We start from the raw sequence: 144,179 nt of genomic DNA, 5'->3' as shown, positions 1-144,179 counted from the left end.
AATGGAATTAGGAAGCTTCTTGATTGACTGATTAAGAGATAGGCCGAGATATCTCAAATGCTTTTGAGTACCAATGGAACTTGGCAAATTCTCAAAATCTGAATAAGGTATAGTTAACAGACGTAAAGACTTGAATCTTGAGATGCATGCTTCAACTGAGGAAACGTGTGGTTCGTTTCGGTACATGATGCTCCTCACATTAGTTAACTTGTTTGAGAACTTCGAAACTTGTTGGCTACTAGATGAAATTGACAAATGACGAACTGTCGAGGCCATGTCTTTATTGTCAGAGTCTATTTCCGACCACTCTTCATGGCCAATAGAGAGTACAAGATCATGGACGAGATCATGCATTTTGAAGGAATACATGCCAAAAAGATTTTCTTGAAGATCTAATTGGAAAAAACATATCAACATTAACTCTTTAATGTACAATTCTCCAATATCTTCCAACTCTTGTTTTTTGTTAGGAGACATTTGGATGATTAATCCATGTGCCACCCATTGTTCAATTAAAAGGATATTACTGAAATCATATTCCTTTGGAAAATTAACGCAATAAGCAAAGCATCGCTTCAAATGAATTGGCATTTGATTATAGCTCAATTGCAATGCAGGTAAGATGCCTCCCTCATTTTCTTCCAATTCCCAAATCTCGTTACCTCTCCCCAATTCCCACTCGCTTTCATCGACTTTCGAATAAAGTAGACCACCTAAACTCTTCAGGGCCAGTGGAACCCCTTTACACTTTTTCACTATTTCATCTGCAATTGGCAAGAGATTTGGATATAGTTTGTCTTCTCCTTCCTTGAATGCACATTTCACAAACAAAGACAAACTTTCTTCTTTTGATAGACCTTCTACAGAATGTGTATAAACAGGGTCTAAAACGGAAGAAACCCTGTGACTACGTGTCGTTACAACAATGACACTTCCATGTGACCCTCCATTAAGCAAATCTCTCAGTTCAGTCCATTTATTTCTATTTTCATTCCAGACATCATCTAAAACTAGTAGAAACCTTTTATCCTTTAAAAGTTCTCTCAAACTAGTCTGCAATGTATCTTCATTACTTGAATTCTTATCAACACTACCACCAGCAGATTTAAGGATGTCTTTCACCAATCTTGTAACATTAAAATTCTCAGGTACACAAACCCACATTCTCAACTGAAAATGTTTAACTACGGATTCGTCATTGTAAACAACCTTGGCAAGTGTGGTCTTTCCCATACCTCCTAATCCAACTATGGCAATTATATTAAGATTTCTAGTGGGATTTGGGTGCATCAAACTCTTTTTTATTTCTTCTTTGTCACCATCCCTACCGAATACTGTTGAAGGATCAATAAAGGAATGGGTCTTCTCCCTCAGGGGATTGACATGCACCTCTTCATGCCGCTCAGTGAGATTAAACTGAACCTTATCAGCATTAATCTCATCTAACCTCTCTCTAATGTCCTTGATTTTGTGAGCCAGTTTTAAACGGGATGAAAGTGCCATGAATGAACAAAAGAAATGGCATACCTTTGCCATAGCGCTTCCATATGTCGTAATCGCTTGCTTCCTTAAAGCTTCGTACTCAAGTTCATCTACCACATCCTCTGCGACATATAAGATATTTTTAAGCCGTCCAAGCCAGATGCTCAGCATGGGGTTGTTTGCTTGCTTGTCTTCAGCATCCAAGAGCACGATCTTAAGGATAGAAATCGTGCTCTCAAGTTTATGCAGGTCGCTCTGGACACCCCATGCCAAGTAGAGCTCCTGATAAACCAAAGAGCCTAATTTCTTCAAGAGACTACTGGCGAGGCTAGAGGCAAGATCATCCATGTTTTTCTTCAGGAAGGAAGTGGATAAATTGAAACCGTATTTCTGGCCTCTTGGTTGATATAGTTGACTTAATTTCCAGAAAAACCAAGTGGATAGGAATTATTTTAAGTGGAAAATGATAAAAATAATGACAACTATACTGCAACTAAGAGTAAAAAATTAATATTTTTCGTATGATTTGAGTTATAATTTAAAAAATTAAGGAAGTTAATTTCAACATGACGATCAAAGACAGGCTGTATGTCCTATTGCATTGGTGAATGGAACAGACAAGACAATCACTCTTCCAACTTTTAAAACTAATTAGTTTTTATGGTGGATGTGCAAATATGTAAAGTAATCACTTCATTGTTGATAAACGTGAGATCAATCATTTTTCAGAAATTTAATTTTCTCTTTGAAGATTATAAAGTTTTCTCTTTAATTTTATTTGAATTTGAGCTGTCCAACCCAGATGCTCTGAGCTTGGGATTGCGTGACTGCTTGTATTTGGCATCCAAGAGCACGATCTTAACGGTAGAAATCGTGCGCCCCAGCTTTCCCAGCCCATAGCCAAGCAGAGCACTTGATAAACTTTTAAATATGTTAAAATTAATTTATTTTTAAATATGTTAAAGATTATAAAATTTAAAATTCAGAATTTGAATTTAAAATAAAAATAAATTAATAAAATAAGTTTTATAAGTAAAAATATAAATAAAATTATAAGTAGCATTATTTATTTTTAAATATACTCCCTGGAGATGAAAAATATTGGAATCGAGCAGGATAGGTTGAAGAAAAAGTTATCATTTCAATTAACACTCGCCCTTCTGTCATTCAGTTTGGTTGGTTAGTGGGTGTTTGTTGGCGCTCTCTCTTTTGCTTAATTTCAATCCTACCGGTCCAAATAAAATTGTTTTAGCTGTCATCTCTCATTTATTAATCTTTTGTTTTGAATTTTTTTTTTGGGCGTCAATTTGTTCTATGGAAGTATATTAATATATCTTGTTTTGTTTGATTTTGAACTCTTATGGTTGGAGACAGAATGGTTTGAATTTAGAGATAAATTGAAATGAGTTAAGATAGTTTATAAATAGTAGAGTTAAAATTGAATTATTTGTTATATTTTGTGTAAAAATTTTAAAAAATAATAACAAAAAAAATAAAACGAGACCAGATTGAGATGGGTTGATATACAAACCTATAACACGAACTGCAGAGCGATCAGATCCCAAGTTTTTTTTCGTTAGAAAATTGTTGGAATCTGTTCACAAAAGGCGTGCAAGTCATGGCAACAAGAAACGAAGTAAAGAATTCAAAGGAAGTAGGGAGATTAGCTTGCACTGAGTCAAAACCTGTAAGTCGATTAGACTTTTGCCTTTATTCGATGACAACCTCATTAATCTGGACAATGTCACAATAATTGAGGGCTTCAGCTTTCAGATGATACCGATTAGGGGAAAAAAAAACAAAAAAATCCACCAAAATTTTATAATATATTTCATTTTACAGATATTTTTGTAAAGGGATATTATTTTTATAAAATATTTTATCAAAATATTATTTATTTTAAAATATAATTATTTAATGAATTGTGAAAAATAATATATGTTTATAATTTTTTAAAGAAAAATACTATTCTACCGAGACATTCCACCAAGAGTGGGTCCCAACTAATATTTTTTTTACTTAATAATTAAGTAATTAATTTTTAATATCTTTTTTTTTTAAATATTTAAGGAGATTAACAAATTATGAAAAATAAACTTTTGACCATGTCTGGAGAATTCTTCAGAAGGAATCTCAATCGCTGTAGTGCTGCCCAGTGCCCCCTAGAAAAATGCTCAAGCCACTAATAAATTATCTCGAAAGTTTGTACCAATTTGATTTTTTTTTACTCAATAGTTAAGTAATGTATTTTAATAAATTTGTGAATCTGTTTTATAAATATTTAAAATGATTTAAAAAATACTTGAAAAAAAAACACACAAATTAAAAAGTGCATTTTACACTTATTGGTGAGAACTCTCAATGCCCCCTTTGAAGTTCTCTAATGATTGGTTTGGATAGAGATGTTCTATCTCATCTTATCTCATTTCAATATTCAAATATCACAAATATAAATATTTTTCAATTTCAAATTTTTAATTTTTCATCTAATTATTATCGAATTATTAAAATTTTCTAAACTTTTAAACAAAATATAAAAGCAATTCAACTTTTTCAAATTCTAAAATATAAATAATATGAAAACAAATTATGTTCTAATAATATTTTAACTTTATAATATTTTTATTCAATTTTTTGTCTTTTATTTTCCAAAACCAGCCCCAAAGCTTTGTACAAGTTCAAATAAAAAAAAAAATTCTTCTTCATGCTTAAATTTGGAAGATGTCTTTGTACCACACAATCCTTATATACTCTAATTTAATCTTTAAATCTAAAATTTATTTATTAAATCAAATTATTTTACGATAATAAAGTGTGATATAAAATTCTTCAAATATAATTAGGTTCCATTTAGATTTGGAAAGTGTTTTATTTCATCTCATCATTAAATTTTTATCAAATTTACACACAAAATATAATAAATAATTAAATTTTTTCAAATCTCAAAATAATAATAATTTTAAAATTTACACACAAAGGAGGTATTTGATATGTCAATTTTCTGACTAGAGACATTATCTAAATTTGAATAGTTTTTTATCGAGAGTCATCTGGAATTATTTGTTTTTTAAAGAAATGAACTCATTATAAAAAGGGTAAAATATTTTTAATTAGTTCTCATGTTTATTAAAAGAATTAGTCATATGGGTGTTTGTTGGCACTCGCCCATCTGTCATTCAGTTTGGTTGGTTAGTTGGTGTTTGTTGGCACTCTCCCATCTACCAGTCCAAATAAAACATTTTTAGCTGTCATCTCTCATTTATTAATCTAAGTGATTTGCTTTTTCTTTTTCTTTTTTTTTTTTTTTTTTTTAAAATAGTCGGTAACCACTCTGGAAGAGGTCCCGACCCAAATTTATTGAAAAAACTCACCGCTTATGGCGGAAGAATACCGTGGCAACATAACAAACCTAAAGGTAACGTAACCGACAACTACCACCCAAAATAAGCAAAAACCGGTCAAAACTTGCCTATCGCAGCACGTCTCAACCAGCTGTTAGGACAAACAAGACAATCTAAAACAAGCCTAAGCTCAAGAAAAAAGAAAAAAACAAACTCGAGTACGCCTATGTGCCAAAGGAGGGGAGACCCCACCTATCCAAGCAAAAAATCCACTTAAGAAGACGAGGTAGCGAAAACCGCTCTTCATAAATCACATTCTTGCCCATTTCACCCTCTCTAGCAAGAAAATCAGCTGCATTATTCCCTTCCCTTCCCTATATTAATGAAGCACCATGAAATTCACCCCTTCTAGAGCTGCCAAGAACTCCTCTCAAGAGTCCCAAAGTGATGTGTTTATTATCTCATTTCTAATCTTTTGATATGCTTCATGTAGGCCCAAGGAAATGAGGTGGTGCATACCTTGGCCAGAAATGCACGTTTTGTGGGTAAGACCCTTTATTCTAACTTATTTAGCAGAGGATCCGGAAGTATGTTCTACTGTATAATTTTAAGTCTTGTCAGCGTTTGGAAAGATATGACTATCATTGTATCTGCTTCTTACTATTGAATGAAGCAATATTTGATTCTCAGAAAGAACAAAAAAAAAAAAAAAATTGACCATGCCCAGTGAAAGACAATATACCTACAAATTTATTGAAATTCCCTACCTTAGTCCTGGGAACCCATATACACAACTGCTCAAAGTTTTCCAATTTCACATGAATGCCTCAGTTATTACACATATCAAATTGTCCATGGAAATACTAAGCATCTTTTTTGTTATATATAAGTAAGAGGTAAATACTAAGCATCTCGTACCAGTTAAAATTAATCTAAATCCAAGAGTGACAATGGAAATCATCCTTACACAGAGAAGGACGCAGATAATTTTCAATTCTGGAGCCAAGCAATTTAAATAATTTTTCGTGACCATATGGAAAAAATGTAAAAAAATCGTTTTCCTCTCACTTAATTTTTGAAGGGGGGAAGAGAGAATGTCCAGAAAACACTTTCATCATAGCATGCACATGAATTCAGATATATATTGTATCTTCATTTATCAACATACGCTCATTGATATAAATTAAATCTATGCCATGCCATCAACCCACTAGATGCAGAGTAACCAATGTTATCATACTCTCCCATTTCACATGAGATTGAGTGCACTACACGGTTGATTTCTAATTTGGATATTGAGAATATCTTACTACTATTCATTATTTCATTATAATTTTTTACTTATTTTTAATTATTATTTACCATTATATAATTATTTTATTATTATTTTTTTACTATTATTTATAAATATTTGAAAATATTTCATTATCCAAATGCAATCGATATTTTGAGCGAAATGCATTATCATATAATTTCTTGATACTTTCTCACAGCCTCCGAGAAACTTTCAGGCAATGGAAATTTCTCGTTTCTCATTCCTTTTTTATTCTCTTGGATTGAGGATTGAGGTTTTGTTGCATAAATTTCCAAGCATACATTTTATGAAGTTCAGATGAAATATAGAATCATCGATGCCATCTTAGAGGAGAAATGGTAGTCCACAATGCGGGATTGGCAAATTCACATATCAAGAGACAATTTGCGATCAGCATAATAAGGATGAATTCGTGAAAAAATGGATGACATCATGCTGATAAGGTAGAAAATTTGGAAGGGCTAGGAGGGGTCTTAACTCGAAATGGGTTCGACTATAAGGCTCATACTTTCAAAGAGGGGCTATGTTGGATTGGGCTAATTAAGAAATTGAATCTCACATTAGATATTTGAATTGAGCAATAAAAGCCCCAATTCACCAAGCCTATTCATCTGCTTACTACTCAAAGTTCAAATAAGAGAATAACAAATTATATTGGATTTTTTCCTCAAAAAAGAATTGTAAATTGGTTATAAGGCAGTGGTTGGTGTCCTTGATCTACAAGTAATGATCGTAAAATCTTGTACATTTAAAATTGTGAAATCTCTTGGATCAATCGGTTCAATTTTAAATTTGCTGATGGGTGAAATCAAATTAAACAAATTTGTTATAGTCAATCAAAATCTGGTATCAATGATAAAGTGATAATCTCTTCAATAACATGTTCATTGAGATTCCAAGCTTTGATATCCCATCTTCAATTTCATATAACAGTACTCACAAAACATCCTTGACAATGTCTAAATTTGCTAGCAAATTAAGCATTATAAAAATAAAAATTATATTGGTCTAAGGTATATACATGAGTTATTTTATTTTTTAATTTTTGTGTCACTTTTATCTGATCTTTAAAATTGGTTCATCTTAAGGTTTGGAGCGGTGCACCGCTCGGTGTTACCGCTAGTTGGAAAAGTAATTTTTTTTTATTCACATTTTTAATGTATTTAAATATTTTTAAAAAATAAACCAATATACTTAAAATCATTTCTATCATCGTTTGGTAAAAAAAAATAATAATAATAACCGAGCGGTACGTTTTGGAAATCCCCAAGTGAGAGAAAGAGTAAGAGGAATGTGAGATTATTTTCAGCAGCCTACTTTTGGACCTTCTTATCAGGAGTTCCTCAAGGTACTCGAGGCTGATATACAGCACGCTCATGTGCTGTGAGCTCTCTCTTTGTCTCTCTCTCTCGGTGTTTTGTTTCAATCAGCTGTTAAGTTTAATGATAAAATTTTGGTTTTTTTATGCGTGAATTTAATTGTGTTTATGCAAAATTTAGGGTGGGTTTTGATATAATGAGATGTTTTGTTGAAAGTTAAATAAAATATTATTTTTAATATTATTTTTATTTTGAGATTTGAAAATTTTGAATTGTTTATTATATTTTTATATAAAGTTTTGAAAAATTTGTAATGATGAAATGAGATGAAATAGTTTTGTGAATCCAAACCCACTCTAGTAATGGGCTTGTTGGGAATTTTTTTAGTTTGCCTTTTTTTTTAGTAAGACCTTTCAGATTCTTGATCGTCAAACACGCTTGAACGTTTCTCACGTACGTTTGGACATTACAAACGTACATTTGAATGCTTGTTTTACATTCGAACTAGTTAGAGTACGTTTTAATGTAAGACATTTCAGCTTTTTGCATGTCAAATACGTTCAAACTTAGACTAGGTTTATGTTCGAACAACTTAATAAATACATTCAAGTGCATGATCATGTTTGAACATATTTATTTGGTGCATTCGAATGTAAGACCTTTATGAGGTGTTGTGTTTGCTAGCATCACGTTTGAGCGTGTCGTGTTTGCTAGCATCACGTTCAAATGTAACTCGTTGTACGTTCGAATATTTAGCCTCTTGGAAAGTAACATTCGAAACAAAAGACTAACTCGTTCAAACGTACAAAGACTACGTTCGAACGTATATTGTGTTACCTTCTAACATTTAATCTAAATAGTTTAGAACAGTACACTATATGCACGTATAGTACTAATATTTTTTTTAGGATATGCCTCATCCTTTGACAACTAGGAAATGAGGGAAGGAAAGAACAGGCCAAGACCCTTCTCGGATTGGGTGTTAAACCGTTATGGCCGAACGAGAAGTCTTGATCAACGAGTTCAACAAGTTCAGACGGCAGCTGAAGAGCCTCGGAGACGTCTTTACTACTAGAGGATGGAGCAGTATCTGCATATTAAGGGGGAGAATATACTCCTCAATGGTTCGAGAGTTTGATATGGAGATGTGCTCCATACCTCAGAATGCATCCACTCACACCGTGACTGTACGTGGTGATCAGTTCGAGCTTTTGGCATATGTCATCACTAAGCTACTTGAGATCCGTCACGTAGCTAAGACGTCAACTATAGCAGATGCTCAGCCTGGGGATGCAGTAGATGTAGGCACATCTGCATCATCTACTAGCCCAGACGAGTAAGGCTGAGGGTACTGATTAGGCTGAGGATGATGGCCGCAATGAGGATTTGTACATCCTCATTGGGAGAGACCGCAAGCAGCTCAAGAAGAAGAACTTGTTCACCCAAATACAACTGTTGCCTTTTTTCCGCATGTTGCATCCTATAGTTGCAACAAATCTGAATCCTGTGGCACATAAGGCCACATTCAGTCGTACTAGCACACAGTTCCTGATATGTGACACATGGAGAGCCCATCGACTTGTCACTGTACTTTTTTTAGAGTTTCCGTTATGAGGCTAGCATCATCTCCCTAGACAACCTTCCATATGTAGTCATCATTACCCGGTTATTATTGGCCCAAAGAATGTCACCCTAGGTGGAGGAGTGGTTGACTGAGTACATTAGCCCCCTTGACATGACCAAATATCATTGGAGCATTGGACAAGGAAGGGGGCATGCTTCACGTCAGCCTCGGCCTATCCTTGATCTTTTTCCTCTGATCCAATCTGGGCCCGGTGTTGCTCCTCATAGTGGGAGTACTAGTCAGCAGCCGACAAATACATCTGCAGAGGATGTGCGGCCTGCTTAGTTTGATGTGATGATCACAAATATTAGTATGCACATGGATCGACAGATTGTGCATCTAGAGCACATTATCGTCAAGATTGTCCATGGTGTAAATATCCTAAACGACAAGGTCTTGTCATTGACTGAGGAGTTGAGGTCATTTGTAAACAACACGTTCTGAGTGTTGTTTACAAACTTTTAGCATATTTTGTATTTTGTTTTTAATATATGTAATGAACAATATTATTTAATATATCTAGTAGATTTTTTGTATTTCAATTCTCAAACTTTTTTAATTTTAAATATTCAAATTTAATATTAAATCACTGCACTTCAATTCTCAAATATTTTAAATTAAAATATATATCTTCAATATCAAATCAATTAACGTTCAAACATTGGTGCCTAATATTTACAAGTTCACACATGCGTTGCCTCAATATTCGAATGTCGAGAACCTGTTCAAACGTGAATTTGTATATGTTCGAACGTAATACCATTTATTGCCTACCTTTAGTGATGGTTTCCATAAACCGTCACAGAAAATACTTTTTGCTGACGATTTCGGGACCACCACAATTTCCAAACCGTTAAAAAAACTCATTTCTGTTGTGGTCATGAGGCCAGAACTAGTTATTGAGCAAATACTAGTTTTAGAGACCTTGATTTAATCGTGCTTTGATAAGAATCCAACATATAGTATTTAGGATTTTCTACCTTCTGTTGTGACTATATAAAGGACATTGTATTAATTTTTATTGTCACATATGATACATTAAGTTTGATGTTTTATAAGAATTATGGCATTTCTTAATACCTGACGTAAAGTAGTAACGAAGCAACATTCCTACTCCTATGGGGAAGGGGTACTACAAAATTAACATGTAAAAAGCATGGAGATGGGATACTACAAGTTCAAACAAATAACAAGGAAGTTTCTACAACTTCCTTAATTTACCAACTTAAAAGAAGGGATCAAAGTTATGCATCTTTATTTCCTTCAAAGTTGAAAGAAAGAAAACTGAAATTAAAGCACCGTAAAGCAGACTAATGTACCAGAAGTCCTACTTTATGTCTGATTTATTAATATATACTCAGACGAGAGATGGGGAGATCAGGAGAACCATGCACTCAAATTAACAAACATTATAATTTCCTGGAATGTTTAAGATGTTCATTAGAAAAGCAGTAAAAACTGTATCAATTAGTTTTATTTATAGATGATAGTTAGCCAATAAAACAATCCCCCATCAGAATTTCATTAATCAAAATTGAAATAAAATGGACTTTCAAAGTTGGGAATAAGCTGACTGATGATGGTTTGCAGACCATATCTGATGGTTGTTCTCACCTTTAAACACTGGAGCTTTGGCGTTGTCGTCATGTCTCTCTGAAAGGGGATTTCGGAAGAAAATATTCTGAACGGATAAAAAACTTGCTGTTTCATTATTTCAGTGACCAAGAATTTGAGAAATATTGGCTATTGGCTATTAACTATTGGCTACCGGTAATTAATGTTTTGATCAACTTGTTATTGATATTACTAAGAAATATTTTATATGATTACCAATGCACTACAAAAAAAATGGTAGTTTGCCGGTGTCCCATAAACGCCGGCAATATGACAATAAATGCCGGTAATGGTTTTACCTGCGTTTGTTTACCTACACAACTCAAGTGCCGACACTTAAGGGTCGGGAATATTATTTTCCGGCATTTATGCCACCATCCCATTTTTGGTTACCAGTGTTTTGTTTTCAAATGCCGGCAATCGACCAGTTCCTCCACCACACTTTTTTTTCACCGGCGTCTACAACTACCGTTAATATATGTTGCACCCGACGTTTTGAGGACTGTGTTGCCAGCGCTTACAAATGTCGGTAATTATTTTTTATTTTAGTGATGTCTACAAATGCCGGTAAATTATTTTGATACTTGCATTTTGTAGCTAGTGTTACCGACGCTTACGAATGCCAATAATCATTCTTTATTTTACTGACGTCTATAAGCGCCGGTAAATTATATTGGTATTGGCATTTTGAAGACTATTATCGGCGCTTACAAATTCCAGTAATTGGGTAGTTTTTTTATCAGCACAAAAATAGGCACCCACCAATCGAGGTAGTTTATTTTACCAACGTCTACAAGTGTCACTAAATTTTTATACTCTTGACGCTCTAGACTGTTTTATCGACGCTTCAAAATGCCGAAAACGAAGTTGTTAGTTAGTTATTTATTTTTTCGATAACCATGAATAGATGTAATTTTATTTTATTGAAGTCTACATGTGCCAATAAATTTCTTTAGTCCCAGCATTTGGAGACTATATTATCAACGCTTACAAATGCCAATAATTGAGCGTTATTTTACCAACTTCTACAAATGCTGATAAATTATAGTCCCAACATTTTAGAGATTGTATTATCAGCACTTACAAATATTGATAATTGAGCGATTTAAATTTACAATATACCATCCACAAAATTTAAAAATGCACAAAAATAGACACCCACAAACGAAAACAGTTTTATTTATTTCACCTCTTTTTGAACTAATACAACTTAAAACAAAATATATATATATATCCTCTTTCTAAACTAATAAAAAGTATTATTGGCCTCTTCCTTTTGCTGTGAAAAAAAAAAGTAAGGCTTAAACGGATTATTCTTCAAGTAATACATAAACTATAAATTTCCTAAAAACAATTAAACTATCTAATTTCCAAAATGTAATACAAAACAATGATCCATACTCTAGTAACCCAAATAGAATACCACAATCTCCAAAAAGGGAGACCTTGCCGTTGGGACTGACCAGCTTACACCTTCTTTTTACACGTTCCACTCCAAAAAGGGGATATGGCTTATTTTTGATCTAGTGGTAATATCTTGCTCGTCTTCGACCCATTCGGCCTGCCCCAGAAATAAAGAGAAGGTTTTAATGAGGGAGAGAGTTATAAGCAAAAGGAGATAAGATCTACTCGTCACTTATTATTTATATTTGTGCTTACACCCCATCAACAAATATCATAACAAAAATATAAGTATGCTCACTCAGAAGGGTAGTTATCAACATCCAAATTCAGACAAGGCCGAAACTAATTTACATCTATTCAATCATTGGGATCGAGCAACATTCAAGCAACCGCCAGAAGAGAATTCATGAATAAGGGAAACAATAAGGTAAACTGAGACAAATATTTCCACATAAGAACATGCCAGCGGATACATGCAAGGGCTATCAGCTTAACGAATCGACACTAGAAAGGTGTAACAAGTACTCTGTAAAACAAATGTGATCACAGTGTAGAGAAATTTGATTAATGAACACCTACCATTGAAGCAATCCACTGAGTACTAGCAAAAAACCCAACAGCTATTCTAAAAAGTAGCAACTAGAACTTAAAAAAATAGAAATCCACAAACTTGTTAAATAGGTCAGATTTAACAAGACTTTATCGATCTATATGAACCGTAACAAATTCATCAATCATAGATATTAGCTAATTTTCTAGTAAATTTTATACTTTCCTGTGTCACCCATGAGATGACAGGTCATGGATCTTCCCCAGCGAACCTAACCCAAATGAACCCAAATCATATGATTAATTTCGAGATCCAAGAAGACCTTCGAAGATCGCATAAGAGTTTGGAAACAATATAGAAGCAAAAAGCGTTTCACCATGAGGAAATCATCTTATTACATATTCAATATTTTGCAAAAGATATCATCTTCAAATATAACTCTAACTCACGCAATATGAATTTAGCAAAAAAAAAAAAAAACTCACGCAATATGAATTATGAGACCTGAATCATCGCTTTCTTCCTAAAAATATATATAACTAATAGACAAAGAGCAATGCACAATACGAGAAAGTCTCAATTAAATATTCATATGTTTCTAGGTTTACAAGATAACGAAAACGAAACTCTCTCCAAGAGAAAAACAAAAATATAGCATCCAACATACAACCACACGAATCCATTAGTAGAAGAAATTTTTTTGATTGAACGCAAATCAAAGCATCCTCTTCCAGAACGCATATTTGGAGTGACAGAATAACAATAGATCTCAGTAAATTAGGGCTTACCTGTGTACACCTCTGGACGCTCGCAAAGCTAGATACGAGAAGAAATGGTGCAGCCGCTCGACAGAAGAGAAAGTAGTAGAAACCTGTGAACTCACGACGGCATCCTTCGTGGCATGTGGTGGAGTTTAGAGAGAGAGTTTAATCGAAAAGGGACCGAGAGGAAGCATATCGTCGAGCGACACAAAGGAGTAACGGAAATAACTGGACGACGTGGTGAAAAGTCTTGGGACCATGTGTCATGGCTAGGCCATGCTGCCCTGGTGGCAAGTTGCTAGCGCAACTTCCGACGAAAACTGGTTGGGCACAAAACATGCTCTGTTTTCATGTTTAAAAACATAGATATTTGGTTTTCTTTGAGCAGGTGACTGGATGACGGTGGTTCACGGTGGAGGAAAAATGGGTTAAGGTGGTGGTGCATCGAGGTTACAGTGCTGCTAACTAAACATAGGGCTGTGGACGTGGGTTGTGGGGAGTTCGTGGGGGTGCAGCTTCGAGGGAGATTGCGGTGTGGACAACTCGATAGTGGGGTTACTTTCGGTGGTGGTGGATTGGGCTTTTGGAGGTGAAGCATCCGGTTTGAAGCTAGCTTCCACCGGCGTGGCGATGGAAGAAAACACGGACGGCATATATGGGAGTTGGTCGTACTCTGTTCTCCATGTGTTGAAACAAAGGCTCACGGCGGATTTCTGGGTAGCCATGGGAGAATTCTATTCATCTGCCATGGATCGAAAAATCTCATCCACGAGCAAACAAAGCATAGAATAAGAAATATATGGGAGGCCAAAAATTTTTTGGCACTCACTAGGAATCAAAGAAGATAAATATGACCGATGTGCTTGAACTGCCCAACACACCCCACCTCTGAAGATAATTACGGCGTACCCGCCATATGGTGCATCATTCTGCCATACGGAGTACAGTCCACATGTACTCCCTTCATACACATCATGCCACACAGAGTACACTCAGCGTGTACTCTTCCCATTCCACATACACCACATCACCCATACAGTACAGGCTCCATAACCACATTATGTAGCATAGTCCACAACACTTCACAACACATTACACATACAAGCCCAACACTTTGCTACACAGCATATCACCTCTCCACACTGCACAGATATGCCCAACACTTCATTACACAACACCACATCACAATACCACAACTCCACAATACCAACAGCACAGTCCACAACCTAGTCAACTAATCAATATCTAACATAATAACAAGGGATAGAGAGTTATACCATCGACGGGATAACCCGTGCATTGCTCGTTGACCGTCACGGTTGAAGACGTCGGAAGGGTCGTACGTGGTGGCTAAACCGCGTACGGGAACCGTTTAGGCATTTGGATAGCTAGGTGTGGTCTTGGAAGTGCTCGTGGTAGTCTTGGAGTGGTGAAAAGGAGCATAACACGGCGGATCTAGCCGTGTACAGTGGTGATTAGCCACGCGCAGTGGCTATCCATCACATGCAGTGACTAACCACCACTCAAAGTGGTGGTTTGGACCTAAGGTTCGGCTAAGGGAGGTGCGGTGGAGCTCATGATGGCACTGGGGTGGCGCCACAGTGGAGGAGGGAGGGAATGGCTGTGTAAGAAGGGAGAAAAGCCCTTGAGAGAGTGAGGGAGAGTGTGCGTGCATGGATGGCAGATCGGGGCCAAGGGTGGTCAGGATGGCTTGGTGGTGGCTTGAGGAGGCTGAAGGTGGCGGTTACATGCCGTGGGTGGCGGTGCACGGCCGTGGAGGGTGTAAAACCCATGCTGAGGAGGAGCCTCATGTGGTGGATCAAGGGGAGGCTATGGGCCTCCGGTCATGTGGAGGAGGAAGGGGGAGATCGCGACAGTGCTTGGAGACCGTGGGTGGCCGTGTACTGCGGCACACGATGGTGAACAGGTAAGGAACCCGTGTGATAACCCGTTTCGGAAAGAGAGGGAGAGAGCTGCCGTGAAGGGTTGGGTTCGATGGGGCTGTCGCCGATGATGGCTAGAGGTGCGCTGGTGGCCAGCGGCGGGGCTGCAAAGGCGGCGTTAGGCTATGCGAAGTGAGGAAACCGAGAGGAGAGAGTTGCTCGCGTGGGGGAAGGGGAAGCTGCCGCGCGGGACAACGACGATGGGGGATGCCGGCGGTGGTGGAGGTGAGAGCTGCCGACGCACGGTGGCGCCGGGCTGTGGGATGGAGCATCGGGCAAGAGAGATGCAGCGTACTGCGTACGCTTGAGGGAGAGGGAGGAGAGAGAGAGAGATGGAGAAAAGTGAGGGAGAAAGGGAGGGGTCTGTGTATTTAACCCAGTCCCTTCGTTTGGGATCCAAGTAACGATCTAACGATAGATCTCAAATACTGATTTGAAAATATGTAAAATATTAACTTAATTAAAAACTTTTAGAGGAATTAAGGTAGAATATTATTTTAAACTAAATTTAGTTTATAAAATAATATTCCTTTATTATTAATAAAATGATGAAGTCTCACTTAACATATTAAAGAGAATAAAATCATCTAATTAATAAAAGCTTTCAACATAATCTAAACCACATAATATCTTAAATAGTTGAAATCATTTTAATAATGATATTAAAATAATTTCTGACAATTATAATATTTTTAGAACTCTTCAAGAATATTAGAATTGTCGTATTTAAAATCAAGTTTAGTTCAACAACACTGGAAATACTCTTTATAATATTTTCAGCACATTTAAAACACTGGACGTGCTCTAGAAGTTGCATGACATCTTTTGAACCACGTCATCGTGGTTCGGCACGCATGACGAGTCTCGCAGTCGCTGGATAAAAGAGGCAGATAAATCACATAATTTTTGCCCTCAAGATTTGCTTACGTCATAAAGAAGGAACGTATGTTAGAAAGAGGAAAATGAACAATTTAATTTTGGAAACTGCATTTTATATGGAGTGAATATGTTATCTATCTAAAGAAATCCTCGAATATATTTTTTGTACAATTTATTTATTTATTTACTGTTAATTGTTTTGTTATAGATCTTTTGTATCTATGAAAGAGTCCACAAACACATCTTCTATCTTTTGCAAACAGAACTTCGAGAGTTCAATTCTTTTCGATAGATTTGGCAGTAATGTTGAAAAGAAAAATCAAAACTTTTCTGTTCCTTACTCTATAGGTGGCTTTGCTTCTAAATTTTATTTCGGAAATTTTAATTAATTAATGTTGACTCATTATTCCATTTATATACTTTGTCAGCTTTATTGATCCAACGACCAAAATTCCATATACAAGGGAGTTTTGATGGATAATGATTATTTTCTTATAAAAAGTTTTTTTCTTTTTTTCTTTTTTGGGGTTTGTGGATTATGTCAATCCAGAAAACTTGTTGAATGTCACAAGATGGAGCTATTTTATTTCTATATATAAACTGGACCCTATATTATTATTTTCCCCCTTCTTTTTTTTTTTCCCCCTAATAACTCCCTCTGCTCTTTGTGTAGGTATGCTGTTGTTTTTGGCGCTTTTGTTGCACGGATGGCATGTTTGGTTGGAATTGACTTCAGTGCAAAACTTATGGCTTCTCTTGCTCTATGTTTTGAGGTGATCAAACTGTCATTATTGCTAGTTGTTCCCTACAAAATTCTTTGACTACTTATAAAAAAAATTAGAAAAATATACTGTGAAAAATTATGTTTTTTTACCCAGGATGAATACCACAAAGAAGACACTCTTTCTTTGCGAAATCTCTCTCTTCTGCTATCCTATTTGTACATATTTGGAGTTTGCTCAAGGTAAATAACTTATGTTAACTTGGACTCTTACTCTGTAAAATTATCACGGCAAGAGGTGAAAAAAAAAATCAGTACATGTGAAGATACATGCTTCAATTTGAAGGCAGAGTTAATCCTATGATGAATACATGCACAGATGTGATGTACATACTGTAAATATCAGTTCCTTTACATTCAAATTTGTTGTAAGAGATGAGGCTATACATTCTATGATAGCTCTGAAATTGCTTCAACTCCGTTCAAAAGAAAAGAGTGTATTGGGACATTGTGTTTTTGTTGAAATGAAAGCAATTTTCTTTATGATATTATGGCGTGATTTGTCCATGTTTTGGGCATATATCCAGCATCAGGAATGTGATACCCCATATGATAAGGATAAGAAGTTATTGCTCTTTATATTCTGGCCTTGAAGGGTATGGGGGGAAGAAGCCAGAATGGTATGTTGATCATTCCAGCTTGGAAGGCATTGAAGTCTTTTTATCATGGAGCTTTGAATGGTTGAAAATCTCTTCCAGAAGTTTATTGGCCACAGAAACTACAAAATGCATGTATGCAGGTTTGTAGTGAAGACTGGTAGAGCAGGGGAAATATTGGTGAAAGCTCCTAAGAATGGGAATGTTAAGATGGGAAGAGTGTTGTATGTGAAGGCGGCTAAAGGCTGCTGACTGTTGCTATCTCTAACAAGTGCAATCTGGGCAACTCGAAAACTTTGTTGGTATAGCATGCAAGCAACAAAATAGGAATATTTCTAATTACCAGCTACAAAGGCTATTGTAGAGATCCCTGCGATATGCCTGAGGAGGACATGGTGCCGGAAAGTGCAAAGGGCAATATTGTGAACACCTTGGTTTCAGTGAGAAGACAACTGGCTCTTTTAAATGAAAAAGGTGCAGTGTGCTTTAGACAAGATGGATATGGGTTTGAAGCTTAACGAGCTAAATCTAAATGCAGGCCTGCTTACTCAAATTAATCAAGAAAGAAATACCCAGCTCACATTGTTTAAAAAGAAAGTCCTTAATGAGTAATGTAATCCATGGGCTAGTAAACCACAGGCTTCGGCTTGGGGTATTAAGTTTCACAATTATAATAAGTTGGGTCATCGGGCTTCTCAGTGGGATCCATGACTAATGAAGCGCTTGTTTTGTCTCATCTTTTGTGATGCCTATCTAGTTTATCTCTGTTGCATTGCGTTGTCAGTTTTTGTGCTTTGAAGTTGTGTTGGGGTTGAGAATTAATTTGTACAAATCAAGATTAGTTCCAATTGTAGCGGATGATATCGAAGGATTGGCTTGTATCTTGGGATGGTCTTCTCTACCAATGAAGTACTTGAGTTTCGTTAGGAGCTCCCTAGAAGGCAAAATTTATCTGGGATGACACTTTTGGGAAATGGAGTGTCAAGTTGGCTAGGTGGAGCAGATTTGATTTATCCAAGGGTGGGCGGGGATCACTTTAGAGTATGTTTTCTGATTTGCTAAATTTGCTATTTCTCATACCAGTTAGTTGTGAAAACCAATAAAGCCATCACAGAAAAATTTAGGGTTGTAAAGAGAGCCCTTAATAATGCTGAAGGAATCCTCATGTGAGTCTCCATTCTCACCTTACCAATTTTGTAGGGTTTTTTTTTTTAATAATAATAAAAAAAAAAAGTCGAGGTCACCTATCCAATAATGACCATTTCCCAATTTTATTAAAAAAATCTTCACTTATAGCGGAGAAATACCATGGTAACAATAAACCAATTTTGTAGGTTAGAGTATACTACATTCTAATTTTATCACCACAGCAAATTTTTGAATATACCGACCTTTTTGTGTACGACAGTTGAATTATTTAGAAGGATAGGAGTATTATGCAAATGGTTTTTTTTTCCTTTTTCTTTGGCAAAGCATGGTATATAAAATTTTTTGTATTTACTCCATTCTCAAAGATGCTTATGCTCATTCTCATATGTTGAGTGAGCTCTCCAGTTACCACCCAATTGAATCTTGTGTGTCAAATTTAATATTATACTCTGATAAACTTTAATGATGACGTGTGTAATGGTTGTAATGGTGTGATTACACTGATTCCAGGGAGGGATTGTGCATTAGGTTAAGACCCATTTCTCACTAACGAAAAAAATAACTGATTTTGTTAGATATCTTCTCTCTTTTCTAATTTGGTGCGAAGCCACAATGAAAAAGGGGGGAAAAATAACAAAAAGCCATTATAGCGGAATTACCCAGAACGGTTTGAACCCATGCATATTACAACAATTAGGGTCCGAGAAATCACACTCTCTATTGCAGGGCCGAGGCTCCTTGCTCTTTCGAATTCCATTTTGTATTTCTCTCAACTCTTTTTAATAATAAAGTAGAATAAAGCAAGGGTATCCCAGCAAAAAACATACAAAAGAGGAGGAAAAGAAAACAAGATGAAAAACAACAAAAGCTGCCCAACCCACGCTACTCTCTATCCCTCCTCATCCTCTTCCTCTCATCATGTGAGTCTCTCTCTCCTCTCTGAATGAGACTTATCATGATGTTTACGAATGTCAAGGGATGAGGCATCGCGTAAGTAGGCTAATAAAACAGGTCGGAACTTAAGAATACAAATATCTTCTGTTAAAATGAAAACTAAGTTGGATATGAGTTATCATGTCTACATCCTAGGACAATAAGTTAGAACGTTGACTCAGCCACGTCAAATTTCTGGATGATAGCCACAAGCATTTGGATGTTGACACTAAATAGGTTGTGTGTTGCAAAAATGTAATACTCGTGGTTGTAGTGGGATTTAAGGGGTTTAAAAGGTAGTTTTAGAATATGAAATGAGAATTATTGACATTTATAAAATGTTTCTTTTCCTTCCCAGGGTAAAAGATCTTAAAATTAAAACTAGGTATATAATTGGTCTGGTCCAGTCTGGGAGGGGTCACGGACCGAAAACTTTGGTCTATCATTTTTGCTGGATCAAACCATTAGTTATTGGTCCAGTGGGTTCATTTGGTCAATGAACATTTTTTTTCCTCTTTTCTTTTTTTTTAACAAAAAAATTAATACACAAAATTAATTAAATTAGTAAAACTAAAATTAAGTGATCTATTTAACATTTTATATATGGTTAATGAATATCAAATAATTAACTTACACAAATACTATATAAAATAATATATTATATTATATATTAAAATATATATATATATATACATTCGGTCGGTCTCGGTTCGATTTAATCCAAAAAAACCATACCCCGAAACTTTTCTGTAGGACTTGTCTGCCTATGGAAATTGTACTTGTAAATAATAGTCAGACGACAAAGTGTATTCGATCGACCTTATTTGGGGTTTACAAATCAAGCAATTAGACATGTGTATAATTATCTAAGGAATGAAGTATCATGTGGATATTGTGGAACTACATTTATGACTTTTATTAAATTAATAGTACTATAATATTTAGCGTTTAGACTAAACCTTTACTTTTCCGCTACAAACCATATATCTTTTCCTTCCACGTGCACTTCCTAGCGAATGTTGAACGCCTAATTACCCGATTCAAATCTTGGGTGTTGTCATATGGCTGGCACCCATGGTACCATGGATCCCCACTAAGTCTTTTACAGAGGGACGGGGTACCAAACATTTCTTGTTTCAACCTTTCATCCTCTTGCATACAATGAGCAATGAGCTCATTAAGAGTCCATTTCTCCCTTTGAGTATTATAATTAATCTTAAAGGGAAAAAATGTACATGAAGGGAAATCATAATGAGATGCACAAGAATTTGATAAGAAAACTCTAACTTTAGTGCTCTCAATCTAGTAACAAGATTTGACATTTCATAATATACTCTCTTATATTCTCTTTGCCATTATACCGCATTGAGACAAGTTTGCTAGGAAGTGTATGTCTCTACCTTTTCCATTATAACGAATTAGTCTGCTAATTGACTTAGGTACTTCTTGGCATTTTTCTTTCCAGGCATTGCACGTCGAATAGAATGATTTATTATCATAAGACTCATGCAATAATAGCACTCCCATTTCTCATAAGTTGTCTTCTAATCAGTAGAACTCTGATCAGTAGGTTTGGGAGGCTCATAACCCGGAGCACATAGTCCAAATTCATACACTCAAGAACAATAGTAACATGCTCTTTCTATTTTGCCAGATTAGATCCGTTAAAAATTTGAATGTTATTCAAATTGAAAGATATCATATATACATTCACTAGAAGTGAAACAAAATAAACTCACAATAAATAAATATCTCACAATTTTAATGTAGTGACCCATAATTATCATCATGCAAGCTTTAGTTTAATTGAGCAACAAAATCAATTAGACAACATAGCATAAAATTAAAAGAAAATTTTATGATTTTATAAAAATGAGCCCTTATGAGATACCTAGTGCATAATTGCAATCAAGTTTTTGGACAGGATAATCCCAAAAATTAAACAATTTACAATTAACTACCTTATATCATCTATAACTCGACCAAAAAAAAAATCTTCCTTTGGGCTGATTGTTATTCACATCGATTTAGATGTAACTATATGCAATTCACTAAATTTCAATTTTTTAGGCCAAAGAGAAAATTTTCATGATAGAAGTCACTTAAGCGACATATCACATTAATTTCTCTAAGCCATCCATATATATGAATTGGAATTGAATATTTAAAAATAATAATTATGTATATAAATAAGAAAATATTAAATAACGTCTATTATAGAGATATTAAGAGATAAATTTTTTAAATTCTTTTTTTTTTTTGAAAAAAAAATATTATTATATTTTATGATCTGAATCAAGTCAGATTTAGTGACCCTATCAACCAAGTCATTCAAACAGGTCGGGTCAATTGGTCAAGCAAGTCAAGGTCAATGGTCAAACCGTTCTGGGTCAACCCATGGATATGGGTCTTGTGATATGATTCAGCCAAATGGACTTAAATCCAAAGGTTAGAAAGGTTGGACCCAACATATGGGTCAGACCATTACTTCAAGCCCAATTCTTATATAAACCCAATTCACCTTAAATCCTTATTAATACTTAACCCAGAACTGGGCCTTACAATAAGGCTTAAGACCAATTCAAATAAAATTATGAAAAGTAGCGCTAGCATCGTATTGCTTGTGTAAAGGTCAGATCCGGTAAATCATTGTAATAAAGCGGCGGGAAGTGTTGATCTCCAACCGCATGTAAAAAAAAAATAGTAATTCTTTTAGGATATATAATTAGTGATAATTGTGAAATCAGTAATTGGTTTTAACATAGTCATTGATTGATTAAAATAGTGAATTGAAAGATCTAACAACTAAATCATTTGGTTATGGCATTAGGAGTGAAATATATAGTTGCAGCTTTTAATTTCCTTGTTTCTTTCGATATAGAAATGCTTATAGCACGCAGATGGAATTGGGTAAATTTGGTTTTGAATCTATAGATTTACTCCAAATTAGTAAAGATGCCACAATCACAAAACTTCTGCTAATTAACTCATCATGATTCTCCTCGATCTTCTTCTTCTTCCTTTTATATAATGAAGATCGACCTCCAATTAATCTTTCAGACAAAAGTTACTAACCAATTGAGCAGTACATTCGAATTTCAATGGAAATTGAGATTTTTTAAAGAAATAATAATAAAATATCAATCTCTGCAGTAGTACTCATTCCAATACATTATTATTCCACACATGCATTTACGAAACCAACAGTACAAGTGAAGCATTTTATACATTGAAAAAAGATAGATATAGGTACCGAAGCAAATACATTATTATTCACCAATCCAAATAACACACATATATATAGGTACCGATCGAAGCTACGTGCTTTCAGGCTGGCATTCGCTTCGACTCGCTGCAAATCCATGCGTATAGATATATAAAATTTAAGGGGAGAGTAATAAAACCTAACCTATATAATATGTGATTATAAAAATGATTTACGATTGAAATAAGAAGACAAAATCACATTACCTCATCATCGAGTTAGAGCTCAGGAATGATCACCAGTTTTCTTAATGTTTTCATATGACGAATCCCCTCCGGTAGAGATGATAGCTCATTGCATTCAATGATCTCCAATGTCTGAAGTGATTTCAGAGTTGGTAACCACTCTGGCAACGCCTTCAGATTTTCACACTGCTCGATATGTAGGTGCTTTAAAGTGTTTGCAGATCCTAGGAGCCATTCGGGTAAAATCTCCAACTTTGGTAAATTTGTTATATACAAGATTTGGAGTCTCAAATTGAGGTCCTGTGCATCTCCTCCTCCTCCTCCCGTCAAATCTATCTCTTCACAATCACAAATGTACAATGACTCTAAGGCTTTTAGGTGCTTGATAATAGGTGGCAAAGAGGTCAAACTTTCACATTCCACAAAAACCAACATACGAAGGTTGGTGAGGCACCTGTCCATCTGTGGAAGCAAGCATTCGAGTCTTGGACACTCCACCACCCATAAAATCTGAAGAGAATTAAAGCAACATACTCCATTCACGAACAAGCATGTATCTTTTGTTGAAATCGTAAGAAACCTAAGGTTGATCATGTTCCTCATATCTTTGGGCAGTCGTTCAAGGTCTCTACATCCATCAAGTAACAAGGTTTGCAAATTGTGTAACTTGCAAATGGAATTAGGAAGCTTCTTGATTGACTGATTAAGAGATAGGCCGAGATATCTCAAATGCTTTTGAGTACCAATGGAACTTGGCAAATTCTCAAAATCTGAATAAGGTATAGTTAACAGACGTAAAGACTTGAATCTTGAGATGCATGCTTCAACTGAGGACACGTGTGGTTCGTTTCGGTACATGATGCTCCTCACATTAGTTAACTTGTTTGAGAACTTCGAAACTTGTTGGCTACTAGATGAAATTGACAAATGACGAACTGTCGAGGCCATGTCTTTATTGTCAGAGTCTATTTCCGACCACTCTTCATGGCCAATAGAGAGTACAAGATCATGGACGAGATCATGCATTTTGAAGGAATACATGCCAAAAAGATTTTCTTGAAGATCTAATTGGAAAAAACATATCGACATTAACTCTTTAATGTACAATTCTCCAATATCTTCCAACTCTTGTTTTTTGTTAGGAGACATTTGGATGATTAATCCATGTGCCACCCATTGTTCAATTAAAAGGATATTACTGAAATCATAATCCTTTGGAAAATTAACGCAATAAGCAAAGCATCGCTTCAAATGAATTGGCATTTGATTATAGCTCAATTGCAATGCAGGTAAGATGCCTCCCTCATTTTCTTCCAATTCCCAAATCTCGTTACCTCTCACCAATTCCCACTCGCTTTCATCGACTTTCGAATAAAGTAGACCACCTAAACTCTTCAGGGCCAGTGGAACCCCTTTACACTTTTTCACTATTTCATCTGCAATTGGCAAGAGATTTGGATATAGTTTGTCTTCTCCTTCCTTGAATGCACATTTCACAAACAAAGACAAACTTTCTTCTTTTGATAGACCTTCTACAGAATGTGTATAAACAGGGTCTAAAACGGAAGAAACCCTGTGACTACGTGTCGTTACAACAATGACACTTCCATGCGACCCTCCATTAAGCAAATCTCTCAGTTCAGTCCATTTATTTCTATTTTCATTCCAGACATCATCTAAAACTAGTAGAAACCTTTTATCCTTTAAAAGTTCTCTCAAACTAGTCTGCAATGTATCTTCATTACTTGAATTCTTATCAACTCTACCACCAGCAGATTTAAGGATGTCTTTCACCAATCTTGTAACATTAAAATTCTCAGGTACACAAACCCACATTCTCAACTGAAAATGTTTAACTACGGATTCGTCATTGTAAACAACCTTGGCAAGTGTGGTCTTTCCCATACCTCCTAATCCAACTATGGCAATTATATTAAGATTTCTAGTGGGATTTGGGTGCATCAAACTCTTTTTTATTTCTTCTTTGTCACCATCCCTACCGAATACTGTTGAAGGATCAATAAAGGAATGGGTCTTCTCCCTCCACAGGGGATTGACATGCACCTCTTCATGCCGCTCAGTGAGATTAAACTGAACCTTATCAGCATTAATCTCATCTAACCTCTCTCTAATGTCCTTGATTTTGTGAGCCAATTTTAAACGGGATGAAAGTGCCATGAATGAACAAAAGAAATGGCATACCTTTGCCATAGCGCTTCCATATGTCGTAATCGCTTGCTTCCTTAAAGCTTCGTACTCAAGTTCATCTACCACATCCTCTGCGACATATAACATATTTTTAAGCCGTCCAAGCCAGATGCTCAGCATGGGGTTGTTTGCTTGCTTGTCTTCAGCATCCAAGAGCACGATCTTAAGGATAGAAATCGTGCTCTCAAGTTTATGCAGGTCGCTCTGGACACCCCATGCCAAGTAGAGCTCTTGATAAACCAAAGAGCCTAATTTCTTCAAGAGACTACTGGCGAGGCTAGAGGCAAGATCAGCCATGTTTTTCTTCAGGAAGGAAGTGGATAAATTGAAACCGTATTTCTGGGCTCTTGGTTGATATAGTTGACTTAACTTCCAGAAAAACCAAGTGGATAGGAATTATTTTAAGTGGAAAATGATAAAAATAATGACAACTATACTACAACTAAGAGTAAAAAATTAATATTTTTCGTATGATTTGAGTTATAATTTAAAAAATTAAGGAAGTTAATTTCAACATGACGATCAAAGACAGGCTGTATGTCCTATTGCATTGGTGAATGGAACAGACAAGACAATCACTCTTCCAACTTTTAAAACTAATTAGTTTTTATGGTGGATGTGCAAATATGTAAAGTAATCACTTCATTGTTGATAAACGTGAGATCAATCATTTTTCAGAAATTTAATTTTCTCTTTGAAGATTATAAAGTTTTCTCTTTAATTTTATTTGAATTTGAGCTGTCCAACCCAGATGCTCTGAGCTTGGGATTGCGTGACTGCTTGTATTTGGCATCCAAGAGCACGATCTTAACGGTAGAAATCGTGCGCCCCGGCTTTCCCAGCCCATAGCCAAGCAGAGCACTTGATAAACTTTTAAATATGTTAAAATTAATTTATTTTTAAATATGTTAAAGATTATAAAATTTAAAATTCAGAATTTGAATTTAAAATAAAAATAAATTAATAAAATAAGTTTTATAAGTAAAAATATAAATAAAATTATAAGTAGCATTATTTATTTTTAAATATACTCCCTGGAGATGAAAAATATTGGAATCGAGCAGGATAGGTTGAAGAAAAAGTTATCATTTCAATTAACACTCGCCCTTCTGTCATTCAGTTTGGTTGGTTAGTGGGTGTTTGTTGGCGCTCTCTCTTTTGCTTAATTTCAATCCTACCGGTCCAAATAAAATTGTTTTAGCTGTCATCTCTCATTTATTAATCTTTTGTTTTGAATTTTTTTTTTGGGCGTCAATTTGTTCTATGGAAGTATATTAATATATCTTGTTTTGCTTGATTTTGAACTCTTATGGTTGGAGACAGAATGGTTTGAATTTAGAGATAAATTGAAATGAGTTAAGATAGTTTATAAATAGTAGAGTTAAAATTGAATTATTTGTTATATTTTGTGTAAAAATTTAAAAAAATAATAACAAAAAAAATAAAACGAGACCAGATTGAGATGGGTTGATATACAAACCTATAACACGAACTGCAGAGCGATCAGATCCCAAGTTTTTTTTCGTTAGAAAATTGTTGGAATCTGTTCACAAAAGGCGTGCAAGTCATGGCAACAAGAAACGAAGTAAAGAATTCAAAGGAAGTAGGGAGATTAGCTTGCACTGAGTCAAAACCTGTAAGTCGATTAGACTTTTGCCTTTATTCGATGACAACCTCATTAATCTGGACAATGTCAATAATTGAGGGCTTCAGCTTTCAGATGATACCGATTAGGGGAAAAAAAACAAAAAAATCCACGCAAAATTTTATAATATATTTCATTTTACAGATATTTTTGTAAAGGGATATTATTTTTATAAAATATTTTATCAAAATATTTTTTATTTTAAAATATAATTATTTAATGAATTGTGAAAAATAATATATGTTTATAATTTTTTAAAGAAAAATACTATTCTACCGAGACATTCCACCAAGAGTGGGTCCCAACTAATATTTTTTTACTTAATAATTAAGTAATTAATTTTTAATATCTTTTTTTTTAAATATTTAAGGAGATTAACAAATTATGAAAAATAAACTTTTGACCATGTCTGGAGAATTCTTCAGAAGGAATCTCAATCGCTGTAGTGCTGCCCAGTGCCCCCTAGGAAAATGCTCAAGCCACTAATAAATTATCTCGAAAGTTTGTACCAATTTGATTTTTTTTTACTCAATAGTTAAGTAATGTATTTTAATAAATTTGTGAATCTGTTTTATAAATATTTAAAATGATTTAAAAAATACTTGAAAAAAAAACACACAAAATAAAAAGTGCATTTTACACTTATTGGTGAGAACTCTCAATGCCCCCTTTGAAGTTCTCTAATGATTGGTTTGGATAGAGATGTTCTATCTCATCTTATCTCATTTCAATATTCAAATATCACAAATATAAATATTTTTCAATTTCAAATTTTTAATTTTTCATCTAATTATTATCTAATTATTAAAATTTTCTAAACTTTTAAACAAAATATAAAAGCAATTCAACTTTTTCAAATTCTAAAATATAAATAATATGAAAACAAATTATGTTCTAATAATATTTTAACTTTATAATATTTTTATTCAATTTTTTGTCTTTTATTTTCCAAAACCAGCCCCAAAGCTTTGTACAAGTTCAAATAAAAAAAAAAATTCTTCTTCATGCTTAAATTTGGAAGATGTCTTTGTACCACACAATCCTTATATACTCTAATTTAATCTTTAAATCTAAAATTTATTTATTAAATCAAATTATTTTACGATAATAAAGTGTGATATAAAATTCTTCAAATATAATTAGGTTCCATTTAGATTTGGAAAGTATTTTATTTCATCTCATCATTAAATTTTTATCAAATTTACACACAAAATATAATAAATAATTAAATTTTTTCAAATCTCAAAATAATAATAATTTTAAAATTTACACACAAAGGAGGTATTTGATATGTCAATTTTCTGACTAGAGACATTATCTAAATTTGAATAGTTTTTTATCGAAAGTCATCTGGAATTATTTGTTTTTTAAAGAAATGAACTCATTATAAAAAGGGTAAAATATTTTTAATTAGTTCTCATGTTTATTAAAAGAATTAGTCATATGGGTGTTTGTTGGCACTCGCCCATCTGTCATTCAGTTTGGTTGGTTAGTTGGTGTTTGTTGGCACTCTCCCATCTACCAGTCCAAATAAAACATTTTTAGCTGTCATCTCTCATTTATTAATCTTTTGTTTTGAATTTTTTTTTGGCGTCAATTTGGCCTATGGGTGTATATTAATATATCTTGTTTTGCTTGATTTTGACCTCCTATAGTTGGAGACCAGTGGTTTGAAATTAGAGATGAATTAAAATGAGTTAAAAAAATTTATAAATAATAGAATAAAAGTTAAATTATTTATTATATTTTGTGTGGAAATTTAAGAAAATTATTATGAAATTTGATAAAGTTGAATTATTTATTATATTTTGTATAAGAATTTGATAAGGTTGTATTATGATGATAAGATGTATTGATAAGATGAGTTTAGGTAGATTTTGAATGCAAATGACTTATTCCTCGCCCCCTAAATCATGCTACTTTTATTGTTATTTTTTAAAATTGAAAAATGTCAAATATTATATCCTTTTGTATTTTCGTGTCAAAGAAGGAAGAAGGTATTTATTTGGTGAAGGATATTGAGATGCTTGCGGCCTTAAGGGCTTTACAGATCATTCACCATATGGGAATCTCTCACTAAATACTTGATGGAGATTCTCTTATTGTTGTTGAAGCTATTCGATCAAGCCAATAACAAAAGTTTAGCTAGAGCCCTATTTGCTTTTTCTTTTTTTTTCTTTTTTTTTTTTTTTTAAAATAGTCGGTAACCACTCTGGAAGAGGTCCCGACCCAAATTTATTGAAAAAACTCACCGCTTATGGCGGAAGAATACCGTGGCAACATAACAAACCTAAAGGTAACGTAACCGACAACTACCACCCAAAATAAGCAAAAACCGGTCAAAACTTGCCTATCGCAGCACGTCTCAACCAGCTGTTAGGACAAACAAGACAATCTAAAACAAGCCTAAGCTCAAGAAAAAAGAAAAAAACAAACTCGAGTACGCCTATGTGCGAAAGGAGGGGAGACCCCACCTATCCAAGCAAAAAATCCACTTAAGAAGACGAGGTAGCGAAAACCGCTCTTCATAAATCACATTCTTGCCCATTTCACCCTCTCTAGCAAGAAAATCAGCTGCATTATTCCCTTCCCTTCCCTATATTAATGAAGCACCATGAAATTCACCCCTTCTAGAGCTGCCAATAACTCCTCTCAAGAGTCCCAAAGTGATGTGTTTATTATCTCATTTCTAATCTTTTGATATGCTTCATGTAGGCCCAAGGAAATGAGGTGGTGCATACCTTGGCCAGAAATGCACGTTTTGTGGGTAAGACCCTTTATTCTAACTTATTTAGTAGTGGATCCGGAAGTATGTTCTACTGTATAATTTTAAGTCTTGTCAGCGTTTGGAAAGATATGACTATCATTGTATCTGCTTCTTACTATTGAATGAAGCAATATTTGATTCTCAGAAAGAACAAAAAAAAAAAAAAAAATTGACCATGCCCAGTGAAAGAAAATATACCTACAAATTTATTGAAATTCCCTACCTTAGTCCTGGGAACCCATATACACAACTGCTCAAAGTTTTCCAATTTCACATGAATGCCTCAGTTATTACACATATCGAATTGTCCATGGAAATACTAAGCATCTTTTTTGTTATATATAAGTAAGAGGTAAATACTAAGCATCTCGTACCAGTTAAAATTAATCTAAATCCAAGAGTGACAATGGAAATCATCCTTACACAGAGTAGGACGCAGATAATTTTCAATCTTGGAGCCAAGCAATTTAAATAATTTTTCGTGACCATATGGAAAAAATGTAAAAAAATTGTTTTCCTCTCACTTAATTTTTGAAGGGGGGAAGAGAGAATGTCCAGAAAACACTTCCATCATAGCATGCACATGAATTCAGATATATATTGTATCTTCATTTATCAACATATGCTCATTGATATAAATTAAATCTATGCCATGCCATCAACCCACTAGATGCAGAGTAACCAATGTTATCATACTCTCCCATTTCACATGAGATTGAGTGCACTACACGGTTGATTTCTAATTTGGATATTGAGAATATCTTACTACTATTCATTATTTCATTATAATTTTTTACTTATTTTTAATCATTATTTACCATTATATAATTATTTTATTATTTTTTTTACTATTATTTATAAATATTTGAAAATATTTCATTATCCAATTGCAATCGATATTTTGAGCGAAATGCATTATCATATAATTTCTTGATACTTTCTCACAGCCTCCGAGAAACTTTCAGGCAATGGAAATTTCTCGTTTCTCATTCCTTTTTTATTCTCTTGGATTGAGGATTGAGGTTTTGTTGCATAAATTTCCAAGCATACATTTTATGAAGTTCAGATGAAATATAGAATCATCGATGCCATCTTAGAGGAGAAATGGTAGTCCACAATGCGGGATGGGCAAATTCACATATCAAGAGACAATTTACGATCAGCATAATAAGGATGAATTCGTGAAAAAATGGATGACATCATGCTGATAAGGTAGAAAATTTGGAAGGGCTAGGAGGGGTCTTAACTCGAAATGGGTTCGACTATAAGGCTCATACTTTCAAAGTGGGGCTATGTTGGATTGGGCTAATTAAGAAATTGAATCTCACATTAGATATTTGAATTGAGCAATAAAAGCCCCAATTCACCAAGCCTATTCATCTGCTTACTACTCAAAGTTCAAATCAGAGAATAACAAATTATATTGGATTTTTTCCTCAAAAAAGAATTGTAAATTGGTTATAAGGTAGTGGTTGGTGTCCTTGATCTACTAGTAATGATCGTAAAATCTTGTACATTTAAAATTGTGAAATCTCTTGGATCAATCGGTTCAATTTTAAATTTGCTGATGGGTGAAATCAAATTAAAAAAATTTGTTATAGTCAATCAAAATCTGGTATCAATGATAAAGTGATAATCTCTTCAATAACATGTTCATTGAGATTCCAAGTTTTGATATCCCATCTTCAATTTCATATAACAGTACTCACAAAACATCCTTGACAATGTCTAAATTTGCTAGCAAATTAAGCATTATAAAAATAAAAATTATATTGGTCTAAGGTATATACATGAGTTATTTTATTTTTTAATTTTTGTGTCACTTTTATCTGATCTTTAAAATTGGTTCATCTTAAGGTTTGGAGCGGTGCACCGCTCGGTGTTACCGCTAGTTGGAAAAGTAATTTTTTTTTTTCACATTTTTAATGTATTTAAATATTTTTAAAAAATAAACCAATATACTTAAAATCATTTCTATCATCGTTTGGTAAAAAAAAATAATAATAATAACCGAGCGGTACGTTTTGGAAATCCCCAAGTGAGAGAAAGAGTAAGAGGAATGTGAGATTATTTTCAGCAGCCTACTTTTGGACCTTCTTATCAGGAGTTCCTCAAGGTACTCGACGCTGATATACAGCACGCTCATGTGCTGTGAGCTCTCTCTCTCTCTCTCTCTCTCTCTCTCTCTCTCTCTCTCTCTCTCGGTGTTTTGTTTCAATCAGCTGTTAAGTTTAATGATAAAATTTTGGTTTTTTTATGCGTGAATTTAATTGTGTTTATGCAAAATTTAGGGTGGGTTTTGATATATGAGATGTTTTGTTGAAAGTTAAATAAAATATTATTTTTAATATTATTTTTATTTTGAGATTTGAAAATTTTGAATTGTTTATTATATTTTTATATAAAATTTTGAAAAATTTGTAATGATGAAATGAGATGAAATAGTTTTGTGAATCCAAACCCACTCTAGTAATGGGTTGTTGGGAATTTTTTTAGTTTGCCTTTTTTTTTAGTAAGACCTTTCAGATTCTTGATCGTCAAACACGCTTGAACGTTTCTCACGTACGTTTGGACATTACAAACGTACATTTGAATGCTTGTTTTACATTCGAACTAGTTAGAGTACGTTTTAATGTAAGACATTTCAACTTATTGCATGTCAAATACGTTCAAACTTAGACTAGGTTTATGTTCGAACAACTTAATAAATACGTTCAAGTGCATGATCATGTTTGAACATATTTATTTGGTGCATTCGAATGTAAGACCTTTATGAGGTGTTGTGTTTGCTAGCATCACGTTTGAGCATGTCGTGTTTGCTAGCATCACGTTCAAATGTAACTCGTTGTACGTTCGAATATTTAGCCTGTTGGAAAGTAACATTCGAAACAAAAGACTAACTCGTTCAAGCGTACAAAGACTACGTTCGAACGTATATTGTGTTACATTCTAACATTTAATCTAAATAGTTTAGAACAGTACACTATATGCACGTATAGTACTAATATTTTTTTTAGGATATGCCTCATCCTTTGACAACTAGGAAATGAGGGAAGGAAAGAACATGCCAAGACACTTCTCGGATTGGGTGTTAAACCGTTATGGCCGAATGAGAAGTCTTGATCAATGAGTTCAACAAGTTTAGACGGCAGCTGAAGAGCCTCGGAGACGTCTTTACTACTAGAGGATGAAGCAGTATCTGTATATTAAGGGGGAGAATATACTCCTCAATGGTTCGAGAGTTTGATATGGAGATGTGCTCCATACCTCAGAATGCATCCACTCACACCGTGACTGTACGTGGTGATCAGTTCGAGCTTTTGGCATATGTCATCACTAAGCTACTTGAGATCCGTCACGTAGCTAAGACGTCAACTATAGCAGATGCTCAGCCTGGGGATGTAGTAGATGTAGGCACATCTGCATCATCTACTAGCCCAGACGAGTCTATGACCAGAGATGTAGACCGGTCGAAGGCTGAGGGTACTGATTAGGCTGAGGATGATGGCCGCAATGAGGATTTGTACATCCTCATTGGGAGAGACCGCAAGCAGCTCAAGAAGAAGAACTTGTTCACCCAAATACAACTGTTGCCTTTTTTCCGCATGTTGCATCCTATAGTTGCAACAAATCTGAATCCTGTGGCACATAAGGTCACATTCAGTCGTACTAGCACACAGTTCCTGATATGAGTGACACATGGAGAGCCCATCGACTTGTCACTGTACTTTTTTTAGAGTTTCCGTTACGAGGCTAGCATCATCTCCCTAGACAACCTTCCATATGTAGTCATCATTACCCGGTTATTATTGGCCCAAAGAATGTCACCCTAGGTGGAGGAGTGGTTGACTGAGTACATTAGCCCCCTTGACATGACCAAATATCATTGGAGCATTGGACAAGGAAGGGGGCATGCTTGACGTCAGCCTCGACCTATCCTTGATCTTTTTCCTCTGATCCAATCTGGGCCCGGTGTTGCTCCTCATAGTGGGAGTACTGGTCAGCAGCCGACAAATACATCTGCAGAGGATGTGCGGCCTGCTTAGTTTGATGTGATGATCACAAATATTAGTATGCACATGGATCGACAGATTGTGCATCTAGAGCACATTATCGTCAAGATTGTCCATGGTGTAAATATCCTAAACGACAAGGTCTTGTCATTGACTGAGGAGTTGAGGTCATTTGTAAACAACACGTTCTGAGTGTTGTTTACAAACTTTTAGCATATTTTGTATTTTGTTTTTAATATATGTAATGAACAATATTATTTAATATATCTAGTAGATTTTTTGTATTTCAATTCTCAAACTTTTTTAATTTTAAATATTCAAATTTAATATTAAATCACGGCACTTCAATTCTCAAATATTTTAAATTAAAATATATATCTTCAATATCAAATCAATTAACGTTCAAACATTGGTGCCTAATATTTACACGTTCACACAAGCGTTGCCTCAATATTCGAAGGGGTACTACAAAATTAACATGTAAAAAGCATGGAGATGGGATACTACAAGTTCAAACAAATAACAAGGAAGTTTCTACAACTTCCTTAATTTACCAACTTAAAAGAAGGGATCAAAGTTATGCATCTTTATTTCCTTCAAAGTTGAAAGAAAGAAAACTGAAATTAAAGCACCGTAAAGCAGACTAATGTACCAGAAGTCCTACTTTATGTCTGATTTATTAATATATACTCAGACGAGAGATGGGGAGATCAGGAGAACCATGCACTCAAATTAACAAACATTACAATTTCCTGGAATGTTTAAGATGTTCATTAGAAAAGCAGTAAAAACTGTATCAATTAGTTTTATTTATAGATGACAGTTAGCCAATAAAACAATCCCCCATCAGAATTTCATTAATCAAAATTGAAATAAAATGGACTTTCAAAGTTGGGAATTAGCTGACTGATGATGGTTTGCAGACCATATCTGATGGTTGTTCTCACCTTTAAACACTGGAGCTTTGGCGTTGTCGTCATGTCTCTCTGAAAGGGGATTTTGGAAGAAAATATTCTGAACGGATAAAAAACTTGCTGTTTCATTATTTCAGTGACCAAGAATTTGAGAAATATTGGCTATTGGCTATTAACTATTGGCTACCGGTAATTAATGTTTTGATCAACTTGTTATTGATATTACTAAGAAATATTTTATATGATTACCAATGCACTACAAAAAAAATGGTAGTTTGCCGGTGTCCCATAAACGCCGGCAATATGACAATAAATGCCGGTAATGGTTTTACCTGCATTTGTTTACCTACACAACTCAAGTGCCGACACTTAAGGGTCGGGAATATTATTTTCCGGCATTTATGCCACCATCCCATTTTTGGTTACCAGTGTTTTGTTTTCAAATGCCGGCAATCGACCAATTCCTCCACAACACTTTTTTTTCACCGGCGTCTACAACTGCCGTTAATATATGTTGCACCCGACGTTTTGAGGACTGTGTTGCCAGCGCTTACAAATGTCGGTAATTATTTTTTATTTTAGTGATGTCTACAAATGCCGGTAAATTATTTTGATACTTGCATTTTGTAGCTAGTGTTACCGACGCTTACGAATGCCAATAATCATTCTTTATTTTACTGACGTCTATAAGCGCCGGTAAATTATATTGGTATTGGCATTTTGAAGACTATTATCGGCGCTTACAAATTCCAGTAATTGGGTAGTTTTTTTATCAGCACAAAAATAGGCACCCACCAATCGAGGTAGTTTATTTTACCAACGTCTACAAGTGTCACTAAATTTTTATACTCCTGACGCTCTAGACTGTTTTATCGACGCTTCAAAATGCCGAAAATGAAGTTGTTAGTTAGTTATTTATTTTTTCGATAACCATGAATAGATGTAATTTTATTTTATTGAAGTCTACATGTGCCAATAAATTTCTTTGGTCCCAACATTTGGAGACTATATTATCAACGCTTACAAATGCCAATAATTGAGCGTTATTTTACCAACTTCTACAAATGCTGATAAATTATAGTCCCAACATTTTAGAGATTGTATTATCAGCACTTACAAATATTGATAATTGAGCGATTTAAATTTACAATATACCATCCACAAAATTTAAAAATGCACAAAAATAGACACCCACAAACGAAAACAGTTTTATTTATTTCCCCTCTTTTTGAACTAATACAACTTAAAACAAAATATATATATATATATATATATCCTCTTTCTAAACTAATAAAAAGTATTATTGGCCTCTTCCTTTTGCTGTGAAAAAAAAAAGTAAGGCTTAAACGGATTATTCTTCAAGTAATACATAAACTATAAATTTCCTAAATACAATTAAACTATCTAATTTCCAAAATGTAATACAAAACAATGATCCATACTCTAGTAACCCAAATAGAATACCACAATCTCCAAAAAGGGGAGACCTTGCCATTGGGACTGACCAGCTTACACCTTCTTTTTACACGTTCCACTCCAAAAAGGGGATATGGCTTATTTTTGATCTAGTGGTAATATCTTGCTCGTCTTCGACCCATTCGGCCTGCCCCAGAAATAAAGAGAAGGTTTTAATGAGGGAGAGAGTTATAAGCAAAAGGAGATAGGATCCACTCGTCACTTATTATTTATATTTGTGCTTACACCCCATCAACAAATATCATAACAAAAATATAAGTATGCTCACTCAGAAGGGTAGTTATCAACATCCAAATTTAGACAAGGCCGAAACTGATTTACATCTATTCAATCATTGGGATCGAGCAACATTCAAGCAACCGCCAGAAGAGAATCCATGAATAAGGGAAACAATAAGGTAAACTGAGACAAATATTTCCACATAAGAACATGCCAGCGGATACATGCAAGGGCTATCAGCTTAACGAATCGACACTAGAAAGGTGTAGCAAGTACTCTGTAAAACAAATGTGATCACAGTGTAGAGAAATTTGATTAATGAACACCTACCATTGAAGCAATCCACTGAGTACTAGCAAAAAACCCAACAGCTATTCTAAAAAGTAGCAACTAGAACTTAAAAAAATAGAAATCCACAAACTTGTTAAATAGGTCAGATTTAACAAGACTTTATCGATCTATATGAACCGTAACAAATTCATCAATCATAGATATTAGCTAATTTTCTAGTAAATTTTATACTTTCCAGTGTCACCCATGAGATGACAGGTCATGGATCTTCCCCAGTGAACCTAACCCAAATGAACCCAAATCATATCATTAATTTCGAGATCCAAGAAGACCTTCGAAGATCGCATAAGAGTTTGGAAACAATATAGAAGCAAAAAGCGTTTCACCATGAGGAAATCATCTTATTACATATTCAATATTTTGCAAAAGATATCATCTTCAAATATAACTCTAACTCACGCAATATGAATTTAGCAAAAAAAAAAAAAAAAAAACTCACGCAATATGAATTATGAGACCTGAATCATCGCTTTCTTCCTAAAAATATATATAACTAATAGACAAAGAGCAATGCACAATATGAGAAAGTCTCAATTAAATATTCATATGTTTCTAGGTTTACAAGATAACGAAAACAAAACTCTCTCCAAGAGAAAAACAAAAATATAGCATCCAACATACAACCACACGAATCCATTAGTAGAAGAAATTTTTTTGATTGAACGCAAATCAAAGCATCCTCTTCCAGAACGCATATTTGGAGTGACAGAATAACAATAGATCTCAGTAAATTAGGGCTTACCTGTGTACACCTCTGGACGCTCGCAAAGCTAGATACGAGAAGAAATGGTGCAGCCGCTCGACAGAAGAGAAAGTAGTAGAAACAAGAAGAAGATGAATTGAAGACGAAGAAAAATAAACATACTTGTGAACTCACGACGGCATCCTTCGTGGCATGTGGTGGAGTTTAGAGAGAGAGTTTAATCGAAAAGGGACCGAGAGGAAGCATATCGTCAAGCGACACAAAGGAGTAACGGAAATAATTGGACGACGTGGTGAAAAGTCTTGGGACCATGTGTCATGGCTAGGCCATGCTGCCCTGGTGGCAAGTTGCTAGCGCAACTTCCGACGAAAACTGGTTGGGCACAAAACATGCTCTGTTTCCATGTTTAAAAACATAGATATTTGGTTTTCTTTGAGCAGGTGACTGGATGACGGTGGTTCACGGTGGAGGAAAAATGGGTTAAGGTGGTGGTGCATCGAGGTTACAGTGCTGCTAACTAAACATAGGGCTGTGGACGTGGGTTGTGGGGAGTTCGTGGGGGTGCAGCTTCGAGGGAGATTGCGGTGTGGACAACTCGATAGTGGGGTTACTTTCGGTGGTGGTGGATTGGGCTTTTGGAGGTGAAGCATCCCGTTTGAAGCTAGCTTCCACCGGCGTGGCGATGGAAGAAAACACGGACGGCATATATGGGAGGTGGTCGTACTCTGTTCTCCATGTGTTGAAACAAAGGCTCACGGCGGATTTCTGGGTAGCCATGGGAGAATTCTATTCATCTGCCATGGATCGAAAAATCTCATCCACGAGCAAACAAAGCATAGAATAAGAAATATATGGGAGGCCAAAAATTTTTTGGCACTCACTAGGAATCAAAGAAGATAAATATGACCGATGTGCTTGAACTGCCCAACACACCCCACCTCTGAAGATAATTACGGCGTACCCGCCATATGGTGCATCATTCTGCCATACGGAGTACAGTCCACATGTACTCCCTTCATACACATCATGCCACACAGAGTACACTCAGCGTGTACTCTTCCCATTCTACATACACCACATCACCCATACAGTACAGGCTCCATAACCACATTATGTAGCATAGTCCACAACACTTCACAACACATTACACATACAAGCCCAACACTTTGCTACACAGCATATCACCTCTCCACACTGCACAGATATGCCCAACACTTCATTACACAACACCACATCACAATAACACAACTCCACAATACCAACAGCACAGTCCACAACCTAGTCAACTAATCAATATCTAACATAATAACAAGGGATAGAGAGTTATACCATCGACGGGATAACCCGTGCATTGCTCGTTGACCGTCACGGTTGAAGACGTCGGAAGGGTCGTACGTGGTGGCTAAACCGCGTATGGGAACCGTTTAGGCATTTGGATAGCTAGGTGTGGTCTTGGAAGTGCTCATGGTAGTCTTGGAGTGGTGAAAAGGAGCATAACACGGCGGATCTAGCCGTGTACAGTGGTGATTAGCCACGCGCAGTGGCTATCCATCACATGCAGTGACTAACCACCACTCAAAGTGGTGGTTTGGACCTAAGGTTCGGCTAAGGGAGGTGCGGTGGAGCTCATGATGGCACTGGGGTGGCGCCACAGTGGAGGAGGGAGGGAATGGCTGTGTAAGAAGGGAGAAAAGCCCTTGAGAGAGCGAGGGAGAGTGTGCGTGCATGGATGGCAGATCGGGGCCAAGGGTGGTCAGGATGGCTTGGTGGTGGCTTGAGGAGGCTGAAGGTGGCGGTTACATGCCGTGGGTGGCGGTGCACGGCCGGGGAGGGGGTAAAACCCATGCTGAGGAGGAGCCTCATGTGGTGGATCAAGGGGAGGCTATGGGCCTCCGGTCATGTGGAGGAGGAAGGGGGAGATCGCGACAGTGCTTGGAGCCCGTGGGTGGCCGTGTACTGCGGCACACGATGGTGAACAGGTAAGGAACCCGTGTGATAACCCGTTTCGGAAAGAGAGGGAGAGAGCTGCCGTGAAGGGTTGGGTTCGATGGGGCTATCGCCGATGATGGCTAGAGGTGCGCTGGTGGCCAGCGGCGGGGCTGCAAAGGCGGCGTTAGGCTATGCGAAGTGAGGAAACCGAGAGGAGAGAGTTGCTCGCGTGGGGGAAGGGGAAGCTGCCGCGCGGGACAACGACGATGGGGATGCCGGCGGTGGTGGAGGTGAGAGCTGCCGACGCACGATGGCGCCGGGCTGTGAGATGGAGCATCGGGCAAGAGAGATGCAGCGTACTGCGTACACTTGAGGGAGAGGGAGGAGAGAGAGAGAGATGGAGAAAAGTGAGGGAGAAAGGGAGGGGTCTGTGTATTTAACCCAGTCCCTTCGTTCGGGATCCAAGTAACGATCTAACGATAGATCTCAAATACTGATTTCAAAATATGTAAAATATTAACTTAATTAAAAACTTTTAGAGGAATTAAGGTAGAATATTATTTTAAACTAAATTTAGTTTATAAAATAATATTCCTTTATTATTAATAAAATGATGAAGTCTCACTTAACATATTAAAGAGAATAAAATCATCTAATTAATAAAAGCTTTTAACATAATCTAAACCACATAATATCTTAAATAGTTGAAATCATTTTAATAATGATATTAAAATAATTTCTGACAATTATAATATTTTTAGAACTCTTCAAGAATATTAGAATTGTCGTATTTAAAATCAAGTTTAGTTCAACAACACTGGAAATACTCTTTATAATATTTTCAGCACATTTAAAACACTGGACGTGCTCTAGAAGTTGCATGACATCTTTTGAACCACGTCATCGTGGTTCGGCACGCATGATGAGTCTCGCAGTCGCTGGATAAAAGAGGCAGATAAATCACATAATTTTTGCCCTCAAGATTTGCTTACGTCATAAAGAAGGAACGTATGTTAGAAAGAGGAAAATGAACAATTTAATTTTGGAAACTGCGTTTTATATGGAGTGAATATGTTATCTATCTAAAGAAATCCTCGAATATATTTTTTGTACAATTTATTTATTTATTTACTGTTAATTGTTTTGTTATAGATCTTTTGTATCTATGAAAGAGTCCCCAAACACATCTTCTATCTTTTGCAAACAGAACTTCGAGAGTTCAATTCTTTTCGATAGATTTGGCAGTAATGTTGAAAAGAAAAATCAAAACTTTTCTGTTCCTTACTCTATAGATGGCTTTGCTTCTAAATTTTATTTCGGAAATTTTAATTAATTAATGTTGACTCATTATTCCATTTATATACTTTGTCAGCTTTATTGATCCAACGACCAAAATTTCATATACAAGGGAGTTTTGATGGATAATGATTATTTTCTTATAAAAAGTTTTTTTCTTTTTTTCTTTTTTGGGTTTTGTGGATTATGTCAATCCAGAAAACTTGTTGAATGTCACAAGATGGAGCTATTTTATTTGTATATATAAACTGGACCCTATATTATTATTTTCCCCCTTCTTTTTTTTTTTTTCCCCTAATAACTCCCTCTGCTCTTTGTGTAGGTATGCTGTTGTTTTTGGCGCTTTTGTTGCACGGATGGCATGTTTGGTTGGAATTGACTTCAGTGCAAAACTTATGGCTTCTCTTGCTCTATGTTTTGAGGTGATCAAACTGTCATTATTGCTAGTTGTTCCCTACAAAATTCTTTGACTACTTATAAAAAAAATTAGAAAAATATACTGTGAAAAATTATGTTTTTTTACCCAGGATGAATACCACAAAGAAGACACTCTTTCTTTGCGAAATCTCTCTCTTCTGCTATCCTATTTGTACATATTTGGAGTTTGCTCAAGGTAAATAACTTATGTTAACTTGGACTCTTACTCTGTAAAATTATCACGGCAAGAGGTGAAAAAAAAAATCAGTACATGTGAAGATACATGCTTCAATTTGAAGGCAGAGTTAATCCTATGATGAATACATGCACAGATGTGATGTACATACTGTAAATATCAGTTCCTTTACATTCAAATTTGTTGTAAGAGATGAGGCTATACATTCTATGATAGCTCTGAAATTGCTTCAACTCCGTTCAAAAGAAAAGAGTGTATTGGGACATTGTGTTTTTGTTGAAATGAAAGCAGTTTTCTTTATGATATTATGGCATGATTTGTCCATGTTTTGGGCATATATCCAGCATCAGGAATGTGATACCCCATATGATAAGGATAAGGGTAGGTGGTGTGTGGAATCTCGCATTGCTTGGGAAGAAGAAGTTATTGCTCTTTATAATGTTCCAATAGGGCTCCAATTGTATCATTGACTAGTCCTTTTGGAGTATAGGCCATGTGATTTGGGCGTTTCATTGGGGTGTTACAAGGAACAACATGAGTGACTGAATCCCTAACTTGAGCTATCTAAATTGCAGTAGTTGCTTGATGAGTGATGTGTCCTTGTGCAGAAGTTTCATTGTTTGTTTCAGTTAGTGTGCCTTAAATTTTTGTACAGTATGTAGCAATCCTTTCTAATAGCTGTATTTCTGACGATTCATTTCAGTGAGTTGATATATGGCTTTTTGATAATGCTGAGCAAGCGATTAACGGAGATAGATGTCTCAACCATCTTGACAACTTTGCAATGTAAGCCCCTTTAAACTTTTGATATTTGGTCTTTGTATATGTGGATTTTTTGGCTTTTATACCTTGTTATCAGAATTCTATCAACTTTAAACTTCAAGGGGGTCCATTTTTAGTAAGTCTTGCATATCAAGCACTTTATATTGTGTTTTTGTGCTTAAAATCGGCATCATGTATATTTCCAAACCAGTTATTGTTTGCAAATGGGATCCATTTTTTGGCAAGTGCTTGCATGTCACACATTTTATATAATATCGATTTTGTGCTTAAAATCAACATCATGATATATATCCAATAACCAGGTATTATTGTTTGCTTTGTTTTGTCTGCATGCTCTAGTGTTTGCATTCTATATTTTATGATAGCATGAAGTTATTGTTCTATCTTTTGTAATTGCGTGATGGCATCAGCAACTCGTCTGATTTGAACTACTATTAACTGCACAGGCTGTGGAATGAAAATAAGGAGTGATGATCCTTCTGCAATGAAAATTTTTATTCTCAGTATTCAGAATAGGGTGAATGAGTTGAAAGCTTCTTCTGGAGTTGGCCAACAAAATATAAATAGCAAGAGAGCAAGTTTATTAAACGTTTTAGCATTATTATGAATTCTTCTCCTTTTGTTTTTGTTTCATAATTGCAGAGATTGTAATTGGTGATGCTTGCAGATGGAATTCATGCTTGAAACCATATGTGACATCAAGAACAACAATAAAAGGCCTGAAGAGGATCCCGCTCATCACACCCGGATAAAGAAATGGCTACAAAAGGTCTTTCTAGTTAATAGTTTCATTCTTTTAACATTTAGTTTCAGCATATTTTTCTAGAATGTTTTATTACTCTTTGTTATTTTTGTAATGGGACTTGGGAGGATAGGTTTTGGTTTGAGGAGGCTTGACTTTTAACTTTTAAGGGGCTACCACTGGTGTCGCGGTGGGAGATTGTCTCTGAGATCATATCATAGATCCAATTACAATGTTAAGACTGTAAAGAGTCCAAATAGTACCTGTTAATTTTCTTGAAATGATAAATATTATTCCTAGTAATAGCAAGTTGCAGTAAAAAAGCACAATAAGGGGTGCATCCTATTTATTACTCATTTTAAGATAGATTGTTTTTAAGAGAAGCACCCAAGTAATATACATTCTAGTTTCAAGACAACAGTGAACATGTTTTGGTTCATACATTGACTATAATAGCTTGGTACCGAAACCTTATAAATGATTATGAACTTCATTGTGTACATAATTTGGGGGGAAAAAAAATGTGTTGGGATCTACCAAACAAATTGTGGTGGGTTCTCCTTTTGATTCATGGAATGCTATATGGTAAGATGGGAGTTTGTATGCGTTGGGTATTTTGAAATCTTTTGTTTTTCCTCTACTTAAATACACATATTATCATAAAATTTCTTTGCGCTAATGGTGTCATTTTGTCTCAATTTAGCTAGGAGTTTTAATTTATAATTCTTTCTTTTTTTTTGTTTCTTGTACTTTGCTTCTTTTTTTTTTTTTTGCTTCTGATTAATATTTAACATTGACCACTTTGTCATTACATTAGTCATAGCTGGCATGTTTTACTTGGTACATAAAAATGTTTTTGCTCCTTCCCCATGATTATTGTCTCTCCTTAAAATCCATGAGGTCGCTCTCTCGAAACTTCTTTTTGGCACGCCAATGTAAAATTGTGAGTTATATGGTCTCATCTCGAAGTTTACCTCTTCCTGACAAAAAAAAAAAAAGAACTTCTCTCCCGGTGCCAATAACGACACCCGGTGCCAATAAAAAAAAAAAATCAAAGTTGTAAAAATTAGTTGTAAATGGGTTGTTAGTGTATCATTACTCAACCCTTAGGGGTTAGCTCAAGTGGTACGAACCTTGGTCGTGGTGGTATGCTTCATCCAAGTCTAAGGTTTGAACCCTTGGGTTCAAACAATTTCTAGGGGCCATCGAATAGAATTCTAATTGCCCGGGGTGCACTTGCAGTAAACTCCTCATCAAGAGTCTGTGCACCCCTGAGATTAGTTGGGGCCTTGTTCCCGGATGGCCAGTACCAAAAAGAAGTGTATCATTACTCTAGGCGTGAAAGTATGACTAGGAATAGGGATAGCTCATGGAAACTCAAGATAATCTAAATTTATTTTAACATTTTGCTTTTCTCGAAATAATAAGTGTCAGATTTGATTTAGGAAGACAATTCAATTTTTCATTATCTTTTTGTATGACATTGAGTCCTTGGTTACTCTTTATTTTCAGTTAGGGGTAGAAGATGTTTTAATTAGAAGGCTCAAATGGAGCAAGCTTGTTGATCCTGAGAAGAAGGGCCAATGGTGGTTGTCTGGTGACATGGCTTCCACAGTGGACAATGTTAAAGAAGTTGCCAGCAATATAGACAAAGAGATTCTTGAAGCCCAAAAAATGCTGCAGCTTGCTGCTGCACAGAGGATGAACACAGATGCCAGAAGGGCGATCTTTTGTATAGTAATGAGTGGGTTGGACTACATTGATACATTTGAGAAGCTTCTAAGGTTGGATTTACATGGAAAGCAGGTGGGTGCCTCGTGGTTTTCTCCTTATTTTGACAACTGTATTTAATTTTCTAATTATTAATTTTCACATATATTCACAGGACAGAGAGATCATGCTTGTTCTTGTAGAATGCTGTTTACAGGAGAAAGTATTTAATAAGTATTACACTGTTCTCGCTTCCAAGTTGTGTGAGCATGACAAAAACCACAAGTTCACTTTACAGGTGTTCTCTCTCCCTTTTTTATTTATTTTTTTATTTTGGTGACTTTAGAATGAGATTTTTGGTAAAGCATGGCCAGAAATTTTGTTTTTTAAATTCAGACACATGGTTTGTCATGTAAATTCACATGTTCCATACCTTAGGTATGCTTTCTTTCTGATAATTAATTGAGAAATATTATATCAGCTGATTTTGACAATTACATAATCTTGTGAAAATATCAGGGGCCATTCATTTGACCTTTTGTTTTTTCTTATTTTTGTTTCGTTGTTCAATCGCAGTTTGTTATAAATTTTGCTAGCTTCTAAAGACTACCATTGTTTTTATTAAGTGATTTTATTTGAGTAATATTTCTTGGGAGACTTTGCCCGGTTGTGGCATCAACCCTGGAATTTGAGTTTGAACTAGGTGTGAATTGGAGATTGCTGGCCAAATAGCTTTTGGCTACTTGTAGAGATGATGAGATACTGCAGAATTTTTGGTTGTGGTTATAGCATGTCTAAGTGATTTTTGGTCCTTGCTTTAAGTGACAATCATCTTATAGACTCAAGGGTTATTATGTGCAATGCAATTGAAAAAGACAATGAATACTTACATTATTTTGGTATATATATATATATATTTCTGAACAATGCAACCGAGGTCGGAAAATGCTTCCTAGGACTGAAGTAGGTGGATCTATTACCTTGTTGAACACTCTGATTATGTTACTGGAAGCTCATGCCTATGGTCAACCACATTTACACACCACATAGATATCTATGGAGAAATGTTGGTGATAGTCCTTGTATATTTCTTATGCCTTGGATGAAGGATTGAGTATTATTGTCAAAGAGGATGCAGAAATGAAATTTTTTATTGGTAGTAGATAATTAAATCGTCAGCTTGAATTTACATGGCAGTACAGGAGGGGCTTTTTAAGACAGGGCGGGGCAAGTTTTATGAATCAATTTGGTTTTATTGCATCTGAATCTGGCTTCAACTTTTATCACACACAATTGGAGAGTGGCTTAGTGGATATTTGGATATTATTTGTTTGAATTTCATTTAATTTGTTAATTTTAGCTGAATACCATTCTCTTCCAGTAGGACTTCTACATTACGCTGATTTATTGCATACATCATCGAAGTAAATGATGTAGCTGGAATTGTTATTTCTAAAACCTTGCATTTTAAAAGAGTGATGTTATTGGCCTTCCTTTTAGTGTTGATATGTGGGATACAACAAACTGGACATTAAGTTGGTTCTTTTCTTAGAGGACTTTGGAGGAACATCGACTAAGGTTTCCTTATTTCTCCTGGGGAGAAGGACAAGTTTATGGGGTGAGGAATATTACTTATAACTTAGAAGCAAATAGGTATTCATGTGGAATAACAACAAACTAGAAGCAATAGATATTCCTTCCCTTGCTTTTCTCTTTTTCTCTTTCTTTTTTCATTTCCACCCTTCACTACAAGAAATTATTATTATTATTATTTTAATTTTAAATTGTAAAACTTGTCTTCTAAGTTGTTAAAAACCCGTTCTTCTAAGTGTCATTTTATACATGGCTCTCTCTCTCTCTCTCTCACACACACACACACAGAAATCTCAGGTGATTCTCATAGGAGATAGTCTCTTCATCTGTCTTTTCTAACTGTTAGTTTCTTGACACTAGTACTTCAAATTGGGTTATCCAAAACAAAAAGTCTACTTGCATCTGGCTTGCGGAACCCCCGCGTACCCATCCCTCAAAAAATTAAAACGGCGCATTTTAAGTTTAACCCAAATGACAGAACACCAACATTCACGAATAGAGCACGGTTCGTCTTCTTCATCTATCCACGGAAACTTGCAATTTTCTTGGTATGGCTCGAGTATTTTTCTGATAAGCTCTGGGCTTGCCTGCATCATTTCGTCATTGTGAAAGTAAACCCAGACCAAAGCCTCCTGCAATTCCGAATTGTTTTTGAACAAATACCCATCTCCTTGGAAAAAGGCCTTCAAAACATGTTCATACAAATCTTGCTTTCATAAGCGACTGATTCAACAAAAAATTGGAAATAAAAATAAGAGGGAATTAATAAGAGACTTTTTACCACTGGTAGTTCTCTGCAGAAGATGAAGTATCTGAGCCTAGCAAACAAATCCAAGAGAAAGCAGCCTCCACTTATATGACAGTGAACATGAAGAGACATATTTCGCTTCACTTTCTTCCACTTTGCTGCTACTACATCTCTTTGTAATCTGTTCTAACACCTTGAAACTGAAATTTTAAATCCCAATTTCCCATATTTTAGATTATGAAATATCCAAACTTTTTTACAAGAGACATCAAGCCCCTCTTCTTCGTACTGAACTTTAAATCCAAACTTTAAAACCAATATTTAGATTTTGTCTATAGATACACATCAAGCTCCTCTTCTTCATCTGGATCTATTCTTTTCAAAATAAACAATGTTCATATCCAAAGAAAACTTCAGTAAAACGAATAAATATGTTCCTCACTGCTCAAGGACGGCACTCTCTCAGACGACACTCTCTCACTCTTAGACTGCCGGCGCTCTCTCTCTCCCAAATGGCACTCCTCCTTTCTCTTTCTTCAGTTGGGTTTCATTTCACTGTGTTTTTATTTTTTTGTTTTTAATATATCGGCTGACAATGCCAGCCGATTCCCCCAAAGGTACCCAACCCCGGGTACCTGTCGCAAAACTGTATCCAAAATTCATCTTATGTCTGTAAGTTTCGTTGGTGGATTGCATACAGTATCGATTTTTTTATCAGTCTTTATTGAGGCAAAGCTTTTTGCGTTTGGGATAGAGGATGGGATAACGGTTGTTTGTCGAAGTAGTGGTGGATGCCGTTCAATGTCATTAGGAAGGATGAGTGTTGCATACTTAATTTCCTTGGTGGAGACTGTCTTAGGTAGAGGGAAGAAGGGGGGTTGCGAAATCTCTTTGGGTGGGAAACACTGCTTGTGCTATGATGTTCCAATACCTCCAATCGATTTCTGGCCTTGAAGAGTATAGGGGGAGGAAGCCAGAATGGTATGTTGATCATTCTAGAAGGGAGAGCTTGAAGGCATTAAAGTCTTTTTACCATGGAGCTTTGAATGGTTGAAAATCTCTTCCAGAAGTTTATTGGCCGCGGAAACTACAAAATGCATGTATGCAGGTTTGTAGTGAAGGCTGGTAGAGCAGGGGAAATATTAGTCAAAGCTCTTAAGAATGGGAATGTTAAGATGGAAGAGCATCGTATGTGGAGGCGGCTAAAGGCTACTGACTGTTGACACTAAATAGGTTGTGTGTTGCAAAAATGTAATACTCATGGTTGTAGTGGGATTTAAGGGGTTTAAAAGGTAGTTTTAGAATATGAAATGAGAATTACAGACATTTATAAAATGTTTCTTTTCCTTCCCAGGGTAAAAGATCTTAAAATTAAAAGTAGGGATATAATTGGTCTGGTCCAATCTGGGAGGGGCCACGGACCGAAACTTTGGTCTATCATTTTTGCCGGATCAAACCATTAGCTATTGGTCCGGTGCGTTCATTTGGTCCATGAACATTTTTTTTTCCTCTTTTCTTTTTTTTAACATAAAAATTAATACACAAAATTAATTAAATTAGTAAAACTAAAATTAAGTGATCTCTTTAACATTTTATATATGGTTAATGAATATTAAATAATTAACTTACACAAATTCTATATAAAATAATATATTATATATAATATTAAAATATATATATACATTCGGTCAGTCTTGGTCCGGTCTAGTCTAAAAAAACCATACCCTGAAACCGACCAATAAGACTATCGATTTTGGATCAATAGTCTTACACCCCTAATTAAAACTCAAGCATATTTTGAAAATTAAAAGAGTGTTTGCAGTTGTAATCATTTAAATAAAATTATAAAGTCCTTTTACCATACATAAGTTCATATATTACATAAAAACATGCCTAGACTTCGATCTATTTTCCTTGAGCCATGTCCAACCCAGCCCGAGCAATAAGCGAGTAGGCCTATTTTTTATTGTAGGACTTGTCAGCCTATGGAAATTGTACTTGTAAATAGTAGTCAGACGACAAAGTGTATTTGATCGACCTTATTTGGGGTTTACAAATCAAGCAATTAGACATGTGTATAATTATTTAAGGAATGAAGTATCATGTGGATATTGTGGAAATACATGTATGAGTTTTATTAAATTAATGGTACTATAATATCTAGCTTTTAGACTAAACCTTCACTTTTTCGCTACAAACCATATATCTTTTCCTTCCACTTGCACTTCCTAGCGAATGTTGAACGCCTAATTACCCGATTCAAATCTTGGGTGTTGTCGTATGGCTGGCACCCATGGCACCACAGATCCTCACTAGGTCTTTTACAGAGGGACTAAGTACCAAACATTTATTGTTTCAACCTTTCATCCTCTTGCACACAATGAGCAATGAGCTCATTAAGAGTCCATTTCTCCCTTTGAGTATTATAATTAATCTTAAAGGGACAAAAATGTACAGGAAGGGAAATCATAATGAGATGCACAAGAATTTGATAAGAAAACTCTAACTTTAGTGCTCTCAAGCTAGTAACAAGATTTGACATTTCATAATATACTCTCTTATATTCCCATTATACCGCATTGAGACAAGTTTGCTAGGAAGCGTATGTTTCTACCTTTTCCATTGTAACGAATTAGTCTGCTAATTGACTTAGGTACTTCTTGGCATTTTTCTTTCCAAGCATTGCACCTCGAATAGAATGATTTATTATCATAAGACTCGTGCAATAATAGCACTCCCATTTCTCATAAGTTGTCTTCTAATCAGTAGAATTCTGATCAGTAGGTTTGGGAGGCTCATAACCCGGAGCGCATAATCCAAATTCATACACTCAAGAACAATAGTAACATGCTCTTTCTATTTTGCCAAATTAGATCCGTTAAAAATTTGAATGTTATTCAAATTGACACATATCATATATGCATTCACTAGAAGTGAAACAAAATAAATTCACAATAAATAAATATCTCACAATTTTAATGTATTGACCCATAATTATCATCATTCAAGCTTTAGTTTAATTGATCAACAAAATCAATTAGACAACTTGACATAAAATTAAAAGAAAATTTTATGATTTTATAAAAATGAGCCCTTATGAGATACCTAGTGCATCATTGCAATCAAGTTTTTGGACAGGATAATCCCAAAAATTACACAATTTACAATTAACTGCCTTATATCATCTAGGACTCGACCAAATAAAAATCTTCCTTTGGGCTGATTTTTATTCACATGGATTTAGATGTAACTAGATGCAATTCACTAAATTTCACCTTTTTAGGCCAAGGAGAAAATTTTCATGATAGAAGTCACTTAAGCGACATATCACATTAATTTCTCTAAGCCATATGTATGAATTGGAATTGAATATTTAAAAAAATAATTATGTATATAAATAAGAAAATATTAAATGATATCTATTATTGAGATATTAAGAGAAATAAATTTTTTAAATTCTTTTTTTTTTTTGAAAAAAAAATAATTATTATTATATTTTATGATCTGAATCCATTCAAACAGGTCGGGTCGACTGGTCAAGCAAGTCAAGGTCAATGGTCAAACCGTTCTGGGTCAACCCATGGACATGGGTCTTGTGATATGATTCAGCCTAATGGACTTAAATCCAAAGGTTTGAAAGGTTGGACCCAACATATGGGTCAGACCATTACTTCAAGCCCAATTCTTATATGAACCCAATTCAACTTAAATCCTTATATGAACCCAATTCAACTTAAATCATATATGTTGGGACTGGATGTGTTTTTAGAAGGCAAGCACTTTATGGATTTGATGCTCCTGCCAAGAAGAAGCCCCCTAGCAAAACTTGCAACTGTTTGCCAAAATGGTGCTGCCTATGTTGTGGCATTGAAAAGTAATCCTGGAAAAATTTCTAATTTTTATGTATTAGAGTTTAATTAAAGTAATGTATATGTTTTGTAATATTCTTAGCAAATTAATTCAAACAATGTAATATGTAGTTGATTGCATCTTGTATGTTGCATGCATTTTACATGATGAATATTGATTTTTTTATTTTTACATGTATTTAGTTAAAAAGTTTAATTAATTGTTTATAAGCTCATGAAATATTATAGGCTTATGTTGTATTGAGAATATGATTTGAAATTCTATAGGCTTATAGGCCCAATTCTTATATGGGTCTCGCCACTCGAGCTCCCACTCTAATTTTTTATTTTATTTTTTTATTTTTTTTATTTAGTGATTAAGAAAGTGTTATTTAACAATATTGTGAATTTTTTTCCTTAAGTATTAAAAGTGTTAAAAAAATAATGTGAAAAAAAAAACTTAAGTTTTTTCACATAATGTTTTTAACACTATAAAATATTTAAAAAAGAAAAAAGAAATTCACAATATTATTGAACAATACTTTCTTAATCACGAAGGAAAAAAAATTAAAAAAAAAAAAAAAGAGTAGGAAGCTTCCAACGGGATACCTAACATTGTCCAAAAAAATATAAAAGAAGCAAGTGAGCTACCTCATACAAAAGCTCCATTAGAATAATTATATTGTTCGGAGGGAGGGAGATGATATAAAACTGAAAAGAGAAAAATAAAGTGATTTGAAATGATCTAACAGCTAAATCATTTGGTTATGGCATTAAAAATTTAAACCACAACTAGTAAAAAGACACTACAATTAGCAAGGGGTCACTGGGTCTTTGATAATGTTTTTTCCTTTTCCTTTTGTCAAGTCTGGTTAGTGGGTGTTTGTTATTACTCTCTCTTTTGCTTAATTTCAGTCCTACCGGGCCAAAGTAAACTTTCTTAGCTGTCATCTCTCACTTATTAATCTTTTGTTTTTGAATTTTTTTTGGGCGTCAATTTGGCCTATGTGTGTATATTAATATCCCTTGTTTTGCTTGATTTTCAACTCCTATGATTGTGATTGGAGACTTACTTATTCCTTGCCCCCTAAATCATGCCACGTTTTTGGGCTTCAATGGAAATTGGGATTTTTTAAAGAAATAATAATAAAATATCAATCTCGGCCGTACTCATGCCAATACATTATTATTCCACACATGCATTTACGAAACCAACAGTACAAGTGAAGCATTTTATACATTGAAAAAAGGTAGATACAGGTACCGAAGCAAATACATTATTATTCACCAATCCAAATAACATATATATATATATATATATTTATATAGGTACCGATCAGAGCTATGTCCGTTCAAGCTGGCATTCACTTCGACTCATGGCTCGTCGAATTAAGGCCGAAGCTGCAAATCCATGCGCATAGATATATAAAATTTAAGAGGAGAGTAATAAAACTTAACATATATAATATGTGATTATAAAAATGATTTACGATTGAAATAAAAAGACAAACTCACATTACCTAATCATCTTCTTCATCATCTTCACCTTTTTCAGAATCCTCATCATCTTCTTGATCATCTTCATAATCGAGTTCGAGCTCTGGTATGTTGGACCAGTCTTCTAAACGTGTAACGAGTTCATGACAATCTTTAATCTTCACTTTTCTCAATGTTTTCATATGATGAATCCCCTCCGGTAGAGATGATAGCTCATTGCATTCAATGATCTCCAATGTCTGAAGTGATTTCAGAGTTGGTAACCACTCTGGCAACGCCTTCAGATTTTCACACTTCTTGATACGTAGGTGCTTTAAAGTGTTTGCAGATCCTAGGAGCCATTCGGGTAAAATCTCCAACTTCGGTAATTTTTTTATATACAAGATTTGGAGTCTCAAATTGAGGTCATGTGCATCTCCTCCTCCTCCTCCCGTCAAATAGATCTCTTCACATTCAAAAATGTACAATGTGAAGAGATCTTGGTGTGTTAGGTGCTTGATAATAGGTGGCAAAGAGGTCAAACTTTCACATTTCCAAAAAGAGAAATGCTTGGGAGCAGCCGGAAGCCGCAGCACACTGTGAAGAATTTTTTTATTTTTTTATTTTTATTTTTCACCCCAGCACGTTGAGTGTGCTGGGGACTCTACAAACAGTAGAGTGTGATTTAGATTTTTTCTTCCAAAAAACCAATGTACGAAGGTTGGTGAGGCACCTGTCCATTTGTGGAAACAAGCATTCGAGTTTTGGACAATTATACATAACTAAAATTAGAAGAGAATTAGAGCAATATACTCCATTCTCAAGCAAACATGTATCTCTTGTTGATATCGTAAGAAACCTAAGGTTGATCATGTTCCTCATATCTTTGGGCAGTCGTTCAAGGTTCTCACATCCACCAAGCAACAAGGTTTGCAAATTGTGTAGCTTGCAAATGGAATTAGGAAGCTTCTTGATTGACTGATTATTAGATAGGTTGAGATATCTCAAATGCTTTTGAGTACCAATGGAACTTGGCAAATTCTCAAAATCTGAATCAGGTATAGCTAGCACACGTAAAGACTTGAATCTTGAGATGCATGCTTCAACTAAGGACACGTGTGGTTCGTTTCGGTACATGATGCTTCTCACATTAGTTAACTTGTTCGAGAACTTCGAAACTTGTTGGTCACTAGATGAAATTGACAAATGACGAACTGTCGAGGCCACGTCTTTATTTTCAGAGTCTATTTCCAACCACTCTTCATGGCCAATAGAGAGCACAAGATCATGGACGAGATCATGCATTCTGAAGGAATACACGCAAATATGTTGTTCATCAAGATCTTGGAAGAAACATATCGACATTAACTCTTTAATGTACAAGTCTCCAATATCTTCCAACTCTTGTTTTTTGTTAGCAGACATTTGGAGGATTAATCCATATGCCACCCATTGTTCAATTAAGATGATATTCTCGAATTCATAATCCTTTGGGAAATTAACACAATAGGCAAAGCATTTCTTCAAATGAATTGGCATTTGATTATAGCTCAATTGCAATGCAGGTAAGATGCCTCCCTCATTTTCTTCTAATTCCCAGATCTCGTTATCTCTCACAAATTCCCATTCCCTTTCATCGACTTTTGAATAAAGTAGACCACCTAAACTCTTCACAGCCAATGGAACCCCTTTACACTTTTTCACTATTTCATCCGCAATTGGTAAGAGATTTGGATATAGTTTGTCTTCTCCTTCCTTGAATGCACATTTCACAAACAAAGACGAACATTCTTTTTTTGATAGACCTTCTAAAGAATGTGTGTAAATAGGGTCTAAAATGGAAGAAACCTTGCGACTACGTGTCGTTACAACAATGACACTTCCATGGGACCCTCCATTAAGCAAATGTCTCAATTCAGTCCATTTATTTCTATTTTCATTCCAGACATCGTCTAAGACCAGTAGAAACCTTTTATCCTTTAAAAGTTCTCTCAAATTAGTCTGCAATGTGTCTTCATTACTTGAATTCTTATCAACTCTGCCACCAGCAGATTTAAGGATTTCTTCCACCAATCTTGTAACTCTAAAATCCCCAGATACACAAACCCACATTCTCAACTGAAAATGCTTAACTACGATTCTATCATTGTAAACTGCCTTGGCAAGTGTGGTCTTCCCCATACCTCCTAATCCAACTATGGCAATTATATTAAGATTTCTTGTGGGATTTGTGTGCATCAAACTCCTTTTTATTTTTATTTTTTTGTCACCATGCCTACCAATGACCGTTGAAGGATCAATAAAGGAATGGATCTTCTCCCTCCACTGGGACACGACATGCACCTCTTCATGCCGTTCAGTAAGATTAAACTGATCCTTTTCAACATTAATCTCCTCTAACCTCTCTCTAATGTCCTTGATTTTGTGAGCTAGTTTTAGACGGGATGAAAGTGCCATGAAGGAACAAAAGAAATGGCATACCTTTGCCATAACGCTTCCATATGTTGTAATCGCTTGCTTCCTTAAAGCTTTGTAGTCAATTTCATCTACTACATCTTCTGCGACATATAAGATATCTTTAAGCCGTCCAAGCCATATTCTCAGAAGGGGGTTGTTTGCTTGCTTGTCTTCAGCATCCAAGAGCACGATCTTATGGTGGAAATCGTGCTCTCAAGTTTATGCAGGTCGCTCTGGACGTCCCATGCCAAGCAGAGCTCTTGATAAACTAGAGAGCCTAATTTCTTCAAGAGACTACCGGCGAGGCTAGAGGCAAGATCAACCATGTTTTTCTTCAGGAAGGAAGTTGCTAAACTAGAACCGCATTTCTGGCCTCTTGGTTGATATAAGACTATATCATATAGTTGACTTGACTCCCAGAAAAAAGTAGATGGGAATTATTTTAAGTGGAAAATGATAAAAAATAATGACAACTATACTGCAACTAAGAGTAAAAATTAATTTTTCGTATGATTTGAGTTATAATTTAAAAAATGAAGGAAGTTAATTTCAACATGACGATCAAAGACAGGCTGTATGTCCTATTGTTGTGCATTGGTACAGACAAGACAATCACTCTTGCATGTGCAAATATGTAAAGTAATCACTTCATTGTTGGTAAACGTGAGATTGAAGATTATAAAATTTTCTCATTAATTTTATTTGAATTTTAGTTGTTCAAGCCAGATGCTCTGAGCTTGGGAATATTGCGTGCCTGCTTGTATTTGGCATCCAAGAGCACGATCTTAACGGTAGAAATCGTGCGCCCCGGCTTTCCCAGCCCATTGCCAGGCAGAGCACTTGATAAACTTAAGAGTGCCTTTATTTATTTTTAAATATGTTAAAGATTATAAAATTTAAAATTCAGAATTTGAATTTAAAATAAAAATAAATTAATAAAATAAGTTTTATAAGTAAAAATATAAATAAAATTATAAGTAGCATTATTTATTTTTAAATATATTCCCTAGAGATGAAAAATATTGGGATCGAGCAGGTTAGGTTGGAGAAAAAGTTATCATTTCAACTGACACTCATCCATCTGTCATCCAGTTTGGTTAGTTAGTGGGTGTTTGTTGGCACTCGCCCATATACCGGTCCAAATAAAACTTTTTTAGTTGTCATCTCTCATTTATTAATCTTTTGTTTTGATTTTTTTTTTTTTTTTTTTTTTTTGCGTCAATTTGGTCTATTGAAGTATATTAATATATCTTGTTTTGCTTGATTTTGAACTCTTATGATTGGAGACGAGTGGTTTGAATTTAGAGATAAATTAAAATGAATTAAGATAATTTATAAATAGTAAAATTAAAATTAAATTATTTGTTATATTTTATATAAAAATTTTAAAAAAATTATAATAAAAAAAAAACGAGACCAGATTGAGATGAGTTGATATACAAACCTATAACACGAACTGCTGAGCGATCAGATCCCAAGTTCTTTTTCGTTAGAAAATTGTTGGAATCGGTTCACAAAAGGCGTGCAAGTCATGGCAACTAGAAACTAAGTAAAGAATTCAAAGGGAGTACAGAGATTAGCTTGCACTGAGTCAAAACCTGAAAGTCGATTAGAAGTTTGCCTTTATTCGATGACAACTCATTAATCTGGACAATGTCAGAATAATTGAGGGCTTCAGCTTTCAGATGATACCGATTAGGGGGAAAAAAACAAAAAAATCCACACAAAATTTTATAATATATTTCATTTTACAGATATTTTTGTAAAGGGATATTATTTTTATAAAATATTTTATCAAAATATTTTTCATTTTAAAATATAATTATTTAATGAATTGTGAAAAATAATATATGTTTATAATTTTTTAAAGAAAAATACTATTCTACCGAGACATTCCACCAAGAGTGGGTCCCAATAATATTTTTTTTACTTAATAATTAAGTAATTATTTTTTAATATCTTTTTTTATTTTTTTTAAATATTTAAGGAGATTAAACAAATTATGAAAAATAAACTTTTGACGAGAATTCTTCGGAAGGAATCTCAATCGCTGTAGTGCTGCCCAGTACCCCCTAGGAAAATGCTCTAAGCCACTAATAAATTATCTCGAAAGTTTGTACCAATTTGATTTTTTTTTTTACTTAATAGTTAAGTAATGTATTTTAATAAATTTGTGAATCTGTTTTATAAATATTTAAAATGATTTAAAAAATACTTGAAAAAAAGCACACAAAATAAAAAGTGCATTTTACACTTATTGGTGAGAACTCTCAATACCCCTTTGAAGTTAGCTTGGTTTGGATAAAGATGTTCTATCTCATCTTATCTCATCTCATAATATCTAATCTCAATATTTAAATATTACAAATATAAATATTTTTAAATTTTATCTCATCTTATCTCATCTAATTATTATCTAATAATTAAAATTTTTTAAACTTTTAAACAAAATATAAAAGAAATTCAACTTTTTTAAATTCTAAAATATAAATAATATGAAAACAAATTATGTTCTAACAATATTTTAACTTTAAAATATTTTTATTCAACTTTTTATCTTTTATTTTCTAAAACCTCATAAAATATTTCAACTCAAATAATTTTATTACTACTCACAGATCATTTCAACGCACTATCGAAACGAGGCCCAAAGCTTTGTACAAGTTCAAATCGAAAAAAATAATAATAATAAAAATAAAATATAAATTTTCTTCATGCTTAAATTTGGAAGATGTCTTTGTACTACACAATATTTATATACTCTAATTTAATCTTAAATTTAAAATTTATTTTTTAAATCAAATTATTTTACGATAAAAAAGTGTGATATAAAATTCTTCAAATATAATTAGGTTCTATTTAGATTTGGAAAGTGTTTTATCTCATATCATCATTAAACTTTTATCAAATTTACACACAAAATATAATAAATAATTCAACTTTTTCAAATCTCAAAATAATAATAATTTTAAAAAGTAATATTATAATAATATTTTTTAAACTTTTATCTTTCATTTAAAACAATCTCATATCATATATGGGGATATAAAAGAAAAGACATATTAAGTATGTATTAAAATATTTATCGTTGCTAGATAAATACAATGAATAATATTAAATAAATAATAAATAATATAAGAGGTATTTGATATGTCAATTTTCTGACTAGAGACATTATCTAAATTTGAATAGATTTTTATCGAAAGTCATCTGGAATTATTTGGTTTTTAAAGAAATGAACTCATTATAAAAGGGGTAAAAGATTTTTAATTAGTTCTCACGTTTATTACAAGAATTAATTGTATAAATGATCTAACATAGAATAGACTGCATTCGTACCGAAATTAATTTTCAAGAAAATAAATTTGGGAGTGCGTACAATATGTGGACTTGGAGAGACCAACGATTCATTTTCGTTTCATGTGTTGTAAACACTAGCTGTCGCTGATACAATGAGTACTGAGTTTGAGTTGCCAACACAAATGTATAATTTGTTTTTTATTTTTTTTATAAATATTTATTTAACATATTTAATCATTAAAAATTTAAAAAATATATTAATTTATTAATCATTAACTAAAATAAATTAATTAATTAATTAAATTACTCAAACAGTAACTTCGAAAAGGCTACATTTCCTTAAAAACTCAGCGGTAAACTCAAGGATAAGTCTTGGCGGCCCGCTATCAGAAAATCTAGTTGAACTGTTAAAAATGATCGGTTAAATTTTTAATTTTTTATTTCTTTAATTTAAATGATTAAAAATGTGAATATTAATGAATTAATATTTTTTATTTTTTAAAATAGTATTGAAAACTGTGTAAAAAATAATTATAAAAAATATATTTGCAAAAAATAAAAAATATATTTGCCTCGTACACTTCCTTCAATTAAGGTTTTGTTCAGTTGATTAATTCATCTCAACTTATCATTATAATTTTTTTAAATTTTAACATAAAATATAATAAACAATTCAATTTTTTTAAATTCTAAAATAATAATAATATTAAAAAATAATATTCTAATAATATTTTATTATCTCAACTCAACTCAACTCAACTCAACTCACTTCAATATCTAAATATCAACCTAAATGTCGATTCCAGTACTGTCCGTAAGTTAATGCAGATGTCAGTTTGGTCGCTGTCACTCTACAAATAATGAAGAAAACGTGGGGAAAAGTAGCTGGCGACCAACCTCACGTCTTTTCGGAATCAACTACAGCAATGGATAGGGAAGGTGCGCAGGTTCTCTATATATATATATTTTTTATTTATTTTAAATATAGACTCTTTTAAGAAAAATAATTTTACGTATAATTATAAAATACATAAATTTTATATAATTAATTTAAAAAATAATAAAATTTATTATTAAAAAATTAATTTTTTATATAAATATTATATTTTATTTATTTTTTTAAAATAATTATATTGTAGTTACATAATTCACAATTATAAATATTTTCGTTTTTTTTAAAAAACATTATCAAAGAATGATTTTTTATATAAATTTTAGAAAAATGATAATTGCTATGTGAATTTGCCCTTAAAATTCAAGTATTTTATTTTATTTTTTATTTTTTAAAGATTTAAAAAATAATTATTAGTGAAGTGGTGTATTTTTTTTTTTTTAAATATGTTTACAGTGTTCAAAAAATATTTAAGAGAAAAAACAAATGTAATTTGTATTAGTGGTAAGTTTAAGGGGACAAACATATGTGATAGAAGCACTCTAGATTTTAAGTTGGAAAATAATTTGTGCAGGTACCCAATATGTATATCAAACTGTATTTTTTAAATATTTATGTGTGTTTTTTAGTACTTTAAAAATATAATACACATGCATTAAAAAAAAAACACAAAATACACTATTAGCACATTTTGGTACCTTTTGTAGGTGGGAGTAGCAATCTCCTTTCAGATTTATCAATTTTTTTAAAGAAAATACGGAGAGTTGCATGCTTTAAATAACTTTATATATGACATAGGTTAAATATAAAGATTAGATCTATTTTATAATAATATTTTTTTTTATAACATAATGAGTGACATTTTACCTAGTTAATATGTAAACGTTATTTTACAAATTAGCCATCCGTTTGACAACACAACTATTTTAAAATGTTTTCAGATTTTTCCTTCTCAAATATAGAACACTTTTAAATCTCAAATTTTCAACATTTTTATCTAATCATTAAAACTTTTCAAAACTCTTAGACCCGGTTTGGTTAGCCAATACATATGAAAACATATCATCTGAAGTTGTACCGTATAATAGTTTTGGCTATCTAGTAACAATATTTCATCTCTTAAATTTTGAAAACATCCACTTAAATCATTAATAAATAAACAGTATAAAATATTATAAACTAACATGAACAGTGTACAATTCGGTTACTCAATAAAACAGTAGGACCCACACATTTTTCAAATCTTAAAAATTAAAAACTATATCATCTCCTCTCACTATCCAAACACAATTTTTTTACAAATTATTTCATCTCATCTTAACTCAAAAAATTTCACTATTATTCAAAACTTTCACCATTGAATTCTTTGGAGAAAAAGTTATCACTTCAACTAACACTCGCCCATCTGTCATTCAGTTTGGTTGGTTAGTGGGTGTTTGTTGGCACTCGCCCATCTACCGGTCCAAATAAAACATTTTTAGCTGTCATCTCTCATTTATTAATCTCTTTTTTTGAATTTTTTTTTGGGGCGTCAATTTGGCCTATGGGTGTATATTAATATATCTTGTTTTGCTTGATTTTGAACTCCTATAGTTGGAGACCAGAGGTTTGAATTTAGAGATGAATTGAGATGAGTTAAGATAGTTTATAAATAATAAAATAAAAATTGAATTATTTATTATATTTTGTGTGGAAATTTAAGAAAGTTATTATGAAATTTGAAAAAGTTGTATTGTTTATTATATTTTGTGTAAGAATTTGATAAGGTTGTAATGATAAAATGAGATGAATTGAGGTGGATTTTAAATGCAAATGACTTATTCCTCACCCCCTAAATCATGCTACGTTTATTGTTATTTTTTAAAATTGAAAAATGTCAAATATTATATCCTTTTATATTTTCGTGTCAAAGAAGGAATAATGTATTTATTTGGTGGAGTAATTGTATATATAATTATAAAATGCATTATCTTATAATTTCCTGATACTTTCTCACAGCCTCCGAGAAACTTCCAGATAATTGAAATTTCTCGTTTCTCATTCTTTTTTTATTCTCTTGGTTGATATAATTGACTTGACTCACAGTCAAACTGAGTAGGTAGGAACTATTAAGGCAACTACCATTGCAACTTGATCACGATTAGAGAAAAATGTCAAATATTATATCATTTTGTATTTTCATGTCAAGGAAGGAAGAAGACATTTATTTGGTGGTGCAATTTCCTATACAATTGTAAAATACGTAAATGCTATATAATCGTTTTGAAAAAAATTGAAATTTATTATTAAAAAATTATTTTTTTTATATGAGTTCTATATTTTATTCACTTTTTTTTAAAATGATTACGCGGCGGTTGCACAATTCACGATTACACATATTTTTTATTTTTTCTGTTTATTTATATTTTTATTTTCAAGTCTTCTACTAACTAATTTATTAGTTGGAATTAGTTTTGTTAGTAAGTACACGGTTGAGTGCACTACACGGTTGATTTAGTCCATTTTGAGTGAAATACATTATCTTATGATTTCTTGATCCATAACTTTCCCACAGCCTCCGAGAAACTTCCAGGCAATGAAAATTTCTCGTTTTTTATTCTTTTTGCTTTGACGGGTTAAGTATTCTTTTCCTTCTACCTTTCAGTCTTTTATTATTATTATTATTCCGCTAGGTCTGATCTCTCAATACTGTCATTTACTAAACTCTGGTATCAAACATCCGTAGTAAGCAATCCACTTGTTTTACGCAAAATATTCTCACGTTAATGTTAAAACCATCTGAAAATTCTTTGGGATTACAAGGATTGAGGTTTTGTTGCATAAATTTCCAAGCATACATTTTATATATGAAGTTCAGATGAAATTATATAGAAATTAGAATTATCGATGCCATGTTAGAGGAGAAATCGTAGTCCACAATGCGGGATGGGCAAATTCGGATATCAAGAGACAATATGCGATCAACATAATAAGGATGAATAATTCGTGAAAAAATGCATGACATCATGCTGATAAGGTAGGAAATTTCTCAAACAAATTCGCATATCAAACAAATTTGCATATTCAAGGAAATTGTTAAGCCACCGACAATTTTTCTCAAGAGTTTCTGCCGGTTTGGGTTTTTTTTTTCTTTTCTTTTTTAGGTTAAGGAATTGTTTTGTAATGAGTTTGTAATTTTAAAAAATAAAAAAGTGAATTTTACAATTATGGGTGGAAACTCTCGAGACCATCTCTGGGTCCTAACAGTTCCCTATATTCAAATTCAAGTTAGAAGTTTAAAATTGTAATCTCTCTTCTTTTAATTTTACATAGAAAATGTGAGGAGGAAAAAAAAAAGACCCTTCAAGTAAATTGGCCATTGTACATAAAATTTATATTTTCTAAATTCTTAAACGGACCTTAGGGTATTTATAGCTATTCGAATAAATTTCTCGGACAATCTTAAATGCTCAATATCCCAGGACATTTATGAGACTTACTTTATATGTCTAAATCTCTTTCATAAGAATAGCCATACAAATTACCCACAATACAATGATTCTTAGAATATTTTTCAATGTTCACGCCATGTTCACCCCACCTGTGATTGATTCGTTAAAATTTGGTGACACTTATTTTTCTCTCACTTTGAACTCTAAAGCAAATTTGGAAGGGCAATGAGGGGTCTTAACTCGAAAATTCGAAATGGGTTCGACTATAAGGCTCATACTTTCAAAGTGGGGCTATGTTAGATTGGGCTAATTAGGAAATTGAACCATTGAATCTCACATTAGACATTTGAATTGAGCAATAAAAGCCCAATTCACCAAGCCTATTCATCTACTTACCACTCAAAGTTCAAATCAGAGAATAACAAATTATATTGGATTTTTTCCTCAAAAAAGAATTGTAAATTGGTTGGTGTCCTTGGTCTATTGTATGTAAACAATGTTAAACTTCATCGAAAGGATATAATTAGACCATGAGTATAACTATGATTATAATTTTATTCATTGAAAGGATACATTCAGTTTTTCAAAATTTTAAAAATATAAATTTTTGAGTAGAATGATATAATATTCATGTGTTGTGTTGATTCTTCACTTACTGATTATACTTGGTACTGCAGCTGTTATATTACCCACTCTTCAGTGTCTCCACAATGACTCATTAGACTTCAAAACTACTGGAGGTGAATTTCATGGCTTGGGGATGGCAATCAGAAAGATATCAGAGGATAAGTGGAAGAAGCTTTCAGATGTAGATTTGGAGAGAGAATATGAGTGTGGGATCTGTTTGGAGCCATGTACCAAAATAGTTTTGCCGAACTGCTGTCATGCCATGTGCATCAATTGCTACCATGACTGGTATTCTCCCATCTCATTTTCCTCCTTTGCTTGCCATTGTATTTCGCTGCCAATTGGTAATGATGGAGAGTAGTTGTGATTCTTAAGTTGCAGTCTTCGTTTGCTTTTGTATTTCAAAGGAACACAAGGTCAGACTCTTGCCCATTTTGCCGAGGAACTTTAAAGATAGTGAATTTAGGAGACTTATGTGTTCTGACATGCAGTAATGATGTGGTAGACACTCACACATTACTGAAGGAGGATATATTACGGTTCCATCTCTTCATAAACAGTCTGCCTATGGATATTCTTGATACTCTGTTTTTAATGTATTACGAGTTTTTATTTTAATCTAGCAGAATAATGATGTACAGGGAGAGGGAAGAGCAGCATTGCTCTTTCCATGTGTTGCGATGTATTTGACATAGATTACTGATGTTGATCTCTTGCAATATAGGGGAGAAGGTCGCGTGCATAGCTAAAGCAATGTTTGCATTTTGAGAAATACAAAATCTCTGACACAAAAACAGAACATAATCGGTTGTATGGGATGGAAAATATGGAGTCCATGAGTTCACCTCTACCAACCTTTTATCATCCTATTGTATCAAATCATTGATACAACTTCCATCTTTCATCTTTCACAGAACACAACTTCCATCTTTCACATTAGCTAGATTAACAATCCCACCAGTTTCTTCATGACTATGAACATTTTAGCAGCTAGAATGCTCCTATTGTCTTGCCTAGAGATGTAGTCTAGATAACATTTTAGCTTTAAACTGCCTTCCGTTCTCTGATGACCTCTTCACCAACCGATTTCACATCGCTGTCAGGTTCCATTTTTGTCTTGTGCTCCTGTTCTGCTGCATGCTTTAAATTCTATGTAGGTGGGGCAGGTGGACATGTGGATATCCTTGGTTAAATTTGTTTTCCTACCATGTTCGTCTGCCCAGTAAGTTGGGCGAATTATCTACCCGCTACCACATGAGCCAAGAGGGATGGACCCCCATTGCCCAGGCCTAACTACAATCAACTATTTTACTGCATTTTGTAAGAGAATTTCACTTACATTGCCTCCATTATCTCATTCAGAAAAAAGCAGGAATACAATAGAATATCTATATATAAAAAACCACTATCGTCGATAATTTCAAATGATGGTCAGCCCTTGTAGTTGCTGTATGGCCCATGCACTAACATGAATGCGGTTTGGTTAGGTGCATTTTGGAAATTTGAGGCCAATAAATCCGTCGATGACACGTGTGTAACAGTCGAGGTTTCGAAGAAGCGATGACTCATATGGCTCATCTTCAGCATGGACCGTGCATGTACAAATTAGGTGGCCAAAAGGCTGTAGATAAGGTATTTTCAAACCCAATAGAGAAAAAAAAATGCAAAACAAAAAAAAAAGAAAAAGAAAAAACACTATAAACATAAACCTAAACATAAACCGAAGAATAAGAGATGAGATAAATAGGGGAGGAAGTCCTCACTCCTCTAAACTGGAGAGAGAGCTTTGAGTATTTAGAAAGGTGGAGAAAACATTTTTTAGAGAGAGTGAACCTTTTGATAGAAGATCAAATTGTTATAACTTTGGACACTTGAATCAAATGTTCTATAGCTGTCATTGTATTACCTAATCAATCCAAGAAACATGGAATCAAAATATTCATTTGCTTCCATTCTTCAATCCTTCCCCCTTTTAATTTATGCTGCTATAATAACTTCAATGTTGGGACCATTCCTCTTCTCCACAATTATTAATGGGGGGTTTGTTAACGTGCCCTTTTGGCTAAACACCGAAAAACGTGACACATTCATGATTTGGAAGGACAATAACATCAGCATGCATGCATACATGTATTTCTTTTCAAAAAATAATAAATGATTTATTCAAATCTCAAATGTACAAGTCTCGAACAAGTTTTTTATAAAAATAAAAAATAAAAAAATTGGTAGATCCCACCTTGAAAAATTGTGAAAAAACTCATTTTTTATTGATGAAATCTATATTTTTACAATAGACTTATACATTTGAGACTTGAACCTAACATTACTCATTTAAGAGTCTCAAATGAAAACAATAAAAACAATCACATGAAGTATATTTTATAATATTTATTTCTCATTAAATTTTGTTTAAAATATTTATATAAACAATAATAAATATTATAAAGTCTGAGTTGATCTGTCTCTTTTCTCCCATAGAAATTTCCCACTGCGTCGTGTTGTATTGCAAACATTCATTTTGGAATTGCAACTTTTAACTTTTATGCACCAAAACAATGAAGTGAATGTGACCAATCCATCATAATGAATCTACACAATTCCTTTGAATGATAAATATTTGCAAACATCATCAATTCCTATTCCATGGCACAAACAATACAAACAAAACTTAGCAAATTCCACGCCACTCAAACTTCCCCTAACCTATCTCATATCCCCTCCCTCCCCCTCCATCATTTTCATCCGAAAATAACATTTATTCAAGACTTTGGCATCCACCCTTCAAAAAATAGCACTCTTGTTTTTTTTTTCAAGACAAGGTAATACTCGGCACCAAAAGAAAAGAAAAACAGATGATGCAGCAATGCATCTATTATCCAAAGAACTTCAAAGTAGATAATATATATATATATATATATACAGATATTGTTAATACGATACACAGATAGCTAAGCTATACGGACCAATGGCTTCGTCCCCTCTTCCAGCCCCAAAGTATATTAAGGCATAAACTCCAAAAGTACCTTTAAGTGATCAAGTTTCCTTGTATTGCATGGGAACAGAGCACAACCCTTCCAGCAGGCATCATTATAATCCCTGAACCTAATATCGATAAAGCAAAACCACTTTCAGGAAATGCTAACATCAATACAACAAAAGCACTGTCAAGAAATGCCTTAAGATAAGCAGCATATCAAAAGATAACTACATCAAGATCAATATCAAAAGAAAACGCTAGAAGTGAAAAGTAATGAATAAACTTAAACACTATCCATACCCAAAAAGAGTTTCCTCAACATACAACACCATGCTACATTTTGAAGTTTCAATTTTTCCTCTGTAGTAGTCATAATCTCATATACTGAGCATCTCATTTGGTGACATGGACACAATATGGACTACTTTTGGGTTCAACGTGATGCTAGTATAAATAACAACTATGCTATCTTGGCCATTGTCACATTCCATATGTGAGATGAAATTAAGTTGGTGTTCAAATTAGTGTGATCAATCATAATAAGAAGCTTCACTGACAAAATCGTCTCAAACAGCAGGTTCTTTAAAATTCACAGTGGGTCATAATAAGGTAAATGTTCAAGCTAACGAGATATGCTAACCATGTATTGCCTACTTCTATTGGCAAGGACACCCCATAGCAAATACCATACATGCATATAGCCAAACATAAAAGAATGCAAACCTTTTACCTCTTAAGCTGTGGTACCACTACCCTTATATATGTCTATGGTTGTGTTTGCTAATATACATATGACCAACATTAAGACATGCTTCTTCATATCTATGCATATAGGTGTATGTAACCAAAATGATGTAGCACAAAATCGAATATAGAGATACCAACAAAAGGCACATTTGCATCAATGGGTTGATCAAAAAATATATTTTTTAAAGCCACCACTCACCCTCCCCTAAACCAAAACAAACACAAAAAAAAGAACCAACATAGTTTGCAGATAACTAAAGGTAATAGTTAATGTCAGTTCAGCCCAAGAATGTTGTAGGACTGGAGTGCTCTAAATTTACCTAAGAATTGTAATGTTTAGCTTAAACATAATAGAGAAAACTAGAAATGCATGTTAATTCAAAACTGTAAATAATTGTGTTTGAAATACATATATGGACCCACTCACTCAAGCGAGATCAAGCCAAAAACCGTCAACTCCTTGCCAAGGCCTCATTCACCCTCGGGATTAGTCGGAACTTTGTTCCTATCCTAGATACCCAGTGCCAATAAAGAAAGCTGAAAGCCATCAATTTACATTTTCTAAGAAGTACAAATATTCTTGGCACATGATTTGCTACACCATTAGGAAGAGTTTTTTTACAGCTTTGTAATGTTGAAAAATCATCAAGTGTCCCTATGGGAAACTGTGTTATTGACCACCTATTGACACAATCATTTTTTGCTATGTAAAAAGGGTAGAAAGGGCCATCGGATGTTGCTTCCCTGCCTGGGCATGACATAGTACCCACCTTAACTATTGGGAAACCAAACATGAGGCGCCCAGATGGTGATATCTAGAATGCCTCTAAATAAGTACTTTCAAACTCCCAATCAAATTCTGGTGGGTTGGGATTTCTGGACTTGGAGGCATTTAACTTGGCACTTCTAGCCAAGCAAGGCGTGTAATTTTAAGGCTTGTCAGAGTTTGTAAGGATATGACTTTCATTGTATCTACTTCTTACTACTGAATGAAACTCTACACAAATAGGCCTAAAGAAAAGCTCCTATTAGTACTTATAAGAAATTGTTTGTTGAACTCTCCAGACAAGTAGAAAACAAGAACTAGACAAAGGAAGAGGTTCAATAAATTTAATTACTCCCATGCTAGTGAGTCTGCAACTAATTTTAATATAAATCTAACCATCGATGCTGAGTAAAAGCAAGGGGAAGATTTGCTTCCGTATAACGCCTTCAACAATTCACCAGTTATGGATATCATTATGTGGATCTAATAATACTTATTCTTTATTTAATAGTGTTTGAAATATTTATAAAGACAGGAATAGATGTCGTAGCATTCACTTTAATAGCATATATATTGAAACAAGCGGAACAAAGAAAAAGTTATATAAACCTGGTTGTATTGCCCCTCAAAATTATTCCCGACGTCTCGGTCCCCGATTTCTTTGAGTTGGTCTATGCTGGATTTTTCTTCCAAGATACAGTTTGGGAAAGATCTTAGAAAGAATGCCATCAACTTGTTCGAAATACCATATCCTCCACCTCTCCCAAAACATAAGAGGCCCAATGAAAATTCCAAAGCCGAAAACGTATCCCAATTCAATACTTAGATAGTTCCAATTAATCACAGTCCTAAACTCGGATGGAGTTTCTCCAAATGTTGGAGGTGGAGATAGTGGCTCTTCTTCTATGCATTTTTCTTTCAAAGGCAAACCACATAATCCTTGATTCCCTTCATAGGAAGTTTCTGGAAATGTAGAAAATTGCTTGATCAGTGGAATCCTTCCAAACAGTCGGTTGAATGAAAGGTTGAGCACTGACAAAAAAATAAGACCATCTGCGAGTTGCAAAGGGATCTCCCCTGTAAGCTCATTTCTTGACAGGTCTAGTGACTCAAGATGACTCAACTTTCCCAAAGATGATGGGATTCGGCCAGTGAAGACATTATTTGACAAGTTGAGACCATATAACAATTTGAGTGCTCCTAATTCTTCAGGAATAGGCCCAACGAGACTGTTGCATGAAAAGTCAATATATTTGAGGATTGTTAGGATTTTCACCAACTCTAGCTCAAGATTCTTACTGACAATCGTTAAAGTATCTAGGTAATAATAATATGGACCTAAACCATAAAAGTCAAACTGGAGATGATTCAGCTCTGTCTGATCCTCATCGTCACCAGCTATCATTGTCTTCCATGCAGCGAAGGAACTTTTTGATAGTTTTCCACTGAATTTGTTGAAAGCTAGATCTAGAATTTGAAGGTCCGGCCAAGTGGCATTCAGCCCCGGGCAGCCAATCGACCCATAAAACTTGTTTGATCGCAAAACAAGGATACGCAAACTGAAACTATTCTTCAAATAACAAGGGAAGGTGTCTTCGATGTGGTTGTTTCCAATATGCAAGACTTTCAACTTTGTGCAATTGGCTAGAGATTTTGGCAACTCTCCTTCTAGTTGGTTTTCATCAAGGGCAAGAGTTTGTAAATGACAATTGCTCGGAAATGCATCAGAAATTGTGCCAATGAGGTTGTTTCTCCCCAGATTTAACACTCCTAGCATCTCACTCATCTCAATCAAGCACCGGGGAACTATCCCATTGAAGGAATTGTTTGACAAATCTAAAACTTGAAGATATGTAGCATTGCATATTGAAACATGAATACTCCCATTGAATTTGTTGCTTGAAAGGGAGAAGAAACTAGTCGTAATTGGCAAGTTCTCAATGCTTTTTTGTATGGAAGAGTTGAAATTATTCCTTGACAAATCCAAGTACACAACATTGAGGAGAAAAACCGGGAATTGGCCATGGAGATGGTTGGAACGAAGGTCTAGCATATTTAAAGTTGGACAACTGAGGAATGGTCCTTCTAGAGATACTAGGTAGTTAAAAGAGAGATTCAAGCGAGCTAGATTAGGAAGTTTCCAGATCCAACTGGGTATCTCTCCGTGAATCAGATTATGTGAAAGGTCTAGTTCTAATAATAAAGATTGGCTCCTCAAGAAATCAGGAAATGTCTTCAAAATGTTAAAAGAAAGTTTCAATGTGCTGATTTGAGGAAATAGGGATACCGAAGAATTAATTCCATTGTGTTCAATCAACAAGTTATTGAATGAAAGATCAAGATTTGAAAGGTTTTTCAATTGTTGGATGGAATCAAGCTGCATTGACCCATTAAAGTTGTTAGAAGAAAGGTCGAGGACCTTAAGGCCTCAGAGTTCAAAAACAGACATCGGTACTGGCCCTTCCAAGTTGTTGTTGGACAAATCAAGGATGTATAGTGGGTGAGAAGAAACATTGGAGAACTCATCAAGTTGGCCAGAAAATCGGTTGTTGGAAAGTCGTAATTCCAGCAATAACGGAAGAGAAAATAGAGAAATCGGAAGACCACCTTCAAGCGAATTGTATCCCAAGTCAAGGATTTCCAAATTCCGAAGTTCTTTCCATTGAGTGGAAGTAATCTTACCTGTTAAATCATTACGGGTAAGGTAAATTTCTGTCAATCTCTTGGCCATACTGAATGATGGAATTGGTCCTGTGAAATTGTTGTATGACATATCCAAATATACCAACTGTGTGAGGGTTGCCATTGACTTTGGGATTGATCCATTAAAATTGCAACTATACAAATCAACTATGGCCAACATTTTTAGGTTACCAATAGAATCCGACAATGTCCCTGAAAAAAAAGTTCCCCCTAGTTCTAGGGTTCGAAGATTTCCATTCCAAGGAAATTCTGATAAAGAACCTTGTAGCATACTATTACCTGATAATTCAATCCTTTGCAGCGTCGGAATTTGGAAGATCTTTTCTGGAAATTTCCCATTCAATTTGCTTGAGGTGAAACTCAAGGATGTCAAGTTTTTGAAGTCTGCAAAAAATTCCGGAACTGGAACAAAAAACTGGTTATCAGCACTCTTAGATGTGGCAGTTCAACATCTTGACATGCTCAACACTCTTAGATTCTACAGGGATGGATCAAAAGGCCCAGAAAGATAACATCTTGACATGCTCAACACTCTTAGATGTGGCAGTGAAGATGATAAGGCTCGACACCACTCATACCCTTTAGCTGAGATATTTACACCATCAAGATGAAGTTCCCTAAGCCCCGAAAGATTCTGAACTAACGTAGATAGATTTGGCTTCTCAGGCATAAGCAAATAAGTGCTCCGGTAAGAATGGATGGATAAATCAAGAGTAGCCAACCTTTTGAGGTGTGAAATCTCAAGTGGAATCTGCCCAGCAAAGCCTGCAGTTGACAGATTCAAGTAAGTCAAATTGCTGAGCTTCGTAAACTGGGATGGAATCTGGGAAGAATCAAACTCGTTATAGGCCAAGTTTAGCTTCTGGAGATGGTGAAGATTGAAAAGGCTGCTGGAGTTGTCAAGCACACCAGAGATGGATTCATTACTGAGGTCGAGACCAATAACACGACCCTCGTTGCAGGTTACGCCTTCCCACGAACAGCAATTGGCACTATCATTCCAATGTACCAGTTTTGCCGACAAGGCATCGTTGAACACAAGCTTGTTCTTCAACTGAAGCAACGAGGATTACTCATCACCAAGACAATGGCCTGACACCTCTAACGTACAGACTTTGAGGAAAAGTGAGCATAGGGGTATCAAGGAAAGGCATGAAATCAAGGTTAGAATTTTCATTGTAGGCTGATCGTGAAGAACTAAAGATAAGTTGAGGAACACAATCTTTTTGGCCGATTTTGAGTTTGGGCAACCTTAAAAATTTCGATGATAATGTAGCTGCTGATTTTTCCGAATCATTGACCGTAAACCGGAATGTACGACTAAATAATATTGAATGACCCAATCCAAGCGGTCCCATCCAATTCATTGTCAAACCATAGCATATCTTTGTTTTAATGATGTCTTGTTCGAAGGTGATGGTTATGCTAATGCCTCTCTGATAAGGTCAATGGCGATGGGAATCTTGCTATGTACTGTTTAGTATAGCAAAAGTCTGCTACTTTAATTGCAAAATGCGCAACAACTTAATGAGTCCAAGATATATTTTCTTGGGCTTCATAAATGCAACCAAATGTCCTGGGAAAAGGGAAAAAAAAAAAAAAGAAAAAAAAGTGCAAATTAAAGACTCGTTGCATTATACTGAAACATGACAGAAATCCAGAATGATGTACATTGTCCTTCATGCTGAAGAATTTAAAGAAAGCATGTCAATTTTAATCTAAAATGAAGTACCCTGAGTCTACTGAATGAAACCAGCCAACTTGTTACCTAATTACCTCTTCCAATGGTTAGCAACAGTTAATGCAAGCCAAAGCATAAAACATACGTGTTAAAATTCACAGAACACAACTTCCATCTTTCACATTAGCTAGATTAACAATCCCACCAGTTTCTTCATGACTATGAACATACAGTTGCAATTACTTGTCACCACTAGACAACATTTTAGCAGCTAGAATGCTCCTATTGTCTTGCCTAGAGATGTAGTCTAGATAACATTTTAGCTTTAAACTGCCTTCCGTTCTCGGATGACCTCTTCACCTACCGATTTCACATTGCTGTCAGGTTCCATTTTTGTCTTGTGCTCCTGTTCTGCTGCACGCTTTAAATTCTATATCCAGCAGTCCATATCCTGCAACCTATCTTGAACAGTGCATGCACTGGTTGAGGATGTTACATGAATCGTTACAATTTTTTTGAACTCACGAAAAATATAATAAATAATTTAATTTTTTCAAATCTCAAAACAAAAATTATATTAAAAAACTACATTCTAACAATATTTTTTATTCATTTTTTAACTTTCATCTCATATATATAACCAAACGAGTAAATTTTTGCATATCCCATGCAGAACCTTTGTATGAGTCCCTGTTTGCCAATCATTTTCCTGAAATAATTCCACCTCATTTAATTGCCTTTCTTAAGAATTCAATGCTACTTTCGTACCACTTATTAACCTAGTGAATTTTGAAGTATTGGAGCCCACAGAAAACAGTTTTTCTACTGACCGTTCGCGTATAACATCACCAGAAGCAGCTTTGCTTGCAGAGCTCCTTATGGAATTGCCAAGGCTCTGAGAACTCCCATTTTATGCAAAAACCATCATCAGCAATCACATGTCCCTTTAATTGATGTAAAGGAATATGGAAAAGAGTTTTCCTGCAAAAAGTACCACTGGGTATAAAGACTGTTTCTTGGAGACCAGATTACTTATCTGCTCAAGTTTGGACCAGCTATCACTTAATGCCTCAGTATCTACATTTGAGGAACCTTAAAATTATCTACACCTTTTTTTTTTTTTAAGAGGATGGAACCCCAATTTTATTGATTGCCCTCACTTTTGGCGGAGGAAAACTGTGGTTACAGTCACGACACCTGGGAGGTACAAAAACCTAAATCTAGAAAAAGAGCACCCAGGCATCAAAACCAGTGTAACTATATAGAGTACAAGTCTTAAGAAATATATATAACCTACTTCTGAGAAAGTCAAAAAGGGGAACCTGCAAAAAGCCAAGTATACAAGAACAAAGATACACAAATACCAAGATAGTAAAATTAGACAAGCAAATAACACAAAACAAACCTGGCAAGAGGCTTATGATATCCTCAGGTAGGGCATACCCAATTTGTCCATGCGGAGAAGACCCCTCAACAGGCTAGGCAGCATATGAATATCAGACCAATCAGAGTTCAAACCTTCAGCTCCACACTTAGCTAGAAAGTCAGCCACAACATTGCCTTCACGAAAAATGTGAGTTACTGTATACTCTAGGCTATTAAGATGTTCTTGTAAATCCTCCCAAAAGTCTTCTAAATACCAAATGGGGCACTTATTCTTAACAATCCAATTGACCACCAGTTGAGAGTCAGTCTCTATTTGAACACGATAAAATCCAAGCGCGTGACATCTGCGAACACCTTCCAATAAGCTGCTGAATTCTGCAAAATTATTAGTACCTAAACCCAAGGGAACAGAGTAAGCCAGAAGTAATCTCCCATCCTCATCCCGAATAACACCCCCAACGCCAGAGGTTCCAGGGTTCCCGAAACTACTACCATCGGTATTGAGTTTTACCCAGCCCTGAGGGGGTTGGTGCCATTTTACCACCCGGACCCTCTTGGGCTTAGGGAACAAGACTGGAATATCCAGTCTATGCAAAATATCCATGTCCTGGGTGGAAAGAGAACTCACTTCATGATCTGGTCCATGATGCACCGGAGCCAAAGTTTAATAGCGTGCCAAACCGACTCTTTTGAGTGAGCCTTATCTTCATACCGGGCTTTACAACGCCTCTCCCAAAGTTTCCAGGAAATAATGGAGGGCAGAAGGCCAAAGATGGTTCTAACCTTTGAAGACTTACCTGCACGACGAAACCAAAAATTAGTTTGATCCTTCCAAGTGCAGAAATGGGCCATATGAACCCCTAGATGAGTGGCCGCTAGACGCCAAATGTGTCTAGCAAAATCCCCCGTGCAGAGCACATGGTTCAAGTCCTCAGTATGACCCTTTTGACAGAAATTACATTTAGAGGCCATTGAAACACCCACCATACTAATATTCTCGTCAACACTGAGGCAATTATTAGTAGCCTTCCACATCATGATAGAAATCTTCTTGGGAAGATTAGTATGCCATATCCACTGAGCCCAGGGTAAAGGGGGTGCCCGAACCCTTATACAGTCCCAGGCACTCTTAGTAGTAAAATTGCCCTCCTTATCCTTCAGCCAAACAAGCAAATCTTCACCCTCCTTCTGTCTAGCCAAAAACTCATACAGTTCATTGGCTTTCTGATGGCCCACTAATCTGTTCAGAAGAGAAATATCCAACCCATTCTCAATGCGGCACTCATTTATTTTAATCAAAGGGTGCTCAGTCACAGGAAATTGAGCATAGAGAGGACCTTCGTTGTCCCAATTGTCATACCAGAAGGAGATATTACCTTCCTTCACAATCCATTTGGAGCTATTCATCACCTCCGGAATACTACAGACAATAGATTTCCAAAAGCGGGTCCCTTTAGTAGGCTCTAGGAGGGATAAGTGATTTCCTTTAACATATTTACCTCCAAAAAATTTCGCCTAAAGAGAGTTGCCCTTAATAAGATTCCAGGCAAGTTTCATGTGTAAGGCTCTCTGAACATCCCCAAAGTCCCTAATACCCAAACCACCTTCGTCCGTAGGCGTACATATGTGCTTCCAAGAAATCCATTTCCTCCTACTCTTGCCTCCTGATTCACCCCAAAAGAAAGAGCTTATAAGTTTATTCAGGCTACGTATCACCACTTTGGGGACATCTAAAATAGCCAGCAGGTGGGTGGCCATGATAGATAAAACATGACGCAACATAATAGTTCTACCACCAGCAGAGAGAATCTTCATCTTCCATCCTGCAATCTTCTTGTTCACTTTGCCCAGTAAATCACCAAAATCGCAAGCCTTTAGCCTACCATCCACAATAGGCACCCCCAGGTACTTAAAAGGAAACGAACCCTCGGTAAACCCAGTAGAGCAGAGAAGAGCATGTTTCCTAGAGACTGAAATTTTCTTAGAGAAAAAAATAGCACTCTTCTCTTTACTGAGCACTTGACCAGTCGACTCCTCATATTTGTTCAAAACTTCCATCAAAGCTCTCATACTTCTTTTACCACCATTTGCAAAGATAACTATATCATCTGCATACATAAGGTGAGAGATAATCGGGGTCCCTCTAGCTTGAACAAATTGACCAATTTTACCTGTCTCAAATGAATTCTTAAGGAGACGAGAGAACACCTCTTGCATTATAATGAAAAGGTAAGGCGATAAGGGGTCACCTTGCCTTAGGCCTCGCTTTCCTTTAAAGAAACCCATGGGGGTCCCATTCATCATGACTGAGTACTACGGCGAGGATATACAAGAGTTAATCAGGTCACAAACATTAGGAGAGAACCCAAAACTAAACAGAACATGTAATAAAAAATTCCAATCTACTCGATCATAAGCCTTAGACATGTCAAGCTTAACTAGAACATTACCCCCAATGGATTTCCTATGAATAGAGTGGACCATTTCCTGAGTTAAACTGATATTCTCAAAAATACTGCAGCCTGGAATAAAAGCCTCTTGCTCCTTCGATATCATTCTAGGGAGCAAACTAGTCATACGAGCCACAATGATTTTTGAGCAAATCTTGTAGACCACGGAGCAAAGGCTAATAGGCCGAAATTTATCAAAGCTAGAGGGATTATCCACCTTCGGAATTAGCACTATATAAGATGCAGTGAAATTTTTTGGGAGCATATGGCTATGGAAAAATTCAACAATGGCTGAAAGTAGATCATCTTTAACCAAGTCCCAACAAACTCTGAAAAAACCTGATCCAAAACCATCTGGCCCTGGGCTACTATCAATGGGAATAGAGAATAGAGCATCCTTTACTTCCTCTATGGAAGGATCTGTACCAATAGTCAAGTTATCCTCATTAGTAATAATGGGAGAGATCAAGTCACTCAAATTCGGAAGAGCACGAGAACTACTCTGACCCAGAAATTCCTGAAAATGATCAACAGCAGCTTTATGAATGTCAAGAGGGTACTGTAAAACCCTACCATCTGACATACTCATCTCCTGAACTCTTTTATGAAGTTTGGCTTTTAAGTAAGCATGAAAGAATTTAGAGTTCTGGTCCCCATCTTTCAGCCAGCTTTTCTTGGCCATATGAGCAAGCCTAGTGTCCTCTCTACCCAACCATGTTGAAAGTTCCAGCTTAGATGCTAATAGGTCAGAGTCATCCTTGGCATTAAAGGAGACTTGAAGGCGGCTTTCCAGATTATCAATACGAGCCTCTAGACCCTTGATTATGATGTTAGTCCTACCAAAGACACTCTTATTCCACTCTTTTAAAGCCACCTTAACCCTTTGTAATTTAGAGGAAAGGTTGATTAATCCATGCCCTAGGCCCTCACGTTTCCACACTCCATCCACAAAACTATAGAAATCCAAATGATCAGTCCACATATATTGAAAGCGGAAAGGATTAGGACCATACCTGAATAAGTTCTCCCCCATCTGAATAACCAACAGGGAGTGATCCGAAGTAGAGCGCCAAAACCTGGTAAGACACATTAGAAAAAGAATTAAGAAAAATAGTATCAATAAAATATCTGTCTAACCTGGCCCAGCTGCGCGCTTGTCCCCCTTGACCATTGCACCAGATCATATTCGGGCCTTTGGAACACATCTCTAAAAGACCACAGGTTTGAATGCACTGGTTGAATTCTTCCATGGCTACAAAAGGACGAGGACGCCCACCTCTTCTTTCTAAATCATCCTTAATGATATTAAAGTCCCCACAGAGAACCCAAGGAATTCTGGCAGTCCCCATATTCTCCAAATCCGCCCAAAGCTCTCTTATATCATTTCGGTTGCACTTTGCATATATAATAGATAGTAGAAACATATGACCATTCTCCTCTACTTTCACAGTAATAAACTGATTAGACCCCACCACCCACTGTATCGAAACCAGTGAATTCCACATCAACCAAATTTTACCACCATGCACCTCATTTGTGACAAAACAATTGCAACTAAATCTTCCGAAGAATGACGGGATTCTATCCTCTAACAAAAAGGGCTCAGCTAAAGCTATGATATTAGGGCTAAATTGCTTAATAATTTTCCTCAACCTCCTATAAGAATTGCCTATTCCCCTAATATTCCAAAAACTAATAGGACTGATCATAATTTAAATTTGGAAGGACGAATTACCACCCTGGTAGAGCCCCTTTTCTGGCCTGTTTTTCTGGGGTTGTTGGAGCCCTCAGAATCTGTGCAGTATTCCTTGCGCATATCATCCTTGATTTTGTCTCTCTCACTCTCGTGATCAGAATGGGAAAATAGTATCTCATCCGTTCTTTCCTCTTCATATGCAAGCATAAACGTCTCATTAACACTGACTGCTAAGGATCTTGCCTTTTTCTTCTTCGATTTCCTCTTTAGGCTTATCAGATGACTCTCCCATTCTTCGCCCGACTCAGTTACTTTGCTCACAACTAGATTAATGGCTTCTGTGCTAACCTCTTGTGGGTCTGGTAGGGGATAGGTAGATTTAACAATTTGCAGGCTCTCTTGCTCAGTTAAAACTTGCCGTATGTCCTCAACAACTTGCTCTTCTATTGATTGCTTGGAGGGGGTAGGAAACTTCTCTGGTAGATCATCATTCAGCTGGACCACAATACTGGTGTTGTCCTGACCTTGATCTGTAGCTACAATGTGCCTTGTTGTTCCACTAAGCTCCTGGTTATTAACTCTATTCGCCCCTTTAAGCTCTCTATGTTCTTCTTCTTCTTCTACTTCATGCAGGTCATGTGTGGCATGCTGCAATTTTTCTTGTTCGCCTCCCTTCTCCTGAAAAACTAGTTGTCCCCCTGTTCCCTTGTCTGTATTATTTTCATTTTTCGAAGACCCTCCTGCTTCATTCTCATCCATCTGATTTTTCTCAGCTTCTAATTCTGTCTTGGATTCTACTGAAGATCCTTTCTTGACCCAAACTTGGTTCCCAGTCCCTTTCCTGGTATGGTCTTTACCATTACGGCATGTTTTAGAATGCCGCCTAAAACTGGTGTGAGGAGAGAGAAACGCTCTGTACAACAAAAAGACCGTTGAGGAGAGAGGAACCGTTGAGGAGAGAGAAACCCGATCGCCGCCCCTGTCCGGCGAGTGGCACCTCACCGCCGACACAGAACAACTCGCCCGGCTCAGGCGACCCCGCCAAGGGTCTTCCGACGCGTTGATCAGCCCCCCTCAGCCCAATCACAGATCCCCTCACCGATCTCTGTCCGGCGCGTGGCTGCGCACCGCCGACACAGATCGACGCGCCGGGCTCAGGCGACCCCGCTGAGGGTCCTGAGCCAAGGGTCCTCCGGCACGCTGATCGGCCTCAAGCCTCACTCCGGGCTATGGCCAGCGACTGGTCAGCAAGTTGATTCACTGCTCGAGCTGGGAGCTGCTCGTGGGAGGGGCTACATGGCGGATGTTGAGCCACTGGTGGCAGGTCGCCGCACCTTTGCTGATGTCTTCACAGCACCTCAACCATTGCCTGAAGTGGAGGTTGTGCTTAGGCCACCGAAGATAATAGAAGGGGAAATATGCTTTATTTTCTCTGCAGAGGAAACAGAGGCCACTGCAAGGCCATTTCGATTTTCCATTGTTCTGAAGTTCCTCCGTCAGAGACCCTCACTTGACTCTATAAGGTCTTTTATCTGCAGTCGATGGGGTTTATCCTACTGTCCTGTAGTCTCGGCGATGCAAAATTCAAGAAATGTGTTCATCAGGATGTCGAAAGAAGAGGATTTTAACAAAGCTCTGTCTAGAGAGTCCTGTGAGATCAATGGCGTCTGCTATAGGCCTTTTGCATGGTCTCCAGTTTACACCGAGGAATATGAGTCACCATGTGTGCCTGTGTGGGTTTTCTTGCCTGGACTCCCCCCTCATTTTTACCATGCTTCGGTATTGAAAATGATAACGGCGCCGATTGGAAAGTTCATTCGGAGAGACAATCCGACCACATGCGCTACAAGAACTGATGGAGCAAGGATTTGTTTAGAGGTCGATACCTCTCGAGATCCGATTACTCACTTCTGGCTTGGATGTCCAGGACTGCCTCACAGTAGGAGACAAGAAGTGGTCTATGAAACATTACCTGCTTACTGCTGCAATTGCAGGCACCTTAAACTAGCCAAACTGGTGTGTTTCCGAACCACATATAAGATAGCCAAGGAGACTCTTAATGATCTCGCCAATCTTTAAACAGTATTGCTGATTCAATGGGTATGATATGATATGCATAGACATGCTCTACTGCAAATCATTTCAAATATTATAAAGCCCCTCAAAAAAATTCCACAGAAGTGCGTCCTAAAAATACAAGACCAGAACTACCAATTATCCCCGCAAGAACAAAGACCATCCCTGAAGTGATGGAAGCGGATAGAATCTCTTACAACGATCTCCCGCCCAACAATCTTAGCTATGAGCTTAATGGCAGAATGGCAGTCACCACACACACGAAGATTCTTCATTACTATTATTGTACTCCCCTCTACAGTATGAATCAACCCAAATCCAATGGCTAGCCTTTCGCAATGATAAGACAGCATCTCTTCCTTTTGTTCAACCTCAACATCATGCAAAGCAAACTGTTGATCAGGAACATAACCAAATTCCTTCATCTTTCCTCCCAACCAGTTAAGCTTTTCATATATTTTTTTGCTGAGTGGGTGCGACCTATCTCCAGAAAGAAATTTATGCCTCAGTCCCTTAAGAATAACCCAACTGGATCCTGGTTCTTTTATGATCCCACTATGTTTCATCTTCCCCCGTATCCTGGAGACATCACCCCATCTATTTGCAGATGCATATAAATTAGATAATAACACATATGCTACACTACAATTTGGTTCTAAATCAAAAAGGCATTTTGCAGCTCTTTCAGCCACATTCAAGTTAGAATGTATCCTACAAGCACTAAGCAAAGCTAGCCATACCATGGAATTCGCCTTCATAGGCATGCGTCTTATTAACTCCTCTGCTTCTTCCAACTCACCACATCGACCTAGGACATCAACCATACATGCATAGTGTTCAAGCTTCATCTCAATATGTTTAACTTCACTGAAATATTTGAAAACACATCTCCCTTTCTGTAACATCCTGGAATGGCTACATGCAGAAAGCAAACCTGTGAATGTGATTTCATCCGGGTCCACCCCCATACGTATCATTTGGCTAAAGAGAGTCAGAGCCCAGAAGCCACACCCATGTTGTGCACAACCAACAATAATTGAGTTCCATGAGACAGTATTCTTGTTACGAATTCTTTTGAATACAGCTAAGCCATCATTTATATTTCCACATTTAGTATACATGACAATGTTAGAATTACCCACGAAGACATCAGTCTCTAAACCGAGCTTAACAGCTACTGCATGGACCTCTTTGCCCCTATCAAGAGCCTCTAATCCACAACAAGAATTCAAAGCACTGGTGAAAGAAGATTGATTAGGAAGGACACCCATCTTTATCATGTCCCCAAAAACCGTCAATGCATCCTGATACTTACCATTTGAACCATATCCGGTTACAAGAGCTGTCCATACTACTACATTTTTATGCGTTACCTCATCGAAAGCCTTACCAGCATTCTCCGTTTGCTTGCAATTTGCATAAAATGTTATAAGTGAAGCAGATATAAATTCATCAAAGCAGTACCCTAACTTAATATTATGTCCATGAATCTGAACACCTAGATGTAGAGCTAGTATATTTGCACAAGCTGATAACACACAAACCAACGTGGTCACAGTGGGCTCAACACCAGAACCTACCATCTGCCTAAAAAGACACAAAGCTTCAATGCCCTTCCCATTCTGATCAAGCCCACTAATCATCGAAGTCCATGATATCACATTACGAAAAGGCATCTTGTCAAACAATCTCGTCGCATCGTCAAGTCTACCACTACCACAATACCCATAAAGCATTGAATTCCACGCTGCCACATCCCTCACCGGCATCTCCCAAAAAAAGCACTCAGCCATCTCAACTCTCCCGAACTGACAGAACCCATTCACCATTGTGGTCCAAGAAACGACATTCCTTTCAGGCATTTCACCAAAAAGCTTCACGGCGATACTCAAATCCCCACAATCCAAACACCCTTTAACTATCGAATTCCAACAAACAATGTCTTTATCCGGGATTTCGTAAAACAGCTTCAAGGCATCGCGGAGTCTATCATTTCTGGCATAACCGTTGATGAGTCACATCGAGAATGGGGATGTTATCGAGGAGCGCTCGAGCTGCGTCTAATCTGTGTTTCTTTAGGTGACTAGACATCAATGATTTGTGAGAGGGAGTGCTTGAGTTGGAGTAATCGACCATGCCCAGAAAGCATCCGGAGAAATTAGAACGTGAAGCAGAGGACGAAAAGGAAGCGAGGGGAAATACAAAATTACGAAAAGTAGGGCGAATCATTAGCATCGTATTCGCTTGTGTAAAGGTCAGATCTGGTAGATCATTGTAATAAAGCGGCGGGAAGTGTTGTCTCCAACCGCATGTAAAAAAAAAAATTATAACGAGAATACTTATATTGTTAGGAGGGAGATGGGGTAAAAAAAAAAAAAAATCAATAAACCATAGGTTTGAGCACATATTCTTAGCTTAGCTAAGAGAGGACCACGTAAAGTGGTTTGAAATTTTTTAAACCACTACTAGTAAAAAGACACTACAATTAGCAAGGGGGCCTATTTTCATCCCTGCTACCTGTGAGCGGCCTCGTCCAACTAGATTGACAGGCAGATTAGCCAACAGGCCGTCCAACCACCCAAGATAGAGACCCAAAGAGTGTCTAAAAGCAAGACAGAGATGGAGGAATTCGGTTTGGTTAGGCGCATTTTGGAAATTTGAGGCCAATAAATCCGTCGATGACATGTGTAACAGTCGGGGTTCTGAAGAAGCGATGACTCATATGGCTCATGTTCAGCATGGGCTACGCATGTACAAATTAGGTGGCCAAAAGGCAATAGATAAGGTATTTTCAAACCCAATAGAGAAAAAAAAAATGCAAAACAAAAAAAATGAAGAAGAAAAAATACTATAAACATAAACCGAAGAATAAGAGATGGAGATAAATAGAAGATGAGGGAGGAAGTCCTCACACCCCTAAACCGGAGAGAGAGCTTTGAGTATTTAGAAAGGTGGAGAAAACATTTTTTAGAGAGAGGGAACCTTTTGATACAAGATCAAATTGTTATAACTTTGGACGCTTAAATCAAACGTTCTATAGTTGTCATTGTATTACCTAATCAATCCAAGAAACTTAGAATCAAAATATTCATTTGCTTCCATTCTTCAATTCTCCCCTCGTTTAATTTATGCTGCTATAATAACTTCAATGTTGGGACCAGTCCTCTTCTCCACAATTATTAATGGGATTCGTTAACGTGCCCTTTTGGCTAAAAACCGAAAACGTGACCCATTGATTTGGAAGGATAATAACATTTGTGTGCATGTGTGTATTTCTTTTCAAAAAATGATAAATGATATATTCAAATCTCAAATGTACAAGTTTTGCACAAATCTTTAAAAAAAAAAAAGATCCCACCATGAAAAATTCACTTTTTTTTAATGAAATCTACATTTTTACAAGAGACTTGTACATTTGAGACTTGAACCTAACATTACTCGTTTAAGAGTTTTAAATGAAGAAAAAAAGACAATCACATTAAGTATATTTTACAATATTTATTTCTCATTAAATACTGTTTAAAATATTTATATAAACAACAATAAATATTATAAAGTCGAGTTGATTTGTCTCTTTTCTCCCTTAGAAATTTTCCACTGCGTCTTATTGTATTGCAAACATTCATTTTGGAACTGCACCTTTTTAACTTTTATGCACCAAAACAATGAAGTGAATGTGACCAATCCATCATAATGAATCTACACAATTCCTTTGAATAATAAATATTTGCAAACATCATCAATTCCTATTCCATGGCACAAATAATACAAACAAAACTTGGCAAATTCCACGCCACTCAAACTTCCCCTAACCTATATCATATCCCTTCCCTCCCCCTCCATCATTTTCGTCCGAAAATAATATTTATTCAAGACTTTGGCGTCCACCCTTCAAAAAATTGCACTCTCATTAAATTAAAAAAAAGAAAGATTATTATCTTATATTTTTGCAAATTTTTAGTTTAGAAAAATTGAAACCTGAATTTCAAGAAATTTGCAATTAAGTACTTCTGGCAAATTTTAGGTAAAAAATTAATAGGAAAATTACCACATATTGGCCTTCGATTGACTGAATTAGATATTGATGTCGCATTTCAGACAATCAAAGCTTGAGGCATTAGTTAGTTTTCTAACAAGTGATTAACAGAATTACTTAATTATAATTTTCTTGAATTTCATTATGAATTTTGCAAAAGTGGCCTTTAGTTAAATGTAAAAATCTAAATAATGTTGTTAAATCTTTTTTTTTTTTTATAAATTAAGAAGTTAAACAAAAAATATTTAGATGCGATTGGTGGAAAACTTTACTTTTATTATTAGTTTAAAAATATTTATATTTAAATAATATTTAAAATAAAAAATAAGACGAGATGTAATAAAAATTATTTCTAAACAATGCAAACATCACCCATTATTTTTTTAACAATATTATTACAGTAGAAAGTTGAGAGAGAGAGAGTGTGTGAGGGACACTCAGGTACGCGAGAACAAAGCCAAGCCACTTTCTGTGAAAACCTCATTGTTAGATGGGTAGTGATAAGAGTACTATTTTATTATTACTTATTTATTATCTAATTGTATTTTAAGTTTTTTTATTTTTTTATCATTTTTTTAAAGTATTTTTTTAATATTCTTAATTATTAAAAAAAATTTAAAAATATATATAATTTTATTAATATTCAATTTCTTAATTATTAAATAAAATAAAAAATTAAAAAAATTAAATAATAAAAAGATAGTCTTATCATTATCAATTCACCCGCGAGAGTCGCCCCCAATTCAATCATGCCATCCGGTCAAGAAGAGAAAGGCTGCAAAGAAAAAGAAAAGATGAGTAAATCCACAACAGTACCAAAAACCCTCTAGGTACAGATTTCTGCCCTCCTCTTGCTTTTCCGAATCGGACTCATCCACGCTCGCCTATCTGTCATTCAATCATGCACTCAACTTTTTCAACTTTTGTTTTTTGATAGTATCCCTTGTTTTGCTTGATTTTGAACTCCTATGATTGGAGACTACATGAAGTGTAGATTTTTTGACGAACTTTTTATATTCCGCTGCGATATAGCTGCAAATCCATCCGTCTAGATATATAAAATTTAAGGGGAAAGTAATAAAACCTAACATATATAATATGTGATTATAAAAACAATACTTCTACGGGCAGTCTTCGACAGTTGCAAACGGTGCACAGTCAACATTTAAAATAACATTTTTAAATTATCGTGTCAATTTAATAAAAATAAATAAATAAAGAAAGAAAAACAAAGAAGCAAAAATGCAGGAAAGATGAGAGAAGCTAGCTAGCAGCTGCTACTTCAAGTTTCTTCCGAAATGTTCTGAGCACAGCAAAAAATGGAAAAAACTTTGAGCTTACTTTGATTGTTGAAAGAAAGTGGAAAAAATATTGGGAATCATCTTCAGTTTGATTTTTTTCTTCTGAAATATTCTTCTGCATTTAGTCTTCGGCATCCTCACCTGTAAATAAATCGGTAAAATCACGGTGTGGGTCTTCGTCTTCTTCTTCACCGAAAAATTAGTGGCAGCTGCTTGTACTGAGCACGTAGGAATTGAGCTCCCTCCATTTGACACATCGCCTAGAAAGATTTACCCATAGCCTCCATCTTCCTTTACTTCTTTATTCTTTACACTTCATTTCTTCTCCCTCAATTTCACGTCTGCAAATCCCTTGTTAATTGTTTTGTTTTTTAATTTTCACCTACCATTTAAACCATATCCTCCAACAGGTATATATATATACCGACCCTCAAGCTTTGAGGACTTGAACTGGTAAGTTTTTTATGCTCTTAAATTTATGTAAATTTTCAATTTATAGTACTCTTGTTAGTTGTGATTATAGATTATTATATGTGATTGAATGGTAACAATTTTGGAAAAAATGGGACAGGGATCTTGGTTTTGCTATGTAAAACTTGGGTTAATTTCTTCTTCACCGAACTGAGTGTTTTTTATTTTTAGGAAACACAAAACATAATTCTCAAGCTGTCAAGAAGGAGGGAAAATGTAGGGTTAAGATGAAGGTGGGGGCAACCCTTAAGCTGTCAAGAAGGTAGTGCTTGGTGGTGAGGCTGAGCAACTTCGTGGGAGGGAAGGTCTCGGAAGACGAAAGGAGGAGGGCTTCGTGGTGAGGCAGAGTATCAAATGAAGACGCAGAACAGCAAATGGAGAGGCAGAGCAGCTTCGTGGGAGGGAAGATCTCAGTTGCCCTTTGCGGAGGAGGAGAAATCGAAGGGAGGGGGAGAGTTTGTGGAGACGAAGGGAGGACTTTGTAGGAGGGAGGGGAGGATTGGTGGAGACAAAGGGGAATGGTTCGTGGGTCTTCGTGGGTATTGGTCTTGATAAGAAGCGCACCGTTTTGCAGAAAATCCAAAACGGTGTGCTTCATTTTCCACATAAGCAGTTGCTCCCCTGCGCTTACGCAACCCAACTGCATATAGAGTTTTCCTTATAAAAATGATTTACTATTGAAATAAATTGATATATCGATTTATTTATTAGATCATGCATTTACTTGATGATAAGATTGTTATTCCCTTCATACCAATTAAATAAGAAGACAAAATCACATTACCTCATCATATCTTCAGCAATTGTAGAACCAAGTTCGAACCCTACTATGTTGAACCAGTCTTGTATACGAGTAACAAGTTTAGGACAACCTTCAATCTTCAGTGTTCTTAACGTTTTCAAATGATGAATCCCCTCCGGTAGAGATGATAACTCATCGCAACCATGTGCATCACCTCCTCCTCCCGTCAAATCCATTTCTTCACAATATCTAATGTACAATGACTCTAAGACAGTTAGTTGCTTGATAATAGGTGGCAAAGGGGTCAAACTTTTACATTCCACAAAAATCAATGTGCGAAGTTTGGTGAGGCACCTATCCATAGGTGGAAACAAGCATTCGATTCTTGGACAATGGATCATAACTAAAGTCCGAAGAGAATTAAAGCAGCATACTCCACTTTTGAGCATACGTGTATCTTTTGTTGTTATCGCAAGAAGCCTAAGGTTGATCATGTTCCTCATATCTTTGGGCAGTCGTTCAAGGCTAACACATCCATCAAGCATCAAGGTTTGCAAATTGTGCAGCTTGCAAATGGAATTAGGAAGCTTCTTGACTGACTGATTACCAGATAGGTCGAGATATCTCATATGCTTTTGAGTACCAATGGAACTCGACAAATTCTCAAAATCTGAATCAGGTATAGTTAGCACCCGCAAAGACTTGAATCTTGAGATGCATGCTTCAACTGAGGACACAGGTGGTTTGGTTCGATAGATGATGGTCTGCACATTAGTTAACTTGTTCGAAAACTTTGAAACTTGTTGGTCACTGGATGAAATTGACAAATGACAAACTATTGGAGCACTTTCTTTGTTGTCAGAGTCTATTTCCAACCACTCTTCATGGGCAATAGAGAGCACAAGGTTATGGACAAAATCATGCATTTTGAAGGAATATAAGCCCAAATCCGGTTCTTCATAATCTTGAAAGAAAGATCTCGACATTAACTCCTTAATATAAAAGTCTCCAACATCTTCCAAGTCTTGTTTTTTGTTAGTAGGCATTTGGAGGATTAATCCATGTGCCACCCATTGTTCAATTAAAGGGATATTCTTGAATTCATAATCCTTTTGAAAATTAACGCAATATGCAAAACATTGCTTCAAATGAATTGACATTTGATTATAGCTCAATTGCAATGCAGGTAAGATGCTTCCCTCCTTTTCTTCCAATTCCCAAATCTCGTTATCTCTCGCCAATTCCCACTCCCTTTCATCGACTTTTGAATAAAGTAAACCACCTAAACTCTTCACGGCCAATGGAATCCCTTTATAGTTTTTCACTATTTCATCCGCAATTGGTAAGAGGTTTGGATATCTTTTAACTTCTCCTTCCTTGAATGCACATTTCACAAACAAAGACGAACATTCTTCTTTTGATAGACCTTTTAAAGAATGTGTATAAATAGGGTCTAAAATGGAAGAAACCCTATGACTATGTGCTGTTACAACAATGACACTTCCATGGGAACCTCCATTAAGCAAATCTATCGGATCAGTCCATTATTCCAGACATCGTCTAAGACCAGTAGAAACCTTTTATCCTTTAAAATTTCTCTCAAACTAGTTTGCAATGTATCTTCATTACTTGAATTCTTATCAACTCTACCACCAGTAGATTTAAAGATTTCTTCCACCAATCTTGTAACATTAAAATTCTTAGATACACAAACCCACATTCTCAATTGAAAATGATTAACTACGGTTTCATCATTGTAAACTGCCTTGGCAAGTGTGGTCTCCCCCATACCTCCTAATCTAACTATGGCAATTATATTAAGATTTCTGGTGGGATTTGGGTGCATCAAACTCTTTTTTATTTCTTCTTTGTCACCATGCCTACCGATGACCGTTGAAGGATCAATAAAGGAATGGATCTCTTCTCCCTCCACAGGGGCATGACATGCACCTCTTCATGTCGTTCAGTGAGATTAAACTAAACCTTATCAACACTAATCTCATCTAACCTCTCTCTAATGTCCTTGATTTTGTGAGCTAGTTTTAAACGGGATGAAAGTGCCATGAAGGAACAAAAGAAATGGCATACCTTTGCCATAGCGCTTCCATATGTTGTAATCGCTTGTTTCCTTAAAGCTTTGTACTCAATTTCATCTACCACATCCTCTACGACATATAAGGTATCTTTAAGCAGTCCAAGCCAGATGCTCAACATGGGGTTGTTTGCTTGCATGTCTTCAGCATCCAAGAGCATGATCTTAATGGTAGAAATCGTGCTCTCAAGGTTTTGCAAGTCACTCTGGACGCCCCATGCCAAGCAAAGCTCTTGATAAGCTAGAGAGCCTAATATCTTCAAGAGACTACCGGTAAGGCTAGAGGCAAGATCAGCCATGTTTTTCTTTAGGAAGGAAGTGGATAAATTGAAACCGTATTTCTGGCCTCTTGGTTGATATAGTTGACTTGACTTGAGTAGATAAGAATTATTTTAAGTGGAAAATGATAAAAAAAAAATATGCCAATTATATTACAATTTATTTACAACTAAGAGTAAAAAATTAATATTTTTTGTGTGATTTTAGTTATAATTTAAAAAATTATGGAAGATCACTCGCTATCCAATAATAGATAAGACAGGCTGTATGCCCTATTGTTTTTGCATTGGTGAATGGTACAGACAAGACAATTATATTTGGCAAATGAGATGAGATATACTCATATCATTATAATTTTTTTAAATTTAAATCTAATAAAAATTTTAATTTTTTCAAATCTTAATTTAACTTTTTTTAAATCTCCAAATAATGATAATATTTTAAACTTTTATCTAAAATTAAAAATTCTCATACCGCTTTTAAAACTAATTAGTTTTGAAAAATATAAATATAAAGAAAAAAACTTTACATCAACCTACTATTAGCTGTAGCCGCAACACACCTGACGTGTCAAACCGGACCGGGCTCAATGAACTGGTTTCTTGCCCCAGTCCCCGAAGTCCTCAGCCGCAACGCATTGATATCCTGGTTGCTTGTATTTCCAGTGATTTATATAAACAACAATAAATATTATAAAGTCGAGTTGATTTGTCTCTTTTCTCCTTTAGAAATTTCCCACTGCGTCTTGTTGTATTGCAAACATTCATTTTGGAACTGCAACTTTTTAACTTTTATGCACCAAAACAATGAAGTGAATGTGACCAATCCATCATAATGAATCTACACAATTCCTTTGAATAATAAATATTTGCAAACATCATCAATTCCTATTCCATGGCACAAATAATACAAACAAAACTTGGCAAATTCCACGCCACTCAAACTTCCCCTAACCTCACGTATTAACCTTCAACTGACTGAATTAGATATTGATGTTACATTTAGACAATCAAAGATTGATGCATTACCTCTAGTTAGTTTTCTAACAAGTGATTAACAGAAGTACTGAATTATAATTTTCTGGAATTTCATCTATGAATTTTACAAAGGTCTTTAGTTAAACGTAAAAATCTAAATAATATTGTTAAATATTTTTTTATAAATTAAGAAGTTAAATAAAAAATATTTAAGATGCAAATGGTGAAAAACTTCACTTCCGACATTTTTTCAGCAGACGAGCAATCTATCATTATTCCCTTAGCGAGAGAGAGAGAGTCTGCGCATCATCATCTGTTTTAGACCTTACTACTTCGCCAGTGGCCTAGTAATATATCCAAAATTTTGAAATGTAAACATAGACACATTGTTCACCCGACCCAACTTGCCTTAAAATCTAGGGGTGATCTCGGTCCGGTCTTTTGCAGTTTTTTGGACTAGACCGGACCTATTCGGTCTAGGAATTCTCCACCCTGAATCGGACCGAGTAACGTATAGGACCGGTCCGGTCCAGAGTTGGTCCAGTCGGTCTTGACATTCCTAAAATGGGTCATTCAACCCATCTAAATCTTTTTTCATTTTTTGCCCAATTTCAATTATTTTCGGCCCACTACAAATTTTGTACATTTTTTAGCTAAAACTACTAAAAAAAACTTGATCCTGAAAAATACAATCATAAAAGAAAAACTAATCTATATAAAAAACTAAAAATAATAAAAATAAAAATAATAGTACAAAAGTTATTACAAATTACAAATTATAATCCAAAACTTAACAACTTAAGTACTTAACATATAATGGGTAATTTACAGAGCTTTGAAAGACCAAAATATTAGAATGAGGTTGAAAATTCGCATCAACAAAACTGGTTAGTGATATTCTAGCCAGTTTTTAAAGAGGAGTGACGTTCATCTCTGCTTAACTATTGGAGCTCAAGTTCTCATGTAAGAAATCCCTGCAACCAAATTTATGCAATAAAGCAAAAATTACCAAGGACCCAAAATGAAAAACACCAAAAACCCAAAATCTTATGGCTTGCCAATACCCAAAACTTACAAACCATATATCTTATGGCAAATAGACAAGATTTTTCATGTTAAAGTCGCATTACGCAAAACCAAATCCTCCACACCACACTTGGGAGTGAAAAAGGAACAAAAGACAAATATCCAGCTAACAATAAACACTTCACATGGAACACAATCCCCACATGCATCCCACTAAGCAAATATAGATAGATTAATAAATCATAACCCACATAAAGAGATCATCAGAGCCAGCTTACCAACAATCTTCTCAACTTTTTAGTCTTTAATCAACATTGGGTGTAGGGCCAGTAGGCATTGAATTTGACGCTTCCACAGAATCAGCAAAGTTCGGGTCCCCAACAAGTTCTATCCATAAAAATTTAAAACAAAACAAGTTAAATAAAGTTACATAACATAGAAGATAAAACAAAATAAACCACAAAAGATATCAAAAGTAATTTTATTACATACCCATATCCAACTGCTTCTCAAATTCCTGCACTTCATCCATTAAAGTCCTAAGGCTTATTGGAGTAGAAGAAGAACGAAACCAGTTTTGTGCACATATGAGACCCTCAACACTCATTGGATTTAAACTATTTCGGAAAAGGTTAAGTACATGACCTATAGTGCTAAATGTAGATTTAGAGGCCACAGTAGATACCGGTATTGCAAGTACATCGCGTGCAACATTTGAAAGTACGCGATATCTAACTGAATTCACCATCCACCAAATTAGAAGGTCAAAATTTTCATATTCATCCGCACATATTTCAGCTAAATATCTATTAACCTCTGACTTATTTTCCAAACTGTCTTCTGACTGCAACTGTTGCTTAAATTTGGCCATCAAAATTTGTCTTTCTACGCGCCACCTTGTCAGCTGAAGGAGCTACATCTTCATGTTGGGAACTTGTGCGCTGAGGAGAATGCCCTTCCTCATTTTCCTTGTATGTCTCATACATGCTGATAAATGCATTTTTCACCTTCCAACTGAAATCAATTATTTTGCATGATCATGTGCATACATTTTTCTCAACCCAAAATTAAGATATTGCATCTTGTAGCGAGGATCAAGAAGAACACCGAAATAGAGCAACAGATTTTGATTTTCCAAGTTCTCCCAATACTTGTCAAACTTTCTCTTCATATTTGTGGTCATTAATCCCACCACGGGGTTTCGTTCTTCAATCTCCACGTTAATGACATCTTTAATAATAACTAACTCCGGAAAGAAAATATTACAATTTACATATTCACCCCCCGAAAATTTTAAAGTTGCATCATGAAATAATTGAAGAAACCTCACAAACAACTGTACATTCACCCAATTGGATGCATTGGGAGGCCCTAACTTCTTTGACTTTCTCATATTCACCACATAGTCTACATTTTCATCATCGACATCGTCATTATTGTCATCTCTAATACTACTAAGGAAGCACGGATCTTCTTCCTCCAACCGATCCAAAGTCCTTTTAAATTTTGAAGCCCTCTCCAATATAAGATAGGTGGAGTTCCACCTAGTCGGTACCTCTAGGGAAACTTGACTTTTAGATTGAATCTATTCCAACCCCACACATTTCTAAAATGTACTCCACCTTTGAGTGGAGGATTTAACATACTTCACAACACTTATCACATTTGCAATAGACTCATCATACTCTTTTAACCCCGCACGAACAATTAAGTTCAAAATGTGGGCACAAAATTGAACATGCAAGAATTTATGTTCCAAGATCGTGTCTCTCCTATACTTTTTTTTTTTCAAATAAGAAACAGCCTCATTATTAGAACTTGCATTATCAAGTGTGAGTGCAAGTATTTTTTGTCACCCCCAATCATGCAAACACATCTCTATGCCCTTACCAAGGGTATCACCTTTGTGATTTTCAACCAAATAAAAGGAAAGAATCCTCTTGTGTAACTTCCAGTCATCATCAATAAAGTGTGTTGTGAGGCACATATAGTTTAGGTTTTGCATGAATGTCCATGTATCCGTGGTGAGGGAAACTTGCTGCCCTCGAAGAGAATTTCTCAACTTTTATTTTTCTTTCAAAAACAAATTAAAGCAATCATTGGCAATCGTCATACGAGATGAAATCCCTACCCACTTAGGGCAAACCACAAGCATAAACTTCCTGAAACCCTCCCATTCAGCATGCCTAAAGGGCAACTCATCAAGAATAATCATCTCTGTTAAGGCTTGTCGGCAAGCCTCAACACTAAATGCAATAGGCACAAGTCCCCCACTACCACTACCACTTCCTCCCTCCACCTTCCAACCTAGAGTCATCTGGGATTTATCCATCTTCTTAAATGGACATTTCTTACATTGATGCTCAATGTGATACTTCATGTTTTTCGTACCATTGGTTTTCGTATCACATGCATACGAATCACCACAATAATTACATGCAGCCCTAGGTTTACTTGGATCACATTTTTGTATTTTTGTAAAGTAATCCCAAACAAAAGACCTAACTCTACCTCTTTGTGACCCACCAACCGATTGATCACTTACATTGGATGGGGGTGGGGGTGGGGATGGGGGTGGAGACATGTTTGGTGTTGACTCTTGTACATCATTTGTAGAAGACTCCATCTATAAAAAGGATAAACAAGACAAAAGAACAAAAGAATTAGAAACAAACATTAATATGTCTTATGATATTTGTGTAAATTGTGTAGAATTGCTTATGTGACGGATTTTTATTGGGGGATGTTAAAGCCTAAGTAAAAGACAAACCATTTCAAACAATTTTTTTCTTTTTTCAAATGTAAGTGCATGGCTGATAAGAATGAGCTTATACTTCATGCTTTATAGCAGGACACGAAAAAATGTTTGTTTCAAGATTTAGGTTGATTGGGTAACGTTGATTCAATTCCAAAGAATTCAAAAGTCTTGTTTATCATTTAGATTATTTGATAAATGAGTTTGCTTTTAAAAAATTTATTGTAAAAAAATATGATACAACTAAACATGTAATAACTTTTTTTATCCTTATATTCAATAAGACTACTAGAAAAGTTAAAATCTAAGATCCTGAGTTCTTAAAAACTAAACACCAATGAATGTATCAAACAGATCATTAATCTTAGCCCAATCAGAGTCTTAAAAATTAACTAAACCATCAAACCCACCGCATCTGGAATTCTTGTATGCGCTTAGATGGTTCAAAACCATCTTTATCCCCATTAAAATGCCTCTTAACAACCATCAAAGCACGATAGCAAAAATAATCAGTACAATGTCACCAAAACCCACTGGGACACATCACAATTCCAAAATACATCACAATTCCAAAATATATCAGAAACCACAAAAGGACCAACAAACAACAGCGATTCAAAACCAAAATCAACACCATCAAAATTCAAAAGATTAAAAACTAGAGAGAGAGAGAGAGAGAGAGAGACAATACCAATTGGAAATCAGCAAAAAGACGCGATGGAGGGAATGAAGAGAACTTCGACGAAGTCATGGAGGCATTCGAGGGGCTGGAGGAGGGTGGATGTGACGGAGGGAGGGCTAGGGTTTTCTTCTTTCGGGGGAGGGGGCGAACTGGGGAAGTGAAAGTGAACGAGTGGGGGGGGAGGGGGGGAATTGTTGGGGCTAAAACTAATGTTGAAACGGCGCCATTTGGATTGAAATTAGACCTAAACGGCACTGTTTCAACAGACGGTTTATTTTAAAAAAAAACTAAGTTGCGTGAAACATTTCAAAATTCTCCCCCTCCTGGACTTAAACGGTGTCGTTTAGGTCCTATTTTATACTAAACGACGTCGTTTTGGCTTCTTGGTAGATGAGGTAAATTCTCATTTCTCCCCCTCTCCTGGACTTAAATAGCGTCGTTTAGTATTGTTTTATACTAAACGGTGCCATTAGGTCCTGTTTTATACATTGACACATAATTTAATTAAAAAAACTATTTAAAATTAAGTAAACTACTCAATGTGTATTGTTTAATTAAGTTATTAAAAAAATAATTATTTATAATTATATTTATGATGTTAATTGCTAATTCGTTACTAACTTAGAGTATGTCAATGTATTAATACTATGAATCTATGTTAATTGTCAATATATTAAACTTTTTAGTTTTTAAATTTTGTATATGATTACATTTAGTTAATTTCATTAATATTTGTAATTGCTTAATTTGCTTTATACTAAATAACTATAGGTTATACCAATATTAATAGTGATACTAATATTATATATTACATAATAATACATTAACTATATAATATCATGATTAGTATAAGTTATAACTATATAATAGACTAATAGTTTTAGTATTAGACTATTAGTAATATAGTATAGCTATATATTAGTAATAAACTAATATTAGTTTTAGTGATTTAGTATAAGTTATAACTATATTAGTATAACTATTAACTATAGTCCTAGTCTATATTAGACTATTAGTATTTTTTTTATACCATATTAGAGTCTAGAAGTAGAGTCTAAACTATTAATATAATACTTGTATTATTATAAATATTAGTATTACTATAAAATTATAAATATTAGCATTAGTTAATAATTACTTAATGATGAGTTAGTGAGAGGATTAGGTTAATTGGTTAAATGAAAATTATATAATTAATATATATAAATTATATATATTTTTATTATTTTCATTCGGTCCGATCCGGTCTGATCCGGAAAAACTCTGGACTGTGGACCGAACCGAATTCATTCAGTCCTATGAAATTTGGACCGAATTCGTTGGTCCTGTCGATTTTTCTGGTCCGGACCGCCCGATTCTCACCCCAGTTAGAATCACGTTTTTGACCCGACCCAAAACAGAGATGTTCCACTAGCCTCTACCCGATTAGTTGACCCAAAATGCATGATATTTTTAATTCTTATCTTGAATATGATGTCACGTGGCAACTACACAAGTTCTTTTTTTTTGGGTTCAAGAACCGGAGGATCAATATCAATAACAACATAGATAAATATTGCCCAAGATTGAGAATAGAGAGAGGGGCAGCTTTAATTTGTAGATGCATTATTAGTTTAGACTCATTAATCAGACGTTACCCTTTAGGAGCTCTTCATTATATCATTTTTCATGTGGAAAGAAAAAAAATACATTAAAAGACAAGACATGCATGCATGCCCAAGTATTCAAATCAATCTAATTAAGTATATTGCCTTCCATTTTTCTTCCTTCTGTTTTCCGGAGGGTGTGCCAAATCACAAAAGAAATATGCTAAGTTTTCTTCTGCTGCATGCTTTGTATTGGCTCAACTAAAAATTCTTGAGCTGCACTCTGAGCCAGATAATTCTTTTGCTTTTCTATTGTCTAGCACCATGCTTTGGTTCCAACATAAATTAATGTACTAATAATCTACCATGCATGAACAGTTATTCACATGCTAGCAGCTTGAAAAGAAGTCTGATGTTTGAATGCCAAAAGGTTTCACCATGTACAATGTATTATTCATTACAATGCCACAAAGCAGGGCCAATCCGAGTCCTAGTACAATTTACAAAGAGGACAAACAAGATATAATTTGGAGGCTAGAGCCATTGATCTACACACTTGAGGTAGAACACATGGGAACACCGAACATGGCAACTGCCTCAATTCTTCCTTGTCCTTTTACTTGTTATATTATATCTTGTATAAATTGTTATACCTCATCAATTTGATATGGTTAATATACTGCCAAAAAGATTATCATAATGCAAGAATTATCCCAAGCAATATTAGTATATGAAATTGATGTTTTAAAAAAACGGGAACCCCAGCAATAGAATGCCATATCCAACACGAGATTTTCAGAATAAGTTAAAACATAAATTTTATTGCATGGTATGAGCAAAATAATCATCTGTAACAACCAAATGGGCCAAACATAATGCAAATGATACAAACCCAGATCAGAAATTCCAGCTTCAAATCATTCAATCATAAGAACCACAGTATATGATACGATATCACAAAACAACACAACTGAGCACGAAGCTCGGAAACGAAAATCAATGGTCGCAGACACTGCATATCAGAAAAAGTAAAGTAACTCAATATAACTTACAACAGGACACATAACAATAACACAATGCAATCAAGGAAAGAGTGGCAGACAAAAATACATACGAAGAGAAAGGCCGGTGATGTGTGATAAAGTGTCAAAAACTACATGATTAAGCTGCGAAAGTGAATGAATTGTTTAACCAAAAAATGAATTAAGAACTTAATTATGTAGTAGTTTTTAGTACTTGACTCAATATTAAATTCTGGTATTTTGGACTTGAAAAGTGTTGTAATGCAGCTGGTCCACACCAAAAATTAATATCTCAAAATTTTAATCTCATATCTTACTTATGTTATAGGGCATTGTGGGAAAGATGTTAAAAGTACATGGGTATTCTTGGAAATACTCAACTGGCACAACAACATCCAAAAAAAGACACTAGAAACTCATGCACACAGGACTGAGTGGAGGGAGTGTGGCCTCACAGGTGCAGAGCAGCTCACACGGGCAGCTTCTGGACAAGCAGATTGTGGCTTCAAGGCTGGAGACGCAGAACGCAGCATGCGGGAGGGAACCTGGGCTGAAGATGCGAAACGCAGCTGGAGAACGAAACGTACGCACAGTATAAAAGGAAAGATTTTTGCCGTGCGCCGTCTCTTTCGTTTTTTTTTTCATTTTTTCTTTTGGAGATTTTAGGCTTCCAGACTTTTGGTTTGAGTGGATTTTATTATCTCAGTGGTAGAGATTCTGGATTTTTTTTCGACAGTTTTGTTATGCATAGTGCACCCTTTTATGAGTTTGAGTTTACTTGTTTTAATTTCTATTTTCTAGAGAAAATGATGTTAGGCTAAGTTTACAGCTTGAGCTACAAGATATGGATTCTCTTGCACTAAACTACTGATTAGAGTGATTCTGATATGATAAAAATCCATTTTATAGTTTTGCAAGTTGATTTTGTTGAGATAAGTCAAAACCAAAAACTCTTGTTCTTCTTCTACTGTTGACGTAAGGCACAGCAGAAACTTGGTAATATTTTCAAGGTTAGTATTCATAGTAAATTTATTTGCACTCTATAGATACTTTAGACTAGAAATCTAGTTTTAAATCTTCATTTTCCGATTGTTAATGCTTAGACTAGATTGACAATTGAGTTATAGAGTTAGACCTCTTAATGAGAGTTTGGAAAAGGAGGAAACATTCTTGTAGCCCAAGTGTTTGACATTTTGTGTCACTTGTTTTGATATTATTGCAATCTCTACATTTCCTGCACCCATTTCTCTAGCATTCAATTTCTTTTCTCATTTCTTTCTATTTCCATTTCTTTTAAGTCTATAAGCATTCAAAAAATTATTCAAAAAAAATAGAGAAAAGATCCAAACCATTCTTCATTAATACACTTCAAAATCAGTACATAAATATACTTTTCTTGTTTCTTTTCTTGGTTGCATAAATAGCCCTTTCACAAGCAAGCTCCTCACACAAAATACACTTCATTATATGTTTGCTTAGAATGAATACTATTGTCCCTGTGGAAATGACCATGGAACTCATCTATGTACTACTTTGATAGTTTCTGCACTTGGAAGACAGATTTAGAAAGCCATCAATGTGGGAAGCCGAACCTGTTTTGTATGCGCAAAACACAGTTTGTGCACGTTGAGGAAGATAGGGACGAAGTTAGAATAAAGTACTAGAAAAAAAATGAAAGATTTAGAGAGAGAAAAACATTTGTAAATGGTAGATCTGCAAACATATAGTGGGTATTTGGATTATGGATTATGCCGAAACCCAAACCGAACGTAACCTTCAAATAATCCTTACCTGAGAAAGTGAAGATGCGCTTGAGTCTGAGAGAATGACAGAGCCACGGAGTTGGGACTTGGGAGACAGAGTGAACTCAGTGAGAATGAGAGAGAGAGTGAGCTGCGAGGGAGAGAGTGAGCGTCGAGAGAGAGAAAGGAGAGAAAGTTGAGATGTGAGTCTGTGAAGGACGTTGCTACGTCCACAGCGAAATTCTCTACCGATCACTTAAACTGTTTTTTTTTTTAATTTTTTTTACTTTTTCTTTCATCATCTTTTAAAAGTATTTAGATATTTTTTAAAAATAAAAAAAAAAATCACAAAGTCATTTAAAAATACTTATTTAATCATTAAATAAAAAAAATTAAAAAAGATTTCAGTGAAAATATTCTTTGGGTATTGTGTTTTCCTTATGTGAAAGGCCAAAGATGAACCCGTTTTAGACTAAAATCAGGTATCACCCGTTTTTTTTTTTTAAAAAAAAAAAAAACAGGGTTTGGGAATTTCATTTCTGTTTTCCCTTAAACGGGTCGGATTTTTCACTTCGAATCGGGTTGCTAAATCGGGTCAGGCTCACGGTTATTTTGTTCAGCCCTCCGATTCACCCATGAGAGCAGCCTCCAATTCAAATTATTCAATCATGCCATCCGGTCCCAAGAAGAGAAAGGCTGCGAAGAAAAAGAAAGATAAGGAAATCCATAATAGCACCAACCCCTCAGCCAAAAACCCTCAAGGTACAAACTTTTGCCCTCTTGCTTTTCCGAATCGGACTCATCCACGCTCGCCTATCTGTCATTCAATCATGCACTCAACCTTTTCAACTTTTGTTTTTGATAATATCCATTGTTTTTCAACTACTTATTCCTCGGCCCCTAAATCATGCCATGTTTATTGTTATTTTTTAAAATATGTCAAATATTATATTATTTCATATTTTTTTGTTTGCATAATTTTTCTTTTCCACTTGTACGTATTTTGAGTGTTAGACTTTGTTCTACTTGTTGAGGTTTTGCGAAAATTTCAATGGGGTGTCCCTACTTGCGGTTTCGAGGTGATTTTGATGTAGAGGATAAATACGAGTATGAAGGTCCGACTAAACCTAAGGAGTGAAGATCGGGATTATTTGTTCTACATAAAGTGTAAATTTTTGACTCTTTGTTATTCTTGAAAAATTTTAATATTATGGTTCGAAATTTTGTGACTTACGGACACTAGGATGGTAATGTAATGTAAATTTTTCTGGTACTATTAGTTGGATTTTTTGACTGACTTTTTATATTCCGTTGCGACGTAATAGTACACATTATTTAAATATGTCGGCACACATTTCTCATAATATGCGAGGGGTGTATGACTTGAGCATTCAACATCCCTGCGTCGCATCCCACCAAATCACAAGCGCTAGGGCGTCACAATTATACAAGTTGCATTATTTAGTAATTGGTCAAAGTTTTATATTTATGAATACATCATTTAATAAATGAATCAAAAAATAAATAATTTTATAAATTAGGTGTGAAATATATAGTTGCAGCTTTCAATTTCCTTGTTTCTTTTGAGATAGAAATGCTTAACAGTCGTAGCATGCATATGGAAGAGGGTAAATTTAGTTTTTCGACTTAGCTAGGCAAATAAAATTTGGATTTGAATCTATAGATTTACTCCAAATTAGTAAGATGCCGAAATCACAAAACTGCCATTAATTAACTCATCATGATTCTCCTCGATCTTCTTCTTCCTTTTATATAATAAAGAACGACCTCCAATTAATCTTTTAGACAAAAGTTACTAACCAATTGAGCAGTACACGATTCTTCAATGGAAATTGAGATTTTTTAAAGAAATAATAATAAAATATCAATTTCTGCAGTAGTACTCATGCCGTTGCCAATACATTATATATTACCGAACAAATACTAGTGAAGCATGTTATATATTGAAAAAAGATAGATATAGGTACCGAAGCAAATACATAATTATTCACCAATCCAAATAACATATATATATATATATATAGGTACCGATCAAAGCTACGTCAGTTCAGGCTGGCATTCGCTTCGACTCGTGGCTCGTTGAATTAAGGTCGAAGCTGCAAATCCATGCATGTAGATATATAAAATTGAAGGGGAGAGTAATAAAATCTAACATATATAATATGTGATTATAAAAATGATTTACGATTGAAATAAGAAGACAAAATCACATTACCTCATCATCTTCACCTTTTTCAGAATCCCCATCATCTTCTTGATCATCTTCAGAATCGAGTTCGAGCTCTGGTATGTTGGACAAGTCTTCTAAATGAGTAACGAGTTCAGGACAATATTTAATCTTCAGTTTTCTTAATGTTTTCATATGATGAATCCCCTCCGGTAGAGATGATAGCTCATAGCAGCTAGTGATCTCCAATGTCTGAAGTGATTTCAGAGTTGGTAACCACTCTGGCAACACCTTGAGATTTTCACACTCCTTGATACGTAGGTGCTTTAAAGTGTTTGCAGATCTTAAGAGCCATTCGGGTAAAATCTCCAACTTTGGTAACGCTTTAATATGCAAGCTTTTGAGTCTCAAATTGAGATCTTGTGCATCTCTTTCTCCTCCCGTCAAATCCATCTCCAGACAATAAACAATGTACAATGACTCTAAGGTAGTTAGGTGCTTGACAATAAGTGGCAAAGAGATCAAACTTTCACATCCTCCAAAAACCAATGTACGAAGGTTGGTGAGGCACCTGTCCATCTGTGGAAACAAGCATTCAAGTCTTGGACATCCCATCACAAATAAAATCTGAAGAGAATTGAAGCAACATACTCCATTCACGAACAAGCATGTATCTTTTGTTGAAATAGTAAGAAACCTAAGGTTGATCATGTTCCTCATATCTTTGGGCAGTCGTTCAAGGTTAGAACATCCATGAAGCAACAATGTTTGCAAATTGTGCAGCTTGCAAATGGAATTAGGAAGCTTCTTGATTGACTCATTACCAGATAGGTTGAGATATCTCAAATGCTTTTGAGTACCAATGGAACTTGGCAAATTCTCAAAATCTGAATTAGGTATAGCTAGCACACGTAAAGACTTGAATCTTGAGATGCATGCTTCAACTGAGGACACGTGTGGTTTGGTTTGGAATATGATGCTCCTCACATTAGTTAACTTGTTCGAGAACTTTGAAACTTGTTGGTCACTAGATGAAATTGACAAATGACGAACTGTCGAGGCCACGTCTTTATTGTCAGAGTCTATTTCCAACCACTCTTCATGGCCAATAGAGAGCACAAGATCATGGACGAGATCATGCATTTTGAAGGAATACACGCAAAACTTATATTCATTAAGATCTTGGAAGAAACATATCGACATTAACTCTTTAATGTACAAGTCTCCAATATCTTCCAACTCTTTTTTTTTGTTAGCAGACATTTGGAGGATTAATCCATGTGCCACCCAATGTTCAATTTAACAATATTCTCGAATTCATGATCCTTTGGAAAATTAACGCAATAGGCAAAGCATCGCTTCAAATGAATTGGCAATTGATTATAGCTCAATTGCAATGCAGGTAAGATGCCTCCCTCATTTTCTTCCAATTCCCAGATCTCGTTACCTCTCACCAATTCCCACTCACTTTCATCGACTTCCGAATAAAGTAGACCACCTAAACTCTTCACGGCCAATGGAACCCATTTACACTTTTTCACTATTTCATCCGCAATTGGTAAAAGGTTTGGATATAATTTGTCTTCTCCTTCCTTGAATGCACATTTCACAAACAAAGACAAACTTTCTTCTTTTGATAGACCTTCTACAGAATGTGTATAAATAGGGTCTAAAATGGAAGAAACCCTGCGACTACGTGTCGTTACAACAATGACACTTCCATGCGACCCTCCAGTTAGCAAATCTCTCAGTTCAGTCCATTTATTTCTATTTTCATTCCAGACATCGTCTAAGACCAGTAGAAACCTTTTATCCTTTAAAAGTTCTCTCAAACTAGTCTGCAATGTATCTTCATTACTTGAATTCTTATCAACTCTACCACCAGCAGATTTAAGGATTTCTTCCACCAATCTTGTAACATTAAAATTATCAGATACACAAACCCACATTCTCAACTGAAAATGATTAACTACGGATTCGTCATTGTAAACTGCCTTGGCAAGTGTGGTCTTTCCCATACCTCCTAATCCAACTATGGCAATTATATTAAGATTTCTAGTGGGATTTGGGTGCATCAAACTCTTTTTTATTTCTTCTTTGTCACCATGCCTACCGATGACCGTTGAAGGATCAATAAAGGAATGTGTCTTCTCCCTCCACAAGGGATTGACATGCACCTCTTCATGCCGTTCAGTGAGATCAAACTGAACCTTCTCAGCATTAATCTCATCTAACCTCTCTCTAATGTTCTTGATTTTGTGAGCCAATTTTAAACGGGATGAAAGTGCCATGGGGGACGAAAAGAAATGGCGTACCTTTGCCATAGCGCTTCCATATGTTGTAATCGCTTGTTTCCTTAAAACTTTATACTCAATTTCATCCATCACATCTTCTATATCATATAAGATATCTTTGAGCTGCCCAAGCCAGACGCTGAGCTTGGGATTGCTTGCTTGCTTGCTTGCTTTCAGCATCCAAGAGCACGATCTTAATAGTTAAAATCGTGCGCTCAAGCTTTTGTACGTCGCTCTGGACACCCCATGCCAAGTAGAGCTCTCGATAAACTAAAGAGCCTAATTTCTCAAGGAGACTACCAGCGAGGGCAGAGGCAAGATCAGCCATGTTTTTCTTAGGAAGGAAGTGGATAAACTGAAACCGTATTTCTGGCCTCTTGGTTGATATAGTTGACTTGACTCCCTGTAGGACGAGTAGGTAGGAATTATTAAGGCAGCTAGCATTGCAACATGATCATGGCAGGCTATATGTACTAATGCTTTTGCATTGGTGAATGGTACACAGACAACTTGACAAGACAATCATTTATGGTGCAAATATGTAAAATGAGAAAAAAAAATAAAAATAGAGTTCTGCACTGCAAAACTATTATTATGATTATTTTGAGGGTTACTACTATGCCGATAGCGGTGAATATTTTTAAAAAAATATAAAAAAATATTAATATATTTATTGTTACCTTTTGAAACATTATAAAAATATAATTCAAAAAAATTAAATATATACCTGATTAAAATGAAGAGACAAAATCATTGATTACATTATCATTTTACTTGAAGAAATTTTGGCATAGAGAGCAGTATGCCAATATGGATGGAGGGTTTTGGGCAGGGCTGTAGTTCACACAGTAGTTTATATATATATATATATATATATAACAAAACACATGCATTACATATCAAACATTACTAAGGGTACGTTTGGGTGTTGAAAAGTGTTGAGAAGTGTTGAGAATGTTTGTGAATAGTTATGAGTAGAGATTGGAGTGAGTTTGTGGGTCCCATTGAGAGTATTTTGAGTTGTTTGGATGTGTGAAGTATGTTGAGTTGTTGACTTTTGAGTAGGTAGTTGAAAAATGTGTGGGTCCCATAAATATTATAGTGATTTGATTTTTAGTAATAAATATTATAATGATTTTATTATAGTGATTTTTTAATATTAATAAATATTGTAGTGATTTTATTTTATTTTTATATATAATAATGATAAATAGTATAATGATTTTATTTTTAATTTATATATAATTGTGATAAATATTATAATGAGATTATTTATATATATATAATAGTTATAAATATTATAGTAATGTTATTTTTTATTTATATATTATAGTGATTTTATTTTTAATTTATATATAATAGTGATAAATATTATAGTAGTTTATTTTTTATTTATATATAATAGTGATTTTATTTTTTATATATATATATTATAGTGATTTTATTTTTTATTTATATATTATAGCGATTTTATTTTTTATTTATGTATAATAGTGATAAATATTTTTTATTTATATATTATAGTGATTTTTATTTATTTATATATTATCATGATTTTTTTTATATTTAATTGTGATAAATATTATAGTGATTTTATTTTTTATTTATATATTATAGTGATTTTATTTTTTTATTTATATATTATAATGATTTTATTTTTTTATTTATATTTAATAGTGATAAATATTATAGTGATTTTATTTTTTATTTATATATTATAGTGATTTTATTTTTTATTTATATATTATAGAGATTTTATTTTTTATTTATATATAATAGTGATAAATACTTTTTATTTACATATTATATTGATTTTATTTTTTATTTATATATTATAGTGATTTTATTTTTTATTTATATATTATCGTGATTTTATTTTTTATTTATATATAATAGTGATAAATATTTTTTATTTATATATTATAGTGATTTTTTTATATTATAATGATTTTTTTATTTATATTTAATAGTGATAAATATTATAGTGATTTTATTTTTTATTTATATATTATAGTGTTTTTATTTTTTATTTATATATTATAGTGATAAATATTTTTTATTTATATATTATAGTGATTTTATTTTTTATTTATATATTATAGTAATTTTATTTTTTACTTATATATTATAGTGATAAATATTTTTTATTTATATATTATAGTATTTTTATTATTTATATATTATAATGATTTTTTTATTTATATTTAATAGTGATAAATATTATAGTGATTTTATTTTTTATTTATATATTATAGTGATTTTATTTTTTATTTATATATTACAATGATTTTATTTTTTTTATTTATATTTAATAGTGATAAATATTATAGTGATTTTATTTTTTATTTATATATAATAGTGATAAGTATTATAGAAATTTTGTGAATAGTTATGAGTAGAGATTGAAGTGAGTTTGTGGGTCCCATTGAGAGTATTTTAAATTGTTTGGTATGTAAAGTATTTTTAAAAGTACGAGAATACTTAAAAAGTGTTGAGGATACTTCGTCACCTAAACACAGTCTAAGTGTTTTTCAGATCAGATGACTTGTAAAATACATTCTGAAGATTTATATTCTTTAAAAAATAGAAAGCTAATTGCAACATCACGATCAAAGACAGGCTGTATGTCCTATTCCATTGGTGAATGGTACAGACAAGACAATCACTCTTGCAGCTTTTAACACTAATTAGTTTTTATGGTGCATGTGCAAATATGTAAAGTAATCACTTCGTTGTTGATAAACGTGAGATCAATAATTTCTCAGAAATTTAATTTTATATTATTTATAAAATAAAAATTTAACCTTAAAGATAAAAATTTAAATGATGATGCACTTTAAATATAAAAATATATATTAAATTATATTATATATAGTCTAATATATTATATAATTAGACTAATATATAAGTTTATAACTAATACTAATATATAACTATACTAATAGTCTAATGTAGACTATAGTTATAGTTATACTAATATAGTTATAGTAAATCACTACAACTAATACTAATATTATTATAATATATTAGAGTTATAGTATAATATATATATAATAGACTTATAGCATAATATATGTATAATAGACTAATAGTATTAAGTTCACTATAAGTCTACTATATACAATATGGATGTCAGTATTAATATTGTTATAGTCTATATTTATTTAGTATAAAGCAATTACAAATATTAATGTAATTAACTAAATGTAATCATATACAAAATGTGAAAACTAAAAAGCTTAATATATTGACAATTAACATAGATTCATAATATTAATACATTGACATACTCTAAGTCTAAGTTGGTAACAAATTAACAATTAACATCATAAATATAAATATAATTAATTACTTTTTTAATCACTTAATTAAATAATCCACATTGAATAGTTTATTTAATTTTAATTTTAGTAATTTAAATAAATTTTTAATTAAATTATGTGCCAAAAAAATAAAAGAATAACACTATATCTCATCTGTCAAACACAAAACGACGTCGTTTAGTATAAAACATGACCTAAACGGCGTCGTTTAAGTCTAGGGGGGAGAATTTTGTAACTAAGTTGTGTGAAACAGCGTCGTTTCACGCAGCTCAATTTTTTTTTAAATAAACAGTCTGTTGAAACGGCACCGTTTGGGTCCAATTTCAATCCAAACGGCTCCGTTTCAACGAGTTTTCGTCACTTCACCCCCCTCCCCCCTCAGTTTTCAGTTTTCACTTTCACTTCTCCCACTCCCTCAAAAGGCAAAAACCCTAGCCCTCCCTCCCTCACATCCCCCTTCCCTTTCAGCCCCTTCGACGCCTCCGTGACTTTGTCGAAGTTCTCTTTGCAGACGACGCCCGTCTCTCAGACTCTCTACCTCACTCTTTTGTCTCTCTGCCTCACTCTCTCGTCTCTATCTCTCTATCCCCTCACCGGCCGTTGCACATAACTTAGCCGCAGAACCGCAGCCTACCATGCACAGACCCTCGGCCTCACCTCACCCTCTCTGTCTTCGATTCCTCACGGACCCACAATAATTTATTTTTGTATTTTTTAAATTACTTTGAAATATGGTAGAATCGTAGATGGTATTTGTTTTATTAGGATTTTTGAATCCAAAATTTAGATTTTTTGTGATTGTGTTTGTGATTGTGTCTGTTATTACGGTTTTGTGATTGGGTTTGTGTTATTAGGGTTTTATGATTGAGTTTATAACTTTAAGAAAATTGGATAATTGCATTTGGGATATTGCATCTAGTTTATATATATATATATATATATATTTATATATATTGTCAATATGTAGTAAATTACAATTAAATGGCATCCAATTCACAAATATTTCAAACATGGTACATGGTCACTTCCTGATTTTTCAGCTGTGCCCAGGAAATTATTGTATTGATTGAACAACATTGTAACAATTTTCATCATAATCACTATCTGTATAAACAAAATCATCTCTAAGTTTGAATAGGTAACGAGAACTAAAACATCTTAAAATGTGGCACAAAACTACCAAAATCAATTAAGAATCATATAGTAATTTGCATGCACTGACATATGACAAACTATCAAACTTACATTTTAAAAAAATTGGAAAATCGGACTGGACCGGAACGGAAATCGGTAAAACTGCAAGTACCGGTTTAAGAGGATAACTGGTGCGTAATCGGTTTTGTAAAATGCAAAACTGGTACATACCGGTTCGGTTCTAAGTTTTGTCCAAAATCAAACCGAACCGGACTGATTACACCCCTATTGGAAATGGTGTGCTCCGGCTTTTCCAAGTCGCCGCCCAATGCAAAGTAGAGCACTTGATAAACTTAGAAAGCCTTTATTTATTTTAATGTTAAAGATTATAAAATTTAAAATTTGAATTTAAAATAAAAATAAATTAATAAAATAAGTTTTATGAGTAAGAATATAAATAAAATTATAAGTGGTATTATTTATTTTTAAATATACTCCCTAGAGATGAAAAATATTGGGATCGAGCAGGATAGGTGGAGGGTTTTGAGCAGGGCAGGCTGTAGTTCACACATTAATTCGCTTTTAAAATTAGAGTAAATACATTAACATTAGTTAGATTACTCCTAGCTTTGTTTTGGGTTAAATTCAAATTATATATTCCTTGTGATTTTTATTCTATATGGTCGTAATATTCACTTGAAATACTTTGATTTCGACCATTCTAATGGTTTAACCATCTTTGAATAATTTACATGCAGGAGCGGACACAGGTATTGGGTTGAGATGAAGAAGAGGAAGAGAACGACGAGGACGATGATTGAGGGGATTATAAGTGAAGAATCGTAAATTATATTAATATTTTAGTTTAATGATATTTTTAACTTTCCTTAATTGAGGTAATATTTATGGTTATGTCATATATCGACGTTTGCTCCATTTTGCTAAGTTGGAATTGGAACAGATTATAAAAGTTTTGAAGTCAAGGTGTTAGATGAAGTGGTGGATTATGCATTAATTTTACTACTCTTTTTTTTTTTTTTGATAAAGAATTTTACTACTCTTTTTGGAAGTTGTGATTCTTAGTAAGATGTCTTTTACTAGTTTGGTTCATGACCCATTCTTTGAATGATCAATCAGTGATTTATAAAGAAAAATTATTATTGAAGTCTATTGATCAATAGTTGGAATATTTTTAAATGCCGTCAAAGCTATATATTATTACCAGCGTAAAATTGATCAATTGTAGGCCTTTTTTTAAACAATATAAACGTCGAAAAACTTAATAATTTATCGGCGTAAAATTGATCAATTGTCGGCGTTTTGTTAAACACCGAAAAAGCTATATATTATTTCTGATGTAACAATATAAACGCCAAAAAACTAAATAATTTACCGGTGTAAATTTGATAACTTTTCGGCGTTTTTTTAAATGCCGCCAAAGCTATATTATTACCGGCGTAAAAATATAAACGCCGGGAAACAACTAATTTACCGGCGTAAAATTGATATATTTTCGACGTTTTTGTAAACGCCGCCAAAGCTATATAAATTTACCGGCATACAAAAATAAACACGCCGGGAAATTCAATTATTTACCGACGTAAACAATAAGCGCCGGCAATATTATAGTTTTACCGGCGCATAAACAACCGCCGGTAATATAAACGCCGGCAATTCTTACTTTTTTTGTAGTGTATATATTGCATTCTCATTGCTTGTTTAATGTTCCTGAGAATCCTAGAGAGCATTCAGTTGTTGCTCCATCCTGCAATTTCATTGCAATAATTAGTTCTCGTTTGCATTTAAAATTCATTTTAATTAATCTCATCTTATTATTACAATTTTTTAAAATTTTCACATAAAATATAATAAATAATTTAACTTTTTCAAATTTTTAAACAATTTTTTTAACTTTCCACACAAAATATAATAAATAATTTAATTTTTATTTTATTATTCACAAATCATCTCAATCTATTTCAACTTATCTCTAAATCCAAACCACTCCTTAATCTCAGCATTCGTACCATGTCACCATAACCATAACATATGCCTTCATCGGTCAGTTATTTCAATTGTAAAGTCCCAACCGAGCATATGTCAACTCACTAAAATGAAGAAGCTGTTATTGTGATTAAATAATGCTTTTTCGTTCAGCGTGCCATTGATTTCTTTGGAGAAATGGCATCTTGTGGGCTATTCTTCATCAAGGAGTACTGTGGTTCACATGGTTCACAACAAATAGAAACATTGAATACTCAGCCAATAAAATAGATGCTTGGCATTTCACTCTCACCTCGGATCAACTGATTTCAAAACAGAAACTTGGCATGTTCTCCATAGCACCCCCCATTGTTACCAACTGAAATTTTTCACTGATAACTCGAGTATTAAATAACAGTGTGTGTGAGAGAGAGAGAGAGAGAGAGAGAGAGAGAGAGAGAGATATCAAATGCCTCACAAGGTAATACTCGGAACCAAAAGAAAAGAAAAATAGAAGATGCAACTATGTATCTATTAGACTATTATCCAAAGAATGTCAAAGAAGATAATATATATATATATATATATATATATATACAAAAATTGTTAATATGATACACAGATAGCTATGCTATACGGACCAATGGCTTCATCCCCTCTTCCAGCCCCAAAGTATAATATTAAGGCATAAATTCAAAAAGTACCTTTAAGTGATCAATTTTCCTTGTATTGCGTGGGAACATAGCACAACCCTTCCAGCAGGCATCATTATAATCCCTGAACCTAACATCGTTACAGCAAAACCACAGTCAGGAAATGCCTTAAGATAAGCAGCATATTAAAAGATAAGCAGGTATGACTATTGACTGAGTAGAGAGATCATGTCCAGTTTTGAAAGGAAAAACAGATTCTCGAAAAATGACATCTCTAGATAAGAAGATGGCATTTGTTTCTAAATCATAGAGTTTGTATCCCTTGGTGCCATATGGATATCCAAGAAAAACACAAGGATGAGCTCTAGGTGCAAATTTAGAACGATTATGAGATAAGGTTGATGCAAAACAAAGACAACCAAATACTCTAAGATAAGAATAACTTGGTGATTTTGAGAATAATACCTCATATGGTGTTTTATTGTATAGTAGAGGAGAGGGTGTTCTATTTATTAAGTAGGCTGCTGTGAGAACACATTCACTCCAGAATACAAGAGGTAAATTTGCATGGAATCTAAGAGATCTTGCCACATTTAAGAGATGTTGGTGTTTACGCTCAACTACACCATTTTGTTGAGGTGTAGCAACACATGTTTGTTGATGTAGGACTCCTTTAGAAGAATAAAAATCTGGCATATCAAACTCAGCCCCTCTATCAGTCCTCATAGTTTTGATATGAATATCAAATTGTGTCTCTATGAGCTTAAAAAATGATTGAATTAGAGAGCGAGTGTCAAATTTATTTTTCATTAGATATACCCAAGTACAATGTGAATGATCATCCACAATTGTAAGAAAATATCTAAAAATTGACTCAACAGAGAAGGGACCCCAAATATCACAATGTATCAAGTCAAAGATTTTATTTCTGAAGGAATGACTAGTATTGAATGGCAATCTTTTATGTTTTACCAATGGACTGCTATTACAATTGAAATTTGAAGGAGTATGTATATCAGGCAGCAACTTTTGTAGTGTTTGAATCTTGTTGAGAGAGGGATGGCCTAGCCTAAAATGCCAAAGATCAAAAGAAGAAAGATTTACAGCAGAAAATACACTAGAATTCATAACAGATGGTTGTAACAAATATAACCTAGCTACTTGTTTAGCCACTCCAATCATCTTCCATGAGTGTAGGTCCTGTATGAAACAAGAATGAGAAAGAAACATAAAACAACAAGAATTTTCTATGAGCCTTTTGATTGAGATGAGGTTAAAAGAAAAAGATGGAACATATAAAACATTATGAAGAACTAATGAGTCTGAAAGTTTTACATTTCCAACGTGTGTGACATGGACACATGTTCCATTTGGTAACTTTACTGAAGTGTTTATAACAGAGGTAATTGTAGTGAAATGCGAAATAGAACTGACCATATGATCACTAGCACCACTATCAATTATCCAGGAATTTGATTGCTTAGAAACAAAATCAGGTGAATTAATCATACCAGATAGACTCAAGAATTTGAAACAAAAGGTAAGTTGCTCTTAGCATTCATTGCTGTAGGCTGAGTTGAGGAAGGTTGTACAAAGGAAAGAAGTTGTTGACATTGTTCTTTGGTGAAAGGAAAATGAAGAGTTGAATCTGAAGCCATGGATGCTTCATCAAAACCAGTGGAAGATAATGAAACTTGATGTACAGAAGATGTTTTGGTTCTTGGATTCTAACAATATCTAGGTGGATATCCATGTAACTTGTAGCATCTATCAACTGTATGCCCAGTAAGACCACAATGAGTACAAATTGGCTTAGGACGTTGCTTCTGATAATTCTTGATCATTGTGCCAGGAAGATTAACATTCTTGCTGAACAAAGCAGCAGTTTCAGTCATCAAAGATGATCCCACCACCTTTCTTTGCTTCTCTTCTTGTAAAGTAAGGGATAAAACTCTATCAATGGATGGCATTGGATCCATTAAGAGAATTTGCCCTCGAATGTGTGTAAAAGAGTCATTTAGACCCATCAAAAATTGAACAACATATTCTTTTTTATGTTGATCAATTACTGTCTTTAAAGCTCCACAAGAACAGCCTGGATTACAAGAACAATTAGGAATTGGTTTCACAGTGGAAAACTCATCCCATACAGCTTTCAATTTCGTGTAATAGGAACTTACTGAAGATTGATCTTGAACTAATGAAGCAAGATCTTTCTTGAGTTGAAATAAGCTAGGACCATTACCTTGACTGAATCTTGTTTTCAGATTCCTCCATACTTCTTCAGCAATTGAAGTGCTAATGACACTGGTAGCAATTTCTCTTGTAAGAGAATTAAGAATCTATGAAAGAACCATGTTGTTGCAACGAAACCACAGAATATACAGTGGATTAGATTGATTTTGAGGTTGAGAGAATGTTCCATCCACGAACCTCGCCTTGTTCTTGGCATTGAGAGTTGTCAACATTCATCTGCTCCACGTATAATAGTTCTCACCATTCAAAGGCTGAGAGACCAAGATCAAACCAGGGCTTTCTCCATGATGGAGAAAATAGGGATTGGAAAAATCCTCAAACATAGAATTGTTTGTCATAGAAGTGTTTGTGCGGAAATATTAGAGAGGAAAAAAATTGGAACAAAATCAGAGTTTATTGCTCTGATACCATATCAGAATATGAAGAAAAGAATTGTAGGAAAACAGAGAGAAAATATTGGAGAGAAAAATGAAGAACTTGCATTGTATTGATTGATTTATTTTACATGAATCAGACCTCTATTTATACACATATACCAGACTAAGAGACTAACATAACTGACTAACAGACTGATTAGCTAACTAACATAACTGACTAACAGAATTTTGACTTATAATTTAATAGCAAGAAGTGAAAAGTAAATGAATAAGCTTATACACTATCCACAACCAAAAAGAGTTTCCTCAACATACAACACCATGCTACATTTTGAAGTTTCAATTTTTCCACTGTAGTAATCATAATCTCATATATTGAGCATCTCACTTGGTGACATGGACACAATATGGACTACTTTCGGGTTCAACGTGATGATAGTATAAATAACCACTATGTCAACCATCTTGGCCATTGTCACATTCCATATGTGAGAGGAGATTAAGTTGGTGTGATCCATCATAATAAGATGGATCACACCAATCAGCAGGTTCTTTAAAATTCAGAGTGGGTCATAATAAGGTCAATGTTCAAGCTAACAAGAGATGCTCAACATTTATTGTCTACTTGTATTGGCAAGGACAACCCATAGCATATAGCATACATGCATATAGCCAAACATAAAAGAATGCAGGCCTTTTACCTCTTAAGCTGTGGTACCACTACCCATATGTTTGTGTTTGTGTTTGCTAATGTACATATGACCAACATTATGTTGGAAATATTTTCAAAATAATTAATTATATATTATATCTATTAATGATATTTTGGATTGATTTTGGAAGTCGTGAATTATTTTGGAAAGAGAGAAGTTATGGAAACTTTATAATGGTTATACTATTTTGTGTTTGTTTGCAACCATAAGCCTTTAATTGGCTTAGTGGTATTGAGGCTTGTTGATTTATGCAGAGGCCTCTCCAAGAGGCATGCGGAAGGCGCGCAATGCATGGGCTGAAGGGCGCGACGCACTGATGCGGGTGTGCACGAGGCGCTGGGACGAGGGTCTCCATGCGTGAGGTGCTGCGACGCATAGGAAAGAAAAATTTAATTTCCCAAGCGTGCATGCGGTGATTTGAACTAGTGCCAACCAGTTGATTTGGAAGCAAGGCAACCATTGGACCAAGTCCAATTGTTGTGTGATATGGCAACAGACACAATATATATAAATATTCCGAACAGTTTTCAGAAATACGAAAAGTAATAACTTTTTGTTCACAACCTTTGCTCATCTATAAATAGACCCATTGGCCTGCAATTTGAGTATCCAGAATAGAACTTCGAATTCTCTCTCTCTCTCCCCAAGTTTTTTATTTTTTCAAAACTTGTTAGAATTTGTTAGAATCTGTTTGTTCTCAAGAGAACAGATTTCTAACTTCTTGGTTGAATAACAAAATCTGAGAGTATTCGGAGTCTAATTTCGTGTGTGCATAATGCAGTTAGACAAACATACTTATTCTGGACTTCATTGTATCTCAAAGAGGCAAATTCGCTTGTAACCCGTGTGCATACCGTTATTGGTGGGGGTGAATATTATCTAAAGGAAAGCGATATTGTAACAAGCCTTGAAGCAAACTTTCTCTCATTATTTATTGTTTTGCAACCCCCATTTGTCCAACAATCTTAAGATAATATTTGATTACTAATGGCACATAGTTTGAGAGAGTTTGCTGCAGAATTTGTTAAACTCAAACGTTTTGATGGAGCCAATTTTCGACGTTGGCAAAAGAAGATGCACTTTCTCCTAGCCAGTCTTAAAGTGGTTTATGTTCTAACCACTCCCAGGCTGTCTACAAATGAGGATGAGACAATTGCTCAAAGTCGGGCAAGAATCAAAGGGGAACAAGATGACTAGATCTGCAAGGGTCACATTTGCAATGCAATTTCTATCACATTGTTTGACGTGTACCAGAATAAAGCAACCGCCAAGGATCTGTGGGACGTACTTGAGGCTAAGTATCTTTTAGAAGATGCTACAAGTAAGAATATTTTTGCTACCGAATTTTTTAGTTATAAAAAGGTAGACTCTAAGCCTATTGTTGAACAATTCAATGAAATTATGCATATTCTTGATCAATTCACTCAACACAGTATGAAGATGAATGATTGTATATCGGTTTCATCCATTATCGATAAACTTCCTCCATCATGGAAAGATTACAAAAGAAGTCTAAAGCATAGAAATGAGGAAATGTCTTTGGAAGATCTATGCCAACATCTTCGTATAGAAGAGGAAATCAGGCTCAGAGATGATAAAGAAGAGCGTGACTCTTTGACCTCCAATATGCATATGGTAGAGGAATGGAAGACTCACAAAATTGGACAACCCAAGCAATCAAGATATGAAGACCGGAAGAGAAAGAATAACTTTGGAAGAAAACAAAGTTACTTCCAAGGCAAGAATAAGAAGAAACTGAGTGTAAATTGCTTTCATTGTGGAAAGACAGGCCATTACAAAAGAGATTGTCATTTTCTTAAAAAGAAACAACAAAACTCTAACTCCAAAGAGAATTTTATGGCCATGATTTCTGAGGTCAATATTCTCGAAGGAGACAACTCTTGGTGAATTGACTCAGGAGCAACAAGACATGTTTGTAAATACAAGAGTTTGTTTAAAAAGTATGAGTCGGAAGAAGATGGATGCGTTATCTACATTGAAAATTCATCCGCTGCTACAGTTAAAGGCAAATGCAAAATAGATTTGGAGTTCACTTCTGGAAAAGTGCTTACTCTTAAGGATGTATATCATGTAACAGAAGTTAGAAAAAATCTTGTATTTGGTAATCTTCTGAATAAGTATGGGTTTAAATTAGTCTTTGAGTCAGATAAATTTGTTTTGACCAAATGGGGTAATTTTGTGGGGAAGGAATATCTGAGTGAAAGTATGTTCAAACTCAATATTAATAATAAAGTGAATTTTTTTGCTTATATGCTTGATTCATATTCTTTATTGCATTGTCGTTTAGGACATATTCATGCTAGAAAGCTTGATGGCATGGTTAATTTAAGTTTAATTCCTAATATGCCAAAGATATGATAGATAAATGTACAATATGCATGCAAACAAAAATTACAAGAAAACCTTTTTCTAGAGTTGAAAAAACTTCATCTTTATTGCAATTAATACATAGTGATGTATGTGACATGCATAGCACGCCAACTAGAGGAGGTAAAAGATATTTTGTGACTTTTATAGATGATTTCTCTAGATATTGTTATGTTTATTTGATGCATTCGAAAGACCAAGTTTTCGTTAATTTTAAGGCATGTAAAAATGAAGTAGAAAATCAATGTGACGTCAAAATAAAATGTCTTAGATCCGATAAATGAGGTGAATATCACTTTCCTGCTTATTGTGAATCTGTAGGCATTATTCATGAAACTACTATGGCTTACACTCCACAATAAAATGGAGTGGCGGAAAGGAAAAATAGAACTCTAGTAGAGATGGTCAATGCCAAGCTTACTAATTCTGGTTTAAACAATAGTTTTTTGGGAGAAGTTATGCTAACAACATGCTATATTTTGAACATAATGCCCCACAAGAAAACTAAAGTTTCTCCATTTGAACTATGGAAGAAATGAAAACCAAACTTGAATCATCTTAAAGTTTGGGTTTGTCGAGCCATAATTAGATTACCTGAACCTAAGATAACGAAGTTAGGACAAAGAGCCATTGAATGCATTTTCTTAGGTTATGCACATCATAGTGTTGGCTATAGATTCCTAGTTGTGGAACCTAACGGTTCTATTGATGTCAATATAGTGATTGAATTCAGGGATGCTGAATTTTTTGAAAATAGATTAAGTGCAATTCCACTTTTTAATAATAAAATAGTGGAATTAGATAGATCACTTGAAAATAATGGTGAATTTGGTTAACCAATTGAACCAAGAAGGAGTAAACTAGTCAGAACTGAAAAGTCATTTAGACCAGATTTTATTGTGTACTTGGTAGAGGGTACAAGAAATTCATCTTGTAACCAAATCATGATTACACTTAATGTTGAAAATGATCCTTTGATGTATGAAGAGGCTATGAAGTCTCAGGATCTAGCTTTTTGGAAAGAAGCTATTAATGATGAAATGAATTCAATCATGGGTAATAATACTTGGAAATTAGTAGATTTATCCCCTAGTTCGACACCTATTTGTTGCAAATGGATTTTTAAAAGGAAACTAAAAATAGATGGAACAATTGAAAAGTTTAAGGCAAGACTAGTAGCAAAGGGTTTTACCCAGAAGGCAGGGTTAGATTATTTTGATACCTACGCATCAGTTGCTAGGATTGCTACTATCATAACTTTGATTGCCCTACCAGCCATCTACAAGTTTGAAATCCATCAAATGGATGTTAAGACTACCTTCTTGAATGGTGAATTAGAAGAAGAAATTTACATGGAACAACCCGAGGGGTTTGTCATGCTTGGCCAAGAACATAAAATTTGTAAATTGGTTAAGTCACTTTATGGACTCAAACAAGCACAAAAACAATCGCACAAAAAGTTTGATAAAGCTGTATTGAAAAATGATTTTAGGATACATGAATCTGATAAATGTGTCTACAGTAAGTTCAATGGAAATAAATGTGTTATAATATGCTTATATGTCGATGACATGTTGATTTTCGGCATTGAAAATATGAGCATTGAAAGTACTAAAAAATTTTTGTCATCAAATTTCGATATGAAGGATTTGGGTATTGCAAACGTGATTTTGGGTATTAGAATTATGAGAAATAATAATGGTATAATTCTAACCCAATCACATTATATTGAAAAAATATTGAAAAAGTTTAATCACTTTGATTGCAAACCCATGGCTTCACCTTATGATTCAAATTTAAAATTATATCCTATTACTGGGAGAGGAGTGGATCAACTTGAATATGCTAGAGTTATTGGTTTTCTAATGTATGCTATGACATGTACTGGACCTGATATTGCATTTGCAGTGGGCAAACTTCGTAGGTACACTAGTAACCCAAGTCATATTCATTAGATAGTTGTACAAAGAATTTTAAAATATTTACGAAATACCATAAATTATGATATTGAGTACAGCGGATTTCCTTTGGTAGTAGAAGGATATACAGATGGTAGTTGGATAACTGAGCATGATGATCACAAATCAACTAGTGGGTGAATATTCACCCTTGGTGGAGGAGCAATCTCCTAGGGATCAAAGAAGCAGACATGCATAACTGACTCTACCATGGCAGCAGAGTTTATAGCATTGGCTTCTTGTAGCAAAGAGGTAGAGTATCTGAAAAACTTATTAATAGAGATTTCGATTTGGCCAAAACCAATGCCACCAATATCTTTGCATTGTGATAGTCAGACTACACTGCCGCGGGCCTGTAGCCCCATATATAATGACAAGTCTAGGCATATTGTTTTACGACATAGCTATGTGAGGCAATTACTCACAGATTGAGTAATTACAATTGATTTTGTGAGATCTTGTCAAAATTTGGTAAATCCGTTAACTAAAGGACTTACAAGAGATTTGATGTTGGAAGACATCAAAGGGGATGAGTTTAAAGCCTATACAATAAAATCACCAATAATGAAAACTCGACTCAACTCTTGAACATATCAAGACTTGAGTTCAATGAGCAAAGTACATTATATGTTCGTGATTTGCAACCACTGTGATATTAAAATTAGTTTTCAAACTAATTTAATCATTCCAAGGTTAGAAGTGCTTGGTACGGTAATGAAAAGTAGAGGTTGAGCAATAAACTCTTAATAGACTTATAACATGGTTATGTTAAAGTGTTTAGTTACAGGACATTTTTGATAAGTCTACCTATATGAGTGTCGGGGGTGATGCCGCCTCCTATGCGAATTAGGCTGTCTCTAGAGCGCTCATGAATCCAGGATATAGACACAAGGTCAATCCACGTGTCGGCTTTTATGAACTACCCAAAGAGAAGTAAATTTATTTGTGAGGTATATCCGGCTAATTGTATAGAATCGCTAGTTCAAAGCATGTCTACTATGCCATTCTGATTAGCTTTGATGTATTTTCACTATGTGAAGGTTCAAGTCCAAAAAACACCTTCATTTATGTATACGTTTTCCTATTCTAACCAGGATGTATCTTGAAAATGGTAGGGGATTGTTGAAAATATTTTCAAAATAATTAATTATATATTATATCTATTAGTAATATTTTGGGTTGATTTTGGAAGTTGTGAATTATTTTAGAAAGAGAGAAGTTATGGAAACTTTATAATGGTTATACTATTTTGTGTTTGTTTACAACCATAAGCCTTTAATTGGTTTAGTGGTATTGAGGCTTCCAATTTAATCCGCTTGGACTGGGTTCGATCCACACCTCTGCCAAAGGAAGAATTTTGTGGATTTATGCATCAGTTCTTCTACGTACAAGCGATCTTGCGTACTGATTGCCAACGTGACTTTCATATTTTTTTATTAAAAAAAAAGAACGGAAAAAGAATAGACGAAATCGATTTCACAGAGGAGTTTTGGACCCAACCATTTTCATCCAAAATACGAATTCGCGGAGGAGAAAGCCCCAAACTTCTTCTCTTTCTACTACCTCAAACTGTCATTTGTGCTCTTCTACTGCTACCCAGATTATACGTTGAGCAAGGTCGTCTCTTTGTGCTCTTCTACTGCCAACCCACAAAGGAGCCCCAATCGATCTACGAATTCCCTATCAAGGTCGTCTCTTGTCGTAAAGATTTTGCTTTTATCATTTTACCTGGGTTTCTCTAGAATAAAAGCACATTCTTTATTTACAAGGGTATTCTTTTTCCAGACTTGGGACTTCATAAGGATTATACAATTTAAAGAAGTGTTATATACAGTCTCAGGGGCATTATTACCAACCCAATGATGGATTTCAGATCTTGTTTGTGAGAATTATTTCTCATGTGCAGGCAAAAATTCACTTGTTTTGGTGCTTTGGAACACTAAAGAGTAAATTAGAGAACTCGGATTTCGTCTGAAATTTAAGACGAATTGGAACTCGAGGTTCATTTAGAGCGATTCAATACCTTAGGTTATAGCCATATTTCTAAGACTTTATGTTCGATGATAAGATCCTTAGAGCTAGTTATGTGCTTTGGATTAGATATAATGTGCTAGGTGTGGTGGAGTATTAATATATATGTGATTCTAAAGGAAGTTTTCTTTATGGCGTTTCAGTTAGCTTGGGTTTGGGTACTAATACTTCTGCTAAATTTTTTGCTTTAAAATATAGTCTGATTTAATTTATGCTATTGAGTATATATAGTTGATTTGGTGATTGAAATATCGGACGACTATTTGTTAGTTTTCAATTGTTTTAACAATCAAAATTAAGCAGCCACCACATTTGAGTTTTGGGAAGACATCACGATCAGTTTGTCAGAACATGATCTAGATTTTACCATTCAACATACATATAGTATACATGAGATCAGAATGAAACTTCAGTGGCTACTGTTGTGTGCTCTGATTTCAGGAAGAAAATGGGTAGATTCATGGCACTTTTGTACAAAAATAAGAAGAGTAAGAGGAAGAACGATGTGTCTAGTATCTTGGGTGATGATGTATTGGCCAGATTTGTGGAGCCAGATGCACAAGAGATGGGAATCTGGGGTATATAACTCTCCTGGTAATTTCTCTCGGTGGACTTGCAGGAGGTCGAGTTGTGGCTCTAGTAGTCACAATTTCATGGTGTTTCATGATGAAGTTGACTAGGTGTTGAAGCAGATCACCAACCATTTTGTTGGCAATATCCAACTTGAGTTGTTGTAATTTTTTTATTTATTTTTTGATTGGTAACTTGAGCTGTTGCATTTTTTTTTTTTTATCGGTAACTTGAGCTGTTGTATTCATTTGTGAACTTTCTTTCAGCTAGAATGAATGTTTCGCCAATATACTCTTACTTGAGTGTTAAATTGGAAGTGCATACTGATGTAATGAAATTGAAACAAAGGTGTAGCAGACTAGCAGTAGAAGTTTGACTCTCATAAATGATGGATTCATTTGCAAACTTTCTCTCAGATAGAATGAAATTTCAGTTAACAAAACCCAAGTGTTGAATTCAAAGCTTGGACTGATGTGGATGAACTAGAAACAAGAATTGAGTAGTGAGATGACAGAATGATGGAAGCATTAAATTCCAAGACACCCAAAGATGAAAATCGAAGTGGTGTATTTATGGGGACTGTAAACCATTAACTTCGCATGGTGCATTTTATCATACTTGAGTTTTAGGAACCATGACCATCTACCAATGATATGGCTAAAAGATGTTTGCTAGTATGAAGAATATAATAATTGCATCTTCCATCTGCTGATGATACCATCCTTTGGGGCACCTACTGGGTTATTTGCTAAGGCTTAGGATGCATGGTTATGAATAATGTCAAGGCACCTACTGGGTTGTTTGCTAATGCACATGTAATCTTTTCAAAGCTTGGTTTCAGCACTTGGTCAACTAGCTTGATCAATTGACCAAGTGTCATACTTCCCAAACACTTTGAATTTGATACAATATAATCCACGGGAAAACACAATCAGGAGTCACATTCATTGATACAAATTGCATACAGTTTCAAAAGTAGTGTCCCACGTGATCCAAAATACTCAACAAATATTTCTTACAATCGTACAGTACATATTGTAAGCATTTCCAGAACTACTAGTCTAAAGTGTAGATTCATAAGTGTTCAGATTTATACACTAAGTTCCCGATCAGTGGGTATTCACTGTGATCATATCAAGTACAAACAAATTAATATAGAAATTGCCCAATAGATAGGAAGAAGTGTGCGTTCAAGCCGGATGTCTGCTTGTTGCCTTTGAATATCGAGTTGGTCATTGTAGACTTCCAACTCCCTCTTTATAATCTCTTCCTCTCTTTTTCGAAACTCTTCCTCCTTCCTTAACAACAAGCCCGCAGGTACGAGCAGGAGCATCCAAGAACTACAAAGGCAGTAGGCAAATATCAATGATATTTCCAGAGACATAATATGTCATCCATGGCTAGTCTAAATAAAGAAAAATCCCTCTCAATTCCATGGCTAGACTATCAGAATTGCTGTGTTTCTATTCTTAGAGATGATATCACAATGAGAATCATTTTACTCTTCTTGGACAACCAAGTGCATGCATGTTCACTTGTGCATGAGCTTGGGAAAGAAAAAAGATTCTAGCAGTGCACAAACTAAGATTCCAGCAGTCAGGATAAATCTCATTTCAATTATTACATAGATAAAGGTGAATTGCTCTATATCAGTGTGTTCGGAAAGGACAAAACTAAAACATAAGAATGGTCTTTATCCATGTAGCATAAAAGTATCTTTATCACTAGCAGTAAACTTGAAATGAATGGAGATAGCTGTGGTGAAGTTTTAGTTATGGACCAATAAGGTCTACGAACATAGTTATGAGCAAAAGTAAGTGACTGAAAGTGTTGATGAAGATGGAGAAGGCAAAAAAGATGGTGCTGTCAATTGAAGTATTGACAGGAAGTGGCAACATCCCTAAGGAGATGGAAGCAATAGTGTTGTCAATGAAAAAACAGATTGTGGTTGTGCTACTAGAGATTGAAAGTAGAGGTTAAATAAACTTGAGAGTGAAGAATGTACCTTTTGTCGATGCAAAACAACAAATGGTACAAAGGTCAAAGAGAAGTAAAGTGGAAATGGTTTCCTGAACGTGGCTTCCCCAAAGGTGAAACTTGTTCTTAGACTTTGCAGAATTATAAGCACACTCACAAGATAAGGAAAAAAAAATCATTAGACTAGCTTGCATCCACACAAGCACAAGCAAGCATAAAAAAAAAATCAAAACAAAATAATAACGATTGCTTCAAATAACAAATGAAAATTAATTAGGTTACATGGCATTTATTCACATGCCTGAGCTACCCTAGCCAGACGATATAAAGCAAGTGTACGCCTCCTGTTAGAATCCTCTTACTATTAGATCTTTTTCTGAGACAAGTTGCTGCAAACAAAATAGCATTATTACAAATCGTCCTTGAGAACATTCTCAGCGAATACCCTCATCGATACACATCAATTATTTATTGATTGCACTTTTATTGTGTAATTTTTTAACAAATCAATGAATAAGAAGACAAGTTCTAATATGTATTTCATCACGTAGTCCCAAATACTTGAAGAAAACACTATAAAAAGCATTAACTAGATATTTTATGTTTTTTTTTTATAGAAAACAAAAGATCAACGTCTTGATTTCAAACTTTGAACGTGTTTTGGCTATATTTTCAAATCCCTAATTCAAATCAACTTCATCACGAATCACTCACAAGCCAATCCAGTACACAACAACAATAACGAAATGACGCAAAGAATGCCTATAATTATGGAAGATTCAAAGCAGGAGCTCTGACCTTGAGATCGAGGAGGGAGGAGTAGGACTGGCGACGGGCGAGCTTGAAAGCACGAAGGAGGATCCAGATGCCGACGTGTACACCGTAGGAGAGTAGGAAGCTCTGGCATAGGTTGCTCATGGCATTAGCCACGCACTAAGGCTCGTCTTCAAATTGGGGGAGGAGATGTATTCAAAAACCCAACGAATTCGAAAATTTCTTCCCGCTCCAGACGTCCCAAAATGTTTTCTTCAATGAAACACTCCGTTTTATTTTCCACATCAGTGTTCGGTGCACAATCGGTCCGCAAATTTGCCTGAGTTAAGAGTTTTCCTTTATGCATAGGCCTTTCCAAGAGGCATGCAGAAGGCGTGCAATGCATGGGCTGAAGGGCGCGACGCACTGATTCGGGCGTGCACGAGGCGCTATGACTAGGGGTGAAAACCAACGTCGTCGGCGCGGTTTTTGGGCAAAACCAACTCCGACCGACGTTTGGAAAAAAGAGGGAGGTGCTTACCGTAACCGGTCGATGGCCAGGAGGACACTGATAGAGGCGGTTTTCTGGTAGTGCTCGGTCGGCATCAGTTCTCTAGTGGTTCTACTGAGAGAATAATGAGAGAGAATGAGAGAGGGAGAGAGAGAGAGAGTTACAGAGGAGAGATAGAGAGAGAGTTGCAGAATCGAATTCGGGAAGAAGACGATTCGGGAAGAAGAAGACTGTTATCGAAACGACGCTGTTCCACTTAAGTTTAAGTGGAACGGTGTCATTTCAGACTTATTCTTTTTTTCTTACGTCCTTAATAAAACGACGCCGTTTGGTTTAATGTCAAACAGCGTCATTTCCAATATCTGTTGTAATACTTATTAACTAAAACGACATCGTTCTACTTAAGTTACGCAGTTCCACTTAAACTTAAGTAGAATGACGTCGTTTCAATAAGGATATATTAAAAAAAAAAGATTTTATTATATCGGTCCATCCAGCGGTCCGGTCTAGCTTTAAACTGAGACCGAACCGCTGAACGTCGGTTTCTTGAAATTTCCACCGCACACTGATTGGTTCTCCACCGGTTCCTGACGCGGCAGGTCAGTTCACATTGGTGGCGGTCGGTGCTGTCGGTTTCTGCATAGCCCTAGCTGTAACGCATAGGAAAGAAAATTTTAATTTCCCAAGCATGCATGCAGTGATTCGAACTGGTGCCAACCAGTTGATTTGGAAGCAAGGCAACCATTGGACCAAATCCAACTGTTGTGTCATATGGTAATATACACAATATATATACATATTCCGAACAATTTTTAGAAATACTAAAAGTAATAACTTTTCGTTCACCACCTTGGCTCATCTATAAATAGACCCATTGGCCTGCAATTTGAGTATCCATAATAGAATTTCGAATTCTCTCTCTCTCTCTCTCTCTCTCAAGTTTTTCATTTATTCAAAACTTGTTAGAATCTGTTTGTTCTCGAGAGAACATATTTCTAATTTCTTGGTTGAATAGCAAAATCTGAGGGTATTCGAGGTTTAATTTCGTGCGTGCATAACGCAGTTAGACAAACAGACTTGTTTAGGACTTCATTATATCTCAAAGAGACAAATTCGCGTGTAACCCGTGTGCATACCATTATTGGTGGGGGCGAATATTGTCTTAAAGAAAGAGACATTGTAATGCACCTTGAAGCAAACTTTCTCTCACTATTTATTGTTTTGCAGCCCCTTTTGTCCAACACATTAAGACATGCTTCTTCATTTCTATGCATATCCGTGTATGTACACAAAATCATGTATGTAACCAAAGTCGAATATAGCATCAATGGGACGATCAAAAAACAATTTTTTTAAAGCCACCACTGACCCTCCTCCTAACCCAAATCAAATACAAAAAGAAAAATAAAAAATAAAAAACCTACATAGTTTGCAGACAACTAAAGATAATAGTCAATGTCAGTTCAGCCCAAGAATGTTGTGGTATTGGAGTGCTTTAAATTCATGAGCCATGTATAGGGATATCCAATCTGGGGATCAGAGATCCTGAGAAATAGGTTCAATGGAAAAAATGAATAATATGATGGTCGTAAGAAATGCACTATTAATTTTATTTCTCATTCCTATGATGCGAGTGCATTTATCCTGTAATATTGTGGAGGATGAGTTTTTGAAGAAACTCTTAATGAAATTATGTAGCTCTTATGAGTAGGGTGTAAGAATTACAGGAGCACTCTTGACAGATTTCACCTATGTGAGTGTGAGAGTGGGGCCGCTCTCTATGAGATTTGAGTTTATTCTCAAATACACTCATGAAACCAGGATGAGCACAAGGCCGTAATGTGTTGGCTAATAAAGTTCATGTTAACACCTGGTTTCTATGTGTGAGTAATAATTCTTTATTTCCCTTAAGCAGTCATAGTTCAAGTCTGAAACCACTATTGACTCTGGAGTAAATGTTGTTATTTCACTAAGTGAGGGTTCAATGTAGAGCATACTTTCATAATGCGTAATAATCATTATTTGTCTGGAAGTATCTCTCTTATATTATTATTTTTATTTTATTAAAAAATAGTGGAGGAATGTTGGTATTTTTTAATAAATAGTATTTGTCAATAACGTTTATCTCTTTAAATTGGTTGAATTTAATGTTTCAGTTGCTCAATTGTTTTTTAAGTGTTTATTATCGTCCGTTTTACAACCAAGCCATTGAACTTTAATTTTACAGTTAATTTCTTAGCGGCTCTTAGTTAATGGTCCATAAGTTTCAGCCGTTGGTTTTTTCTTTTTAATTTGGTAGTGGCTGATTGTTCATTGTGCCGTTTCTTGGAAATACGTTACTTTATTCATCATTTAATTGCACAATTACGTGTGTATTTGATTTGTTTTAAATATTGATGGAGGTTAGTGTCCGTGAAGTGTCGATCTTTTCATTTCAGTGTGGTGTTGTTTTTTTCCGTACAATATTATAGAAAAAATTAGTAGAAGTGTACATAGAAACTTTTGAGAGAATTTTCAAATAAAAGAAATGTGTTCTTTTGAATGGAGTTTTGAATTCAATCACTTGTGCAGAGTAGGTTTGAATCATACAACGATCAGTTAGGCTATTGTATCTTGAAAGAATTAAGTAAAGACGAGTTTTGCTGTATCGGTTAATTTTAAGACTTTGTACACTACAGAGAGTTTAAATCTTTTTTTAAAAAATAATATTTCTGTGCTTCAATCTAAACTAATTTCGTTTTAATTTTAATTTTGTTATATTATTGTGAAGTAGGCAGAGAGATAGATAGATGCTTTTGGGTACCCGAGGCGTTAGTTTGGTTTGAAAACGAAATACAGACCTTCGAAAAACTCTATTTGCACCCGGGAGGGGTACCCCCCGCGTACACGGCCTCCACGTGGATGCCAGAAACGCTGTGTTTCATTTGCAGCCCTCAGATACACTCTCCTTCTTCTTTGAAGCTATGTCATAGACACCCAACAACAGACGAGCCACTGGAAGTGTTAGTGAACATCTAGTCTTTCATATTCATAAGAGACGTTGGTGAGGCAACATATTCATAAGAGATTTTGCTCGAACTAACACACAGAAATTGTTAGTGAACATCTAGTCTTTCATTGGCCTTGCCTCAGTTCATCGATCTGTTCATATTAAAATGCAATGTAGAAAAAAAATATAGCAGGATTTATTTGGTCGAAGCCACTTCAATGTCAAAAGGCCTCAGTTCATCTCTGCTTTACTTATCGCCAGTTTATTGTTCCAAGATGCTATGAACTGCTATAACAAACTAATAAACTTGAATGGAAATTAATACGAGGATCTAGCTTTAAACCCATATCTTTCTTCATGCTATTAGGATCTGTAAACCCATATCCCCGTAACATTTGTTTTTTAGGCAAAAATACAATCGAGCTAATTTCAGAAGAGCAAACTCACATTAAAGATAAACAACCCCAACCAGCAAAAAAAAAAAAAAAAAAACACACTAAAGTGCCAATTAACAAGGAAAAAAAAAACACGCTGAAGTACCAACCAAGAAAAAAAAAAAATCGGTGGCTACCCACAACGAACCAAACCCCCAAACTCACGAACCAGACCTCTTTGGCTACCCACAACAACGACCACCAATTGGGGCAAATTGGGTTGTTTTATTTGACTGCCTACCCACAACGACGCCAATGATAGGAATTGGCTGGATTTGGTGGCTTTCAGTGTTTCACACAGATTCTGCTGTGGTTTTGCGACTTCATTTCCGAACTTCCCTCTCACTTTGTCATGTTTTTTTTTCTTCTTTTTTTAATAATATATTGGTTGCGATTCCCCCCCGTGTACCCAACCCCGTGTACCTGTAGAAGAAAGTCTTATAAACGGAAAAACAAAAACAACGAACACGCAAAAGAAAAACTCTCCTTGCGTCTTTGTCGTCTCAGGTTTGAGGTTATGAATTTTAACTCTCTTCCTTGCACGTTGTTCTACACCTCCCAACCAGAACGGACTGCCTCTTAAAAGCTCTGCATTTATGCATGCATCTGCATTTAGAGCAATGTATTTATTTTGGAACATTTATGTTTTTTTTTTTCAAATAATGGATTAAAATGAATTATAATCCCATTACATAAATCCAGTTGAAACTGGGTACTTAGCTTTAATTTTGATTTATACTCTGAAAAACTCACATTTGCATATGAATGACAAATATTAGTTGTTAGTAAAAAGGTTAAAAGAGATTAGACATATGCTCCACTTTCTACCATTCTGGTGCTCATAGAGTTAAAAGATTAGAATCATTAGATCACGATAGATCCATCCTGAAAGAGCAATTCTGGAATCAATGTCTGATCGTGCATACCAGACTATTAACGGGTCTATCTAGATCCCTTTTTAACATATTTTCAAACAAATTTGCATACCATTATGTTCAAGGAAAATGCTTAAGCTACCGACACCTTCTCCCAAGAGTCTACCGATTTTTTATTTTTTATTTATTTTATTTTTCTCTTTTGGGTTAAGGAAATCTTTTTTAATGAGTTTGTAAATATTTTTTACGAGACTGACTTTATATGTCTAAATCTCTCTAACTCTAAGTCCTAAGGTTCACTCAAGAATTTTAGGAGATCTATATTTGTCCTAAATGACTGGATTTTAAGGGCAAATAGTTAGTTACAAATTGCTAGCTGCACCCCAAACATGACATGCATGTTAGCTTTGCATACCAAGTTTTACCCATAGGCTGTCGACTCGGTAGATCATAAGATGGATATTGATCCCAAAAAATCTGATATCAGGCAAGTCCCCCAAGTAATTGTCCTTTTTTGGACCATAATTCTTAGAATACCTGTTATTGAATCCTTAAAATTTGGTGACACTTATTTTTCTGTCACTTTGAGCTCTAAAGCAAATTTGGAAGTAGGAGGGTCATGGGTTCGACTATAAGGCTCATACTTTCAAAGTGGGGCTATGTTGGATTGGGCTAATTAGGAAATTGAACCATTGAATCTCACATTAGACATTTGAATTGAGCAATAAATGCCCCAATTCACCAAGCCTATTCATCTGCAACAATCGGTTCGATACGGTTCAATTTTAAATTTGCTGACAGGTAAAATCAAATTAAACAAATTATACTGGATTTTTTCCTCAACAAAGAATTGTAAATTGTTTATAAGGTAGTGGTTGGTGTCCTTGGTCTACAAGTTAAGATGGTAAAATCTAGTACATTTAAAATTGTGAAACCTCTTGGATCAATCGGTTCGATTCGGTTCAATTTTAATTTGCTGATGAATAAAATCAAATTAAACAAATTTGTTATAGTCAATCAAAATCTGGTATCAATGATAAAGTGATAATCTCTTCAATAACATGTTCGTTGTGATTCCAAGTTTTGATATCCCATCTTCCATTTCATATAACAGTCACAAAACATCCTTGACAATGTCTAAATTTGCTAGCAAATTAAGCATTATAAAAATAAAAATTATATTGGTCTAAGGTATATACATGAGTTATTTTATTTTTTAATTTTTGTATCACTTTTATCTTAACTTTCAAATTGGTTCATCTTAAAGGTTTATTTTGTGAAATGAATAAGGGAAGTAGGTAACGTATTGTAAGGGAGGGGAGGAGTCGTAGATTGTAATGCACGACCGAATAATATTGAGTGACCCAATCCAAGCAGTCCCATAATAATGGTTTTGACTTTGGGAGATGCTCCCTCCTGTTTTTCCAACTTCCGCTCCCCAACTATAAGCATTAACGAAGTTAAGTCAAGGTGACAATTTCAAACAAATCCAACTCTCTCTCTCTCTCTCTCTCTCTCTCTCTCTCTCTCCGTTTTTCGATCTTCAATCTTCGCCTTCTAGACTGCAATGACCTTTCATGATGTCTCTTTATCTCTGTGTCCCGAGTTTGCGTCGGTCTGATATATTCCGAAAAAGTGACGCATTGGATATCCTATGTGAGAGAAAGAATAAGACATGTGGGATTGTTTTCAGCAGCCTGCTTCTGGTCTTTCTTATCAGGAGTTCCTCAAGGTTCTCGAGGCTGATATTCAGCACGCTAATGTGCTGTGAGCTCGCTCTCTCTCTCTCTCTCGGTGTTTTGTTTTAATCAGTTGTTTAAGTTAATTTAATGATGGGAATTTTTTAGTTTGCCTCTTTTTTTTGTTTCAGTCTTAGTTTGGATGTTTGGATAGTGAGAAATGTGAGATGATTTGTGAATAATAGTAAAAATATTGTAAAAAATTATAAATAAAATATTGAATAGTAAAAAATAATAGTTAAAAGGTAGTTAAAAATAGGTAAAAAGTAATGATATAATATTGAATTGTAGTGAAATCACTCTACTACCAAAATACAAGTTAACCAAGTCGGTTTTACTTTTAATGACAGTAATTGGAAATGCCGTTTAGAAATACGACAACTCCGACTGATTATTTAACGCGAAACTATAGGTTTGGCTGTGATTTTGTTGTTGGTTTAGATGGCTTGAATTGAGTGGTGTGTGGTACTTAAAAATTCTCTCTTATCTTGCTATGTTTTGGAGTAGACATTTCAGGGAGATTGTTGTCAAGCTTGATGAAATTTAAATCAAGTTGCAGTTGTGATGACAAAGTTGAAAGACTTTAATGGTGTAGATATGTTGAATGCTGACTCAAATTCATATTTGGATGAGAATCCTACTCGTGTATCCTTGAAGGAATGGATTTCAGCACAATAATTTGATATACATTGCAAGCATTAAAGACAAACAATTTGACATTCCATGCTCTATTAGTTATAGGAATTTGGATTCTATGAGTAAGTATTTAGAGACTTGGTAGCTTTAGTACATGCCCTAAGTGGGGCTTTAGCACAAGATGGTGACAGTCACGATTCTAGCCTCACCAAAAGCATTACAGACAACATTCTCTTCTGTGAGAATGCGAGGCACTGGGTTTTGAGTATGATACTCTGTTTTTAATGTATTACGAGTTTTTATTTTAATCTAACAGAATAATGATGAACAAGGAAGAGGGAAACGTAGCATTGCTCTTTCCATGTGTTGCGATCTTTTTGACATAGAGGTTTAGGCCGTCTGATGTTGATCTCTTGCAATATAGGGAGAAGGTCGCGTGCATAGCTAAATCAATGTTTGCGTTTTGAGAAATACAAAATCTCTGTCACAAAAATACAACATAATCGGTTGTATGGGATGGAAAATATGGAGTCCATGAGTTCACCTCTACCAACCTTTTATCATCCTATTGTATCAAATCATTGATAAATAAGTGGAAACTAACAGATTTTTTTAATCATTGGATGTTATGTCATGTTAAGTAAGAGATTGATAAAATGATGGAGAATGGATATCATCTCTTTGTTTAAGTGATGTCTTGTTCGAAGGTGATGGTTATGCTAAGGTCAATGGCGATGGGAATCTTGCTATGTACCGTTCAGTATAGCAAAAGTCTGCTACTTTAATTGCAAAATGCATAACAACTTAATGAGGAGTTCACCAGTTTCTTCATAACTATAACGTACAGTAGCAATTACTTGTCATCGCTAGCGCAACATTTTAGCAGCAAGAATGCTCCTATTGTCTTGCCTAGAGAGATAATCCAGATAACATTTTAGCTTAGAAAATGCTTGGCTCACCAAGGATCCTCACCTATATCTTTTATTATTATTATTATTATTATTTTACTTAATAGTTAAAACATGTTTTTTAATGAGTTTTTTAGTTTTATTTTGATTTTGATTTTTAAAATGTTTAAAGAATTTAAAAAAAGTTTGAAAATAAATCACAAAAAAGATGGCCTTCTCAGTGACACTCTCGGTGGCGAATATTAGTTTAAAAAATTATATTCTAACAATAATTTATTTAACTTTCATTTCATATGTGTAACCAAACGAGGAGATTTTTGCATATCCAATGCAAAACCTGTGTATGAATCCCGTGTGCCAATCATTTTCCTTAAATAACTACGTCTCATTTAATTGTCTTTCTTAAGCATTCAATACTCCGTTAGTACCACTTATTGAACCTAGTGAATTTTGAAGCATGGGAGCTCACACGAAATAGTTTTGCTACTGACCGTTCGCGTATAACATCACCAGAAGCAGCTTTGCTTGTAGAGCTCCTTATGGCATTGCCAAGGCTCTGAGTGTTGACATTTCTTGAGTGATTCTTTCCAAGTTGGTGTACCTCTGTTAATGCTCAAAGATTATTTCTTTTCTTCATTTCTTTCCTTTGTTGTTAGTTGTACATAATAGATTAGAATTTCTGTAATTATTTGTAATTCTTTCATTTCCTAGATTAGTCTATCATGATCCTTAACTTCAGGATCTTACCATGTATAGTGGCTATTTATACCAACATTGAGAAGAGCAATACAAGTTTTTTCAAGGAAACCTTATTTCGGACTTGGTATCAGAGCGGTTTCGATCACCGCTGAACTCTCATATTTTTTTTTTCTTTTGTACCATGTCGAATGACAAAACTGAATCAACACCAATTATTCATGTTCAATCCGAAAACTCTGGTTTCACAACCAGCATCATCCTTACTGAAGTTAACTACGATGTATGGTCCCAAATCATGGAGATGCAAATTGCAGGACATGAGAAACTTGAATATATTATGGGCAAAACACCACTTCCACAGGATACTGATGCTTCCTGTGCAAAGTGGTATGCTGAAAATCAAAAGGTCAAGGGTGGTTGTTAACCTCTATGTCGCCGGATATTATGAAGCGCTATATTCGACTACGTACCGCACGTGAAATCTAGAGTGCTCTTGCCAAAGTTTTCTATGATGGATTGGATGAATCACAACTTTTTGCACTGAATCAGAGAGCTTTCTCTACCAAACAGATTGGTCTCCCTCTATCAATCTATTATGGTGATCTTGTGGAAATTTTCCAAGAGTTGAATCATCGTGATAAGATTGTAATGAAAGATCCTGATGATGTTATTGCCTATAGAAAATCAGTTGAAAACTGCGTGTACACATTTTCTTGAATGGATTGGATGCAGAATTTGAACAAGTCTGAGGTGAGATTCTCAGGAAGGACCCGATACTGGATCTTGAAAAAGCCTATGCTTACGTACGTCGTGACTCTATTCGCAGAACCACACTAAACAATGAAGTTGATCTTGTTGAGTCATCTGCAATGGTGGCACCTCAAACTAAGCCTAAACCAGATCGATCAACTGGTCCTCCCACTGATCAAAATTGGTCATCGGGATCTCAAAATCGCAGCTATGAGATTCGAACAACAAAATTAGAACGCATTTGTACTCATTGTGGTGGAACTGGGCATACTAAGTCACGATGTTATGAACTCATTGGGTATCCAGAATGGTGGGATCCTGCTAAGGCACCTCGCAAACGGAACTCCAAACCAAATCATCATGCCTCAGTTGCAATCGCAGAACCTTCCACCACTAACACTCCTAAGGATGCCTCAGCTTTAATTGCTACATCTGGTAAGGTTCTTCATACTTCAGCTCCATGTAGTAGTAGTGAATGGATAATTGATTCTGGGGCTATTGATCACTTGACCTTTGACAATCATAATATTCAATCTATGAAACCATCTGAACAGCATATAGTATCCACAACAAAAGATACACCCTTTCCTGTTATTGGAGAAGGTTCTATCACACTCACTGAAAATTTGAATCTCGATTCTATACTAGTTGTTCCAACCCTAAATCATAATTTTGGTACTAGAAGGGAAAAGCTCTATTACCTTGATTTAATGCCAGCAAGTTCTCATTAGTTAGCTCAAGCTTTCTCAGTGAATAAATCTGCAGATTATGAAATTTGGTTGTGGCATAGACGTTTGGGTCACACATCCTTTGGATATTTAAAGAAATTGTTTCCAAAACTCTTTACTCAATCATCTGTTTCAAAATTTAAGTGTGATGTGTGTGAATTAGCTAAAAGTCATCATGCTCCATTTCCCATAAGTATGAATAAAAGTCCAACACCTTTTATGATTATTCACTCTGATGTCTGGAGTCCAACAAATCCCCCATCTCTTAGTGATAAACGGTGGTTTGTTTCTTTTATTGATGATCACACTGGTATGACTTGGATTTGCTTAATGAAATCAAAAAGTGAAATTGTTCAAACAATTTTATAAAATGATAGCCACTCAGTATCAATCTAAAATACAAGTTCTCCGCAGTGACAATGGTAAAGAATTTGTTAATCAAGATTTGAAACATTATCTGGATGATCACGGCATCACTCATCAAACTACTTGTCCTTACACCCCTCAGCAAAATGGGGCTGCAGAGCGAAAGAACCGCCACCTTCTTGAAGTTGTTTGTGCTTCCATGTTTGAAGCTCATAAGTCGACTAGTTACTGGGGTGAAGCCATCATAGTTGCAGCTTATCTTATCAACCGAATACCCACGCATTACAATTTCAGACCCCCTTGAGTGTTCTTCATGAAGCTGTGAGTTCCCTTACTGTGCCGAATCTGTCACCTAAAGCTTTTGGGTGTGTAGCCTTTGTTCATCTTCATAAACCATTGAGAAATAAATTGGAACCTCGAGCACTTAAGTGTGTTTTTGTCGGTTATGCTCAACATCAGAAAGGCTATCGCTGCTATCATCATCCCTCTCGCAAACTGTATGTCACTGTTGATGATGTATTTCATGAGGACAACATGTATTATTCTACTCTTGAGTCTTCAATTCATGGGGAGAACAGAATTGAATTGTAGATCGTTAATCATCATTTGGACACCTTGGATATTATAAATGGTGACAAATGGGATGAAAGAATTGAGTGTCCAAGGGGTGAGTATTCGGATTACATCAATGTACATCCAGATAAGACAAATGAGCATAATAATTCACAAGATGAAAGGAGTCAAGACCAGATGGAAATGGTGCAACCAGAAACTCAGCCAACTACTTCTCCCCTTCATAGTGTACCAGTTGATCAATTGCTTCCTGAGTCCGAGTCCATGTATGAGCCTCAGGTAACTTCTGAAACCCACCTAAAGGTACTATCCCATTGAACCACAAGAGGAAAACCTAGATTGAACTATGAACCCCTTTTTAATTCTAAGTCTCACTATCCCATGATTAATTTTGTGTCTTACCATAGATTGTGAAAGGAAAGTAAAGCATTTGTGAATCAATTATCTACTATATCTATTCCTAGTAGTGTGCATGAGGCCTTGAAAGATCCTAACTGGAGAGAAGTTATGAATGAAGAAATGAGGCCCCTCCAAAAGAATTCAACATGGGAAGTTGTCGACTTACTTGTAGGAAAGACACCAGTCGGATGCAAGTGGATATTTACCATTAAATACAAAGCCGAAGGTACCATTGAAAGGTTCAAAGCAAGACTTGTCGCCAAAGGATATACTAAAACCTATGGGATTGATTACATGGAAACATTTGCACCCGTGGCCAAGATCAATATTATTCGTATCCTACTATCTCTGGCCATGAATCTTGACTGGCCCTTATACCAGTTTGATGTAAAAAATGCATTTTTGCACGGAGATATCCAAGAAGAAGTATATATGGAATTACCTCCTGGATGTATTATGCAAACCAAAGGAAGCAAATAAGTGTATAAACTGAGAAAGCCCTTATACAGTTTGAAGCAGTACCCTAGGGCGTGGTTTGGAAGGTTCACCAACTTTATGAAGTCTATTGGATACAATCAAAGCAACTTAGATCATTCTCTCTTTTTGAAATCTGACAAAGAAATAATCACAACTCTTATTGTATACGTCGATGATATGATAGTAACTGGGAATGATCCTGAAGAGAAGAAAGCATTGCAAAGTCATATTGCCTGAGAATTTGGAATGAAAGATCTCTGCTACTTAAAATACTTCCTTGGAATTGAAGTGTCAAGATCAAAGAAAGGAATTTTTCTGTCTCAACAAAAATATGCTTTGGATTTGTTGAAGGAAACTAGTATGACAACTTGTAGTTCAGTCAATACTCCCATAGAAGAAAATTTGAAATTAAGTACACATCCAAATCAAGTCCATGCTAACAAGGAGCGTTATCAAAGACTAGTTGGGAGGTTAATGTATCTTGCCCATACCAGACCTGATTTAGCTTATGTGCTAAGTGTGGTTACTCAGTTCATGCACTCTCCAAATGAAGAACATATGAATGCTGCCACCCGTATCTTGCGCTACTTGAAATCATCTCCAGGAAAGGGAATTTTGTTTAAAAAGGGAGGCAACTTGAATATTGAAGGTTATACCAAAGTCGATTGGGCTGGGTCAATAGAGGATCGACGATCTACATCTAGATACTTTACACTCGTAGGTGGAAATTTAGTTACTTGGAGAAGTAAGAAACAAGAAGTGGTGGCTAGATCGTCGACTGAAGCTGAGTATAGGGGAATGGCCAAGGCAATATGTGAATTATTATGGACCAAGAATCTAATGCAAGAGCTACACATTGAGCACACAAGTCCTATGAAATTATATTGTGATAGCAAGGCAGCATGTGATATTGCCCCCAACCCTGTCCAACTTGATTGAACTAAACATGTTGAGGTTGACAGGCACTTTATTAAGGAAAAGCTGGAAGTAAGACTTATTGAAGTTCCTCATGTTCAGTCTCAAGACCAGCTTGCTGATGTGCTAACCAAGGCAGTGTCCAACCAAGCTTTTAACAACTGTCTCGACAAGTTGGGCATGAGTGATATCTATGCACCAACTTGAGAGGGAGTGTTGACCTTTCTTGAGTGATTCTTTCCAAGTTGGTGTACCTTTGTTAATGCTCAAAGATTATTTATTTTCTTCATTTTTTTCCTTTGTTGTTAGTTGTACAGAATAGATTAGAATCTCTATAATTATTTGTAATTGTTTCCTTTCCTATATTAGTCTATCACGATCCTTAACTTCAGGATCTTACCATATACAGTGGCTATTTATACGAACATTAAGAAGAGCAATACAAGTTTTTTCAAGGAAACCTTATTTTTGACACTAAGGACTCCCATTTTATGCCAAAACCATCACCAGCAATCACATGCCCATTTAATTGATGTAAAGGAATATGGAAGAGAGTTTTCCTGCTAAAAGTACCACTAGGTATATAGAATGTTTCTGGGAGACCAGATTACTTCACTGCTCAAGTTTGGACAATCTATCACTTAATGCTTCCATATCTACATTTAAGGAACCTTAAAATTATCTAAACCTGAGGCACCTTAAACAAGCCAAACTGATGTGTTTCCGAAGCACATTAAAATAGCCAAGGAGACTCTTAATCTCACTAATCTTTAAATGGTATTGCTGATTCAATGGGCATGATATGATATGCATAGACATGCTCTACTGCAAATCATTTCAAGTATTATAAAGCCCCTCGAAACAATTCCACAGAAGTCATATTTAAGCAATGTGGGATTTACAGCTAAGACAGTACAATAGTCACATACTTAAGTAATGTGAGATTAAACAGTAATCCCACATTACTTAAGTATGTGACTATTGTATTGTCTTGACCTCCTATATAATGGTTGGCCTAGGAGACCAAGACAATCTAAATTACAACTCTAATAAGTTTATATTTTTTTAAATATATAAATTTCAATTTATGATTTGAGTCTTAAAAGAAATTTAGACAAAAAAAATACTTTTAGACATTGGGTTGAATGGGAGGCAGGGCGGGGTGCGTTTTCAACCCCAGCCCCGGTAGTGGGGTGGGGTTGCCCCCTCACCATGCGAGTAGCACCCCTACTTTTATGTATTTTTTTAACATTCTTAATTATTAAGAAAAAATAAAAATATATATAATTTTAATAATAGTCACTTCCTTAATCATTAAGTAAAATAAAAAATTTAAAAAAATAAAATTTAAAAAGAGTACTAAATGGGTAGTAGGAGGGTAGTAACCCTATCATTTTCCTTTATAATATTGTATAGAAATTGTGCCCCAAAAAAATTTATAATTCTTTATCTAGTTTGTTTTCACAACTTCTCTCAATTCATCTCATCTAATCATTACAACTTTTCTAAAATCTCACACAAAATAAAAGAAACAATTCAATTTTTTTAAATACCAAAACAAAAATAATATTAAGAAAATATATTCTAACAATATTTTATTTTACTTTTAACTTTCATCTCATCTCATCTGTGAAAACATATGAGACTTATTCTCATATACTTTCTCAAATTTTGTAAAATTTCAATATACATAGAAATGTCTTTCTTCAATTTTTTCCTATAACCCATAGATTTTGTATAATTTCTATATATTATCTATTTTCAAGGATATAGCCTTACTAAAATTAAATTAAAACTAAGATCAAGAGAAATAATGAACTATTAATATTGACCCCAAAGTTTTTAATTATATAATATTAAGTTTCTTAATATAGAATCCAAAATGAAAATATAAGAAAAACCATTTAAGATTGATGATTTATATGAAAAATAGTGGAGATGATTTATCCTCTAAACTTCATTGAGCAAGAAAAAGTTTATTTAAATTCTCAATTGTAGCATTATATGCTTAATGTGATAGCAAAATATATAGATTTTATATTAAGTTTGATAAACTGGCTTAGATATTAGAATGAGAGATGACATTCTAAAAGATTACTTGATAGTTAATTTTTATGAAGAAACAATTTTTAAATATTTCATATTTATAAAAATATTAATAATGAATGAATATTATTCTATGAAATATTATCGTAAAAAATCTGAAACAGACATTAAATTGTGTTTTTAAAATTTAATTTCTACGTTATTTGTTAAATTATTGAGATTTAATTTATATACAATTATTGAATAATAAACGAATAGTTCAAACAAGGCAGTCAATCTCGAGCGATTTTTTGAATAATATTGATACTCTGAGCCTCAGTCACCAAAATATAGACATCAACGCCTCCAAATTGGTAACATGCCAGAATCACAAAACTGCCGTTATTAACTCGTCATGATTCTCCTCGATCTTCTTCTTCTTCCATTAATATAATGAAGATCGACCTCCAATTAATCTTTCAGACAAAAGTTACTAACGAATTGAGCAGCACATGATTCTTCAATGGAAATTGAGATTTTTTAAAGAAATAGTGAGAAAATATCAATCTCTGCAGTAGTACTCATGCCAATACACTATTATTCCCCACATGCATTTACCGAACAAACACTAGCGAAGCATGTTATACAATTGAAAAAAGATAGATACAGGTACCCAAGCAAATACATTATATATTGAACACCAATCCAAATAATATATATATATATATATAGGTACCGAAGCTATGTGCGTTCAGGCTGGCATTCGCTTCGACTCGTGGCTCATCGAATTAGGGTCAAAGCTGCAAATGATTAGTCGCAAATAAATTGTTATAAAAACGATTTGCAATTGAAATAAATTGTTATGGTTAGACGCAAATAAAATTTGGTTACATCGATTTATTTATTAGATCATGCATTTATTAGACGATAAGATTTTTATTCTGTTCATACCAATTAAATAAAAAGACAAAATCATATTACCTCATCATCTTCATAATCAAATTCGAGCTCTGGTATGTTGGACCAGTCTTGTAAATGAGTAACAAGTTGAGGACAACCTTTAATCTTCAGTTTTCTTAATGTTTTCATATGATGAATCCCCTCCGGTAGAGATGATAACTCATTGGACCTAATGATCTCCAACGTTTGAAGTGATTTCAGAGTTGGCAACCACTCTGGCAACGCCTTGAGATTTTCACACTCAATGATATAAAGCCCCTTTAACGTGTTTGCAAATCCTAGGAGCCATTCGGGTAAAACCTCCAACATTGGTAACCTTCATATGGCTTAGATGAAATTGACATATGACGAACTGTCGAGGCCATGTCTTTATTGTCAGAGTCTAATTCCAACCACTCTTCATGGCCAATAGAGAGCACAAGATCATGGACGAGATCATGCATTTTGAAGGAATACATGCGAAAAATTTTTTCATCAACTTTACCACCAGCAGATTTAAGGATTTCTTCCACCAATCTTGTAACATTAAAATTCTCAGATACACAAACCCACATTCTCAACTGAAAATGATTCACTACGGATTCGTCATTGTAAACAGCCTTGGCAAGTGTGGTCTTTCCCATACCTCCTAATCCAACTATGGCAATTATATTAAGATTTCTAGTGGGATTTAGATGCATCAAACTCTTTTTTATTTCTTCTTTGTCACCAAGCCTACCGATGACCGTTGAAGGATCAATAAAGGAATGGGTCTTCTCCCTCCACAGGGGAATGACATGCACCTCTTCATGCCGCTCAGTGAGATTAAACTGAACCTTCTCAGCATTAATCTCATCTAACCTCTCTCTAATGTCCTTGATTTTGTGAGCCAGTTTTAAACGGGATGAAAGTCCCATGAATGAACAAAAGAAATGGCATACCTTTGCCATAGCGCTTCCATATGTCGTAATCGCATGCTTCCTTAAAGCTTCGTACTCAATTTCATCTACCACATCCTCTGTGACATATAAGATATTTTTAAGCCGTCCAAGCCAGATTCTCAGCATGGAGTTGTTTGCTTGCTTGTCTTCAGCATCCAAGAGCACGATCTTAAGGATAGAAATTGTGCTCTCAAGTTTATGCAGGTCGCTCTGGACGTCCCATGCCAAGCAGAGCTCTTGATAAACTAGAGAGCCTAATTTCTTTGAGAGACTACCAGCGAGGCTACAGGCAAGATCAGCCATGTTTTTCTTCAGGAAGGAAGTGGATAAACTGAAACCGTATTTCTGGCCTCTTGGTTGATATAGTTGACTTAACTCCCAGAAAAACTAAGTAGATAGGAATTATTTTAAGTGGAAAATGATAAAAATAATGACAACTATACTGCGACTAAGAGTACAAAATTAATATTTTTCGTGTGATTTGAGTTATAATTTAAAAAATGAAGGAAGTTAATTTCAACATGACGATCAAAGACAGGCTGTATGTCCTATTGTTGTGCATTGGTACAGATAAGACAATCACTCTTGCATGTGCAAATATGTAAAGTAATCACTTCATTGTTGATAAACGTGAGATTGAAGATTATAAAATTTTCTCATTAATTTTATTTGATAAACAGGAAATATTGGTCAAAGCTCTTAAGAAAGGGAATGTTAAGATGGGAAGAGTGTCGTATGTGGAGGTGGCTAAAGGCTGCTGACTGTTGCTATCTCTAACAAGCGCAATCTGGGCAACTCGAAAACTTTGTTGGTATAGCATGCAAGCAACGAAATAGGAATATTTCTAATTACCAGCTACAAAGGCTGTTGTAGAGATCCCTGCGATATGCCTGAGGAGGACATGGTGCCGGAAAGTGCAGAGGGCAATATTGTGAACACCTTGGTTTTAGTGAGAAGACAACTGGCTCTTTTAAATGAAAAAGGTGCAGTGTGCTTTAGACGAGGTGGATATGGGTTTGAAGCTTAACGAGCTAAATCTAAATGCAAGCCTGCTTACTCAAATTAATCAAGAAAGAAATACCCAGCTCACATTATTTAAGAAGAAAGTCCTTAATGAGTAATGTAATCCATGGGCTAGTAAACCACAGGCCTCGGCTTGGGGTATTAAGTTTCACAATTATAATAAGTTGGGTCATCGGGCTTCTCAGTGGGATCCATGACTAATGAAGAGCTTGTTTTGTCTCATCTTTTGTGATGCCTATCTAGTTTATCTCTGTTGCATTGCGTTGTCAGTTTTTGTGCTTTGAAGTTGTGTTGGGGTTGAGAATTAATTTGTACAAATCAAGATTACCTCCAATTGTAGCGGATGATATCGAAGGATTGGCTCGTATCTTGGGATGGTCTTCTCTACCAATGAAGTACTTGAGCTTCGTTGGGAGCTCCCTAGAAGGCAAAATTATCTGGGATGACACTTCTGGGAAATGGAGTGTCAAGTTGGCTAGGTGGAGCAGATTTGATTTATCCAAGGGTGGGCGGGGATCACTTAAGAGTATGTTTTCTGATTTGCTAAATTTGCTATTTCTCATACCTGTTAGTTTTGTCCATCGTCTTGAGAAACTTCAGCAGGATTTCGTGTGGGAGGAGTTGGGATGAATTCAAGTACTGCCTTGTCAAGTGGTCAAGGATTTGTACTTGTATTTCTTCAGGTCGCTTGGCGGGTTACAAATTTGTTATCGTACAACAAAGCTCTTTTTGAGTGGGCCATCCAGGAACGTGGGGGGATTTTCATTGTTGGCTTTGATTTGAAGTGAAGGATGGGTCTAAGATCGGATTTTGGCACAATATATGGTGTGGAGACCAGCCCTTGAAGATAGTTTTCCTGGCATGGTACGGTATCTTTTGTTGTAAAGAGGTGCTGGTTGCAGAAATTTTGCAGTTTTCTGCGAATATGGAGTATTACCTTTATTTGAGTAGCACTAGATTGTGAACTAAATTTGATCTTTTCTCTCTGAGTGTACTGTGTAGAGTAGAGGTCCTTTTTGTGTATCCTGATAAAGCTCATATGGAACATATTCACCCGTGTGGCTGTCCCCCCTGAGCTCGAAAGTCTTAGACATGGCTTTGAGTTTTTCATCAAGGAGTAAGTTGTGAAAACCAATAAAGCCATCACAGAAAATTTTAGGGTTGTAAAGAGAGCCCTTAATAATGCTGAAGGAATCCTCATGTGAGTCTCCATTCTCACCTTACCAATTTTGTATGGTTTTTTTTTTAATAATAATAATAAAAAAAAGTCAAGGACACCTATCCAATAGTGATCATTTACCAATTTTATTAAAAAAAATCCTCACTTATGGTAGAGGAATAGTGTGGTAACAATAAACCAATTTTGTAGGTTAGAGTGTACTACATTCTAATTTTATCACCACAGCAAATTTTTGAATAAGCTGACCTTTTTGTGTACGACAGTTGAATTATTTAGAAGGATAGGAGTATTATGCAGATGGTTTTCTTTCCTTTTTCTTTGGCAAAGCATGGTATATAAAATTTTTTGTATTTACTCCACTCTCAAAGATGCTTATGCTCATTTGCAAATGTTGAGTGAGCTCTACAGTTGCCACCCAATTGAATCTTGTGTGTCAAATTTAATATTATACTATGATAAACTTTAATGATGACTTATGTAATGGTGTGATTACACTGATTCCAGGGAGGGATTGTGCATTAGGTTAAGACCCATTTCTCATTAACGAAAAAAATAACTGATTTTGTTAGATATCTTCTCTCCTTTCTAATTTGGTGCGAAGCCACAATGAAAAAGGGGGAAAAAGAATAACAAAAAGCCATTATAGCGGAATTACCCAGAACGGTTTGAACAATTAGGGTCCGGGAAATCACACTCTCTATTGCAGGGCCGAGGCTCCTTGCTCTTTCGAATTCCATTTTGTATTTCTCTCAACTCTTTTTAAAGATACAATAAAGTAGAATAAAGCAAGGGTATCCCAGCAAAAAACATACAAGAGAGGAGGAAAAGAAAACAAGATGAAAAACAACAAAAGCTGCCCAACCCACGCTACTCTCTATCCCTCCTCATCCTCTTCCTCTCCCTCTCATCCTGTGAGTCTCTCTCTTCTCTCTGAATGAGACTTATCATGATGTTTACGAATGTCAAGGGATGATGCCTAATAAAACAGGTCGGAACTTAAGAATACAAAAATCTTCTGTTAAAATGAAAACAAAGTTAGATATGAGTTATTATGTCTACATCCTAGGACAATAAGTTGGAACGTTGACTCAGCCACGTCAAATTTCTGGATGCTAGCCACAAGCATTCGGATGTTGACACTAAATAGGTTGTGTGTTGCAAAAATGTAATACTCGTGGTTGTAGTGGGATTTAAGGGGTTAAAAGGTAGTTTCAGAATATGAAATGAGAATTATTGACATTTATAAAATGTTTCTTTTCCTTCCCAGGGTAAAAGATCTTAAAATTAAACTAGAGATATAATTGGTCTGGTCCAGTCTGGGAGGGGTCACGGACCGAAAACTTTGGTCTATCATTTTTGCCGGATCAAACCATTAGTTATTGGTCCGGTGGGTTCATTTGGTCTATGAACATTTTTTTTTCCTCTTTTCTTTTTTTTTTAACAAAAAAATTAATACACAAAATTAATTAAATTAGTAAAACTAAAATTAAGTGATCTCTTTAACATTTTATATATAGTTTATGAATATTAAATAATTAACTTACACAAATACTATATAAAATACTATATTATATATAATATTAAAAAATATATATATATACATTCGGTCGGTCTCGGTCCGATCTAGTCCAGAAAAACCATACCCTGAAACCAACTAATAAGACTATCGGTTTTGGATCAATAGTCTTACACCCCTAATTAAAACTCAAGCATATTTTGAAAATTAAAAGAGTGTTTGCAGTTGTAATCATTTAAATAAAGTTACAAAGTTCTTTTACCATACATAAGTTCATATATTACATAAAAACATGCCTAGACTTCTATCTATTTTCCTTGAGCCATGTCCAACCCAGCCCGAGCAATAGGCTAGTAGGTCTATTTTTTATTGTAGGACTTGTCTACCTATGAAAATTGTACTTGTAAATAGTAGTCAGACGACAAAGTGTATTCGATCGACCTTATTTGGGGTTTACAAATCAAGCAATTAGACATGTGTATAATTATTTAAGGAATGAAGTATCATGTGGATATTGTGGAAATACATTTATGAGTTTTATTAAATTAATAGTACTATAATATTTAGCATTTAGACTAAACCTTTACTTTTCCGCTACAAACCATATATCTTTTCCTTCCACGTGCACTTCCTAGCGAACGTTGAACGCCTAATTACCCGATTCAAATCTTGGGTGTTGTCATATGGCTAGCACCCATGGCACCACGGATCCCCACTAAGTCTTTTACAGAGGGACGGGGTACCAAACATTTCTTGTTTCAACCTTTCATCCTCTTGCATACAATGAGCAATGAGCTCATTAAGAGTCCATTTCTCCCTTTGAGTATTATAATTAATCTTAAAGGGACAAAAATGTACAGGAAGGGAAATCATAATGAGATGC

The 144,179-nt window shown here is 35.0% G+C and overlaps 8 protein-coding genes across 8 annotated transcripts in view; all 8 read right to left on the bottom strand.

The window, feature by feature from the left end:
- Window positions 1–1,830, bottom strand: part of LOC118348213 (putative disease resistance protein RGA4) — a 2,469-nt gene extending 639 nt beyond the window's left edge. The window contains exon 1 of the mRNA XM_035689242.1: window positions 1–1,830. This exon is cut by the window's left edge and continues 639 nt beyond it. Coding sequence (XP_035545135.1) covers window positions 1–1,830 — 1,830 coding nt within the window.
- A 21,344-nt stretch (window positions 1,831–23,174) lies between these two features.
- On the bottom strand, window positions 23,175–25,646 carry LOC118348212 (putative disease resistance protein RGA4). The gene has a single exon (XM_035689241.1). The coding sequence runs from the start codon at window positions 25,644–25,646 to the stop codon at window positions 23,175–23,177; it is 2,472 nt and encodes an 823-aa protein (XP_035545134.1).
- A 26,573-nt stretch (window positions 25,647–52,219) lies between these two features.
- LOC108985098 (disease resistance protein RGA2-like) lies at window positions 52,220–54,958 on the bottom strand. Its single transcript, XM_018957264.2, has 3 exons — window positions 54,799–54,958; window positions 52,989–54,733; window positions 52,220–52,474 (listed from the first exon to the last, which is right to left on the bottom strand). Exons 1-3 carry the CDS (start codon window positions 54,956–54,958, stop codon window positions 52,220–52,222), a joined length of 2,160 nt encoding a protein of 719 aa, XP_018812809.2.
- A 14,842-nt stretch (window positions 54,959–69,800) lies between these two features.
- LOC109016140 (pollen receptor-like kinase 1) lies at window positions 69,801–70,178 on the bottom strand. The gene has a single exon (XM_018998592.1). The coding sequence runs from the start codon at window positions 70,176–70,178 to the stop codon at window positions 69,801–69,803; it is 378 nt and encodes a 125-aa protein (XP_018854137.1).
- A 9,317-nt stretch (window positions 70,179–79,495) lies between these two features.
- On the bottom strand, window positions 79,496–81,599 carry LOC109021365 (pentatricopeptide repeat-containing protein At5g46460, mitochondrial-like). Its single transcript, XM_019003983.2, is given in 2 exon segments — window positions 79,496–81,392; window positions 81,394–81,599. Coding segments are annotated over 2 exon segments (2,103 nt in total).
- A 4,353-nt stretch (window positions 81,600–85,952) lies between these two features.
- Window positions 85,953–88,305, bottom strand: LOC109021364 (disease resistance protein RGA2-like). The gene is made up of 2 exons (XM_019003982.1): window positions 88,003–88,305; window positions 85,953–87,290 (listed from the first exon to the last, which is right to left on the bottom strand). The coding sequence occupies exons 1-2, from the start codon at window positions 88,303–88,305 to the stop codon at window positions 85,953–85,955; spliced, it is 1,641 nt and encodes a 546-aa protein (XP_018859527.1).
- Window positions 88,306–96,228: 7,923 nt separating this feature from the next.
- On the bottom strand, window positions 96,229–101,466 carry LOC109018346 (disease resistance protein RGA2-like). The gene is made up of 4 exons (XM_035689240.1): window positions 100,312–101,466; window positions 96,789–96,902; window positions 96,426–96,477; window positions 96,229–96,323 (listed from the first exon to the last, which is right to left on the bottom strand). Exons 1-4 carry the CDS (start codon window positions 101,464–101,466, stop codon window positions 96,229–96,231), a joined length of 1,416 nt encoding a protein of 471 aa, XP_035545133.1.
- A 68-nt stretch (window positions 101,467–101,534) lies between these two features.
- On the bottom strand, window positions 101,535–102,587 carry LOC109020187 (putative disease resistance protein RGA4). The gene has a single exon (XM_019002609.1). It carries the CDS (start codon window positions 102,585–102,587, stop codon window positions 101,535–101,537), a length of 1,053 nt encoding a protein of 350 aa, XP_018858154.1.
- Window positions 102,588–144,179: the final 41,592 nt, after the last annotated feature.

This window comes from Juglans regia, chromosome 4, assembly GCF_001411555.2.
Source record: "Juglans regia cultivar Chandler chromosome 4, Walnut 2.0, whole genome shotgun sequence".
Taxonomy (NCBI): domain Eukaryota; kingdom Viridiplantae; phylum Streptophyta; class Magnoliopsida; order Fagales; family Juglandaceae; genus Juglans; species Juglans regia.
Note: the sequence above shows the minus strand (reverse complement) of the source record. Positions and strands in the feature narration are given on the sequence as shown.

What these genes read in the sequence shown, in the direction of transcription:
- LOC118348212 (XM_035689241.1), bottom strand. Translation starts at nt 25,646, where the DNA reads ATGGCTGATCTTGCCTCTAGCCTCGCCAGTAGTCTCTTGAAGAAATTA.
- LOC108985098 (XM_018957264.2), bottom strand. Translation starts at nt 54,958, where the DNA reads ATGGTTGATCTTGCCTCTAGCCTCGCCGGTAGTCTCTTGAAGAAATTA. An exon ending in CTCTTGGATGCTGAAGACAA is followed by an intron (nt 54,734 to 54,798) that starts GCAAGCAAACAA and finishes TATATGTCGCAG; the next exon opens with AAGATGTAGTAGATGAAATT. An exon ending in CATGTTTGCTTGAGAATGGA is followed by an intron (nt 52,475 to 52,988) that starts GTATATTGCTCT and finishes GAAAATCTGAAG; the next exon opens with GCGTTGCCAGAGTGGTTACC.
- LOC109016140 (XM_018998592.1), bottom strand. Translation starts at nt 70,178, where the DNA reads ATGGCAACCCTCACACAGTTGGTATATTTGGATATGTCATACAACAAT.
- LOC109021364 (XM_019003982.1), bottom strand. Translation starts at nt 88,305, where the DNA reads ATGGCTGATCTTGCCTCTAGCCTTACCGGTAGTCTCTTGAAGATATTA. An exon ending in ATGGAAGCGCTATGGCAAAG is followed by an intron (nt 87,291 to 88,002) that starts GTATGCCATTTC and finishes TGTGCATTCAAG; the next exon opens with GAAGGAGAAGTTAAAAGATA.
- LOC109018346 (XM_035689240.1), bottom strand. Translation starts at nt 101,466, where the DNA reads ATGTCGATATGTTTCTTCCAAGATCTTAATGAATATAAGTTTTGCGTG. An exon ending in GTGTGAGCTGCTCTGCACCT is followed by an intron (nt 96,478 to 96,788) that starts GTGAGGCCACAC and finishes TCACTTTCGCAG; the next exon opens with CTTAATCATGTAGTTTTTGA. An exon ending in CATCACCGGCCTTTCTCTTC is followed by an intron (nt 96,324 to 96,425) that starts GTATGTATTTTT and finishes TCTGATATGCAG; the next exon opens with TGTCTGCGACCATTGATTTT.
- LOC109020187 (XM_019002609.1), bottom strand. Translation starts at nt 102,587, where the DNA reads ATGGCAAAGGTACGCCATTTCTTTTCGTCCCCCATGGCACTTTCATCC.